General features: G+C 59.2%; 6 protein-coding genes and 2 pseudogenes across 18 annotated transcripts; 4 read left to right on the forward strand and 4 right to left on the reverse strand.

The window, feature by feature from the left end:
* Nucleotides 1-1,281: 1,281 nt before the first annotated feature.
* LOC308236259 (HLA class I histocompatibility antigen, B alpha chain-like) lies at nt 1,282-26,295 on the reverse strand. Of its 4 annotated transcripts, none has more exons than XM_080645734.1 (8): nt 25,912-26,295; nt 25,511-25,795; nt 3,480-3,755; nt 2,614-2,889; nt 2,392-2,493; nt 1,932-1,964; nt 1,752-1,799; nt 1,282-1,606 (listed from the first exon to the last, which is right to left on the reverse strand). In XM_080645734.1, exons 1-8 carry the CDS (start codon nt 25,982-25,984, stop codon nt 1,602-1,604), a joined length of 1,098 nt encoding a protein of 365 aa, XP_080501860.1. In that variant the 5' UTR covers nt 25,985-26,295; the 3' UTR covers nt 1,282-1,601. The 4 variants fall into 4 exon arrangements, 3 of the variants coding, with proteins under 3 accessions (XP_080501860.1, XP_080501859.1, XP_080501858.1); XM_080645733.1 differs by lacking the exons at nt 25,511-25,795; nt 25,912-26,295 and adding exons at nt 3,970-4,254; nt 4,370-4,498; XM_080645732.1 differs by lacking the exons at nt 1,282-1,606; nt 1,752-1,799; nt 25,511-25,795; nt 25,912-26,295 and adding exons at nt 3,970-4,254; nt 4,370-4,461 and having other exon boundaries at nt 1,836-1,964.
* A 13,666-nt stretch (nt 26,296-39,961) lies between these two features.
* On the reverse strand, nt 39,962-63,848 carry LOC308236261 (class I histocompatibility antigen, Gogo-B*0102 alpha chain-like). 2 transcript variants are annotated; one of them, XM_080645736.1, is made up of 8 exons: nt 63,725-63,848; nt 63,325-63,609; nt 62,771-63,046; nt 61,906-62,181; nt 61,679-61,783; nt 61,216-61,248; nt 40,393-40,440; nt 39,962-40,246 (listed from the first exon to the last, which is right to left on the reverse strand). In XM_080645736.1, the coding sequence occupies exons 1-8, from the start codon at nt 63,795-63,797 to the stop codon at nt 40,242-40,244; spliced, it is 1,101 nt and encodes a 366-aa protein (XP_080501862.1). In that variant the 5' UTR covers nt 63,798-63,848; the 3' UTR covers nt 39,962-40,241. The 2 variants fall into 2 exon arrangements, with proteins under 2 accessions (XP_080501862.1, XP_080501863.1); XM_080645737.1 differs by lacking the exons at nt 39,962-40,246; nt 40,393-40,440 and adding an exon at nt 60,079-60,889.
* LOC308236258 (HLA class I histocompatibility antigen, alpha chain G-like) lies at nt 51,223-54,144 on the reverse strand. 2 transcript variants are annotated; one of them, XM_080645731.1, is made up of 6 exons: nt 53,861-54,115; nt 53,484-53,744; nt 52,846-53,121; nt 51,982-52,257; nt 51,676-51,859; nt 51,231-51,587 (listed from the first exon to the last, which is right to left on the reverse strand). In XM_080645731.1, the coding sequence occupies exons 1-5, from the start codon at nt 54,036-54,038 to the stop codon at nt 51,717-51,719; spliced, it is 1,134 nt and encodes a 377-aa protein (XP_080501857.1). In that variant the 5' UTR covers nt 54,039-54,115; the 3' UTR covers nt 51,231-51,587; nt 51,676-51,716. The 2 variants fall into 2 exon arrangements, with proteins under 2 accessions (XP_080501856.1, XP_080501857.1); XM_080645730.1 differs by having other exon boundaries at nt 51,223-51,859; nt 53,861-54,144.
* Nucleotides 57,511-58,761, reverse strand: LOC308236256 (phosphatidylinositol 5-phosphate 4-kinase type-2 gamma-like; annotated as a pseudogene). Its single transcript has one exon. The product of its transcript is annotated as a phosphatidylinositol 5-phosphate 4-kinase type-2 gamma-like (transcript).
* Nucleotides 63,849-72,700: 8,852 nt separating the features above from the next.
* Nucleotides 72,701-78,359, forward strand: LOC308234882 (saoe class I histocompatibility antigen, A alpha chain-like). The gene is made up of 10 exons (XM_080643303.1): nt 72,701-73,181; nt 73,297-73,581; nt 73,793-74,068; nt 74,657-74,932; nt 75,052-75,153; nt 75,584-75,616; nt 75,748-75,795; nt 75,941-76,535; nt 76,784-76,859; nt 77,095-78,359. The coding sequence occupies exons 1-8, from the start codon at nt 73,109-73,111 to the stop codon at nt 75,943-75,945; spliced, it is 1,098 nt and encodes a 365-aa protein (XP_080499429.1). The 5' UTR covers nt 72,701-73,108; the 3' UTR covers nt 75,946-76,535; nt 76,784-76,859; nt 77,095-78,359.
* A 6,741-nt stretch (nt 78,360-85,100) lies between these two features.
* On the forward strand, nt 85,101-88,359 carry LOC308234880 (class I histocompatibility antigen, Gogo-B*0102 alpha chain-like). 3 transcript variants are annotated; one of them, XM_080643300.1, is made up of 8 exons: nt 85,115-85,206; nt 85,322-85,606; nt 85,872-86,147; nt 86,737-86,890; nt 87,135-87,236; nt 87,664-87,696; nt 87,839-87,886; nt 88,032-88,359. In XM_080643300.1, exons 1-7 carry the CDS (start codon nt 85,134-85,136, stop codon nt 87,843-87,845), a joined length of 930 nt encoding a protein of 309 aa, XP_080499426.1. In that variant the 5' UTR covers nt 85,115-85,133; the 3' UTR covers nt 87,846-87,886; nt 88,032-88,359. The 3 variants fall into 3 exon arrangements, with proteins under 3 accessions (XP_080499427.1, XP_080499426.1, XP_080499425.1); XM_080643299.1 differs by having other exon boundaries at nt 85,117-85,206; nt 86,737-87,012; XM_080643301.1 differs by lacking the exon at nt 86,737-86,890 and having other exon boundaries at nt 85,101-85,206.
* Nucleotides 88,360-99,708: 11,349 nt separating this feature from the next.
* Nucleotides 99,709-102,609, forward strand: LOC308234872 (class I histocompatibility antigen, Gogo-B*0201 alpha chain-like; annotated as a pseudogene). The gene is made up of 7 exons: nt 99,709-99,781; nt 99,897-100,181; nt 100,395-100,670; nt 101,259-101,534; nt 101,656-101,757; nt 102,192-102,224; nt 102,354-102,609. The product of its transcript is annotated as a class I histocompatibility antigen, Gogo-B*0201 alpha chain-like (transcript).
* A 9,584-nt stretch (nt 102,610-112,193) lies between these two features.
* On the forward strand, nt 112,194-132,535 carry LOC308234897 (patr class I histocompatibility antigen, B-2 alpha chain-like; the record flags this gene model as incomplete). Of its 4 annotated transcripts, none has more annotated exons than XM_080643324.1 (8): nt 112,194-112,269; nt 112,391-112,675; nt 112,920-113,195; nt 113,784-114,059; nt 114,182-114,283; nt 131,873-131,905; nt 132,038-132,085; nt 132,232-132,535. In XM_080643324.1, 8 exons carry the CDS (start codon nt 112,197-112,199, stop codon nt 132,234-132,236), a joined length of 1,098 nt encoding a protein of 365 aa, XP_080499450.1. The 4 variants fall into 4 exon arrangements, with proteins under 4 accessions (XP_080499450.1, XP_080499447.1, XP_080499448.1 ...); XM_080643322.1 differs by lacking the exons at nt 112,194-112,269; nt 112,391-112,675; nt 112,920-113,195; nt 113,784-114,059; nt 114,182-114,283 and adding exons at nt 129,332-129,441; nt 129,549-129,833; nt 130,094-130,369; nt 130,958-131,233; nt 131,356-131,457; XM_080643323.1 differs by lacking the exons at nt 112,194-112,269; nt 112,391-112,675; nt 112,920-113,195; nt 113,784-114,059; nt 114,182-114,283 and adding exons at nt 129,338-129,441; nt 129,661-129,833; nt 130,094-130,369; nt 130,958-131,233; nt 131,356-131,457.
* Nucleotides 132,536-136,834: the final 4,299 nt, after the last annotated feature.

A 136,834-nucleotide genomic window follows, 5' to 3' on the forward strand; every position in this document is an offset into this window, starting at 1 on the left:
AAGGGCTGAACATCTGGTTCTGGAGTACAAGGACGTTCTCACCAACAGGGGTAGGGCTTCTCTATTCTCCACACGTTTGCCAACAGGCATCTCTCCCTTCGGTCCATCTGTCCTTCTGAGCCTTTCACTCTCTCCCTCGTCCCATTTGTGATCTCCCGTCCTCCCGTGGGTGACGCTCAGCCTCTGACTCCCCGACATCCATCCTGCTCTCCGTCTCCAGGTGCAGGGAGTCGGCCAAAGCATTTTCCACCGGGTTTGACACAACTCACTTTCCCACCAGGAATACATGAGAGAGGAGTCCACATTCCTGTGAACAGTTGGTTTTGTCTGACTGTCATTTTCACCATGCGGGGAGGTGAGCCCCAACATCACATGGTGACTGAACTTGAGTTTCCCCTCTGACTAAAACTGTTGGGCAATTTCATGTGTGTGGACCATGTAACCATCCTCAACAGGAGGATGGACTGGACTCTTGTTCATGAGAGAGTGGGACTCTATAAGGTGCCAGCATCCTTAACTACTGGGACCCTTTGGCTATTAATGGATCTGTGGGCAGAGACTGTGCGATGAAAGAAATGTCTGGTCTTTGCCCCTGGCTCTGAGCTCCTAACACCCTGGGCACCTCCTGAGTGACAAGTGTCTTTGGGATGCTGATGTGATGGCTCTTGGCTGAGAGGCCTGGGGATCATCAGGGTGGGGGCTGGTCCCCAGAAAGACCAAGCTGATCAGAGGGTGGGAACGTTTAGGCCCTAGAAGGAGGCAGAGCAGGAGGAGCCTGAAAAGCCATCTCTCCACACCACAGAGTCCTGTGTGCGGGGACCCTGGGCCTGCGGGACACTGACCCCAAAAATGAGCCCTGATACTGTCAGACGGGGACACCCAGAGAATGAGACCAAAACTCCTACACAAACACAGGAACAGGCATAATGTCCCCAAGAGCAAAGACACCACAAACACCCAGGAGAGGAGGGTGGAGGGCAGGCCCCAGGCCTGAGCCCAGGCTGACCTCCCCAGGAAGACCTCGCTGTCCAGGGTCCTGGGGATGCGCTGCATTAGGACAGGTGACAAGGCCTGGGGATGGGAGTCCCTGTGACCACAGCTCCTGGTGGGACAGGGTCCCCTGAGGGACAAGGTCAGAGGAGCAGAGAGGTGACCCGGTCAGGGAGTGACCACGTCAAAGCCCACCATGCACTGAGCCCTGATCAGGTACAGGCCCCGACCACACTCTGTCCTCCCAGCCCCTCTCGTCCCGCCTGCAAAGAGCACAGAATACACGGGAATCTGCAAAATTCTTGGTGCTTCCATTCATTTCCTCTCAGAAGACATTTAATTAGAGGGTCTCCTTTAATTACCGTCACCAATAAGGATAAGAATTGAAGAACCAGGTCAATCCACAGTCTCCTTTCAATATGGAGCAGGAATTTGAAGATCAGAGCACCAGGGAGGAAAGGCAGGGATGGGGATGGGGAGGGTCCAGCCGCCTCTGGGGACAGGAAAGTGTGGGGAGCAGGGCGGGGCCAGCCCCCCAACCAGAGGTTCCTGAGTCAGGAAGTGGGAGCTTGAACACATCTTCCATCACTCAGACCCACAAGGCAGCCGCCTCACGCTGTGGAGGACAATCATCATGAGCAGATTCAGGGCAGTGGCTGTAACTGGTGACATTCTCAAACCCACCTCATGCTCACAGTGTCCCACAGACTCCCCACCACCCAGGCCTCCCTCTGCCCACCCCTCCCCACGGCAGGTCTCACCTTTAGAAGCCGAGAGAGACACATCAGAGCCCTGGGCGCTGTCACTGCCTGGAGGGGGGGACACACCAGGACGGGGTCAGAGCCCCAGGGCAGGAGACTAAGGAGGAACTATGGGGGTGGGGTCCCCATGGCTCCAGTCTGCACTGTTCCAGGGACTCAGGGTCACCCCTCCATACTCACTGGCAGCCTGAGCGTAGCTCCCCCCTTTTCCACCTGCGGGAAGAAAACATCCCGTGAGAGACCAGGGAGGGGGCAGGGCCATGAGGTCCTAAAGGAAGCCCTAGTCCTGGGCCCAGAGAAGTTTCCAGAACTGAGTGTATAGACCTAGGGCAGGACCAGGAAACCTGAGGGAAGTGCCTGTGTGGGGACGGGACCCTCCGCCCTCCTGGAGTCTGTGCTCAGCAGGGACCTGCCCTCTGACCTGGGGCTGCTGGGAACGGGGTCCCCACCACCGGCACCATCAGGTGGTAAGTGGTCCCTCATTTCCCACGGGCCTCACTACAGAGTAAGCATGAGCACAGAGCCCCACACTGGCCATCACACGCTTGGGGACGGTGCTTCCCGTGAATGAGGCGGGACACACGTCTACCTGGGCTTGAACCCCCAGTGGGACAGACACTCAGACCCCACCCCTGCCCACCTGAGCGCCGCCTCCCCCACATCACAGCTCCAACCACAGCTCCCAGCAGAACCAGGCCCCCAGCGATGCCCATGATGATGAAGAAGGTGTGAGAAGGCGGCTCTGGGAGGAGAAGGGAAGGGAGGGTGAGGGCCCTGACCCCAGGCCTCATTCCCGACCCCACTGAGTCCCCCAGGGCCCTGCTGCCCTGAGAAGAGGCTCTGTGCCCACGGCCTTCCTCACCCCATCTCAGGGTCAGGGGCTCGGTCAGCCCCTCGTGCTGCACATGGCACGTGTATCTCTGCTCCTCTCCGGGGGGCACCCCCACGGCCGCCCACTTCTGGAAGGTGCCGTCCCCCGCGGGCCTGGTCTCCACCAGCTCCATGTCCTGGGTCTGGTCCTCCCCGTCACGCTGCCAGCTCAGGCTGACGTCCGCAGGGTAGAAGCCCAGCGCCCAGCACCTCAGGGTGACCTCATGGGCAGACACGGGGTGGTGGGTCACATGTGCCTTTGGGGGGTCTGAGGGAAGGGGAGAAAATGCAGGAACTTTGCATCCGCCATGGGACACTCCAGCAGCGCCCATGTGACCATCCTGAAGGTGGACAGACACCTGGGTCGGGGAGGGAGCACACAGCCCCCACACAGGCCTGGGCAGAGGCACCTGGAAGGACCTCCTTGTCTTTAGAATGTTCTAGAATCAGAGAGACACAGCCCAGGGCAGGAGGCAGGTCTCTGAGGGGAGAAAAGAGATTTGTGGTCCTGACCTACGGGGAGGCCACGTGACTCAGAAAAGCTGGGGTCAGACCTCAGACACAAGGGTGTGGGCAGCGCACAAGGCCTGAGAGAGAAGGTCCCCGTGGGTCCCAGAGCCCCTGCAGGGCCCATGGGAACCGCTGATGGGTTATTTCAGGGGGTCTCCCTGCACCCCAGGAGAGCCTGCACCCCTAACTGTCCCTGAGAGGAGGGGGAGTCCCTCTGGTACCTGACCTGGACATCCAACGGGGCGCCATCCCCGACCCTAGGAGGGGTGTCTGACACTGACCCCCTGTCCTGTCTCCTTGTAGGACCACAGCCCCGGGGAGAGGGGGCGGCCCCAGGGCCCCTGGTACCTGCGCGCTGCAGGGTCTCCTTCCCTTTTTCCAGGTAAAGGCGGAGCCACTCCCTGCACTCCCCCTCCACGTAGCTCCTCTCACGCTCTGCCACACCCTCCGCCTCCCACTTGCGCTTTGTGATCTGAGCCGCCGTGTCGGCCGCGGTCCAGGAGGTCAGGTCCTCGTTCAGGGCGATGTAGTCGGTGCCATCGTAGGCCCACTGACTGTACCCGCGGAGGAGGCGCCCGTCGGGTCCCACGTCGCAGCCATACATGTTCTGGAAGGTGTGAGACCCTGACCCCGCCCCGAGGTCAGCCCCGCCCCGCCCGCCCCGCGGGGACTGAATCTGAACTGAAAGTGAAATCGGGTCAAAGTCCCCGCGGGCTCCTCCCGGGTGGGGGCCGGGCGGGTCCCTCCGCCTCGGGGTGACGCTCCGACCCCGACCTTTAGGGCGACCCCGGCCCGTCCGTGGGGAGGGGGGTCGTGACGGGCCCGGCGCGCGGCTCACCGTCCTCGCTCTGGTTGTAGTAGCCGCGCAGGTTCTTCAGGTCCACTCGGTAAGTCTGTGCGTTTCCCTTGGCCCCCAGTGTCTGCCCCTCCCAATACCCCGGCCTCTCCCGCTCCACCCACGGCTGCTGCATCCACGGCGCCCGCGGCTCCATCCTCGGACTCGCCGCGTCGCTGTCGAACCGCACGAACTGCGTGTCGTCCACGTAGCCGACGGTGAGGAAGCGGGGCTCCCCGCGGCCGGGCCGGGACACGATGGTGTCGAAATACCTCAGGGAGTGGGGGCCTGGGGGGCGGACGGAGGGCAGGGCCGGGGCTGACACGCGCCTTCCCGGCCCCGCGCCCCCGCCGGGTCCCCTCGCTCATCCCCGCACAGCCGCCCCCTCCGACCCCGCACTCACCGGCCCAGCTGGGGGTCAGGACCAGCGCCCCCGAGAGCAGCAGGAGGAGGGTGGGGGGCCTCAGGACCCGCATCTTCCGAGTCGGTGGGACCTTCTGAGTCCGGGCGCTTCCGCGGAGGAGTTATAACCGGAGCCGCGCTGACGCTGATTGGCTGCTCAGGAGACCGCTCAGCCAATGGAAGTGAGGATTGGGGTCGCGTCACGAGTATCCAGGAAGGAGGCGCCGACACAGGTTGGGAGAGAAGAAGTGAAAACAGGGCGCTGGGGAGTCCCCACCACGGAGCTGCCCCCCCAGACTCCGTCCCCTGCTGAGACCTGCGCGCAGGCCTGGGCCCTGGACTCGGTCCTGACCCCCCTCCTGCGCGGAGCGCCCGTCACACTGTCCCCCGAGGCCGGGCCCAGGCGCTGTGCTGTTCAGGGACTTTCCAAGGTTTGGGGTTCACCATCTCTGTGCACCTCACACAGGAGGGAGGCCCCCAATAATCCTGTTTATGTGGTTCCGTCTGTCACAGTCACCACTCACGGAATCACACGGGAAACAAGTATTAATGCACGTCGCATGCTCACTGCCCGTGAGAGGGTAACAGAGGCATGTTTTTATGGAAAACACCCATTTCCCAGAGAACAAGGAGGAGAGAGGAGGGGCCTGCTCCCCTTTCACATCCTCCCCGTCTCCCTGGGAGACGCTGGGTGTTCACATTTGCTTCTGCGTTTTATCTGTTATTGTGGCTGCAGCTTCTTAGGACGCAGACGGCCTCACAGAAATGGGCAGGAGCAGCGTTTTCCTGACCTTTTCAGGTCAGTGTGGGTGCTCACCTGTGACAGTCACTGCAGCGACACAAGTGGTCGTTTCTGAAAGGTCTCTGCACAGTGAGACCTGAAACCATATTGACTGCATTCTTCTTGTTTTAGTTTTTTAAATATATATTTTTTATTTCAAGTAGGGAGAGAGAGATAGAAACATCAATGATGAAAAAGAATCATTGCTCAGCTGCCTTCTACATGCCCCACACTGGGGATTGAGCCTCTAACCCTGGCTTGTGTTCTGACAAAAAGGAGAACTGTGACCTCCTGGTTCATAGGTCAATGTTCAACCCCCGAGCCCCGCTGGCTGGGAATATTGAATATTTCCTGTTCTGTCATGTCACCGTCCCCAGGGCTGTCTTGCTGGGTGGCTCTGTCCTCATGCAGGTTAGTTAAAGTGATGGCTGTGTCTCTAAGTCCCAGAGCCCTTCCCGTGCTGGTGCATTAATCACCGTCATCAAAGCTCACATGGGAGTCTGTTCCCACAGAGCCCCTAGGAAAGTGTGTCCGCACTGGGGAGGGTCTAGCTGACGTGGTGGGACACCCCTGTTCCAACTTCTGGTTTTCTCTCGGGGGCTCACATTTCATCAAGATATCAGGCCTGTCCGTGGTCCCCTGCCAGGTGACATGTCCTGAAGTAAGAAGCTCATGTTCATTATTTAAAAATATTTTTTTTATTACCTAAACCGGTTTGGCTCAGTGGATAGAGCGTCGGCCTGTGGACTGAAAGGTCCTAGGTTCGATTTCAGTCAAGGGCACGTAACTTTTTTGCGGGCACATCCGCAGTAGGAGGTGTGCAAGAGGCAGCTGATAGATGTTTCTCTCTCATCGATGTTTCTAACTCTCTATCCCTCTTTCTTCCTCTCTGTAAAAAATCAATAAAATATATTTAAAAATACATATATATATATAGTTATTGATTTCAGAGCAAAGGGAGAGAGAGAGAAAGAGAGAGAGAGAAACATGAATGATGAGAGAGAATCTTTGATTGGCCTCCTCCTGCTCACCCCATTGGGGATTAGGCCCACAACTCGGGCATGTGCCCTGGACTGGAATCAAAGTTGGGACCCTTCAGTCCGAAGGCTGATGCTCTACCCACCGGGCCAAACTAGCTCGGGGACTCACGTTCCTGTTTGAGAAAGTGTGTGCCAATTCACCCAATCTCAACAATCTTAGTGTCTGTGTCATTCATTCTTTTAAGTAAACAGGGCCAGGCCGGTGTGGCTCAGTGGCTGAGCATTGACCTCTGAACCAGGAGGTCAGGGTTCCATTCCCAGTGAGGGCACCTGCTGGGTTGCAGGCTCCATCCCCAGTGCGGGGGGGGGGGGGCGTACAGGAGGCAGCCTACCGATGGTTCTCTCCCATCCTGGATGTTTCCATCTCTGTCTCCCTCTCAGTTCCTCTCTGATATCAAATTTTTTAAAATATATTTTTATTGATTTCAGAGAGGACGGGAGACTGAGATAGAAACATCCATAATGAGAGAGAATAATGGACCTGCTGCCTCCTGCACGCCCCCTACTGGGAATTGAAACCACATCCAGAGCGTGTGCCCTCAACCTGAATTAAACCTGGGACCCTCCAGTCCGCACACCTATGCTCCATCCACTGAGACAAACCAGCTAGGGCTCAACTTTTTAAAAAGTAAACATGGATCCCATGAGAAAGAGGCTAGTCCGCTCACACACATGATCTCCCTGGTACATGACACTTGGGAATGTGGCAGAGGGTTTTCTGTGTACTTCCCAGGTCATCATATAAGGTTATTTTAATGCTCCATTTTTATTAAAGACAGTTAAGAAATTAAACCATTTGTGTAATGAAAGCAAGATATATGTATATATCTTCTTTTAAAAAATATTTTTTATTTTTCAATTACAGTTGATGTACAATATTGTATTAGTTTAGGTGGACAAGTCTGCGATTAGACATTCATAGAACTTATACAGGGATCGCCCCATACATGTAGGACCATGTGACCTCACATGCAGCTGATACAACATGAGTGACTGTGTTCCCTGTGCTGTGCTTTCCTCCCCATGACCACACTGTAGGGACCATGTTGTAGTTCCTCCTCCTCCACCTGCTCTGCCCAGTCCCCCTGCCCTCCGGCAGCCAGCAGTCTGCTCCCTGTGGCTCTGAGTCTGTGGCTGCTGTAGGTTCTGTTGGGCTGATCCCAGGGGCTCTGAGTGCGGGCTGTGGGGAGGGTGGTCATTGTTCTGTGGTTGTGGGCGGATGCAGGCACCGCGTTCACCTTTTGGGGCATCTCCACCGGAGGCCACGGTGTTTTAAAATGTGGATGGAAGGATGAGGCTTCAGTAAAGAGAATAATTTCACCTCTTTCCACCGCGTCGTTTAAAGGGAAACTGGTTCTGTTCTCTGTCTGTCTGTCTTCTCTCTGCAGGTCAGTGCTGGTGGGAGGAACGACGATGGAGGTCGGGTGTCAGCCCATTCGTGCTGAGCTTGGCCTCAGCGCCCCTGTCAGCGGAGTGAAAAGGCCAGGATGTCCTTCATCTCCTGCCAACAGTGTTGACCCCACATCCCGGGAAAGGCTCTCAGAGACTTCAGGGTTCCGCGGACCACACTTTGAGAAAGGTTGTTCTGGCTAAACCAGGGAGAGAATCCCAGCTGACCCTGCCTCTGCCTCCTCTTCTCTTCCCAGAATCCCTCTCCATGAGGCAGATCCTGCGCCCCAAACTGAGCTCACAGCATTGCCCCTGGGACCTTCTAGAAGAGAGCTCACCCTGGAAATCCGACAGGGAGAGCCCTCAGCCTGGGAGGTGGGGGGGGGGACAGGGGTGTCCCCTCTGGCACAGGGAGCAGTTTGTGCCTGAAGACACTGTTATGCCCAGATTTCGTGATCCCCAAAGACCACCAGGGAGCCGAGTCCGATGCAAAAGCAAAGAGCCTTTAATCAAGCTAGCTCGAGCCCAGTCCCCCCCCACACACACACCTGCGCAGTGGCGAGGTAGAGAGAGAGAGAGAGCCCCAGACCCCAAACGCGATGATTTATAGGGGGCCTGGGAGAGGTAGGAGGGGTGAGGTAGTGTGGCCTCCGCTGATTGGTCGGGGTCAGGTTGCACATGGGGGCAGGGCGCGGCTTACTTTCCTCTTGTATTTCTATTGGCTAATTCAAAGGTGTGGGTTGGGCTCTTGGAGAAGTTCTAGGGCTGGAACCTGACTCCACGAGGTGGAGGACAAGGAACAAAAGGAACATGGAGTCGGTCTCTCCCCGCCCTTTCATTCCCCCCTTGTCTTGAAACTTACAGGCCCAATCATGGGTCGGTTTGTATTTCTACTGAACAACATTCCTGGGTCACGAGGGTACACCATCCCAAATTCCCTGCAGTGATAAAATCGGAGTCCCCAAGTCTTCACGGATCACAGATGGGTCTGCTGACCGGACATGAGTGTGATGCACCCAGGTCGCGAAGCCGTCTACCTTGAGAGCGGTGGGGGTCGTCAGCACCACAACGTAGGGACCCTTCCAACCTGGCTCGAGGGTCTCCCGGCGGTGTCTCTTGACGTAGACCCAGTCCCCGGGCTTATGCTGATGAGGAGTCGGGGCTGGGCCGGTCTTGTAGATAGTGCGGAGGCGCGGCCAAATGTCCTCGTGCGCCCTCTGGAGCCCTCTCAAGGAAAGAAACAGTTCTTGACTTTCAAATTCTGTAAGAAATTCGGCTATAAGGTTAGGGATAATAGGGGGTGGCCGGACAAACATGATCTCATAAGGAGTAAAACCCAGGGTGTAGGGGGAGTTCCTAACCCGGTAAAGGAGAGCCACCCAGTCCCCGCCAGTCTCCATGGTCAATTTGGTAAGGGTCTCTTTTAGAGTTCTATTCATCCTCTCTACTTGCCCTGAGCTTTGGGGCCTATAAGCGCAATGCAATTTCCAATTTGCCCCAATGGCCTTGGCCACTGCCTGCGTTACCTGCGAGACAAAAGCTGGTCCATTGTCTGACCCTATCTCAGCGGGAAAACCGTACCTGGGCAAGATGTCTTCCAGCATATACCATCACCCCTTCTCCTCCTTTGCTTGGGGAAGCTTCCTAATGTGCTGTAACTCCTCCAGGGAATATCCTGGCTGAACTGGTAGAACTGGGTCTCCTGGGTCTGGGAGCTGTAGGGCCATGGTGAGGATCGGAGAAAGGGCTACTGCCTTGGCCGCCTGGTCAGCCCTGCGGTTTCCTCTTGCCACTGGGTCGTCAGCCTTCTGGTGTCCTTGGCAGTGTATGATGGCCAATTTGGCAGGGAGCCATAAGGCTGAGAGTAAGTCGAGTATCTCCTGTTTATTCTTTATAGTCCGCCCCTCTGCTGTTAGTAGCCCTCTCTCTTGGTAGATTGCCCCATGAACATGAGCGGTGGCGAACGCATACCGGCTGTCTGTGTAGATGTTGAGCCGCTTTCCAGCTCCCAGTGTCAAGGCCTTGGTGAGGGCCACAAGCTCTGCTCTCTGGGCTGACATCCCGGGGGGCAGAGCCTCTGCCCATACAGTGTCCCTTTCAGTGACTACAGCTGCACCCGCATACCTGCTCCCGTCCCGTACGAAGCTGCTTCCATCCGTGAACCAGGTGACGTCTGCATCTGGAAGGGGCTGGTCGGTCAGGTTCTTCCGGAGCCCATTCACTTGCTCTAGGATTCCCAGGTCCTCGTGCAGGGCCTCGTCGAAGATGGTGGGCGAGTTCTTGAACCCGAGGAAACCGAGTCCACGTCAGTTGTCCGCTGTAGCCCTCTATTGGAGAGGCTTTTTGGTGAAGCCGGTACTCATCCTCCAGCCTTATGGTCAGGACCTGAATGGGGTGGCCCTTGCCTTCAGTAACCTGAGGCCCCCCTTGTCTGAAAGTTATCTGAGCTCCGATCTTAGTGAGCAAGTCTCGTCCTAACAGTGGGTAGGGGCATTCTGGAATTACCATAAAAGAGTGGGATACCCAGCCCGTCCCTAAATCCACCATTCTTCAGGTAGTCCATGAATACTGGCTCATACCAGTTGCCCCTTGTACCCAAGACTTATTTGTTAATTTTCCTTGAGGCGTACAGAGGACCGAGTGTTGCACTCCAGTGTCGACAAGGAAGTCAATGGGGGTCCCCTCCACTCTAAGAGTTACCCTGGGCGCGGGGAGGGGGTCCGAACCCCAACTCTCCTAATCACTCAGTTCATCTAGCTCCAGGACCTTCACTCGATCCGCTTCGCCTCCCTTTTTGCTGGCCCTTCTCGGGCACTCTTGTTTCCAGTGCCCTATCTCCCTACAGTAAGCACACTGATCTTTCTGCAGCTTCCGCCTCCCGCCCCGGGCGGTCCCCTTACCGTCCTCCTGGTTGCCGGCGAGTTGGCGGAGACGGCGGTTCCGGTTCCGTTCCTCGGAAGAGTCCGCGGTGGTGGCGAGCAGGATCTTAGCTAGGTCTCGGGTTTGTTTGCTGCTCTCAGCCGCCGCAGCGTGAGCCTGCCTTTCTTCCGGGGGCTCCCTGTTATTATACACCTTCTCGGCTACCTCCAGTAGGTCCTTTAAACTCTTCTCCCCCAACCTATCTACTTTTTGCAGTTTCTTTTTAATATCCCCAGCCGATTGGTTTACAAAGCTTATGATCACAGCTGCCTTGTTTTCAGGAGCTTCTGGATTCATGGGGGTGTAGGTGTGGTATGCCTCCATGATCCATTCTAAAAAGACAGCTAGAGACTCATCCCTTTCCTGCTGAACATTCCCTACCTTGGCCAAATTAGTTGGCTTTCTAGCAGCCATTCGGAGACCCCCCATTAGAGTCTGGCGGTAAACCCGGAGCCTCTCCTTACCTTCTGTCGTGTTGAAATCCCATTCAGGCCTAGTTAAGGGAAAAGAGACATCTATCTGGACCGGGTTGGTGGTTGGGTTCCCGTCCCCGCCTGGAACCACTTTCCGGGCCTCATTGAGGATTCTTTCCCTCTCCTCAGTTGTGAACAGGACCTGTAAAAGCTGTTGGCAGTCGTCCCACGTGGGCTGGTGGGTGAAAAGGACAGAATCTAACAGATCAATAAGCCCTGCTGGCTTCTCAGAGAACTTAGGATTCTGAGCCTTCCAGTTGTAAAGGTCACTAGTGGCGAAAGGCCAGTAGTGATGGGGTTGATTGCCATCTGCATCTGGGAGCCCACCGGAACCGTAGCCGCTCCCGGAACTCCGCCCCCAGCCGCTCCCGGAACTCTGCTCCCCGTGGCGTCCGCTTCCCCTCGCGTGGGAGGATCGCCCCCCTGTGGACTCCTAGGGGGCTGATGTGAGGGAGGAAAGATTAGTTCCTCTTCAGTTCCCCCCTGAAAGACAGGGTAGAGGGGAGCTGATGGCGGGGTGAGGTCCTTCTCCTTCACCTTCTCCGTTTCCTGCAAAGCAAGTATGGGTTTCGGCTCCAGGGGGCGCTGGGACAGAAAGGGCTTAAGCCAGGAGGGTGGCTCTTCCACGAGGTCCTGCCAAGTAATAATGTAAGGGAGTTGATCAGGATGTCACTTCTTGGCCTGAGAGACGATGTCCCTCACCCGGTGGATGGTGGGGAGGTCGAAGGTCCCCTCCGGCGGCCACCCGACACTAAAAGTCGGCCACTCCCTAGAACAAAAAGTTTACCACCGGCCCTTCCGGACCTCTACACTGAGGTTGCTAGCTCTTCCCTTAACCTCTTTGAAATGATCAACCATAATGCTTAAAGGAGTGGTTTGAGTCTGTCCCATGATGTCCGTCAAGAGAGTCCACAAAACAAAACAGAAAAACACAGACGCAGACAAACAAAGGGCCCTTGAGACAAGCTTTCCAACGCGAGTCCGTTGGAACAAAACTGACAAAACCGAAAGTGCAGACGACGGCCTCACGCCGATCGGTGGGAGTGACCCACCTCGTCCCAGAGGTTTGAGGGGAATACACGTCCCTCCTGAAGGAGGATCGGGACGTCTCCCGATTCCTCCCACCCGTGGTCCTCCGGTGCGTCCACCTAGACCGCTTCGGGCACTGCCAGAGATCCAGAAATGAGCTCACACAAAAGAGACAAGGAACAGACAGACACCTACCGTGGCCAGTCAGACTCTACGGATCGGGGGTCCCTTGAGGTTCTTGGGGATCCCGGGCGAGCCCCCAAATGTTATGCCCAGATTTCGTGATCCCCAAAGACCACCAGGGAGCCGAGTCCGATGCAAAAGCAAAGAGCCTTTAATCGAGCTAGCTCGAGCTCAGTCCCCCCCCCACACACACACACCGGCACAGCGGCGAGGTGGAGAGAGAGAGAGAGCCCCAGAACCCAAACCCGATGATTTATAGGGGGCCTGGGAGAGGTAGGAGGGGTGAGGTAGTGTGGCCTCCGCTGATTGGTCGGGGTCAGGTTGCACATGGGGGCAGGGCGCGGCTTACTTTCCTCTTGCATTTCTATTGGCTAATTCAAAGGTGTGGGTTGGGCTCTTGGAGAAGTTCTAGGGCTGGAACCTGACTCCAGGAGGTGGAGGACGAGGAACAAAAGGAACATGGAGTCGGTCTCTCCCCGCCCTTTCAACACCAGTCCCACAGACCCCTCCTGTGGCTTCTACACCCCAGCTGAGTGAGCGCTCCCATCCCACACAGAAACCTGACATGTCTGTAGGAGCAGCCATCTTGGCCCTTTATTTTATTCCTTTTAATTAAAACATGTTGTTATTGATTTAGAGAGAGAGGACGGGAGAGGGAGAAAGAGAGGAACGGGGATGGGGAGAGAAGCACTGATGATTGCCTCCCCCACACGCCCTGACCAGGGGTCACACCTGAGACCTTCCAGTGCCCAGGACAGCACTCACCCTGAGCCCCCCACCCCCCAGGACTGGCCCTTTTATGCAAATGGGCCGCGTGCTCCGCACTGAGGCCCCGCCCACAGCGGAGTGGTCTGTCCAGCAGCACATTCTGTGAGCCAGGACTCGCTCTGCACCGCTTTCTCCCACGTGGCGGCCACCAGCTGCCGTGGCCACTGCGCCCCTGACACGTGGCTCCTGTGCGGAGCAGGGACTTCCCTTCAGGGACCTGTCATCCAGCCGCCGGGGGTCGTGTAGCCGCCCCATGAGACGGCGCCCGGCTGAATGCTCTCAGTGTCCAGTCTCTGCCCCGCAGGCCCCGTGGGCTCACAGACGGATGGAGGTGACCGTGTCTGCACGTGGAAGCCACGGGGCTGCATGTGTCACTGACGCCAGTTGTGTGTGTGGGTCTCGGTGATCCTCAATCCCAGCTGCCCAGGAGCGTGTAATGAACACGCATGTAACACCGAGCGCACAGGCATGACCTCAGATGAGAGTTAGCGCCCTCAGGGTGTAGGGCTCACCACGCCCCTCCCTGCAGCCTTCCTGTGTGCGTCTCCCGGACCTCGGTGCTGTGTTTGGTGACCCGGTGACAGGAGCAGGCACAGCAGGCTTTCCCGCAAGAGAAAGTGTCTATTGAACCAGCAGGCGCAGCTCCCTGGAGGCCCCGCACGTACTTAGAGAACAGAACGCAGAGGAGGTCACTGTAGATTCCACCCTAGAACCCCTTACCTGCTGCTCCTCCCCTAACTCCCCCCAACACTCTAACAGCCCCGTTTCCCTTCGCCCTGGAATGCTCTCCCACAGAGGACATTATATGTGAAGCGTTTGCAGTTGTGGATGAGAATTTCTCAAACCAACACCCAAAGATGGAAACTAGGAAGGAAAACATAAAACTTGTCCATGTCAACCTCACACTGGAGAGAGACAAACTCAGGCCCAGAATCAAACTCAGAGACGCACCAAGATGCTGACAGAGAAAGGGCCCCGTGGACCAGTGTTCCTCAGCCAAAGCCCAGGGGGACCCCTGTGGGCAGGCGAGGTGGGTTAGTCATCATTGCTGGGGGAGATCGCGTCCCTTGGGGGCCACGGGGCATCCTAGCGGGAAGGGGGAGATGGGGCACATCTAGGAGGTGGGCTCTGGATGGCGACCCCGGGAGGGTCTGGGGAAGCTGGCTCATCGGATGGGTGGTGTCGGGGGGCAGTGCTGTGGGTGGGCAGCTCAGTGACTGTCCAGGGACAAGGCCGCCGGCAGCGAGGATGGGGGGCAGCTGGAGAGAAGCAGCCTCGCTGCCATGAGCCCGCACAGGGGGCTGTGTGGTCCTCTGTGAGCTGTGCGGGCCTGTGTGTGTCTGTGTGTAGACGCAGGGAGGGTGGTGTGGCTCTGTCTCCCTTGTCATGGCCTCGGGACGGCGTGTCTGAGGGTGATGCTCTGAGAGGTGCCTCGTGTCCAACGGGAGGGGAACCGGCCCCGCTGTGAGCTCCGGGCCAGCTCCCGACAGCACTGAGGCCTCGCGGGTCAGACCAGGTCCCTTGGGGGCTGCGTGTCCTTCTCTCCGAAGCCCAATGTCTAAAAGCATCCACAGCCCAATCCGCCAGTGAAGCACGTGAGGGACAACGTGGGGAGAAGAAATGCGGATGTCAAACACCTGTCTGTGTGACAGACACATGGGGACAATAATGAGAACGTGGGACAAGAGAAACAGGGATGAAATGGAAATCCATCGGTTTGGGAAAGATGGAGGAAAGGATGGGAGTGGGGGCAGAGGGAGGGAGACACCCTGTGGTGCAGGCGGAAGGAGGTGGATGCACACAGTTTCTAAGGAAGCTTTTCCCTAAAGTCCCCGCCATTCAATGTGCTCACACTCCTCGGGGCTGGTGGCCTCAGGGGGCTGAGCATGGACCTATGAACCAGGAGGTGAAAGGATGATGCAGGGTCAGGTCACAGGCCCTGGTGACCCTCCCCATCCCCAGCAGGGGGCGTGCAGGAAGCTCATGAATGACTCTCATCACTGATGTTTCTGTCCTTCCCTCTCTCTTCTTCCCTGAAATCAATGCAAATGTATTGAAAGACGCAGTAATAACTGTGCTCACATTATGCACAGAAATGTCTCTCTGGGCATTTATCCTGAGAAAATAATCCCCTGTGTCCTAAGAACACACCCATGGAGGGATTTTTAAGCAGCTTTTATTGCACTCAGGGCACTGAGACAAGTACAAGTGACCTTGTAATGAAGACGCCGTGGGGGTCCCTCAAAAAGAGCAGGCACTGCGGCATGGACAGACTCACAGGTGACTGACATACAAGTTGGGACAGAATTAAGGAGCACCTTGCAGAGGGGCTGCGTTTTCCTGTGAGAAAGGCCGAGTTTTCCTGAAACCAGTGAAACCCAGCGCTCTCACACACGTGGGCCCTGGACAGCGTTGGAGAGAAGCGTCTCCCCTTCCTGCTGTGAGAGCGACAGACGCCATCGCCTCCACTCAGCAGCCTGTGCCACCACTCGCCTGCCCCCTGGCCTGGCCCTCAGCGACCATTCCCCCAGAAATGCCAGCGCAGCCTGACCCGGAAGCAATGTTTTGTTCTTAAAGTTCCCGCCTGCGGAGAAAGGAGCCCTTGTCCATCTGGACCAGCCATGGCCTCCCTTCTCCCCACGCACCTCTGCCAGCCCCGCTCCCCTGGCTGGTGGGTGAGGGTCATGCTGTGGCCTTTCTCCCAGCACCAGCCTCTTTCTGGGACGGGCCCTGCTGCCTCACGCCCCGCCCCGCCCCCATCCCAGCACTGGCCTCCCCTTCCCCCCAAAGTGAGGTTCCCAGTCCCGGACAGACAGCGGTGCTCATGGTGCGTCACCACCCACACTGCCCTTCCCCATCGGAGAGGCAGACAGTGAGCTCCGCGCCTGGCCTTTTCCAGCTTCCCTGCCGCTCAGAGGATGCTCTGCAGAGCTGCGTGGGGCCTGCGTTCTGTGTCCATGTGGCCCCCTAAGATGCAACAGGAGGGACCATCTCTACTCTCCCAACTGGGGGGGTGGGGGCCACTGCTGGCCCAGCGGGGCGCAGCTCCCAGGCCTTCCCGGCTCGGCTCTCCCGTGGGAACCGGTGATGGTTCCTAATGACACGGTCCCAGTTATGTCCCCAGAGGCCGAGCCCGGTCACGGCACCTGCCGCGGAGCCTCTGCCCCGGGAACACAGCAGCCCGCTCCCCGGAGGGACAGCCTCCGCCTCAGGCCCTGAAGCGCCCGGGGCTCAGAGGACGCCCGTGCGGGTGGCACCCGTTACAGGGCTATGGGCCCCGAGTCCCCCACGGGTTCCCCTGCGAATAGGGACGCCCCGGGGCCAGGGCCTGGGGGGACCCGCCGGCGGCCCCAGTTTGAGGTCAGCAACAAGCCAGCGGGTCCCTGTGCGCCCTGGGGCGGCGGCTGCCTCCTGCTGCCCAGGCCCGGCCCGCAGGGGGCGCTGCGCGGCTCTGCCTGCGTCTCCGCTGCCGCCGCTGAGACCCGGGGTGGGGGCTGTGCCCCCGCTTTATTCTGGGCCTTCTGCTCCGTGACCCCGTCCCCGCACCCTCCGGGAGGAGGCCCCGGCACTGGCTGCGAGGCCGAGTCCCGGGACCCGCCCCCCAAACGCGGACAGGACGCGGCCGGGCAGGTCCAGGCTGCGGGCCTCCCCGAGGAGGGAACTGGTCGCCGCCCAGGCGGGCCCCTGGGTTCTGAGCTGCAGCGGGGCGCGGAGGGGTCCCCGAGTCACCTTCCGGCCCCGAGGCCCCACGCGCCCCATCGCCGCCGCAGTTCGAGGGTCCGCAGGGGCCTCAGGGGCCGGGACTCCCTGTGGCCGGGCCCGCTTGGCCGCAGCCGCCCGCGGTCGCTAGCCGCTCAGCTGCAGGGGGCCTTGGCCTTGAGCTCCAGGGGAGGCCCGGCGGGGGGACGGTGCCCCGGAGCCTCCTCTGCAGCTGCCGGGGCGGCCCAGGGCGGGCACCTGGCTCCTGGGCACATCTCGCTCCTGTCTGGGTGCGTCCGCCCCCAGCACCCCCTCCCCTCCCCTCGGGGCTGCGCGCTCCTGGCTGGGCCTGTGCGGGTCTCCCGCCGCTCGTCCGGCTTCCCCGCCGCTTCCCCCCCGCAGAGAGGCCCGTCCGCGGTGCCCTCACGCTCAGGCTCCGTATGTGGATGGGCCGCGGCCCGGGTTCCCCTCCGTGGCGCCCGCGGCCCAGCCCGGCGTCCCCCCAAAGGCTCCCCCTGAGGACGGTCCCAGGAGGGGGCGGCCCTCAGACCCCCTGAGCTGACCGCTGCAGAGGGGGTGGCGCTGTCGCCCCTTCAGGCCCCGGAGCGGGACTCGCCGCCCAGGAGCCCGGCCTGGTGCTGGGGCGGCTCCCTCCTGGGCTCCGACCCGCGGGGGGCCCTCCCAGGATTGAGGGGCGGGGCCCCGCGGGGTGGGTGCTGGTGCGGGGCCTCAGCTCTGGCCTGCGGGCAGCGCAGGGGGCTCCTCTTCCCTTTGGGGTTCCGGTCCCCACACCTGGTTTCCTTCTCCCCCAGGGAGGCTGCGCGGGTGAGGAGGGGGCGCTGGGCCCCGTGGCCATGACACCCCGGGGACGTGGGGCCTCTGAGCCCTCCCCCCTCTGCCTCCTGCGGCTCCTCGCCTGCTGGGCAGCCGGAGGGTGCGGAGCCCGTCAGCTGAGGGGGGCGCACCCCGAGCTCCTGGGCCTGTAAAGCGGCCCCTGAATCGCGGTCCTGTTGCGAGTCTCCTGTGCGGACGCCCCCGCGGGAGGGACGCGGCTCCTGCGCCCGCACCTCTGGGCGCCCCCAGGGGGCAGCACGTGCACGTGGACCCCAAAGGCCACGCCCCCGGCCCAGCCCCAAGGCTGTAAAGTGGGGGTTTGTTGTTTCTCTCTCAGGTGCGTGTCTGTCCCCACAATGGAAATGCCTTCCTCCTGGGGGTGCGCACCAGGGGGCTCACTCCACACGCCCCCATTTCGCGGGACCCACGCGCTCCGGGCTGAGAGGGAGGCCCTGGCCTCCCCTCTGTCATCAGGACGGTTGGTACGTGCGGCTCCTTTACTCACTGAACACTGTGCTCAGCCTGATGCAGCCCCCCCTCTCTCTCAGAAAGAGGGGTGCTCCCCCACCCCCGGACCCAGAGCGGACGGCCTTGCTGAGGGGCCTGGGGCGGGTTCCCAGGGGAAGGGACGGAGCGGGGAGGGGAGGCAGGGGTGTCTGCAGCCTCGCCCCCTCCGACAGGCCTCCAGCGGGGAGACTGGGAGCGAGGGCAGTGCCGGGTCGCGGGGCGACTTGCTGAGGAGGTGACTGTGTTTGTGGGAGACACCCCCCCCACATGGAGGGTTCCCGCTCTCAGTCCCCTGACTGCGTCTCTGGGACTCGCGATAGTACCGCGCAGGCCAGTCCCCTGCGTGTCCGGGGAGACGGCCCCGCGCACGCAGCTTCCCGGACCCCCGCCTCTGAGGACATGGCGCCCGGGACGCGAGGAGGCCCCGCGGGGCGCAGGGCGACCAGAAGGCCTTCCCGGAGGGGCTGCGGGGGGGGAACAGCCCAGGACTCACCCACTGAGGTGCTGGGAGACGCGCAGCCTCCTTGGAGGGTCCCCGGCGCCCGAGTGTCCCTCCTAGACCCGCCTGTCCCTCCTCCGCGGCCGTGACGCAGCCCGCAGTCCCTCCTCGGCTCCTGGGCCACGGCCTGTCGGGGGGCCCGGGGTCCCCGTGCGGAGGTCACCGCTGGGGGAGCCGTGGCCGCGGGGCGGGCAGGCGGGAAGGGAGTCAGGAACAGGGCGAGGCTCCGCAGAGGCTCCGGTGCCCCGAGACCCGCAGCCCCAGACCCGGCGCCCAGCGAGCAGCGGGGGCGGCAGCCGCGGGGCCAGGGCGGGAGCCCTTCTGGAGACGCGCTAGGGCGCCACGGGTGGAGCTGGGACTGCGCCCGCCCCGCCGGCGACTGAGGTTGGTCGCACCCCGGTGAGCGCCCCAAGGCCAGCGCTGCGGCTCCTGCCTCTCCGCCGAGCCCACCGACGCCGGGGCAGCCCTGGCAGTGATGAGCCTGAGTGGGGTTCGGGGTCGGGGTCGGGGTCGAGTTGGGGCAGGGCTGAGGCGAAGGCAGGGGACCCTGGTTCCGCAGCCCCTTCCTGGGCCCAAGGCTGCCGGCCCTCAAGCGGCTGCCCCGCCCCCCGCCCCTGATGTCTGCAGCGGCCGGTCCTCGGGGTGGGCGGTGCCGCCGCGGGAGGATGGACGGCGAGGAGCGAGCAGTGTAGCAGCAGCCCGCCCTGCTCTGTACTGTCTTTATTGGCGCTAAAGGGTGAGCACATCCAACATGCAAGTAAGTGCCACTCACATGAGATGACACACACACACACATATAAACTTTTATGTATGAAGAGGTGGGGGAGGGGAGAGAGAGGGAGAGATAGGAGAGGTTAATTCTTACTGGGGGATATTTTTCCAGTGATTTTCTCTCTTTTAGAGAGAGCGCAAGGGAGGGAGGAGGAGAGAGAGAGAGGGAGGGAATACCCATGTAGAGAGACACGACTATTGGCTGCCTTGCACGCGGGGAGGAGTCTGCAACCCAGGCACCTGGGTCCTTCCTGTCCCTCTGTGCGCACCAGGAGAGCGGGGTTTTCATTTGTTTCTTTGCTTTAAAGACGTTTAGAGCGAGAGGAAGGGAGAGGGAGAGGCAGGTAGACACATGGATCGGTTGCCCCCTGCAGGCCCCCTACTGAGGATCCAGTCAGACACCAGGGCAGGTGCCCTAATAGGGAATGGACCCTGGTGCCTCCTGGTGCCTGGGCCACCCTCACCCTGAGCCACATGGCCAGGCTGGAAAGCGGGTGTTCTGTCTTCATTACACAAGCAGCAGGCGGACAGGAAGCCTGGAGCAGAGGCCTCACTACATATTAGTGATGAGTGAATGGATGGATAGATGGATGGATGGATGGATGGCTGGATGGATGGACGAATGAATGAGTGGATGGACGAGTGAATGGATGGATGAATGAATGGATGGACGAATGAATGGATGGATGAATGAATGGGTGGATGAATGAATGGATGCATGAATGAATGGATGAATGAATCGATGGATGGATGGATGAATGGATGGCTGGATGAATGAATGGATGGATGAATGAATGGAAGGATGGATGGATGAATGAATGGATGGCTGGGTGAAGTGATGGATGGATGAATGGATGGACGAATGAATGGATGGACGAATGAATGGATGGATGAATGAATGGATGAGTGAATGGATGGATGCATGAATGGATGGATGGATGAATGAATGGATGGATGGATGACTGAATGGATGGATGAATGAATGAATGAATGAATGGATGGATGGATGAATGGATGGATGAATGAATGGATGGATGGATGAATGAATGGATGGACGAATGAATGAATGAATGGATGGATGGATGAATGAATGGATGGACGAATGAATGGATGGATGAATGAATGGATGGATGAATGAATGGATGCATGAATCGATGGATGGATGAATGAATGGATGGATGGATGAATGAATGGATGGATGGATGAATGGAAGGATGGATGGATGAATGAATGGATGGCTGGGTGAATGGATGGATGGATGAATGAATGGACGAATGAATGGATGGACGAATGAATGGATGGATGAATGAATGGATGGATGAATGAATGGATGAGTGAATGGATGGATGGATGAATGAATGGATGGATGGATGAATGGATGGATGGATGGATGGATGGATGGATGGATGGATGAATGGATGGATGGCTGGGTGAATGGGTGGCTGGATGAATGGATGGCTGGATGAATGAAGGATGGATGAGTGAATGGATGGCTGGATGAATAGATGGATGGATGGGTGGATGAGTGAATGGATGGATGGATAAATGAATGGATGAATGAATGGATGGAAGGATGGATGGATGAATGTATGTATGTATGTATGTATGTATGAATAGAAGGATGGGTGTATGGATGCATGCTGGGACCAGGTTCCTTACAGCTGACCTGACACAGGAAGGAAGGTTGACTCTGTGCATGGAGAGTCAGGGACGTCTCTGAAGGGAGCAACTTTCCTCCCAATCAAATCTCCACCAGCCTTTGCGGGATTATTGGTAATTTGGCAATTAACCAGATGGTCCTCACCAGCAGCTGAACAACGGGCAGGAAAAGGTGGCTGTGTTCCCTGTGGACGGGTCTGAGTTCCGAGTCACAGCTGTTCTCTGGGGTGAGCTGAAACCCACGGCTGCGTCACATCCCTCCCCCTCCATTCATGGTACAATCACACCCCATTCCCACGGGGGCACCGTCCTCAGGGCTCCCCTGCTCCCAACGTCAGGCTGACACCAGGATGGTGCAGGCTGAGCATCTTCATTGGATCAGGAAGCTGGTCTCTCCCCTGATGGAAACACCACGGTTCTTCCTACGGGGGCCCCAGGGATGTTAAGCCGGGAGACTGTCCCCTGTGAGCTGTGCTAACCCTGCTCAGAGTCCTGGGAGTCCATAATGTGCACACGACCCCACAGGAGACCATGATGTGCTTCCATAGCCACACAGAGTCCTGCTCCTTGGTGACTCACTGTATAACCACTAGCTCTCCTCCTCCTCCGCATTCTCTTCCCCTTTCTTCTTCTTCTTCCTCCTCTTCCTCCACTTCTGCTTCTTCTTTTGAGGTTTTACCCTGGAAAGAATTATTCTTGACATACAGACAGGATTTAGGGAAAGTAATAATTAGGACAGACAGAGAGAACCTAAAATTGAGAAAGAACCAGAACAAATAGGAAATTGGGTGAAATTAAAAGATAAAATTCTAATAATAGATGAAGGATCACATGCCCAGAGAAACGTGGACAAATCCTATGCATACAGTGGATTTTCACAGGGTGAAGGTGCGATCAACAACACTCACAGAACATTCCAGTCCTCAGCGGACCCTCTTCAGTTTTATTTAGTCACACACTGGCCCCATCCCGACTCACCCCTACCTAGATTTCTACCCCATAGGTGAGTCCCGTCAGCTTTTGAGGGAAGGGATGTCACAGGGGCCTCCTCCCTGCACCTGCTCTCTCTCCACATCAGGTCTATCCTCGTCCCAGTGGCTCTTGTGGTTGTAGCTTATCCACTCTCAGGGCTACAGGGTTCTGTCCTATGAACACACCACACTCCTCCGCTACTGCTCATGCGCATTTGTCTTATACCCAGATTTTGCAAACTGTGCCGCTATGAGTAAGTTCTCCGTATGTTCTGGCACACATATGTATGAGTGTCTTTGGGGATATAACCAGGAGGGGAATTGCTGGGGCATTGGGTGTGGTGAGTCCTGCCAAATGCTGGATGTAGTCAGTGTTGCCAGAGCATTTTCACAGTATTTGAAACCACTTACTCCCCCACCAGGAATATAGGAGAGAAACAGTGAGTCCAAATTCCTGCTAACAACTGACTTTGTCTGATTCTTTCATTTTTGCTCTCCTGGGAGGTGGGCACCAATATCACATGGTGGCTGAACTTGAGTTTCCCCTCTGACTAAAACTGTTGGGCAATTTTCATGAATGTGTGGACCATGTAACCATCCTCAATAGGAGGATGGACTGGACTCTTGTTCATGAGTGAGTGGGACTCTAGTAAGGTGCCAGCATCCTTAACTACTGGGACATGTTTGCTATTAATGGATCTGTGGGCAGAGACTGTGGGATGAGAGAAATGTCTGTTCTTTGCCCCTGGCACTGAGCTCCTAACATCCTGGGCACCTCCTGAGTGACAAGTGTCTTTGGGATGCTGATGAGATAGCTCTTGGCTGAGGGTCCTGGAGAGCGGCCAGGGTGGGGGCTGGTCCCCAGAAAGACCAAGCTGATCAGAGGGTGGGAACGTTCAGGCCCTAGAAGGAGGCAGAGAGGAGGAGCCTGAAAAGCCATCTCTCCACACCACAGTCCTGTGTGCGGGGACCCTGGGGCTGCGGGACACTGACGGGGAACATGTACCCTGTTGCTGTCAGACGGGGACACCCAGAGAATGAGACCATAACTCATACATGAAAGCACTAACAGGCATAATATCTACAAAATCAAAGAAACAACAAACACCCAGAAGATGGGTGCTGGGGCCCCATCCAGGCCTGAGCCCAGGCGGACCCGCCCCAGGGAGCCCTCGCTGTCCAGGGTCCTGAAGATGCGTTGCATTAGGACAGGTTACAAGGCCTCAGTGATGTCTGAGTTCCAGTGATCACAGGTCCTGGTGGGACAGGGTACTCTGAGGGACAAGGTCAGAGGAGCAGAGAGGTGACCCAGCCAGGGAGTGACCACGTCAAAGCCCACGATGCACTGAGCACGCCCTGGGCACAGGCCCCGACCACACTCGGTCCTCACCACATCCCCTGTCCACACCTGGTACAGCTCATCACAGCAAACACATTAGCTCTGGAAAGTTCTTGGTGTTTATATTTATTTCCCTCAAAATGTAGCATCTTCTCCTTTAATTTACCCACCCACCCTTCATGGCAAGAAATGAACAAAGTCACCCCCAGAACCTCATTTCAATGCGGAAGGAACAGCTTGCAGCTCAGAGCATGAGGGAGGTAAGACAGCGATAGTGAGAGCCCAGCCGCCTCTGCTGGACCAGAAAGTGTGGTGACCAGGGCTGGGCCAGCCCCCCCATCAGAGGTTCTAGAGTCAGGAAGTGGGAACGTGAACACATCTTCCATCACTCAGACCCACAGGGCAGCCGCCTCACTCTGTGGAGGACAATCATCATGAGCAGATTCAGGGCAGTGGCTGTAACTGGTGACATTCTCAAAGTTCACTTCATTTTTACAATGTCTCACAGAGTCCCCATCACCCAGGCCTCCCTCTGCCCACCCCTCCCCACGGCAGGTCTCACCTTTAGAAGCCGAGAGACACACATCAGAGCCCTGGGTGCTGTCACTACCTAGAGTGCACACTCAGACCCCACTCTCCTCATCCTGAGCGCCTTCTCCCCCACATCACAGCTCCAGCCACAGCTCCCAGCAGAACCAGGCCCCCAGCGATGCCCATGATGATGATGAAGGTGTGAGAAGGCAGCTCTGGGAGGAGAAGGGAAGGGAGGGTGAGGGCTGTGACCCTGCCCTGACCCCACTGAGGTCCCCCAGGGTCCCTGCTGCCCTGAGAAGAGGCTCTGTGCCCAAGGCCCTCCTCACCCCATCTCAGGGTCAGGGGCTCGGTCAGCCCCTCGTGCTGCACATGGCACGTGTATCTCTGCTCCTCTCCGGGGGGCACCCCCACGGCCGCCCACTTCTGGAAGGTGCCGTCCCCCGCAGGCCTGGTCTCCACCAGCTCCATGTCCTGGGTCTGGTCCTCCCCGTCACGCTGCCAGCTCAGGCTGATGTCCGCAGGGTAGAAGCCCAGCGCCCAGCACCTCAGGGTGACCTCACGGGCAGACACAGGGTGGTGGGTCACGTGTGCCTTTGGGGGTTCTGAAGGAAGGGGAGAAAATGCAGGACCTTTGCATCCGCCATGGGACACTCCAGCAGCGCCCATGTGACCATCCTGAGAGTGGACAGACACCTGGGTAGGGGAGGGAGCACACAGCCCCCACACCAGCATGGACAGAAGCACCTGGAAGGACCTTCTAGTCTTTGGAAAGTTCTAGAATCAGAAAGACACAGCCCAGGGCAGGAGGCAGGTCTCTGAGGGGAGAAAAGGGATTTGTGGTCCTGACCTGGGTGGAGGCCACGTGACTCAGAAAAGCTGGGGTCAGGCCTCAGCCACAGGGGTGTGGGCAGTGCACAAGGCCTGAGAGAGAAGGTCCCCGTGGGTCCCAGAGCCCCTGCAGGGCCCATGGGAACCGCTGATGGGTTATTTCAGGGGGTATCCCTGCACCCCAGTAGAGCCTGCACCCCTAACTGTCCCTGAGAAGAGGGGGAGTCCCTCTGGTACCTGACCTGGACATCCAGGGGACTCCCTCCCTGACCCAAGGAGGGGTGTGTGACACTGACCCCTTGTCCTGTCTCCTTGTAGGACCCCAGCCACGCGGAGAGGGGGCGGCCCCAGGGCCCCTGGTACCTGCGCGCTGCAGGGTCTCCTTCCCTTTTTCCAGGAAAAGGCGCAGTGACTCCACACACTCCCCCTCCAGGTAGTTCCTCCAAGACTCTGCCGCACCCTCCGCCTCCCACTTGCGCTTTGTGATCTGAGCCGCGGTGTCGGCCGCGGTCCAGGAGGTCAGGTCCTCGTTCAGGGCGAGGTAGTCGGTGCCATCGTAGGCGAACTGACTGTACCCGCGGAGGAGGCGCCCGTCGGGTCCCATGTCGCAGCCATATCTGTTCTGGAAGGTGTGAGACCCTGACCCCGCCCCGAGGTCAGCCCCGCCCCGAGGTCAACCGCGCCCTGAGGTCACCCCGCCCCGAGGTCAACCGCGCCCCGAGGTCAGCCCCGCCCCGCCCGCCCTGCAGGGCCTGAATCTGAACTGAAAGTGAAATCGGGTCAAAGTCTCCGCGGGCTGCTCCCGGGTGGGGGCCGGGCGGGTCTCACCGCCTCGGGTGTCGCTGGGACCCGGACCCTCGGGGCGACCCCGGCCCGTCCGTGGGGAGGGGGGTCGTGACGGGCCCGGCGCGCGGCTCACCGTCCTCGCTCTGGTTGTAGTAGCCGCGCAGGTTCTTCAGGCCCACTCGGAAAGTCTGTGCGTTCTTCTTGTAGATCTGCGTGTTCCGGTCCCAATAGCCCGGGTACACCTGCTCCACCCACGGCTGCTGCATCCACGGCGCCCGCGGTTCTTCCCTCGGATTCGCCGCGTCGCTGTCGAACCCCACGAACTGCGTGTCGTCCACGTAGCCGACGGAGAGGTAAAGGGGCTCCCCGCGGCCGGGCCGGGACACGGCCGTGTCGAAATACCTCAGGGAGTGGGGGCCTGGGGGGCGGACGGAGGGCAGGGCCGGGGGTGACACGCGCCTTCCCGGCCTCGCGCCCCCCCTCGGGTCCCCTCGCTTCTCCCCGCACAGCCGCCCCCTCTGACCCCGCACTCACCGGCCCAGCTGGGGGTCAGGACCAGCGCCCCCGAGAGCAGCAGGAGGAGGGTGGGGGGCCTCAGGACCTGCATCCTCGGTGTCCAGGGACCATCTGAGTCCAGGGTGCTCCTGGAGATGTTATAACCTGGGACCAGACACCCAATGGGAGTGAGCAGTGAGGCTGCGTCATGCGTATCCGGGAAGGAGGACTCAGCAGGGATGTGAGATGGAGAAGGGAACCCCAGGGAGAAGGGGAGCCCCAACACTGAGGGCCCTGCTCCAGACTCCTCCCTGGGCTGAGACCTGAGCGCCAGGCCTGGGCCTGGGACTGGGCCTGCCCCTCCTCCTGCAGCGGGAGCGCTCTGCCCACTTCTCCCTAAAGGAGCCTCAGGCTGGTGCTCTGAGCTCCACTTCACCCTGAACGTGCGAGGCGGCCCCTCACAGCTGTGCGGTTTCCTTGGCCCTCAGCATCTGCTCCTCCCAATACCCCTGCCTCTCACGCTCCACCCACGGCTGCTGCATCCATGGCGCCCGCGGCTCCATCCTCGGACTCGCCGCGTCGCTGTCGAACCGCACGAACTGCGTGTCGTCCACGTAGCCAACGGCGAGGAAGCGGGGCTTCCCGCGGCCGGGCCGGGACACGATGGTGTAGAAATACCTCAGGGAGTGGGGGCCTGGGGGGCGGACGGAGGGCAGGGCCGGGGCTGACACGCGCCTTCCCGGTCCCGAGCCCCCGCCGGGTCCCCTCGCTCCTCCCCGCACAGCCGCCCTCTCCGACCCCGCACTCACCGGCCCAGCTGGGGGTCAGGACCAGCGCCCCCGAGAGCAGCAGGAGGAGGGTGGGGGGCCTCAGGACCCGCATCCTCGGTGTCGCGGGGGGACCTTCTGAGTCCGGGCGCTTCAGCAGAGAGATTCTCACCGGGAGTCGCGGTGACGCTGATTGGCTGCGCTGGAAACCGCTCAGCCAATGGGAGTGAGGAATGAGCCCGCGTCACGAGTATCCAGGATGGAGGCGCCGACACAGGTTGGGAGAGGAGAAGTGAACCCAGGGAGCTGGGGAGTCCCCACCACGGAGCTGCCCCCCCCCCCAGACTCTGTCCCCTGCTGAGACCTGCGTGCAGGCCTGGGCCCTGGACTCGGTCCAGATCCCCTTCCTGCGCGGAGCGCCCGTCACACTGTCCCCCGAGGCCGGGCCCAGGCGCTGTGCTGTTCAGGGACTTTCCAAGGTTTGGGGTTCACCATCTCTGTGCACCTCACACAGGAGGGAGGCCCCCAATAACCCTGTTTATGTGGTTCCGTCTGTCACAGTCACCGCTCACGGAATCACACGGGAAACAAGTATTAATGCACGTCGCATGCTCACTGCCCGTGAGAGGGTAACAGAGGCATGTTTTTATGGAAAACACCCATTTCCCAGAGAACAAGGAGGAGAGAGGAGGGGCCTGCTCCCCTTTCACATCCTCCCCGTCTCCCTGGGAGACGCTGGGTGTTCGCATTTGCTTCTGCGTTTTCTCTGTTATTGTGGCTGCAGCTTCTAAGGACACAGCAGGCCTCACAGAAATGGGCAGGAGCAGCGTTTTCCTGACCTTTTCAGGTCAGTGTGGTGCTCCCCTGTGACAGTCACTGCAGCGACACAAGTGGTCGTTTCTGAAAGGGCTCTGCACAGTGAGACCTGAAACCATATTGACTGTATTCTTCTTGTTTTAGTTTTTTAAATATATATTTTTATTTCAGAGAGGGAGAGAGAGAGAGAAACATCAATGATGAGAAAGAGTCATTGATCAGCTGCCTCCCACAGGCCCCACACTGGGGATCGAGCCTCTTACCCGGGAATATGCTCTGACAAAAAGGTGAAGTGTGACCTCCTGGTTCATAGATCAATGTTTAACCCCCGAGCCCCGCTGGCTGGGGAATATTGAATATTTCCTGTTCTGTCATGTTACCGTCCTCAGGGCTGACTTGCTGGGTGGCTCTGTCCTCATGCAGGTTAGTTAAAGTGATGCCTGTGTCTCTAAGTCCCAGAGCCCTCCCCGTGCTGGTGCATTAATCACCGGCATCAAAGCTCACATGTGAGTCTGTTCCCACAGAGCCCCTAGGAAAGTGTGTCCGCACTGGGGAGGGTCTCGCTGACGTGGTGGGACACCCCTGTTCCAACTTCTGGTTTTCTCTCGGGGGCTCACATTTCATCAAGACATCAGGCCTGTCCGTTGTCCCCTGCCAGGTGACATGTCCTGAAGGGAGAAGCTCACGTTCCCGTTTGAGAAAGTGTGTGCCAGTTCACCCAATCTCAGCAATCCTAGTGTCTGTGTCATTCATTCTGTTACATGATCATGGGCCAGGCCGGAGTGGCTCAGTGGCTGAGCATGGACCGAAGAACCAGGTGGTCAGGGTTCCATTCCCGGTGAGGCACCTGCTGGGTTGCAGGCTGGATCCCCAGTTCGGGGCGTGCAGGAGGCAGCCTGTCCATGGTTCTCTCCCATCATGGATGTTTCTGTTTCTCTCTCCCTCTCAGTTTTTCTCTGAAATGAAATTTTTTAAAAAGTAAACATGGGATCCCATGAGAAAGAGGCTAGCCCCGCTCACACACATGATCTCCCTGGTACATGACACTTGGGATGTGTCAGAGGGTTTTCTGTGTACTTCCCAGGTCATCACATAAGGTTATTTTAATCCTCCATTTTTATTAAAGACAGTTAAGACATTAATCCACTTGTGTAATGAAAGCAAGATATATGTATATATCTTCTTTTTAAAAATTTTTTTTATTTTTCAATTACACTTGATGTACAATATTGTATTAGTTAAGTGGACAACTCTGTGGTTAGACATTCATAGAACTTATACAGGGATCGCCCCATACATGTAGGACCATGTGACCTCACATGCAGCTGTTACAACATGAGTGACTGTTCCCTGTGCTGTGCTTTCCCCCCCATGACCACACTGTAGGGACCGTGTTGTAGTTCCTCCTCCTCCACCTGCTCTGCCCAGTCCCCCGCCCTCCGGCAGCCAGCAGTCTGCTCCCTGTGGCTCTGAGTCTGTGGCTGCTGTAGGTTCTGTTGGGCTGATCCCAGGGGCTCTGAGTGCCGGCTGTGGGGAGGGGGGTCATTGTTCTGTGGTTGTGGGCGGATGCAGGCACCGCGTTCACCTTTGGGGCATCTCCACCGGAGGCCACGGTGTTTTATATTGTGGATGGAAGGATGAGGCTTCAGTGAAGAGAGTAATTTCACCTCCTTCCACCGCGTCGTTTAAAGGGAAGCTGGTTCTGTTCTCTGTCTGTATGTCTTCTCTCTGCAGGGCAGTGCTGGTGGGAGGAACGACGATGGAGGCCGGGTGTCAGCCCATTCGTGCTGAGCTTGGCCTCAGCGCCCCTGTCAGCGGAGTGAAAAGGCCAGGATGTCCTTCATCTCCTGCCAACAGTGTTGACCCCACATCCCGGGAAAGGCTCTCAGAGACTGCAGGGTTCCACGGACCACACTTTGAGAAAGGTTGTTCTGGATAAACCGGGGAGAGAATCCCAACTGACCCTGCCTCTGCCTCCTCTTCTCTTCCCAGAATCCCTCTCCATGAGGAGGATCCTGCGCCCCAAAACTGAGCTCACAGCATTGCCCCTGGGACCTTCTAGAAGAGAGCTCACCCTGGAAATCCCACAGGGAGAGCCCTTAGCCTGGGAGGTGGGGGGAGGGACAGGGGTGTCCCCTCTGGGACAGGGAGCAGTTTGTGCCTGAAGACACCAGTCCCCCAGACCCCTCTTGTGGCGTCTACACCCCAGCTGAGTGAGCGCTCCCATCCCACACGGACACCTGACATGTCTGTAGGAGCAGCCATCTTGGCCCTTTATTTTATTCCTTTTAATTAAAAATGTTGTTATTGATTTAGATAGAGAGGACGGGAGAGAGAGAGGAACGGGGATGGGGAGAGAAGCACTGATGATTGCCTCCCCCACAGGCCCTGACCAGGGGTCACACCTGAGACCTTCCAGTGCCCAGGACAGCACTCACCCTGAGCCCCCCTCCACCGCCCCCCCCCTCCTGCCAGGCCAGGCCCTTTTATGCAAATAGACCGCGTGCTTGGCCCTGAGGCCCCGCCCACAGCGGAGCAGTCTGTCCAGCAGCACATTCTGTGAGCCAGGACTCGCTCTGCACCGCTTTCTCCCACGTGGCGGCCACCAGCTGCCGTGGCCACTGCGCCCCTGACACGTGGCTCCTGTGCGGAGCAGGGACTTCCCTTCAGGGACCTGTCATCCAGCCGCCGGGGGTCGTGTAGCCGCCCCATGAGACGGCGCCCGGCTGAATGCTCTCAGTGTCCAGTCTCTGCCCCGCAGGCCACGTGGGCTCACAGACGGATGGAGGTGACCGTGTCTGCACGTGGAAGCCACGGGGCTGCATGTGTCACTGATGCCAGTTGTGTGTGTGGGTCTCGGTGATCCTCAATCCCAGCTGCCCAGGAGCTTGTAATTAACACGCATGTGACACCGAGCGCACAGGCATGACCTGAGATGAGAGTTAGCGCACTCAGGGTGTAAGGGCTCACAACGCCCCTCCCTGCAGCCTTCCTGTGTGCATCCCCCGGACCTCGGTGCTGTGTTTGGTGACCCGGTGACAGGAGCAGGCACAGCAGGCTTTCCTGCAAGAGAAAGTGTCTGTTGAACCAGCAGGCGCAGCTCCCTGGAGGCCCCGCACGTACTTAGAGAACAGAAAGCAGAGGAGGTCACTGTAGATTCCACCCTAGAACCCCTTACCTGCTGCTCCTCCCCTTAGCTCCCCCCAACACTCTAACAGCCCCGTTTCCCTTCGCCCTGGAATGCTCTCCCACAGAGGACATTATATGTGAAGCGTTTGCAGTTGTGGATGAGAATTTCTCAAAGCAACACCCAAAGGTGGAAACCAGGAAGGAAAACATAAAACTTGTCCATGTCAACCTCACACTCCAGAGAGACAAACTCAGGCCCAGAATCAAACTCAGAGACGCACCAAGATGTTGACAGAGAAAGGGCCCCGTGGACCAGTGTTCCTAAGCCAAAGCCCAGGGGGCCCTGTGGGCAGGCGAGGTGGGTTAGTCATCATTGCTGGGGGAGATGGCGTCCCTCGGGGGCCACGGGGCATCCTAGCGGGAAGGGGGAGTTGGGGCACATGTAGGAGGTGGGCTCTGGATGGCGACCTGGGGAGGGTCTGGGGAAGCAGGCTCATCGGATGGGTGGTGTCAGGGGGGCAGTGCTGTGGGTGGGCAGCTCAGTGACTGTCCAGGGACAAGGCCGCCTGCAGCGAGGATGGGGCGCAGCTGGAGAGAAGGGGCCTCGCTGCCATGAGCCCGCGTGGGGGCTGTGTGGTCCTCTATGAGCTGTGCGGCCTGTGTGTGTCTGTGTGTAGACGCAGGGAGGGTGGTGTGGCTCTGTCTCCCTTGTCATGGCCTCGGGACGGCGTGTCTGAGGGTGACGCTCTGAGAGGTGCCTCGTGTCCAACGGGAGAGGAACCGGCCCCGCTGTGAGCTCCGGGCCAGCTCCCGACAGCACTGAGGCCTCGAGGGTCAGACCAGGTCCCGTGGGGGCTGCGTGTCCTTCGCTCCGAAGCCCAATGTCTAAAAGCATCCACAGCCCAATCCGCCAGTGAAGCACGTGAGGGACAACGTGGGAAGAAGAAGCGCGGATGTCAAACACCTGTCTGTGTGACAGACACATGGGGACAATAATGAGAACGTGGAACAAGAGAAACAGGGATGAAATGGAAATCCATGGGTTTGGGGAAGATGGAGGAAAGGAAGGGAGTGGGGGCAGAGGGAGGGAGACACCCTGTGGTGCAGGCGGAAGGAGGTGGATGCACACAGTTTCTAAGGAAGCTTTTCCCTAAAGTCCCCGCCATTCAATGTGCTCACACTCCTCGGGGCTGGTGGCCTCAGGGGGCTGAGCATGGACCTATGAACCAGGAGGTGAACTTCTGATGTAGGGTCAGGGCACAGGCCCTGGTGACCCTCCCCATCCCCAGCAGGGGGCGTGCAGGAGGCTCATGACTGACTCTCATCACTGATGTTTCTGTCCCTCCCTCTCTTCTTCCCTGAAATCAATGCAAATGTATTGAAAGACGCAGTAATAAGTGTGCTCACATTATGCACAGAAATGTCTCTCTGGGCATTTATCCTGAGAAAATAATCACCTGTGTTGTAAGAACACACCCATGGAGGGATTTTTAAGCAGCTTTTATTGCACTCAGGGCACTGAGACAAGTACAAGTAACCTTGTAATGAAGACGCCGTGTGGGTCCCTCACAAAGGAGCAGGCACTGCGGCATGGAGAGACTCACAGATGACTGACATACAAGTTGGGACAGAATTAAGGAGCACCTTGCAGAGGGGCTGCGTTTTCCTGTGAGAAATGCCGAGTTTTCCTAAAACCAGTGAAACCCAGCGCTCTCACACACATGGGCCCTGGACAGTGTTGGAGAGAAGCGTCTCCCCTTCCTGCTGTGAGAGCGACAGACACCATCGCCTCCACTCAGCAGCCTGTGCCACCACTCGCCTGCCCCCTGGCCTGGCCCTCAGCGACCATTCCCCCAGAAATGCCAGCGCAGCCTGACCCGGAAGCAATGTTTTGTTCTTAAAGTTCCCGCCTGCGGAGAAAGGAGCCCTTGTCCATCTGGACCAGCCATGGCCTCCCTTCTCCCCACGCACCTCTGCCAGCCCCGCTCCCCTGGCTGGTGGGTGAGGGCCATGCTGTGGCCTTTCTCCCAGCACCAGCCTCTTTCTGGGACGGGCCCTGCTGCCTCCCGCCCCGCCCCGCCCCCATCCCAGCACTGGCCTCCCCTTCCCCCCAAAGTGCGGTTCCCAGTCCCGGACAGACAGTGGTGCTCATGGGGCGTCACCACCCACACTGTCCTTCCCATCGGAGAGGCAGACAGTGAGCTCCGCGCCTGGCTCTCTCCAGCTTCCCTGCCGGTCAGAGGATGCTCTGCAGAGCTGCGTGGGGACTGCGTTCTGTGTCCATGTGGCTCCCTAAGATGTAAAAGGAGGACCATCTCTACTCTCCCAGCTGGGGGTGGGGGGGGGAGCAGCTGCTGGCCCAGCGGGGCGCAGCTCCCAGGCCTTCCCGGCTCGGCTCTCCCGTGGGAACCGGTGATGGTTCCTAATGACACGGTCCCAGTTATGTCCCCAGAGGCCGAGCCCGGTCACCGCACCTGCCGCAGCGCCTCTGCCCCGGGAACACAGCAGCCCGCTCCCCGGAGGGACAGCCTCCGCCTCAGGCCCGGAAGCGCCCGGGGCTCAGAGGACGCCCGTGCGGGTGGCACCCGTTACAGGGCTATGGGCCCCGCGTCCCCCACGGGTTCCCCTGCGAATAGGGACGCCCCGGGGCCAGGGCCTGGGGGGGCCCGCCGGCGGCCCCAGTTTGAGGTCAGCAAGGAGCCAGCGGGTCCCTGTGCGCCCTGGGGCGGCGGCTGCCTCCTGCTGCCCAGGCCCGGCCCGCAGGGGGCGCTGCGCGGCTCTGTCTGCATCTCCGCTGCTGCCCTTGAGACCCGGGGTGGGGGCTGTGCCCCCGCTTTATTCTGGGCCTTCTGCTCCGTGACCCCGTCCCCGCACCCCCCGGGAGGAGCCCCTGCACTGGCGGTGAGCCCGAGTCCCGGGACCCGCCCCCCAAACGCGGACAGGACGCGGCAGGGCAGGTCCAGGCTGCGGGCCTCCTCGCGGAGGGAACTGGTCGGCGCCCCAGGCGGGCCCCTGGGTCCTGAGATGCAGCGGGGCGCCGAGGGGTCCCCGAGTCTCCTTCCGGCCCCGGGGCCACAGAAGCAGCCTGGTCTCGGGGTGCTTCCACCGGGAACCCCTCCTGCCGGGCGGCGGCCCTCAGCTCCCCACGCAGCCCCGAGGCCCACGCGCTCCAGCGCCGCCGCCGCTCGCGGGTTCGCAGGGGCCTCAGGGGCCGGGGCTCCCTGTGGCCGGGCCCGCTTGGCCGCAGCCGCCCGCGGTCGCTAGCCGCTCAGCTGCAGGGGGCCTTGGCCTTGAGCTCCAGGGGAGGCCCGGCGGGGGGACGGCGCCCCGGAGCCTCCTCTGCAGCTGCCGGGGCGGCCCAGGCGGGCACCTGGCTCCTGGGCTCAGCTCGCTCCTGTCTGGGTGCGTCCGCCCCCAGCACCCCCTCCCCTCCCCTCGGGGCTGCGCGCTCCTGGCTGGGCCTGTGCGGGTCTCCCGCCGCTCGTCCGGCTTCCCCGCCGCCTCCCCCGCGCAGAGCGGCCCGTCCGCCGAGCCCTCACGGTCAGGCTCCGTCTGTGGATGGCCCGCGGCCCGGGTTCCCCTCCGTGGCGTCCGGAGCCCAGCCCGGCGTCCTCGCAAAGGCTCCCCCTGAGGACGGTCCAAGGAGGGGGCGGCCCTCAGACCCGCTGAGCTGAGCGCAGCAGAGGGGGTGGCGCTGTCGCCCCTTCAGGCCCCGGAGCGGGACCCGCCGCCCAGGAGCCCGGCCTGGTGCTGGGGCGTCTCCCTCCTGGGCCCCGACCCGCGGGGGGCCCTCCCAGGAGTGAGGGGCGGGGCCCCGCGGGGTGGGTGCTGCTGCGGGGCCTCAGCTCTGGCCTGCGGGCAGCGCAGGGGGCTCCTCTGCCCTTTGGGGTTCCGGTCCCCACACCTGGTTTCCTTCTCCCCCAGGGAGGCTGTGCGGGTGAGGAGGGGGCGCTGGGCCCCGTGGCCATGACACCCCGGGGACGTGGGGCCTCTGAGCCCCCCCCCCCTCTGCCTCCTGCGGCTCCTCGCCTGCTGGGCAGCCGGAGTGTGCGGAGCCCGTCAGCTGAGGGGGGCGCACCCCGAGCTCCTGGGCCTGTAAAGAGGCCCCTGAATCGCGGTCCTGTTGGGAGTCTCCTGTGCGGACGCCCCCGCGGGAGGGACGCGGCTCCTGCGCCCGCACCTCTGGGCGCCCCCAGGGGGCAGCACGTGCACGTGGACCCCAAAGGCCACGGCCCCGGCCCAGCCCCAAGGCTGTAAAGTGGGGGTTTGTTTGTTTCTCTCTCAGGTGCGTGTCTGTCCCCACATTTGAAATGCCTTCCTCCGGAGGGTGCGCACCAGGGGGCTCACTCCACACGCCCCCATTTCGCAGGACCCACGCGCTCCGGGCTGTGAGGGAGGCCCTGGCCTCCCCTCTGTCATCAGGACGGTTGGTACGTGCGGCTCCTTTGCTCACTGAACACTGTGCTCAGCCTGATGCAGCCCCCCCTCTCTCTCAGAAAGAGGGGTGCCCCTCCCCGGGAGCCAGAGCGGACGGCCTTGCTGAGGGGCCAGGGGCGGGTTCCCAGGGGACGGGGCGGAGCGGGGCGGGGGGGGGCGGGGGCGTCTCCAGCCGCGTCTCCTCCGACAGGCCTCCAGCGGGAAGGCTGGGAGCGAGGGCAGCGCCCTGGCGCGGGGCGACTTGCTGAGGAGGTGACTGTGTTTGTGGGAGACACCCCCCCCCCCACATGGAGGGGTCCCGCTCTCAGTCCCCTGACCGCGTCTCTGGGACTCGAGATCGCACCGCGCAGACCCGTCCCCTGCGCGTCCATGGAGACGGCCACGCGCACGCAGCTTCCCGGACCCCCCGCCTCTGGGGACACGGCGCCCGGGACGCGAGGAGGCCCCGCGGGCGCAGGGCGACCAGGAGGCCTTCCCGGAGGGGGCGGCGGGAGGGACCAGCCCAGGACTCACCCACAGAGATGCTGGAAGACGCGCAGCCTCCTTGGCGGGTCCCCAGCGCCCGACTGTCCCTCCTGGACCCGCCAGTCCCTCCTTTGCGGCCGTGACGCGGCCCGCAGTCCCTCCTCGGCTCCTGGGCCACGGCCTGTCGGGGGGCCCGGGGTCCCCGCGCGGAGGTCAGCACTGGGTGAGCCGTGGCCGCGGGGCGGGCAGGCGGGAAGGGAGTCAGGAACAGGGCGAGGCTCCGCAGAGGCTCCGGTGCCCCGAGACCCGCAGCCCCAGACCCGGCGCCCAGCAAGCAGCGGGGGCGGCGGCCGCGGGGCCACGGCGGGAGCGCTTCTGGAGACGCGGCCCAGGCCCTGGGGGTGGAGCTGGGACTGCGCCCGCCCGCCGGCGGCTGAGTTTGGGTGGTGCCCCCCGCACCCTGGTGATCGCCCAAAGCCAGCGCTGCGGCTCCTGCCCCTCGGCCGAGCCCACCGACGCCTGGGCGGCCCTGGCAGTGTTGAGCCTGACTCAGGGTGGGGGTCGGGGTCGGGGTCGAGTTGGGGCGGGGCTGAGGCGAAGGCAGGGGACCCCGGTTGCGCAGCCCCTTCCTGGGCCCCAGGCCGCCGCCGCTCACGCCGCAGCCCCGCCCCCCGCCCCCAGCCTCTGCAGCGGCCGGTCCTCGGGGTGGGCGGTGCCCCCGCGGGAGGATGGAAGGCCAGGAGCGAGCGCTGTGGCCGCAGCCCGCCCTGCTCTGTCCTGTCTGTATTGGCGTTAAAGTGTGAGCACATCCAACATGCAAGTAAGTGAGACTCACATGAGATGACACACACACACACACACATAAACTTTTATATATGAAGAGGTGGGGAGGGGAGAGAGAGAGGGAGAGATAGGAGAGGTTAATTCTTACTAGCGGATATTTTTCCAGTGATTTTTCTCTCTTTTAGAGAGAGCGCAAGGGAGGGAGGAGGAGAGGGAGAGAGGGAGGGAGCACCCATGTTGAGAGACACGCCCATTGGCTGCCTTGCACGCGGGGAGGAGTCTGCAACCCTGGCACCTGGGTCCTTCCTGTCCCACTGTGCGCACCAGGAGAGCGGGGTTTTCATTAGTTTCTTTGCTTTAAAGACGTTTAGAGCAAGAGGAAGGGAGAGGGAGGGAGAGGGAGAGGCAGGTAGAAACATGGATCTGTTGCCCCCTGCAGGCCCCCTACTGAGGATCCAGTCAGACACCAGGGCAGGTGCCCTAATAGGGAATGGAACCTGGGGCCTCCTGGTGCCTGGGCCAGCCTCACCCTGAGCCACACGGCCAGGCTGGAAAGCGGGTGTTCTGTCTCCATTACACAAGCAGCAGGCGGACAGGAAGCCTGGAGCAGAGGCCTCACTACATATTAGTGATGAGTGAATGGATGGCTGGCTGGCTGGCTGGATGGATGGCTGGATGGCTGGCTGGCTGGCTGGATGGATGGGTGAATGAATGAATGGATGGACGAATGAATGGATGGATGAATGAATGGATGCATGAATGGATGGATGGATGAATGAATGGATGGCTGTATGAATGAATGGATGGATGAATGAATGGAAGGATGGATGTATGAATGAATGGATGGATGAATGAATGGAAGGATGGATGGATGAATGAATGGAAGAATGGATGGATGAATGAATGGATGGCTGGTTGAATGGATGGCTGGGTGAATGGATGGACGGATGAATGGATTCATGAATGGATGGTTGGATGAATGAATGCATGGATGTATGAATGAATGGCTGGATGAATGAATGGATGACGAATGAATGGATGGATGAATGAATGGATTCATGAATGGATGGATGGATGAATGAATGCATGGATGTATGAATGAATGGATGGATGAATGTATGTACCTATGTATGTATGTATGTATGTATGTATGAATGAATGGATGAATGAATAGATGGATGGATGTATGGATGTATGCTGGGACCAGGTTCCTTACAGCTAAAACCTGACACAGGAAGGAAGGTTGACTCTGTGCATGGGGAGTCAGGGACGTCTCTGAATGGAGCAACTTTCCCCCCCAATCAAATCTCCACCAGCCGCTGCGGGATTATTGGTAATTTGGCATTTTACCAGATGGTCCTGAGGAGCAGCTGAACAACAGGCAGGAAAAGGTGACTATGTTCCCTGTGGACGGGTCTGAGTTCCGAGTCACAGCTGTTCTCTGGGGTGAACTGAAACCCACAGCTGCGTCACATCCCTCCCGCTCCATTCATTGTACAATCACACCCCATTCCCACGTGGGCACCGTCCTCAGGGCTCCCCTGCCCCCAACTTCAGGCTGACACCAGGATGGTGCAGGCTGAGCATCTCCACTGGGTCAGGAAGCTGGTCTCTCCCCTGATGGAAACGCCACGGTCCTTCCTACGGGGGCCCCAGGGATGGTAAGCCTGGAGACTGTCCCCTGTGAGCTGTGCTAACCCTGCTCAGAGTCCTGGGAGTCCCTAATGTCCACACGACCCCACAGGAGACCATGATGTGCTTCTTTAACCACACAGAGTCCTGCTCTTTGGTGACTCACTGTATAACCACTAGCTCTCCTCCTCCTCCGCATTCTCTTCCCCTTTCTTCTTCTTCTTCCTCCTCTTCCTCCACTTCTGCTTCTGCTTGTTCTTTTGAGGTTTTACCCTGGAAAGAATTATTCTTGACATACAGACAGGATTTAGGGAAAGTAATAATTAGGACAGACAGAGAGATACCCTCAGAATCTAAAATTGGGAAAGAACCAGAACAAATAGGAAATGGGGTGAAATTACAAAGATAAAATTTTAATAATAGATGAAAAGATGAAGGTTCACATGCCCAGAGAGACGTGGACAAATCCTATGTATACAGTGGATTTTCTCAGGGTGAAGGTGCGATCAACAACACTCACAGAACATTCCAGTCCTCAGCGGACCCTCTTCAGTTTTATTTGGTCACACACTGGCCCCATCCCGACTCACCCCTACCTAGATTTCTACCCCACAGCTGAGTCCCGTCAGCTTTTGAGGGAAGGGATGTCACAGGGGCCTCCTCCCTGCACCTGCTCTCTCTCCACATCATGTCCATCGTCATCCCACTGGCTCTTGTGGTTGTAGCGTATCCACTCTCAGGGCTACAGGGTTCTGTCCTATAAACACACCACACTCCTCCGCTACTGCTCACGTGCATTTGTCTTATACGCAGATTTTGCAAACTGTGCCACTATGAGTAAGTTCTCCGGATGTTCTGGCACACATATGTATGAGTGTCTTTGGGGATATAACCAGGAGGGGAATTGCTGGGGCAGTGGGTGTGGTGAGTCCTGCCAAATGCTGGAGGTAGTGAGTGTTGCCAGAACATTTTCACAGTATTTGAAACAACTTCCTCTCCCACCAGGCATATAGGAGAGAAACAGTGAGTCCAAATTCCTGCTAACAACTGACTTTGTCTGACTCTTTCATTTTTGCTCTCCTGGGAGGTGGGCACCAATTTCACATGGTGGCTGAACTTGAGTTTCCCCTCTGACTAAAACTTTTGGGCAATTTTCATCAATGTGTGGACCATGTAACCATCCTCAATAGGACGATGGACTGGACTCTTGTTCATGAGTGAGTGGGACTCTAGTAAGGTGCCAGCATCCTTAACTACTGGGACCCTTTGGCTGTTAATGGACCTGTGGGCAGAGACTGTGGGATGAGAGAAATGTCTGGTCTTTGCCCCTGACTCCTGGCACTGAGCTCCTAACACCCTGGGCACCTTCTGAGTGACAAGTGTATTGGGATGGTAATGTGATGGCTCTTGGCTGAGAAGCCTGGAGGCTTCAGGGTGGGGGCTGGTCCCCAGAAAGACCAAGCTGATCAGAGGGTGGGAACATTCAGGCCCTAGAAGGAGGCAGAGCAGGAGGAGCCTGAAAAGCCATCTCTCCACACCACAGATCGTGTGTGCAGGGACCCTGGGCCTGCGGGACACTGACGGGGAACATGTACCCTGTTGCTGTCAGACGGGGACACCCAGAGAATGAGACCATAACTCATACATGAAAGCACTAACAGGCATAATATCTACAAAATCAAAGAAACACCAAACACCCAGAAGATGGGTGCTGGGGCCCCATCCAGGCCTGAGCCCAGGCTGACCCGCCCCAGGAAGCCCTCGCTGTCCAGGGTCCCGAAGATGCGCTGCATTAGGACACGTGACAAGGCCGCAGTGCGGTCTGAGTTCCAGTGACCACAGGTCCTGGTGGGACAGGGTTCCCTGAGGGACAAGGACAGAGGAGCAGAGAGGTGACCCAGCCAGGGAGTGACCACGTCAAAGCACACGATGCACTGAGCACGCCCTGGGCACAGGCCCCGACCACACTCCGTCCCCACCACCTCCCCTGTGCACACCTGGGACAGCTCAGCACAGCAAACACATGAGCTCTGGAAAGTTCTTGGTGTTTATATTTATTTCCCTCAAAATGTAGCATCTTCTCCTTTAATTTACCCACCCACCCTTCATGGCAAGAAATGAACAAAGTCACCCCCAGAACCTCATTTCAATGCGGAAGGAACAGCTTGCAGCTCAGAGCATGAGGAAGGTAAGACAGCGATAGTGAGGGCCCAGCCGCCTCTGCTGGACCAGAAAATGTGGGGAGCAGGGCCGGGCCAGCCCCCCGCTCAGAGGTTCTAGAGTCAGGAAGTGGGAGCGTGAACACATCTTCCATCACTCAGTCCCCACAAGGCAGCCGCCTCACGCTGTGGAGGACAATCATCATGAGCAGATTCAGGTCATTGGCTGTAACTGGTGACATTCTCAAACCCACTTCATGCTCACAGTGTCCAACAGACTCCCCACCACCCAGTCCTCCCCTCTTCCCTCCCCTCCCCACGACAGGTCTCACCTTTAGAAGCCGAGAGAGACACATCAGAGCCCTGGGCGCTGTCACTGCCTAGAGTGCACACTCAGACCCCACGCCTCCCCCACCTGAGCGCCTCCTCCCCCACATCACAGCTCCAGCCACAGCTCCCAGCAGAACCAGGCCCCCAGCGATGCCCAGGATGATGATGAAGGTGTGAGAAGGCGGCTCTGGGAGGAGAAGGGAAGGGAGGGTGAGGGCCCTGATCCCAGGCCTCAGCCCCGACCCCACTGAGGTCCCCCAGGGCCCCTGCTGCCCTGAGAAGAGGCTCTGTGCCCACGGCCCTCCTCACCCCAGCTCAGGGTCAGGGGCTCGGGCAGCCCCTCGTGCTGTACATGGCACGTGTATCTCTGCTCCTCTCCGGGGGGCACCCCCACGGCCGCCCACTTCTGGAAGGTGCCGTCCCCCGCAGGCCTGGTCTCCACCAGCTCCATGTCCTGGGTCTGGTCCTCCCCGTCACGCTGCCAGCTCAGGCTGATGTCCGCAGGGTAGAAGCCCAACGCCCAGCACCTCAGGGTGACCTCACGGGCAGACACGGGGTGGTGGGTCACGTGTGCCTTTGGGGGGTCTGAGGGGAGGGGAGAAAATGCAGGACCTTTGCATCTGCCATGGGACACTCCAGCAGCGCCCATGTGACCATCCTGAGAGTGGACAGACACCTGGGTGGGGGAGGGAACACACAGCCTCCACACCAGCCTGGACAGAGGCACCTGGAAGGACCTCCTAGTCTTTAGAAAGTTCTAGACTCAGAGAGACACAGCCCAGGGCAGGAGGCAGGTCTCTGAGGGGAGAAAGGAATTTGTGGTCCTGACCTGGGTGGAGGGCACGTGACTCAGAAAAGCTGGGGTCAGGACTCAGACACAGGGCTGTGGGCAGTGCACAAGGCCTGAGAGAGAAGGTTCCCAGGGTCCAGGAGCCCCTGCAGGGCCCATGGGAACCGCTGATGGGTTATTGCAGGGGGGTCTCCCTGCACCCCAGGAGATCCTGCACCCCTAACTGTCCCTGAGAGGAGGGGAGTCCCTCTGGTACGTGACCTGGACATCCAGGGGGACTCCCTCCCCGACCCAAGGAGGGGTGTCTGACACTGACCCCCTGTCCTATCTCCTTGTAGGACCCCAGCCCCGGGGAGAGGGGGCGGCCCCAGGGCCCCTGGTACCTGCGCGCTGCAGGGTCTCCTTCCCTTTTTCCAGGTACATGCGCAGTGACTCCACACACTCCCCCTCCAGGTAGCTCCTGTAACGCTCTGCCACACCCTCCGCCTCCCACTTGCGCTTTGTGATCCGAGCCGCCGAGTCGGCCGCGGTCCAGGAGGTCAGGTCCTCGTTCAGGGCGAGGTAGTCGGCGCCGTCGTAGGCGTATTGCCGGTACCCGCGGAGGAGGCGCCCATTGGGTCCGACGTCACAGCCAGACATCAACTGGATGGTGTGAGACCCTGACCCCGCCCCGAGGTCAGCCCCGCCCCGCCCGCCCCGCGGGGCCTGAATCTGAACTGAAAGTGAAATCGGGTCAAAGTCCCCGCCAACTCCTCCCCGTGGGGGCCGGGCGGGTCCCGCCGCCTCGGGGTGACGCTCGGACCCAGACCCTCGGGGCACCCTGGCCCGTACGTGGGGAGGGGGGGCGTGACGAGCCCGGCGCGCGGCTCACCGTCCTCGCTCTGGTTGTAGTAGCCGCGCAGGGTCTGCAGAAACACTCGGAAAGTCAGTGCGGTTCCCTTGGCCCTCCGCGTCTGCTGCTCCCAATACCCCGGGTACACCTGCTCCACCCACGGCTGCTGCATCCACGGCGCCCGCGGCTCCGCCTTCGGATTGGCCGCGTCGCTGTCGAACACCGCGAAATGCGTGTCGTCCACGTAGCCGACGACGAGGAAGTGGGGCTCCCCGCGGCCGGGCCGTGACACGATGGTGAGGAAATACCTCAGGTAGTGGGGGCCTGGGGGGCGGACGGAGGGCAGGGCCGGGGCTGACACGCGCCTTCCCGGCCCCGCGCCCCCGCGCCCCCGCCGGGTCCCCTCGCTGGTCCCCGCACAGCCGCCCCCTCAGACCCCGCACTCACCGGCCCAGCTGGGGGTCAGGGCCAGCGCCCCCGAGAGCAGCAGGAGGAGGGTGGGGGGCCTCAGGACCTGCATCCTCTGTGTCCAGGGACCATCTGAGTCCAGGGTGCTCCTGGAGATGTTCTAACCTGGGAGCAGACACCCAATGGGAGTGAGCAGTGAGGCTGCGTCATGTGTATCCAGGAAGGAGGACTCAGCAGGGATGTGAGATGGAGAAGGGAACCCCAGGGAGAAGGGGAGCCCCAACACTGAGGGCCCTGCTCCAGACTCCTCCCTGGGCTGAGACCTGAGCGCCAGGCCTGGGCCTGGGACTGGGCCTGCCCCTCCTCCTGCAGGGGGAGCGCTCTGCCCACTTCTCCCTAAAGGAGCCTCAGGCTGGTGCTCTGAGCTCCACTTCAACCTGAAAGTGCGAGGCGGCCCTCACAGCTCTGGAAGCTTCTATGAGTGAACAGCAAGGGTCCCTCAGGCACAGCCCACAGGGGCCATGGGCGGCTCAGTGAGTGACGTCAGTCAGAGGCACGGTCTTCCTGCCCCTAGAGACCCTGACGCCCTTACCGAGTGCAAGCAAGGAGACTCCAATATTTTATAAAATTGCAGAACCCAGGCCCGTTTGCCTCAGTGGATAGAGTGTCAGCCTGCAGGCTGAGGGGTCCCGATGCCAGGCAAGGGCACATGCCCCGGTTGTGGGCTTGATCCCCAGTAGGGGGGGCATTTAGGAGGCAGCCGATTAATGATTCTCATCATTAATGTTTCTATCACTCCCTCTCCCTTCCTTTATGAAATCAATAACAATCTTTAAAAAAATCCCAGAGTCACCAGACGCCCTTTCCCTCAGGAGCAGTGGGTGCAGCTTATGAAACTCTGTGCAGGCCGCACGGGAAGGGGCCAGTGAGCCCCATAACCCTCAGCTCCTGCACCTCCAGATCTGCTCCCCTCTCCCCTCCCCACTCGCTGGCTCAGGGCACCGGGACCCCGGCATTGAGTTCTCAGGACCCCGTTCCCTCATCTGTGACTCGGGATGGTGACAGGACCGTGGGGAGGAGCCCAGCGCAGGGGGTGGGAGCTCTGGCCTCTGACCCCACAGCTCCGACCTGGTGTCAGGGTCCCTCAGGAGTGAGCTCAGTGCCGCCTGGGGATGTAGCTTCCCACTCTGTGCCTCTGCCTCCTCCTGGGAGAGAGGAACGGGGACGCTAATGCAGAACAGAGGTCAGGGGGGTGCACACCATGTGCTCTCCATGCTCACTGTGCTCACACGGCTGGGACATGTGAGCTCTCACCCAGAGTTCACAGGAGGAGCAGAAGCCACGGGGATGGGAGACGGGACTGGGTTCCTTGTTGGGTTGATGTGGCGACCTGGGATGAGAGGATAGAACATTAAAATGTCAAATGGGAAGGACAGACCGGCATGTTGCACCCGTCAAACTATTTGACAAATGAGATGATCTCTCCAGCAATTTCTCTCTCTCCCTTTGCTGCCTCCCATGCACAGAGCATCTCTCACTCACACCACAGAGAAGGCACAGAGAGAAACGAGCCCCACCTCCCAGGGAGCCGGAGACCATTGCAGCCCAAGGCAGCATTTCAGGAGGAAACACACGGGGTCCTGATGTCACCGGGCCAGCGTTGCTCAGTGGTTGGGCATCCCCCCGTTTGGGAACCCCTTTTCACGTCCCGCGTGGTTTAGGGTTCCGGTTCAGGGTTCGGGTTCTGGAGAAGGCCGCACACAAATGAAAAGAGACTTGGAAAAGTATTAATTTGGGAATATTGGGGGCCAGGCGGGAGCCCAACTCTAGTGGAAGGACTACCCTTTGCTCTGGCCTTGCAATCCCTTTTATTGAGACTATGGGATATGCCCATAACCTTTAGGCAGGAAATTCCAATAACAGAAATTTACATGGGAGAAACAGAGGTGGAGGCTGCTTCAGCTAACAATGTTTCAACCAAACTGTGAGTGATCAAAACAATTAAGGTTGTTGACCAGCCTTCCCAGTTTCCTGTCCACATCCTTCCATCAGTGGTAGAATGATTGGCCTCCGGCATCTCCCCCGTTTCTTTCCTTAAAAAAAATCTTACATCTGTAGACCAGAAATAAACACATAAGAACAAAAATGTTTGAGTCCCAATTTCAATGTTCAACAGTTCTGAGTTCCAGTTTCAATGTCCAACAGTTCTTTATATGTACATGTCAGCAATGATATCTGGATGGTGGCAATGCAGGTCCGACCCTCTCTGGTTTGGTCCTAGGCAACCTGCAGCGACGCACAGCTGCTGACTGCTAGCATGGCAAGGTGTCGTCAGCATCTTCCATCTCTAGACTGTTTCTCCTCTTTGTCTTCATGGCTGGAGGATTACTGTCAATTCCTCTCTGTTGCAGGAATCCACATGGTCTTGGAGTTGTTTTCTGAAAATATACAAACATATTCTCGACCAAAAGTTAATAAAGGAATCTTTTCTATAAATCTTACTTGGAATCCTTTTTATTTTTTGCCCAGACGATTTTCCTTTTGGCCTATTTGATACCATATGTTTTTCATTGGTGTCTTGCTGTTAGCATTACAAATGAAAATTAAATTTTTTTAAAGTAAAACTTTTCTAGATGTAATTTACTTACAGAGTATTTTTCCTTACATGCTATTTTTCCACTATCCCCCCCTTTTTTGATTAATGGAGGCTTTTGGAAATTTTATAATGCAGTCTTGATAACTTTAAGTTTTAATTTTTTTTGCACAAAAATATGACTGCTTTAGGTTCTTTGCATGTTAAACAAATTTACCATGAGAGAAACTACCAATAGAAATTTTAGTTAATAGTTTAGGAACAGCTTTTTGTCCAGTACAATTAAATTTTCTTGAATATTCACTTATTTCAATTAGCCAATTTAAATTAATCTGAAAACTTGGCTTCTATTTTACTGTCAAATTTAATACTCTTAACAATCTTAGTTTACCCTGTAAATATTAATGGAAAGGATTATTTGCATTCTTTGAGTAGGCCCTGAGCATTCCTGGTGCTAGGCTGGATTTAGATATAGGGCAACTGCTGTTGGCCAAGTCTGTCTGGGTCCCAATCTGAGCTGGGCTCCATTACCTGGGTCCCGATCTGAGCTGGGTGTGGGTAGCGCAAAGCAGCCATGGGGGCAGGAGACCTCCCTCAGACGCGGTGAGGGTTCAAGCCCCTGCAAGGTTGGGGGGGTGAGGGACTGTGCCCCACCTCTGTTGATCCCCAAGTTCTCTCCTGATGGCCCCCTGCGACTGTGCCTGTCTTAGGTTGCCCCTCCCTTGAGGAGTCTTACCCGTCATTGACTAACCAGCCATCCTCTGGGGCCAAGCAGGGTGATGTGAGGTTCAGTTCTGTCTCCTTGGTGGCCTATGCCCCCGTGGCCTCCACGCCCAGCACCTGCCTTGGGATCCCCTTGCCTGCTGGCAGGGCCCCGGCACTGATCACATATCTTGGGGAACCCAGGTTTCTTCTCCAGAGAGGGCCCACCTCATGCCATTGGGACAGAGACAGATCCATGGTACCAGCCATCACGAGGCTTTCAACCTCAGCATAAACAGAAAGGTCAGGCAACAGCTGTGGGAGGGTCCCTCTTGGCAAAAAGGCCAGTATAGAATGCTCAAGTGCCTTCCCAGGGAGGCCTCAATTCCTTTCTGGAAGGGATTAAATCCTTTCATGTCCTTTTTGAAATTGCTGCCTAACATGCAAAGAATTAGTTTGTAAGTTTGTTTGGGATAATTGTTCAATATGCTGTTGTAAAATATCAAAAAATTATAATGACATTGTAGAATAATATCATGTAAGGATATTCTTTGCTCTAGGCCATGGCAATTCAATTTCAAACTGGCTGTCAATTTTTCTTTTTGTATAGACAAGGTCTTAGTTACATTTTTTGCACCTCTCCCAGGAGCAAGTAGTGATAGTCCCCTACTTTAAAGGCCAAAACCTTTATAACATCTAAAAGTAAAATATAGTTATTAATTTTTATTTGATAAAGCTTTCCATGCGATTTCAAGTATCAATCGGTTAAATTTCAAAAATATTTCCTTTGAGAAGAGAGAACAAATTTCCTGTATTACTCCGGGCCCTTGGAGCTTTCCAAGAATCATCTCTGTTAAAGCCTTGAAATTTTAACATGGAAAAAATGATCAAATATATATATATATATCCATATATGATTTAATTACCACAACTATATAATTTCTCCCAATTTAATTTGCACTTTGAACTTTTGAAGCTGGCAAGTCAAACATTTAGCAGTTCCTAGATTAATAACAACATCCTGCTTACTTCGGGGGAAGTTTCAGCAACAGATCTGGCTGAATTAAAAGATAGACAGATCTTAAATTTTTTCTTTCTTTTTTGCTTTCCGAAGTAATAACTAGCACCCAATTTGGCCAAGATTTGCATTTCCCTGCGAGTTCTTTTATAATTTTTAAACGAAACCTTAAGTAATCTCATTGCAGGAGAGCGGATAGCCTTGCCCTCTCCTGCCACCTTTGAATTTCTCCGCACCAGACGCGGTTTCAGCAGTGGAGTTTCATTTCTTACTACAGATTTTAAATTCCAAATACCAATTAAGATTTTAATTTGAATAAGAAACCACATTATTTTATAACCTAATTCTTCCCCATTAGCCTGGCTGAAAAAGACGTTCCCACCCTACTTACAGTTCGCGACTCTGCAGTTAGTCCGTGGGCTTAGCGTGCGGTGAACCTCCCTCACCTTTTTCCAGGTGAATTTTTTCCTTTCCTTCGCTCTTAGGCGAAAAATATCATCTCCTCCAGAAGTCCCGCAGTCAGGCGCCAGATGTGGGAACCCCTTTTCACGTCCCGCGTGGTTCAGGGTTCCGGTTCAGGGTTCGGGTTCTGGAGAAGGCCGCACACAAATGAAAAGAGACTTGGAAAAGTATTAATTTGGGAATATTGGGGGCCAGGCGGGAGCCCAACTCTAGTGGAAGGACTACCCTTTGCTCTGGCCTTGCAATCCCTTTTATTGAGACTATGGGATATGCCCATAACCTTTAGGCAGGAAATTCCAATAACAGAAATTTACATAGGAGAAACAGAGGTGGAGGCTGCTTCAGCTAACAATGTTTCAACTAAACAGTGAGTGAGCAAAACAATTAAGGTTGTTGACCAGCCTTCCCAGTTTCCTGTCCACATCCTTCCATCAGTGGTAGAATGATTGGCCTCCGGCACCCCTGTGCACCAAGGGATGGCCGGTTCCGGTCCCAGTCAGGCTCCTGCCTGGGTTGCAGCTCAGTCCCCAGTGGGGAGCGTTACGGAGGCAGCAGATGTTTCTCATCAACGTTTCTCTCTCCCTCTCCCTCTCCTTCCCGCTCTCCTTAAAAATCACTGAAACATACATTGTTCAGTGGTCTGTATATCATGTTGTTACACCACAGACTAGGATTCTGGGTGAACATCTCTCTGTGTGTGTGTGTGTGTGTGTGTGTGTGTGTGTGTGTGTGTGTGTGTGTGTGAAGGGACCTTATTTTATGTCAGAATGTTAATGTTATCACCCAAATTCTACACACCAACTTCATCCATTTTACAATGGCTTTCACACCCAAGCCTCAAGCTCGGTCAGGTCTGAGAAGAGAAGCAGACCCTTCTGCACACGGCTGAGCAGCTCAGTGGCCCTGGCCGCCCTAGCCTTGGCTCAGATTCCAAAGGGAGCCCTGTGCTTGGGTCCCTCATTGTCAGGGACTGGAGGACACAGAGAGGTGCGGGAAGCCCAGCATTGGCGGGAACCCCACCCTGGGACCCTCCCCAGCACATGCCTTCCCCTCCTCCCAGCCCAGCAGAGCCAGCAGAAGCAGCTCAGATACAGGTGGGGCAGCGCCTGTCCTGTCCCATAGGACGACCACCCCAGTTCCCTGTCCCCTCCTGGGACCACCCTCCTCTCCTGGTGTCTGCCCTGAGGTGGCACATGAGGGAGCCCTCACCTGGCTGGTCTTTGCTCTCGAGCTCTGGGCAGGGACGTGTCATTGAGGACAAGCCAGGGTCCCTGAGCTCATGGTTACAGGGACAGGGTTCCTGGACCTTATCTTCCCACAGAGATGCCATTATCATGTCACCTGAGGCACAGGTGACACTGTCTGCGTGGAGTCTGGGACATCTCCAAAGAGGAGCGACTTTATCCCACTCAAATGTCTACCCGCCCCTGCGGTGATTATTGGTAATTTGGCCATTAATGTGTCAAATAGAGAAGGGAACCCCAGGGAGAAGGGGAGTTCCCAACACTCCTGAGGTGGGCCTGAGGGTGAGTCACTGAGTAAGCTGGCGAAGCCTCCCTGTCCTGACGGGGAGAGGGCGTTCTGACACGGATCCCATTTTGTGGGAAGCCAACCCCATGGACTCCTGCTCCCCCACCGGGTTTGTGGGAAGCCAACCCCAAGCCTGTGACATCATCTCCCACGTCGTGGACATCTAGACCTTCCTTCCTGAAGGGCTGTCCTCACGGTCCTCACCAGCAGCTGAACAACGGGCAGGAAAAGGTGTCTCTGTTCCCTGTGGACGGGTCTGAGTTCCGAGTCACAGCTGTTCTCTGGGGTGAGCTGAAACCCACGGCTGCGTCACACCCCTCCCCCTCCATTCATTGTACAATCACACCCCATTCCCACGTGGGCACCGTCCTCAGGGCTCCCCTGCTCCCAACGTCAGGCTGACACCAGGATGGTGCAGGCTGAGCATCTCCACTGGGTCAGGAAGCTGGTCTCTCCCCTGATGGAAACGCCACGGTTCTTCCTACGGGGGCCCCAGGGATGGTAAGCCTGGAGACTGTCCCCTGTGAGCTGTGCTAACCCTGCTCAGAGTCCTGGGAATCCCTAATGTCCACACGACCCCACAGGAGACCATGATGTGCTTCCTTAGCCACACAGAGTCCTGCTCTTTGGTGACTCACTGTATAACCACTAGCTCTCCTCTTCCTCCGTATTCTCTTCCCCTTTCTTCTTCTTCTTCCTCCTCTTCCTCCACTTCTGCTTCTGCTTCTACTTTTGAGGTTTTACCTGGAAAGAATTATTCATGACATACAGACAGGATTTAGGGAAAGTAATAATTAGGACAGACAGAGAGATACCCTCAGAATCTAAAATTGGGAAAGAACCAGAACAAATAGGAAATGGGGTGAAATTACAAAGATAACATTTTAATAATAGATGAAAAGATGAAGGATCACATGCCAGAGAGACGTGGACAAATCCTACGTATACAGTGGATTTTCACAGGGTGAAGGTGGGATCAACAACACTCACAAAACATTCCAGTCCTCAGCGGACCCTCTTCAGTTTTATTTGGTCACACACTGGCCCCATCCCGACTCACCCCTACCTAGATTTCTACCCCACAGGTGAGTCCCATCAGCTTTTGAGAGAAGCGATGTCACAGGGGCCTCCTCCCTGCACCTGCTCTCTCTCCACATCATGTCCATCCTCGTCCCACTGGCTCTTGTGGTTGCAGCATATCCACTCTCAGGGCTACAGGGTCTGTCCTATGAACACACCACACTCCTCCGCTACTGCTCACGTGCATATGTCTTATACGCAGATTTTGCAAACTGTGCCGCTATGAGTAAGTTCTCCATATGTTCTGGCACACATATGTATGAGTGTCTTTGGGGATATAACCAGGAGGGGAATTCCTGGGGCATTGGGTGTGGTGAGTCCTGCCAAATGCTGGAGGTAGTGTGTGTTGCCAGAGCATTTTCACAGTATTTGAAACCACTTCCTCCTCCACCAGGAACATAGGAGAGAAACAGTGAGTCCAAATTCCTGCTAACAATCGACTTTGTCTGACTCTTTCATTTTTGCTCTCCTGGGAGGTGGGCACCAACATCACATGGTGGCTGAACTTGAGTTTCCCCTCTGACTAAATATGTTGGGCAATTTTCATGAATGTGTGGACCATGTAACCATCCTCAATAGGACAATGGACTGGACTCTTGTTCATGAATGAGTGGGACTCTAGTAAGGTGTCAGCGTCCTTAACTTCTGGGACACATTGGCTATTAATGCATCTGTGGGCAGAGACCTGTGGGATGAGAGAAATGTCTGGTCTTTGCCCCTGGCTCCTGGCACTGAGCTCCTAACACCCTGGGCACCTCCTGAGTGACAAGTGTCTTTGGGATGCTGATGAGATGGCTCTTGGCTGAGGGGCCTGGAGGCTTCAGGGTGGGGGCTGGTCTCCAGAAAGACCAAGCTGATCAGAGGGTGGGAACGTTCAGGCCCTAGAAGGAGGCAGAGCAGGAGGAGCCTGAAAAGCCATCTCTCCACACCACAGAGTCCTGTGTGCGGGGACCCTAGGTCTGCGGGACACAGACGGGGAACATGTACCCTGTTGCTGTCAGACGGGGACACCCAGATAATGAGACCATAACTCATGCATGAAAGCACTAACAGGCATAATATCTACAAAATCAAAGAAACAACGAACACCCAGAAAATGGGTGCTGGGGCCCCATCCAGGCCTGAGCCCAGGCTGACCCGCCTCAGGAAGTACTCGCTGTCCAGGGTCCTGAAGATGCGCTGCATTAGGACACGTGTCAAGGCCTCAGTGATGTCTGAGTTCCAGTGACCACAGGTCCTGGTGGGACAGGGTACCCTGAGGGACAAGGTCAGAGGAGCAGAGAGGTGACCCAGCCAGGGAGTGACCACGTCCAAGCCCACGATGCACTGAGCACGCCCTGGGCACAGGCACCGACCACACTCGGTCCTCACCACTTCCCCTGTCCACACCTGGGACAGCTCAGCACAGCAAACACATGAGCTCTGGAAAGTTCTTGGTGTTTATATTTATTTCCTCAAAATGTAGCATCTTCTCCTTTAATTTACCCACCACCCTTCATGGCAAGAAATGAACAAAGTCATCCCCAGAACCTCATTTCAATGCGGAAGGAACAGCTTGCAGCTCAGAGCATGAGGGAGGTAAGACAGCGATAGTGAGGGCCCAGCCCAGCTCTGCTGGACCAGAAAGTGTGGGGAGCAGGGCTGGGCCAGCCCCCCGATCAGAGGTTCTTGAGTCGGGAAGTGGGAGCGTGAACACATCTTCCATCACTGAGTCCCCACAGGGCAGCCGCCTCACGATGTGGAGGACAATCATCATGAGCAGATTCAGGTCATTGGCTGTAACTGGTGACATTCTCAAAGTTCACTTCATGCTCACAGTGTCCCACAGACTCCCCACCACCCAAGATTCCACTCCCACGGCAGGTCTAACCTTTAGAAGCCGAGAGAGACACATCGGAGGCCTGGGCGCTGTCACTGCCTGGAGTGCACACTCAGACCCCACCCCTGCCCACCTGAGCGCCTCCTCCCCCACATCACAGCTCCAGCCACAGCTCCCAGCAGAACCAGGCCCCCAGCGATGCCCAGGATGATGATGAAGGTGTGAGAAGGCGGCTCTGCGGGGAGAAGGGAAGGCAGGATGAGGGCCCTGACCCCAGGCCTCAGCCCCGACCCCACTGAGGTCCCCCAGGGCCCCTGCTGCCCTGAGAAGAGGCTCTGTGCCCACGGCCCTCCTCACCCCATCTCAGGGTCAGGGGCTCGGGCAGCCCCTCGTGCTGCACATGGCACGTGTATCTCTGCTCCTCTCCGGGGGGCACCCCCACGGCTGCCCACTTCTGGAAGGTGCCGTCCCCCGCAGGCCTGGTCTCCACCAGCTCCATGTCCTGGGTCTGGTCCTCCCCGTCACGCTGCCAGCTCAGGCTGATGTCCGCAGGATAGAAGCCCAGCGCCCAGCACCTCAGGGTGACCTCACGGGCAGACACGGGGTGGTGGGTCACGTGTGTCTTTGGGGGGTCTGAGGGGAGGGGAGAAAATGCAGGACCTTTGCATCCGCCATGGGACACTCCAGCAGCGCCCATGTGACCATCCTGAGAGTGGACAGACACCTGGGTGGGGGAGGGAGCACGCAGCCCCCACACCAGCCTGGGCAGAGGCACCTGGAAGGCCCTCCTAGTCTTTAGAAAGTTCTAGAATCAGAGAGACACAGCCCAGGGCAGGAGGCAGGTCTGAGGGGAGAAAAGGGATTTGTGGTCCTGACCTGGGTGGAGGCCACGTGACTCAGAAAAGCTGGGGTCAGGCCTCAGACACAGGGGTGTGGGCAGCGCACAAGGCCTGAGAGAGAAGGTCCCCGTGGGTCCCAGAGCCCCTGCAGGGCCCATGGGAACCGCTGATGGGTTATTTCAGGGGGTCTCCCTGGACCCCAGGAGAGCCTGCACCCCTAACTGTCCCTGAGAGGAGGGGGAGTCCCTCTGGTATCTGACCTGGATATCCAGGGGACTCCCTCCCTGACCCAAGGAGGGGTGTGTGACACTGACCCCCTGTCCTGTCTCCTTGTAGGAGCCCCAGCCCCGGGGAGAGGGGGCGGCCCCAGGGCCCCTGGTACCTGCGCGCTGCAGGGTCTCCTTCCCTTTTTCCAGGTACATGCGCAGTGACTCCACACACTCGCCCTCCAAGCAGCTCTTCTTTCTCTCTGCCTCACCCTCCGCCTCCCACTTGCGCTTTGTGATCTGAGCCGCCGTGTCGGCCGCGGTCCAGGAGGTCAGGTCCTCGTTCAGGGCGATGTAGTCGGTGCCGTCGTAGGCGTATTGCTCGTACCCGCGGAGTTGGCGCCCCTCGTGTCCCATGTCGCAGCCAACCTTGACTTGGATGTTGTGAGACCCTGACCCCGCCCCGAGGACAGTCCCGCCCCGAGGTCAGCCCCGCCGCGAGGTCAGTCCCGCCCCGAGGACAGCCCCGCCGCGAGGTCAGTCCCGCCCCGAGGTCAGCCCCGCCGCGAGGTCAGCCCCGCCCTGAGGTCAGTCCCGCCCCGAGGTCAGCCTTGTGGTCAGCCCCGCCCCCCCCGCCCCGCGGGGCCTGAATCAAAACTGAAAGTGAAATCGGGTCAAAGTCCCCGCGGGCTCCTCCCAGGTGGGGGCCGGGCGGGTCCCCCAGCCCCGGGGTGACTCTCGAACCCGGACCCTCGGGGCGACCCCGGCCCGTCCGTGGGGAGGGGGGTCGTGACGGGCCCGGCGCGCGGCTCACCGTCCTCGCTCTGGTTGTAGTGGCCGCGCAGGGTCTGCAGAAACACTCGGAAAGTCTGTGCGGTTTCCTTCATTTTCTGCGTGTAACGGTCCCAATACCCCGGGTCCTCAGGCTCCACCCACGGCTCCATCCTCGGAATCCCCTTGTCGCTGTCGAACCCCACGAACTGCGTGTCGTCCACGTACCCGACGGAGAGGAAGCGGGGCTCCCCGCGGCCGGGCCGGGACCAGGCGGTGAGGAAATACCTCAGGGAGTGGGGGCCTGGGGGGCAGACGGAGGGCTGGGCCGGGGCTGGACACGCGCCTTCCTGGCCCCTGCCCCCGCCGGGTCCCCTCGCTCCTCCCCGCACAGCTGCCCCCTCCGCCCCCCGCACTCACCGGCCCAGCTGGGGGTCAGGACCAGCGCCCCCGAGAGCAGCAGGAGGAGGGTGGGGGGCCTCAGGATCTGCATCCTCTGTGTCTGGGGACCATCTGAGTTCAGGGGGCTCCAGGAGATGTTATAACCTGGGAGCAGACACCCAATGGGAGTGAGCAGTGAGGCTGCGTCATGCGTCATGCATATCCGGGAAGGAGGACTCAGCAGGGATGTGAGATGGAGAAGGGAACCCCAGGGAGAAGGGGAGCCCCAACACTGAGCGGCCCTGCTCCAGACTCCTCCGTGGGCTGAGACCTTAGCGCCAGGCCTGGGCCTGGGACTGGGCCTGCCCCTCCTCCTGCAGGGGGAGCGCTCTGCCCACTTCTCCCTAAAGGAGCCTCAGGCTGGTGCTCTGAGCTCCAGTTCACTCTGAACGTGCAAGGCGGCCCTCACAGCTCTGGAAGCTTCTATGAGTGAACAGCAAGGGTCCCTCAGGCACAGCCCACAGGGGCCATGGGCGGGTCAGTGAGTGACGTCAGTCAGAGGCACGGTCTTCATGCCCCTAGAGACCCTGACACCATAACCGAGTACAAGCAGGGAGACTCCAATATTTTATAAAATTGTAGAACCCAGGCCGGTTTGCCTCGGTGGACAGAGTGTCAGCCTGCGGACTGAGGGGTCCCGGTGCCAGGCAAGGGCACATGCCCCGGTTGTGGGCTTGATCCCCAGTAGGGGGGGCATTTAGGAGGCATCCGATCAATGATCCTCATCATTAATGTTTCTATCACTCCCTCTCCCTTTCTTTATGGAATCAATAAAAACCTTTAAAAAAATCCCAGAGTCACCAGACGCCCTTTCCCTCAGGAGCACTGGGTGCAGCTGATGAAACTCTGTGCAGGCCGCACGGGAAGGGGCCAGTGAGCCCCATAACCCTCAGCTCCTGCACCTCCAGATCTGCTCCCCTCTCACCTCCCCACTCACTGCCTCAGGGCACCGGGACCCCGGCATTGAGTTCTCAGGACCCCGTTCCCTCATCTGTCACACGGGATGGTGACAGGACCGTGGGGAGGAGCCCAGGGCAGGGGTTTGGAGCTCCGGCCTCTGACCCCACAGCTTGACCTGGTGTCAGGGTCCCTCAGGAGTGAGCTTAGTGCTGCCTGGGGATGTAGCTTCCCACTCTGCGCCTCTGCCTCCTCCTGGGAGAGAGGAACGGGGACGTGAATGCAGAACAGAGGTCAAGGGGGGTGCACACCATGTGCTCTCCATGCTCACTGTGCTCACACGGCTGGGACATGTGAGCTCTCACCCAGAGTTCACAGGAGGAGCAGAAGCCACGGGGATGGGAGACGGGACTGGGTTACTTGTTGGGTTGATGTGGCGACCTGGGATGAGAGGATAGAACATTAAAATGTCAAATGGGAAGGACAGACCCAGCATGTTGCGCCCATCAAACCGCTTCTGAGCCCTGCCCAGTGGACATAGTCCCTCTCGGGATTTCTCTCCCTTTGCTGCCTCATGTACACAAAGCAACGCTCACACTCACACCCCAGGGAACACACAGAGAAGAGCCCCAACCTCCCAGGGAGACGGAGACAGGGCATCCCCTGCAGGATTTCAGGAAGGAACACGCATGGTCCTTATATCATAACCAGAGGCCCAGTGTATGAAATTCGTGCACAGGGAGGGGCGTCCCTCTGCCCGGCCTGCACCCTCTCCAATCTTGGACCCCTCGGGAGACTTCCCTCTCACAATCCGGGACTGCTCTCTCCTAACGGTTCACCTGCCTGCCTGCCTGATCACTCCAAACTACCTCTGCCTGCCGGCCTGATCACCCTTAAACACCTCTGCTTGCCGGCCTGATTGCCCTCAGCTGCTCTCCCATGGGGGCCTGATTGCCCATAACTGTCCTCCCCTGATGGCCTGATAGCCCCTAACTGCCCTCCCCTGATGGCCTGATGGCCCCTAACTGCCCTCCCCTGATGGCCTGATGGCCCGTAATTGCCCTCCCCTGCTGGACTGGTCAAGCCTAATTGTTCTCCATTGCCGGCTTGATCGCCCTAACTACCTCTGCCTTGGCCCCTGCCACCATGGCTTTGTCCGGAAGAACATCTGGAAGGTGTCTGGTCTAATTAGCATATTACCCCTTTATTAGTGTAGATGCCATTACACCACAGACTGAGATTCTCAGTAAGTATCTGTGTGTGTGTGTGTGTGTGTGTGTGTGTGTGTGTGTGTGAATGGATCTTATTTTATGTCAGAATTTTGAAGTTATAACCCAACGTCTGCCCATCAATTTCACCAATTGTCCAATTGCATACACACCTAAGCCTACACCTCCCTCAGGCTGAGGAAGGAGCAGACCCTATGCACATGGCTGAGCAGCTCACTGTCCCTGTCACCCCAGGCTTGGCTCAGATCCCAAAGGGAACCCCAGGCTCGGGTCCCTCATTTTCGGAGACTCTAGATCACAGAGAGGTGCAGGAAGGCCAGCATTGGTGGGAATCCCACCCTGGGACCCTCCCCAGCACAGTCCTCCCTCACCCCCAGCCCAGCAGAGCCAGCAGAAGCAGCTCAGGTACAGGTGGGGCAGCGCCTGTCCTCCCCATGGGACGACCACCCCCAGTTCCATGTCCTCTCCTGGGACCACCCTCCTCTCCTGATTTCTGCCCTGAGGTAAGAGACAGGGTCTGGCCTTTGCCCCTGGCTCCTGCCCCTGAGCTCCTGAAACCCTGGGCTTCTCCTGAGTGACAGGTGCCTGTGGGACGCTGATGAGGTGGCTCTTGGCTGAGGATCTGGAGGCCTCAGGGTGGGGGCTGGTCCCCAGAAAGACCAAGCTGATCACAGGAGGGAACTCTCAGCCTCAGGGCCCATCCAGCAGGGACAGGAGCTAGAGTTCAAGTTCCATCACCAATGGCCCATGATCCAGTCAATGGTGTCCACCTAGTGAAGCTTTTATAGAAAGCCCTTACCCATGGGGCTCAGAGAGCTTCTGCAGCAGTGGCCACACCCACATGCTGGAGGGGACGGGAGGGCGGGGGGACACATGCCAACTCCCCGTGACAGAGGCCCCTGCAATGGGCACCTTCCCCACCTCGTTAACATTAAGAGGGCAAAGATTCCTGCAATTAACATTCCAAGAAATCCTTGTTGTGTTAAGGTTTTTACCAGATCCTGGGACAGGTGGTAGGTGTGATGAGATTCCCAAGGCTCGGCTAGGTTGGTAGGAACCCAAGCGAAAGCCGGTTGTTTTAAAATCATGAGGGAATCCCTTTGGAATGTAGAAATGATACAATGGGATGGTGTGCAGCCTGCCTGCGGCTGGGGTGGTCGAATGTCTGCAGCTGTAAGGCATGGCTCCAGGTGCAAGGTCCTCATTAACCTGGCCCGTTCTTCCCTGGGATCCATGCTGAGGTTTAATATTTCTTGCGGGAATCCACACGGGCTTGGAGAAATTTTCTGGAAATATACCGAATGTGAAGAGGGGATCGGGGCCCTTCCAGAACCCAGACTCGGGATCTTTCCATTTAACCAGACCAGTTTCCTTTGCCTTGTTCTGACACCAGTGTACCTCCATGGGTGTCTTGCCATGGGCCTCACAGGTGAAAAAATGTAAGGGAATTAAGGCTTGGTGAAGTCTACTCTGAACATAAGGCGGCAGTGACCACGAAGTCTCTTAGGCAAAGATGTTGGTGATGAAATCCAGGAATCGCTGAGCATACTGCTCAGGATCGCTGCCCCGGCCCCATGCTTGGCAGTTTTGGCTGCAGGAGCTGCTTTCTTCTTGGCATCACACTGCGTCAGGATGGCAGTGAGGCCCATGAAATACACCTCCTTCCGGGGGGCCCCTTCAGCACCCCGGATGGCGTAGACATCAATGAATGATTCAAACTCTCCAGGGCCCAGGGGCCGATGAGAAAGCATGTAGCTGCCAATGCCCTCAGGGGAGGTGCCACAGCAGCCCACCAGAGCAGATCCCCTCAGGCCACGGTCCCCATCCCCCTCGGACTCCTCCTCCCGCACAGGCCCCTCCTCCTCCGGTTCGGAGCCACCAACTACGTCACGGATGCCCAACAGAAGGCTGAGGTCCATGACCTTCAGCCGTACTAGGAACTCCACACCTCTCTTTAGCTTCTCTAGAAATATTTCCTTCTCCTCTGCACCACTGTAAACTTTCTGGCTCTTGTTGAGAAAGTCCATATCCTTAAGGGTAGGTGATTCCTTAACCTTTTCTTTATCGCTGGCTTCCCGGGACACGAGGGAGCCCCTGAGGTCACACTTCCTGTGCACAGGAAGACGGTGGCTGAACATGTAGCACATCACAAGCATGTAGCTGTCTTCGTTGTCCCGCTAACTCGGTACATCCCCGGGAACTGGGGCAGCAGCGTGTTGCCATGGCACTTCACAATGTACTGCTGGGAGCTGGAGAGGTCGCTGTGCAGGTCAGCAATGTCCTCCCTGGATACTTCTGTGATGACCAGCGTCCGATCACAGGAGATAAGGAAGCGACCGTCACTGCCTTCCCTTCCACTCGCTGACTTCGGGTAAGAGATACCAAGCATTCCTGGTCATCAATGCCAAATAGATCACGGAGGTTCCTGAAGACCTGGGGACAATACTCCTTGAACTTGAAATGACTGGGCAGATTTTCCCTGTGGAAAAGGTGATTGTTGGCCTTGATCTCGGAGCTGGCCTTACAACCATCTGGCAGCAGCAGCATCACAGGGGGAGGCACCTGGCTGAGCTCAATGATCGAGTGGGCGACGCCCCCCAGGAACACGCCCACCGGTGGGTCAGCCGCCCCAAACACCTTCACCTTCTGCTGCACCAAATGCTTCTGCCTGGTTTTGGAGGCGAAGCCAAAACCCTGGCCGGGGGCCGCTGTGCTCGCCGGTATGGAGGCCGGCGGGGCCGAGGAGGACGCCATGGCCTCCCGCGTACCCGACCCCGGGGAAGCCGGAGCCGGCCGCGATCGGGATCCCGACCCCGGAAGCCCACAAATTCTTTATTTTAGTTATTTTTATTATTTATGTTCTAACAACTTTAAGATTTCAAAGCCAATTAACAAGGCCGTTTTCTTTTGGCAATTTTATAACAGAGCTAACTTTTAGTGCCTTCAATGCTAAAGTATTATTTTATTTTTATTTTGTGGAGAAACAGGAGTGCCCCAAGATTTGGGAGGCAACCTTGGAATGCGCTACATTATTATTGAAAGATTACCATTATTATGGAAACATTAATCCTATTGTCCGAATATGGCCTATATATTTAGTGTCATTTTTGCCATTTTTTAAAGAAAAAGCAGTCTTAGTCCTTTCTGTAGCATCCGTGAAGAGATTGGGGCTCAAGAAGTCACCCAAAATCGGGCAGAGCGCGCTTTTCTCTTAAGCTAGCCTTTCTTCTCACGGGTACAGAAATCCCACATGCATCCCTAAATTCTGGGAAATGTTTCATTTGTCTAAATGTTAAATGATGGATTGGAAATAAAAACATGGCAAAAATGAGACTTTTAATAACATTCTCGAGTGGGCGTCCATTGTCCAGGATCGCCAAAAGACCTAGTAATTTTTTCATTACTTCCCTCTGTCCAGGGAATTTTCTAGAACCTGTATTATTGGCCACGGGTACCACTCCTATTCTCTCTCCCCATTCCCGCATTCTGTTTGTTCTGGGGAAACTCAGCAATCGCCTGGCCATCTATCATTTCTTTTTTATTAAATTAAATTAAAGTTGTGCTTAATAAACTAACAATAAACAATAACTAATGCACAAGTATCTAATAATTTCCTGTTTAATATCTAGGACATAAAAGAGGTTGAATCTGCATTGACTGAATCTGGAGGCAGAATGCTCACGCCTTTCCCTGGAGCGCCACCTTGTGTCCTTCTTGGCTGCGTACACTCCCTTTTAAAATGCCCTGTTCTACCACAATTATAACACCTTATATTCCCCACTGTTACAGCGGCAGCGAGTAAGTTTGCTTGAAAAGTGCCTGACCACACGTTCTGACAAGCCTGAATTATTTCTGTAATGGTACTTTTTTTCTCAGAGGCGTCAGGCATTTCTTACAATCAGCACTGGCATTTTCATAAGCTAATTGCTGAATTAAAAAGTCTCTTGCTGCTGAGCTTTTTTCAAGTTTTGACCCAATCTTTCCCAACATTCAAGATCCAATGTACCTTCTTCAGGAAACCAAGGGTTATGTTCTATAACATCATGCAAAAACTATAGGAGAATACCTCCTGACACTTTAATTTCTTTATTCTTAAGCATGCAAACCAAAAGTCTACAATAAAGTTTCTTACTTTTTAACTGAATTCTGCCCCACTAGCCTGGCTCAAAAAAAAAGACGTTACCACCCTACTTACAGATCACAACTTCTACAGCTGGCTGTGGGCTTTGCATGTGGTGAATTTCCCCACCTATCCAGTGAATTCTTCCCCACCTATCCGGTGAAATCTTCTCCACCTTGCCGGCGAAGCTTCATTTTTCCCATCAAGACGAAATCTTCTCCTCCAGATGTCCCCTGTTGTGGCACCAGATGTGTGAGCCACGTCCTATGTGGTTCAGGGTTCTGAATCTGGAGGAGGGCCGTGCGCAAATGACAGAGAGGAGACAAGAAATAATAATTTGGAAATACTGGGGGCCAGGCGGGAAGCCCAACACAACGGGAAGGACGTCCCCTGGTGCCCAGGCCTTGCCAACCTTTTATTCAGCTTTGGACATACAAATAGCCCTTAGTCAGGCAGGCAATTCCGGTAACAGACAGACTATCTTCAGGGTCAGTAAATGTTAGAAAGATTCACTCTGAGACTATTTGGTCAGGAAATTGCTTGAGCCATCACTGTCTGGACTCAACAATCAGTGCATAGCTCTGGCCCTTGCCAGGGCTCAAGGTTCACGAGCGTTCCGAGCTCCTTGTTTACACTTCTCTGATAGTGAAGACAATCGAAGGCTTCCTACAGCCAGCGCCCCAATCACACGTTCTTGAGTCAGGAAGTGGGAGGGTGAACACATCTTCCATCACTCAGTCCCCACAAGGCAGCTGCCTCACGCTGTGGAGGACAATCATCATGAACAGATTGAGGGGAGTTTCTGAAACTGGTGACATTCTCAAAGACCACTTCATGCTCACAGTGTCCCACAGAATCCCCATGACCCAGTCCTCCCCTCTGCCCACCCCATCCGCAGATCAGGTATCCCCTTTAGAAGCCGAGAGAGACACATCAGAACCCTGGGCGCCGTCATTGCCTGGGGTGGGCACACCAGGATAGGGTCAGAGCCCCAGGTCAAGGGACTAAGGAGGAACTATGGGGTGAGGTCCTGCATGCCTCCCATAGGCACTGTCCCAGAAACTCAGGGGTCACCCCTCCATACTCACTGGCAGCCTGAGCGTAGATCCCTCCTTTTCCACCTGCGGGAAGAAAACATCCCATGAGAGACCAGGGAGGAGGCAGGGCCATGAGGTCCTAAAGGAAGCCCTAGTCCTGGGCCCCAGAGGAGTTTCCAGAACCGAGTGTATAGACCCAGGGCAGGATCAGGAAACCTGAGGGAAGTGCATGTGTGGGGACTGGACCCACCGCCCTCCTGGAGTCTGTGCTCAGCAGGGACCTGCCCTCTGACCTGGGGCTGCTGGGAACGGGGTCCCCACCACCAGCATCATCAGGTGGTAAGTGGGTCCCTCATTTTCCCACGGGCCTCACTAAGGAGTAAGGGTGAGCACAGAGCCCCACACTGGCCATCACACGGGTGGGGATGGTGCTTCCCAAGAATGAGGCGGGACAGACGTCTACCTGGGCTTGAACCCCCAGTGGGACAGACACTCAGACCCCATCCCTGCCCACCTGAGCGCCTCCTCCTCCACAGCACAGCTCCAGCCACAGCTCCCAGCAGAACCAGGCCCCCAGCGATGCCCAGGATGATGAAGATGAAGGTGTGAGAAGGCGGCTCTGGGGGGAGAAGAGAAAGGAGGGTGAGGGCTGTGACCCCGGTCCACATACCTGACCCCACTGAGGTCCCCCAGGGCCCCTGCTGCCCTGGGAAGAGGCTCTGTGCCCACGGCCCTCCTCACCCCATCTCAGGGTCAGGGGCTCGGGCAGCCCCTCGTGCTGCACATGGCACGTGTATCTCTGCTCCTCTCCGGGGGGCACCCCCACGGCTGCCCACTTCTGGAAGGTGCCGTCCCCCGCAGGCCTGGTCTCCACCAGCTCCATGTCCTGGGTCTGGTCCTCCCCGTCACGCTGCCAGCTCAGGCTGATGTCCGCAGGGTAGAAGCCCAGCGCCCAGCACCTCAGGGTGACCTCATGGGCAGACACGGGGTGGTGGGTCACGTGTGCCTTTGGGGGGTCTGAGGGGAGGGGAGAAAATGCAGGACCTTTGCATCCGCCATGGGACACTCCAGCAGCGCCCATGTGACCATCCTGAGAGTGGACAGACACCTGGGTGGGGGAGGGAGCACACAGCCCACACACCAGCCTGGACAGAGGCATCTGGAAGGACCTCCTAGTCTTTAGAAAGTTCTAGAATCAGAGAGACACAGCCCAGGGCAGGAGGCAGGTCTCTGAGGGGAGAAAAGGGATTTGTGGTCCTGACCTGGGTGGAGGCCATGTGACTCAGAAAAGCTGGGGTCAGGCCTCAGACACAGGGGTGTGGGCAGTGCACAAAGCCTGAGAGAGAAGGTCCCCGTGGGTCCCAGGGCCCCTGCAGGGCCCATGGGAACCGCTGATGGGTCATTTCAGGGGGGTCTCTCTCCACCTCACGAGTGCCAGCACCCCTAACTGTCCCTGAGAGGAGGGGGAGTCCCTCTGGTACCTGATCTGGACATCCAGGGGACCCCCTCCCTGACCCAAGGAGGGGTGTCTGACACTGACCCGCTGTCCTGTCTCCTTGTAGGACCCCAGCCCTGGGAGAGGGGGCGGCCCCAGGGCCCCTGGTACCTGCGCGCTGCAGGGTCTCCTTCCCTTTTTCCAGGTACATGCGCAGTGACTCCACACACAGGCCCTCCAGGTAGCTCCTCTCACGCTCTGCCTCACCCTCCGCCTCCCACTTGCGCTTTGTGATCTGAGCCGCCGTGTCGGCCGCGGTCCAGGAGGTCAGGTCCTCGTTCAGGGCGAGGTAGTCGGCGCCGTCGTAGGCCCACTGACTGTACCCGCGGAGGAGGCGCCCATCGGGTCCCATGTCGCAGCCAAACGTGCTCTGGTAGGTGTGAGACCCTGACCCCGCCCCGAGGTCAGCCCCGCCAGCCCCGAGGTCAGCCCCGCCAGCCCCGAGGTCAGCCCCGCCCCGCCCCGAGGTCAGCCCCGCCCCTCCCGACCCCCGGGGACTGAATCAAAACTGAAAGTGAAATCGGGTCCAAGCCCCCGCGAGCTCCTCCCGGGTGGGGGCCGGGTGTGAACCTCCGCCTCGGGGTGACGCTGCGACCCGGGCCCTCTGGGCGACCCCGGCCCGTCCGTGGGGAGGGGCGTCCTAACAGGCCCGGCGCGCGGCTCACCGTCCTCGCTCTGGTTGTAGTGGCCGCGCAGGGCCTCCAGGTTCCCTCGGTAAGTCTGTGCGGCTGCCTTGAAGATCTGCGTCTGCTCCTCCCAGTACCCCAGGTACACCTGCTCCACCCACGGCAGCTGCATCCACGCCGCCCGCGGCTCCGCCTTCGGACTCGCCGCGTCGGTGTCGAACCGCACGAACTGCGTGTCGTCCACGTAGCCGACGACGATAAAGTGGGGCTCCCCGCGGCCGGGCCGGGACACGATGGTGTAGAAATACCTCAGGGAGTGGGGGCCTGGGGGGCGGACGGAGGGCAGGGCCGGGGCTGACACGCGCCTTCCCGGTCCCGCGTTCCCGCCGGGTCCCCTCGCTCCTCCCCGCACAAGCGCCTCCTCCGACTGCGCACTCACGGGCCCAGCTGGGGGTCAGGACCAGCGCCCCCGAGAGCAGCAGGAGGAGGGTGGGGGGCCTCAGGACCCGCATCCTCGGTGTCGGGGGGACCTTCTGAGTCCGGGCGCTTCCGCGTTGGAGTTGTAACCGGAGCCAAGGGGACGCTGATTGGCTGCTCTGGAAACCTCTCAGCCAATGGGAGTGAGGATTGGGGCCGCGTCACGAGTATCCAGGAAGGAGGCGCCGGCACAGGTTGGGAGAGGAGAAGTGAAACCAGGGCGCTGGGGAGTCCCCACCACGGAGCTGCCCCCCCACACTCTGTCCCCTGCTGAGACCTGCGCGCTGGCCTGGGCCCTGGACTCGGTCCTGACCCCCCTCCTGCGCGGAGCGCCCGTCACACTGTCCCCCGAGGCCTTGCCCAGGCGCTGTGCTGTTCAGGGACTTTCCAAGGTTTGGGGTTCACCATCTCTGTGCAGAGGGAAGCGCCCCAATAATCCCGCTTATGTGGTTCCGTCTGTCACAGTCACCACTCACGGAATCACACAGGTTAAACAATTACTATTTTTTTATAATATAGTTTTATTGATTTTAGATAGGAAGGAAGTGAGAGATAGAAACATCAATGATGAGAATCAGGGATCCGCTGCCTCCTGCACGCCTCCTACTGGGAATTGGGACCACATCCCGGGCATGTGCCCTTGACCTGAATCAAACCTGGGACCCTACAGTCAGCAGACCTATGCTCGATCGATCCAGACAAACTAGCTAGGGCTCAATTTTTTAAAAATATGTATTTTATTGATTTTTTTTACAAAACGGAATGGAGAGGTATAGAGAGTTAGAAACATCGATGAGAGAGAAACAGCTATCAGCTGCCTCCTGCACACCTCGTACTGGGGATGTGCCCGCAACCAAGGTACATGCCCTTGATGGGAATCGAACCTGGGACCCTTCAGTCCACAGGCCAATGCTCTCTCCACTGAGTTAAACCAGTCAGGGCAGGGCTCAATTTTTTTAAAAAACTAAACATGGGATCCCATGAGAAAGAGGCTAGTCCTGCTCACACACTTGGGAATGTGGCAGAGGGTTTTCTGTGTACTTCCCAGGTCATCATATAAGGTTATTTTAATCCTCCATTTTTATTAAAGACAGTTAAGAAATTAATCCATTTGTGTAATGAAGGCAAGATACATTTATCTTCTTTTGAATAATATTTTTAATTTTTTAAATATAGTTGATGTACCATATTGTATTAGTTTAGGTGTACAAGTCTGCAATTAGACATTCATAGAACTTATACAGGGATCGCCCCATACATGTAGGACCATGTGACCTCACATGTAGCTGTTACAACATGAGTGACTGTGTTCCCTGTGCTGTGCTTTCCTCCCCATGGCCACACTGTAGGGACCATGTTGTAGTTCCTCTTCCTCCACCTGCTCTGCCCAGTCCCCCGCCCTCCGGCAGCCAGCAGTCTGCTCCCTGTGGCTCTGAGTCTGTGGCTGCTGTAGGTTCTGTTGGGCTGATCCCAGGGGCTCTGAGTGCGGGCTGTGGGGAGGGTGGTCATTGTTCTGTGGTTGTGGGCGGATGCAGGCACCGCGTTCACCTTTGGGGCATCTCCACCGGAGGCCACGATGTTTTAAAATGTGGATGGAAGGATGAGGCTTCAGTGAAGAGAGTAATTTCACCTCTTTCCACCGCGTCGTTTAAAGGGAAGCTGGTTCTGTTCTCTGTCTGTCTGTCTTCTCTCTGCAGGTCAGTGCTGGTGGGAGGAACGACGATGGAGGTCGGGTGTCAGCCCATTCGTGCTGAGCTTGGCCTCAGCGCCCCTGTCAGCGGAGTGAAAAGGCCAGGATGCCCTTCATCTCCTGCCAACAGTGTTGACCCCACATCCCGGGAAAGGCTCTCAGAGACTGCAGGGTTCCACGGACCACACTTTGAGAAAGGTTGTTCTGGCTAAACCAGGGAGAGAATCCCAACGGTCCCTGCCTCTGCCCCTTCCTTTCCTTCCCAGAATCCCTGTCCCTGCGGGGTGTTTCCTGCACCCCACACTGAGCTCACAGCACTCTGCCTGGGAACTTCCAGAAGAGGGCTCACCCCTGGAGGGGGGAGAGAGAGAGAAACATCAATGGGAGAGGGACCCTGACTGGCTGCCTTCTGCAGGGGATGGAACCTGTCCCCCAGGCCCGGGCCCTTGTTCAGGAATCCCACCTGCGACCCCACAGTGGCCGGCAGCCGCGCTATCCACTGTGCACACCCGCGGGGGCCACAGCGTATTTTCCAGGGAACCATTTCTAAGGCTTTTTAAATATAACTTCCCCTTCAACGTTTTCAGCGGCAGCCCTGACCGGGTGGCTCAGTTGCTTGAGCGTTGTCTCCTACACCCGAAGTTTGATTCCCACACGGGGCACATACCTAGGTTGGGGGTTCGATCCCCCAGCCGGGGCTATGGGAGGTAAGGGATACATATTTGTCTCTCACCTCCATGTTTCTCTCTCTCCTGCCCTCTCTCTAAAGAGCCAGCCCCCTCCCTTCCCGCCCAGCTCCGTGCCCCCCCCTCAGAGCCTGGCTGTGTGCACAGGGCGACCCTGGGAGGCTCTGCCCTCACACCCCTGCCCGGCTCAGCGCCTCCCCTCCCCAGGCCTGGCCCCTGCCCTCAGGGGGCCCTCACCCTCTGCTTATGGTGCGCCTCTTGCTCACTTTGCGTTCATTCGTTTAAAATGTTAAAGTAACGCCCTGGCCCGTGTGGCTCCGTGGACAGAGCATCGGGCTGATGGCAGAAGGGTCCCAGGTTCCATTCAGGTCAAGGGCACAGGCCTGGGCGGCAGGCTGGGTCCCCAGTGGGGGGCGTGCAGGGGGCAGCCGATCCATGGTTCTCTCCATCATTGATATTTCTCTCTCCCTGTCCCTCTGCCTTCGTCTGAAATCTATAGAAATATATTTTAAAAAAGAAAGGGGGGAGGGGAGGCATGTTCATCGCTGGCAGGGGCCTGGGGCCTGGGCCTGGGACCTGGGGGAGGGTGGGGGACGTTTCCCACCGCTGCCCTTGGGAAGGCCTGGGGTGAGCTTTTCAAAACCGTGGGCGTTTGCCGGGCCCTTCCAGGTCAGGAGCAGCCGGCACAGCTGTGGCCCGGGGTGCGCGCACCCAGGTCCTCCCTGTCCCTCAGCCGCAGGCGCCCAGCGGGCTCCCTCAAGGCGGAATGCCTGCCCCCGGCAGCCCCCCTCCCGGGCGGAGTCCTCTCTGTCCCCCTAGAGGCCCCCTGCCCTGCCCCTGCCAGTGCTCCAGCCTCTCTAGCCCCGCCCTGCCTGCTGTCCTTCACACACAGGTCCCTAACACATACCTCGATTGATCCATTGATTGGTTTTAGAGGGAGCGGGAGGCAGGGAGGAAGAGAGAAGCATGGCTTTGTTGCCCTACACGTCCACGCACGCTTTGGTTGCTTGTGGTATGTGCCCTGCGTATGGGGACGATGCTCTAACCACTGAGCACCCGGGCCAGGGCCCGGCACCTCTGGTTACAGGCACATCCTGGCTGCCGCCTGTTCCTCTGGGAGCTCAGGAGCTCCGTGAGCACAAGGACAGGCTGCCCCTCCACAGCTGGTGTCCACCCCCCAGACCGCCTGGCGGCTCCGTTCACACCGCTGCGGAGTGGGTGGTGAGAGATCGCCACGCAGACACCACGCACACTGCACCCACCACACACACAGACACTGCTCCCCACCACACACACACACACTGCTCCCCACCACACACACACACACACATACACACACTGCTCCACACCACACACACACACACACACACACACTGCTCCCCACCACACACACTGCACCCACCACACACACTGAACCCACCACACACACTGCACCCACCACACACACTGAACCCACCACACACACTGAACCCACCACACACACTGAACCCACCACACACACTGAACCCACCACACACACTGCTCCCACCACACACACTGCTCCCACCACACACACAGACACATTCACACACTACTCCCCACCACACACACACACACACACACTGCACCCACCACACACACACACAGACACACACACACACACACACACACACACACACTGCTCCCCACACACACACACACACAGACACACACACACACACACACACACACACACTGCTCCCCACACACACACACACACAGACACACACACACTGCTCCCCCCCACACACACACACACACACTGCTCCCCACCACACACACACACACACACACACACACTGCTCCCCACCACACACACACACAGTCACACACACACTGACATTCTCATACACACATTCACACACACACACCGCTACACACCAATGCGCACACATACACACACTGACATTCTCATATAGACACACACTCACACACTGTGCCCACATGGACACACACACACACACACACACACACACACTGGCATTCTCATATACACACATTCACACACACTCACAGACTGCGCCCACATGTACACACACACACACACTGACATTCTCACACACACATTCACACACACTGACACGCATTCTCACACACACACTGCTACACACCAACAGAGGTACTGCACCCACACAGACACATTCACACACATAACACACTGACATTCTTACACACACACACACACACACACACACACACACACACGCTTGAAGCCGGTCATGCCACATGATGATGAGAACGTTCCCATGTCGGGATGCACTGTTACCCTTAAAACTTTCTCCAAGTTACCGCGCCGAAGTCCAAAGTCACCTGACCTTTGAAGCCGCCACGCCGAGCTCAGCCTCTGTCCTTTGTGTGTCCGTTTCTACAACTTTCGCTGCAATACTTGAAAACCGCCTGCCAACACCATGACCGTCACCCTGAACAGTTCAGTACCCCCCCTAAAGAGTAACCCTTTCCTTCCACCTCCATAGTTATCACAGGAAGGAATAACGGCGGCCCTGATGCAGGCGTCCTCAAACTGCGGCCCGCGGGCCACATGCGGCCCGCCGAGGACATGGATCCGGCCCGCCGGGGGCCGCTGCCTGTCCTGCTTAGCAGCCGACGCGTCCCGGGCCCGCAGTGCGCATAGGAATTTGTTCATAGTTTTTTTTTTAAACTATAGTCCGGCTCTCCCACGGTCTGAGGGACAGGGAACTGGCCCCCTGTTTAAAAAGTTTGAGGACCCCTGGAATAAAGTGTCAGCGTGGTGGGAATGTCCCCATATTGTCCTGCAAATGCCCTTCCTTTGGAGAAGAGGAGCCCCCAGGAGCCCCGGTTCCCTCTGAGGGTCCCCTCCCCTCCCGGCACCCCCTCTCCATCCCCTTGGGGGCAGCACCCCCCAAAACTGCGATGTAGGAACACCTTCTCCTCCACCCTCTTTCTGTTTTTGTTATTATTATTTGTTGTTGTTAGTCCTCACCCGAGGCTATTTTTCCATTGATTTTAGGGAGAGAGGGAGAGACGGAGAGAAACATTGATGTGAGAGAAACACATCCATTGGTTGTCTCCTGCAGGAGCCCTGACCAGGGCCTGGGCCGGGGAGGAGCCTGCAGCCCAGGTACGTGCCCCTGACCGGAATCGAACCCGGGACCCTTTGGTCCGCAGGCCCATGCTCTACCCACTGAGCAACACCGGCCAGGGCATATTTCTGTTTGGGTGTTTTTTTTTAAACTCAGTTTTTGAAATATAATTATCTCTTTTTTAAGGTAAGATTTCCTTTGTTTTATTTTATTTGTTTCTTATTTATTTATTTTTTAAATATATTTTATTGATTTTTTACAGAGAGGAAGAGAGAGGAATAGAGAGTTAGAAACATCAATCAGCTGCCTCCTGCACACCCCCTACTGGGGATGTGCCCGCAACCAAGGTACATGCCCTTGACCGGAATCGAACCTGGAACCCTTCAGTCCACAGGCCGACGCTCTATCCACTGAGCCAAACCAGTTAGGACTCTTATTTATTTTAAATATATTTTTTATTGCTTTTAGAGAGGAAGGGAGACGGGGAGAGAGATACAAACACCAACAATGAGAGAGAATCACTGGGGATCGAGCCCACAACCCGGGCATGTGCCCTTGACCGGACTGAACCTGGGACCCTTGGGTCTGCAGGTCGACGCTCTGTCCACTGAGCCACACCGGCCAGGGCTGGAATAAAATCATCTCTTATTTGGGAACCACATCTCGAGGTCTACACAGTCTCGCACAGTGTGAGACTATTGGAGCTCAAAGCACAGCTCCCCTGGGCCCCGGGCCCCCGGACAGGACAGAAGAGGGCCCCTGTGCCAGGGTCACACCTGGGGCCCCAGAAGTCAACCGCCAACAGCAGGTAGACCTGAAACCGCTCCCCCGCCCCCACTCCAGACACAGCATCCCAAAACCCCGGGCTCAAGAAAGTCTCCACAGCCCTGGCCCGTGTAGCTCAGTGGATAGAGCATCGGCCTGCGGACTGAAGGGTCCCAGGTCCAATAGCTGCCAGGGCACATGCCCAGCTTGTCGGCTCCATCCCCAGTGGGGGGCGTGCAGGAGGCAGCCGATCAATAATGCTCTCTCATCATGGATGTTTCTCTCTCCCTCCCTCTCCCTTCCTCTCTGAAATCAATAAAAAATAGCCAACCTCCTCATCCCCATCCCCAACCTCTCCATCCCCATCCCCATCCCCAACCTCTCCATCCCCATCCCCATCCCCATCCCCAACCTCTCCATCCCCATCCCATCTCATCCCCATCCCCAACCTCTCCATCCCCATCCCATCCCATCCCCATCCCCAACCTCTCCATCCCCATCCCATCCCATCCCCATCCCCAACCTCTCCATCCCCATCCCCATTCCCATCCCCAACCTCTCCATCCCCATTCCCATCCCCAACCTCTCCATCCCCATCCCCATCCCCATCCCCATCCCCAACCTCCCCATCCCCATCCCCATCCCCATCCCCATCCCCATCCACAACCTCCCCATCCCCATCCCCACCCCATCCCCATCCCCATCCCCATCCCCATCCCCATCCACAACCTCCCCATCCCCATCCCCACCCCATCCCCATCCCCATCCCCATCCCCACCCCATCCCCATCCCCATCCCCATCCCCACCCCATCCCCATCCCCATCCCCATCCCCAACCTCCCCATCCCCATCCCCATCCCCATCCCCATCCCCATCCCCATCCACAACCTCCCCATCCCCATCCCCACCCCATCCCCATCCCCATCCCCATCCCCATCCCCACCCCATCCCCATCCCCATCCCCATCCCCACCCCATCCCCATCCCCATCCCCATCCCCATCCCCATCCCCATCCCCATCCCCACCCCATCCCCATCCCCACCCCCACCCCCACCCCCACCCCCATCCCCACCCCATCCCCATCCCCATCCCCATCCCCATCCCCATCCCCACCCCATCCCCATCCCCACCCCCATCCCCATCCCCATCCCCACCCCATCCCCATCCCCATCCCCATCCCCACCCCATCCCATCCCCACCCCCACCCCCATCCCCATCCCCATCCCCACCCCATCCCCATCCCCATCCCCATCCCCACCCCATCCCATCCCCACCCCCACCCCCACCCCCATCCCCATCCCCATCCCCATCCCCATCCCCATCCCCATCCCCATCCCCATCCACAACCTCCCCATCCCCATCCCCATCCCCATCCCCATCCCCATCCCCATCCCCATCCCCACCCCATCCCCATCCCCATCCCCATCCCCATCCCCAGGGCCCAATGAGAGCCCCAGGCCCTGCCCCTCCCACCCCCCTCACACACACCTGCATCTGCCCCAATCCACCTGGAGGAACCTCCTCCTGTCCTGCTCCCCCTGGTCCCCCACACACCCTGCGCGCTCACCTCCAGGCTCCGCCTCCCCTCCTCGGTCCCCTGCCGCCTTCCCTCTGTGTCCCCGGAGTTCTCAGCCCAGGATCGGCGAGGTCTGCACAGCCCTCCCCAGGGTGTTGGTCCAGCGGCCGCTCCCCTTGCTCTCCTGTCAGTGTCTCCCTCCACTCGCTCACCAGAAGGTCCGCCGGGACCCTCACGCGAGGGCGCCTCAGGGATGGAGGCCCCGCTGCTGGGCTCTCCAATCGGCCCCCCTGTTTGATCTGGGAGCCCGCCTCTCCCAGGCTGCTTCCCCACGAGGACTGAGAACAGCGGGGAAACGGAGGCAGGGCCGTGGCTCGGCGGAAGGCCGACTTGGGCTCCAGGCCCCCCCCCCGCCCCCCACACTCTGGGCTTTCCCTGCCCCCTGCTGAGTCTAGGACACCCCAGCCCGCCCCTGCGCTCTCCGCGCCTGGAAGGCCGACTCCCAACCGGGGAGGTACAGGCTCCTGTTGAAAGGCAGGTTGTTTTTTAAAAAAACTTTTATTTTATTTTGTTATTTTAAAAAATATTTTTATGGATCTCAGAGAAGAAGAAAGCGGGAGAGAAACATCCATGATGAAAGGGGATCGTGCACCCGCTGCCTCCTGCACGCCCCCAACTGGGGATCCAGCCGGCAACCCGGGCACATGTGCCCCTGACCGGAACCGAACCCGGGACCCTTCAGTCCACAGGCTGGCGCGCTATCCACTGAGCAACACCTGCCGGGGCCGAAACGCGGTGTTTTACTGAGGATGGATGGGGGCGGGGGGGCGGGGGGCCTCAGACCACCTCAGGGCTGCGGAGTGAAGGCGCTGTACGCAGCGTTAGTGCCGCATCAGGGGGGACCGTGCGGAGGCAGGATGAGGGGCGCGGTGGGTGCGCCGGCAGCGCTGTTCACGCGCATTCCGGTCCCAGGGGCCGCATCCCGTCTTTCACGGGAGCTCACGGGTGTTGGCTTGGCGAGGTGGTGGCCCCGCTGTGCTCCTGAGGCCAGGAGTCTGGTCTCTGAGCCTCTATCTGCCTGGATCCCGCCCCGCCCCGCTGGGATCAGAGAGGACACCCTGCCCGCCGCCTCCCGTGGCTCCGCACCGCGTTCCCTGCGGGCAGTTTCCCTGCGGGAGAGTCCCCGGCGGGCGGGGCCTGCATTCCAGGGGGCGGGATTGCGGGGCACCGAGAGGAAGCGGACCCAACTGGGGTCTCTCCCTGTTTCCTCGGCCAGCGCCTGGGCCAGGCCTCGGGGGACAGTGTGACGGGCGCTCCGCGCAGGAGGAGGGTCAGGACCGAGTCCAGGGCCCAGGCCTGCGCGCAGGTCTCAGCAGGGGACGGAGTCTGGGGCGGGCAGCTCCGTGGTGGGGACTCCCCAGCGCCCTGGTTTCACTTCTCTTCTCCCAACCTGTGTCCGCGCCTCCTTCCTGGATACTCGTGACGCGGCCCCAATCCTCACTCCAATTGGCTGAGCGGTTTCCAGAGCAGCCAATCAGCGTCCCCGCGGCTCCGGTTATAACTCCTCCGCGGAAGCGTCGGGACTCAGAAGGTCTCCCAGACGCCAAGGATGCGGGTCATGAAGCCCCCCACCCTCCTCCTGCTGCTCTCGGGGGCGCTGGTCCTGACCCCCAGCTGGGCGGGTGAGTGCGGGGTCGGAGGGGGCGGCTGTGCGGGGAGGAGCGAGGGCACCCGGCGGGGGCGCGGGGCCGGGAAGGCGCGTGTCAGCCCCGGCCCTGCCCTCCGTCCGCCCCCCAGGCCCCCACTCCCTGAGGTATTTCCTCACCATCGTGTCCCGGCCCGGCCGCGGGGAGCCCCGCTTCCTCTCCGTCGGCTACGTGGACGACACGCAGTTCGTGCGGTTCGACAGCGACGCGGCGAATCCGAGGGTGGAGCCGCGGGCGCCGTGGATGCAGCAGCCGTGGCTGGAGCGGGAGGACCCAGGGTATTGGGAGGAGGACACGCTGAGGGCCAAGGGACACGCACAGGCTTTCCGAGTGGATCTGCAGACCGCCCTCCGCTACTACAACCGGAGCGAGGACGGTGAGCCGCGCGACGGGCCCGGACGGGCCGGGGTCGCCCCGAGGTTCCGGGTCCGAGCGTCACCCAGAGGCTTAGGGACCCGCCCGGCCCCCACCCGGGAGGAGCCCCCGGGGACTTTGACCTGATTTCACTTTCAGTTTAGATTCAGACCCAGCGGGGATGGCGGGGTGGGGCTGACCTCGGGGCGGGGCTGACCTCGGGGCGGGGTCAGGGTCTCACACCTTCCAGTGGATGTCTGGCTGCGACGTGGGACCCGACGGGCGCCTCCTCCGTGGGTACGAGCAGTTCGCTTACGATGGCGCCGACTACATCGTCCTGAACGAGGACCTGACCTCCTGGACCGCGGCGGTCAAGGCGGCTCAGATCACAAAGCGCAAGTGGGAGGCGGAGGGTGCGGCAGAGCATTACAAGAGCTACCTGGAGGGGGAGTGTGTGAAGTGGCTCCGCCTTTTCCTGGACAAAGGGAAGGAGACCCTACAGCGCACAGGTAACAGGGGCCCAGGGCCGCCCCCTCTCCCCGGGGCTGGGACTCCTACAAGGAGACTGGACAGGGGGTCAGTGTCAGACATCCCTCCTTGGGGTCAGGGAGGGAGTCCCCCTGGATGTCCAGGTCAGGTACCAGAGGGACTCCCCTCCTCTCAGGGACAGTTAGGGTGCAGGGTCTCCTGGGGTGCAGGGAGACCCCCTGATATAACTCATCAGCGGTTCCCATGGGCCCTGCAGGGGCTCTGGGACCCACAGGGCCCTTCACTGTCAGGCCTTGTGCGCTGCCCACACCCCTGTGTCTGAGGCCTGACCCCAGCTTTTCGGAGTCATGTGGCCTCCACCCAGGTCAGGACCACAAATCCCTTTCTCCCCTCAGAGACCTGCCTCCTGCCCTGGGCTGTGTCTCTCTGAGTCTAGAACTTTCTAAAGACTAGGAGGTCCTTCCAGGTGCCTCTGCCCAGGCTGGTGTGTGGTCTGTGTGCTCCCTCCCCCACCCAGGTGTCTGTCCACTCTCAGGATGGTCACATGGGCGCTGCAGGAGTGTCCCATGGAGGATGCAAAGTTCCTGCATTTTTTCCCTCCCCCTCAGACCCTCCAAAGGCACACGTGACCCACCACCCCGTGTCTGCCCGTGAGGTCACCCTGAGGTGCTGGGCGCTGGGCTTCTACCCTGCGGACATCAGCCTGAGCTGGCAGCGTGACGGAGAGGACCAGACCCAGGACATGGAGCTAGTGGAGACCAGGCCTGCGGGGGACGGCACCTTCCAGAAGTGGGCGGCCGTGGGGGTGCCCCCCGGAGAGGAGCAGAGATACACGTGCCATGTGCAGCACGAGGGGCTGCCCGAGCCCCTGACCCTGAGATGGGGTGAGGAGGGCCATGGGCACAGAGCCTCTTCTCAGGGCAGCAGGGCCCTGGGGGACTAGTGGGGTCGGGGCTGAGGCCTGGGGTCAGGGCCCTCACCCTCCCTTCCCTTCTCCTCCCAGAGCCGCCTTCTCACACCTTCATCATCATCATGGGCATCGCTGGGGGCCTGGTTCTGCTGGGAGCTGTGGCTGGAGCTGTGATGTGGGGGAGGAGGCGCTCAGGTGGGCAGGGGTGGGGTCTGAGTGTCTGTCCCACTGGGGGTTCAAGCCCAGGTAGACGTGTGTCCCACCTCATTCACGGGAAGCACCATCCCCACACGTGTGATGGACAGTGTGGGGCTCTGTGCTCACACTTACTCCTTAGTGAGGCCCGTGGGAAAATGAGGGACCCACTTACCACCTGATGATGCTGGTGGTGGGGACCCCGTTCCCAGCAGCCCCAGGTCAGAGGGCAGGTCCCTGCTGAGCACAGACTCCAGGAGGGCGGAGGGTCCAGTCCCCACACGTGCAATTCCTTCAGGTTTCCTGGTCCTGCCCTGGGTCTATACACAGGGTTCTGGAAACTTCTCTGGGGCCCAGGTTTAGGGCTTCCTTTAGGACCTCATGGCCCTGCCTCCTCCCTGGTCTCTCACGGGATGGTTTCTTCCCGCAGGTGGACAAGGAGGGAGCTACGCTCAGGCTGCCAGTGAGTATGGAGGGGTGACCCCTGAGACCCTAGGACAGTGCAGATGGGAGCCATGGGAGACCCCCCCCCCCTTAGTTCCTCCTTAGTCTCCTGTCCTGGGGCTCTGACCGCATCTTGGTGTGCCCCCCCAGGCAGTGACAGCGCCCAGGGCTCCGATGTGTCTCTCTCGGCTTCTAAAGGTGAGACATGCCGTGGGGAGGGGTGGGCAGAGGGAGGCCTGGGTGGTGGGGAGTCTGTGGGACACTGTGAGCATGAAGTGGGTTTGAGAATGTCACCAGTTACAGCCACTGCCCTGAATCTGCTCATGATGATTGTCCTCCACAGCGTGAGGCGGCTGCCTTGTGGGTCTGAGTGATGGAAGATGTGTTCACCCTCCCACTTCCTGACTCAAGAACCTCTGGTTGGGGAGCTGGCCCCGCCCTGCTCCCCACACTTTCCTGTGAGGAGTAGCGAGACTGGGCCCTCGCCTCCCTGCCTCTCCTCCCTGGTGCTCTGCGCTGCAACTCCCTGCTCCGTATTGAAAGGACACGGTGGTCTGACCTGGTTCTTCAATTCGTGCCGTGACTGGTGACGGTAATTAAAGAAGACCCTCTAATTAAATGTCTTCGGAGAGGAAATGAATGGAAGCACCAAGAATTTTGCAGATTCCCGTGTATTCTGAGCTCTTTGCAGGCGGGACAGGAGGGGCTGGTAGGACGGAGCGTGGTCGGGGCCTGTGCCTGGTCAGGGCTCAGTGCATCGTGGGCTTTGACGTGGCTACTCCTCGGCCGGGTCACCTCTCTGCTCCCCTGACCTTGTCCCTCTGGCGACCCTGTCCCTACAGGACCTGTGGTCACAGGGACTCCCATCCCCAGGCCTTGTCACGAGTCCTAATGCAGCGCCTCTCCAGGACCCTGGACAGCGAGGCCTTCCTGGGGAGGTCAGCCTGGGCTCAGGCCTGGGTCCGCCCTCCGCCCTCCTTTCCTGGGTGTTTCTCTGTTTGGTGGGTGTGAGGCCCGTTCCTGTTCTTGGCTGGGAGTTCTGGTCGCCTTCTCTGGGTGTCCCCGTCTGACAGCACCGGGCCCATGTTCCCCGTCCCTGTCCCTGAAGCCCAGGGGTCCCTGCCCACAGGAGCCCGCGGTGTGGAGAGATGGGTGTTCAGCCTCCTCCTGCTCTGCCTCCTTCTAGGCCCTGAATTCCCTCCGTCAGCCCCTCCCTGCTGCTCCCGAGGGGCCCTGGAACTCCTGGGTTCCCGAAATCACAGGTGAGATGATAAATAGGTAGACATCATCAATAACGACCCTTATTCGGGAATCATTTCGTCAGTACCATGTATCACATAAAACCCACAACGGTCCATGGGAAAGCAGTGCTGCCCTGGGAGACGTTAAAGTCCATTCCTAATCTGAGGAGGGTCATGCAGTCACCTGGGATTATTCAGGACATACGTTTCCCCTTTGAGCAGGGCAGCTGTTGAATGAAGTCTCCTTTTCTTTAAGGAATACTGAAGATTTTGTGTAAATTTAATCTCAGCGTGGATATGAGCAATACCCGCCTTCCAGTGGCACCTACTGATGTTGAACTTGGGTAACATCACTCCTGTGTGAGAGGTGTTTATTTTCCAGAGGAAGATGAGCACAGGGGAGAGTGAGGAGGTTTTTGGATGTTCATCCATTCCTGTTTCTGTAGGACTCTGTCGCGTCACAGAGAAAATCAGGGTAGGAAGGAGGTTTTCAGCGAGGTGCTTCCCACCCCTGCGTTGTTTTACTCGGCTGACCCCCTCATTTGGCTGCCAGGGCGGCTGAACCCTGTTCACGGGGTGCACGGTGCTGTGCGGAGAGTTGCCACTTGGGTTTCTAGTTCATCACTGAAACGTACACACGGGGTTCTGCTCCCCCTCGGGGTTTACCATGAGCTCTGCCATCTCGGGGTCCATCTCCGCTGCCCTGGTCACTGTCCCCCTGGCCTCAGGCCAGTGTCTCCACGGTGGGTGTCCCGCACAGTCACCCCCTGGCCTGCGGCACGTTCTCCCCATCAAGGCCTCCCCGTGAGCTCCCCTGAGACCAGAGGCACCCCCAGCCCTGCCGCCCGCGGTCCCGTTAACCACTCCCACGCGCTGACCCCCACTCCTGCTCCGTGTCCCGCCTCCGCGGGCGCTCCCTTTGGCTGGGCAGACCTGCCACGTCCTGCCTCCTGCGTCCTCGCTCTGTCCCTGCTGCTGATTTGAAGGGTGTGGAGCTCCGAGGACCCTGCGCTGTCGGGCGTGACTGTAGACAATCTCATGCGGATGCCAGTTGCTGGGATGTTCACAGCGACACTGCTCGGTGCCCCTCCTCGGGAGGCCAGTGCTGCACAGGAAACCCGCAGCGGCTTCCAGAAGGGCTTCACCGGGAACTGACCTGGGACACGGGGTCTCCGGGGCAGGCGTGTTTCTCCGATGCGTTTGATCCTTTACAGTCTCTCCTGCGCCCCCTAACGATGGGGACCCTCTGAGCAACGTGTGCTTATGCGACTGTGACGCTGTGCGAACATCAAGGGCCCTAACACCTCGATGGTCCAGCCCCTGCCTGGCGGGGTCGCTCCGGGGTTGAGCATGGGCCCACGCACAGGGGGTCCCCAGTTTGATTCCCTGTTAGGTTCATGCAGGGGTTTCTGGATCCAACCCCAGCAGGGGGCTGGCAGGGGTCAGCCATCGGTGTTTCCATCTCTCTCTCTCTCTCTCCCCCCCCCCTTTACTCTCTCTAACAATCAATAAAAACATTTTTTAAACAAAAACCCCAGCTCTCCTGATGCGCACAGTGTGACAGGAAGGACAGTGGATAATGAGAACACCCACCACAGTGACTCCCGTGGGCTGTGCTCCGTCCGCTGTGGCCGGGGAGCCAGCGATCCCACAGTCAGCCAGCCTTTATGCTCCGGTTCTGCGGGCTGACTGCGCTCAGCGGAGCCCTCTTCTGCTCCGTGTGACAGGGGCTGGGGCGGGTCATTGGAGGCCCGGGTAAACCAGAACATTCCAGAAGGTCCCTGACGGGGCTGCAGCTGGCCCCTGGCTCCAGGGGGCGCGGGCAAAGGTCACAAGTCAGACCCACAGGCCCCTCCTGTCACACCCACAGGCCCCTCACGTCACACCCACAGGCCCCTCCTGTCACACCCACAGGCCCCTCCTGTCACACCCACAGGCCCTCCTGTCACACCCACAGGCCCCTCCTGTCACACCCACAGGCCCCTCACGTCAGAACCGCAGAACCCAGGCTGTGTCACCTCCCTCGTGTCCGGTCACCAGAGCTGGTCACAGGTCCAATGGAGGGAGTGAGGCCGCACCTGTGGTCAGGGGATGGGAGGTCCCATCACAGAAGAGCAAGAGGGTGGAAGATGGCAGAGGCGCCAGGCAGGTCGCGATTGAGGGGAGTCGCCCGCCCACAATGGCCCCCTTGGGGCGCACTGTTCTGTCCCCCCCCAACATGCCTCCCCCTCTCCGATGCCTCCCCCCACCTGCCCTTGAACTTCTCCATTCTCCCTCCAGCCTGGGAAGGGAAATGCCTACACTTTCTCCCGCATCTCCCTTCCCCGTCCTGTGTGTTGGGGGTGGAGGGGGGCATGGAGATCCCGGCTGACCCACAGCCCAGGTGGGGGCTCCTGGCCCTCCCCGCCCGGCTCTGTGAGGATGGAAGGGCCCAGGGCGGCTGGACCTGCCCCCGTGGTGGCCCTGGCTCCCTGCGGTCCTGGGGCTCATCCCTCCTGGGGCAGCCAGACGCCTGAGGAGAGGAGAAATGGGGGGTGAAGGGTCCACATTGGCCCCTCCCCTTTTTAGGGAGAGGGCCCCTCTGACACTCAGCACCTGAGACAGGGATCCTGCTTCTCCCAGAAGTGGAAGCGCGGCCTTCAGGGCAGGAAGGTGGGGGCGGAGGAGGGAGAGCAGGGGGAGGGGGGCCCAGCTGCAGCCCAGGGTCAGCGGGGGAGGGTGGGGGGAAAGGGCAGGGGGGGGAGTCCTTGCTGACCTCTGTGTCCAACACGGTGGCCGGGAGGTGACCGCGCAGGCGCAGAGGGGGTGCATGTTGCCTTCAGAGCTGTCCCCAGGCCCCTGGTCAGCGGGGCTGCCTTCACGGATGTTGGAAGTCACAGCCCCACCCCCTGGCCCTGCGGGACGCCCTCCGGAGCCCCTGTTTGCGCTGCCTGAAGGCGATGCTGGGAGGTTCCTGGCATCGTGTTCTCAGCGGCTGCCTGGGGCGGGAGCTCTTAGGAACCAGAGCCGCTCTGAGGTCGCTGTCCCGGCCCATCTTCCCGCAGAACCTGGCCCCGCAGACTGAGGGCCTGGCCCAGGGCACCCTCCCCATCCCCTCACACCCACTGCCACCGCCCTGGGCCTGCCACAGGAGGGGCCCCACCCGCTGGTGTCTGTCTGTGTGTTCAGGTGCCACGGAGAGGCCCCTGTCTCAGGAAGGAGCCCGGGGGTCTTTGTTACCAGGCATCCTCAAACTACGGCCCGCGGGCCACATGCGGCCCGCTGAGGACATGGATCCGGCCCGCCGGGTGCCTCTGCCTGTCCTGCTTAGCAGCCGACGCGTCCCGGGCCCGCAGTGCGCATAGGAATTTGTTCATAGTTTTTTTTTTTTAAACTATAGTCCGGCCCTCCCACGTGAGGGACAGTGAACTGGCCCCCTGTTTAAAAAGTTTGAGGACCCCTGGAAGCCCAACCGCGGCCTGGCCCTCCAGGGCTGGCGTGGGTGTCCGTTCTCGCCGATGGAGGGGGTCAGGGACCGGCAGAGCTGGGGGAACACATCACACAGATGATGGGCTGGGGGATGGGCCCCTAAAACCTGCGTGGTTTTGCTCACCAGCGTCTCCCCAACCAATTCAATGAAGAGCGGGGTGAAGAGAGAGCAATAAGGGGAAGCAGATAAAACAATTTCCACACATTTGTGAACAAAGAAGAGCAAGTGGGCGGGTCGTGCTGAGTGGTCGTTGGAAATGCTAAGCCAGTCCTCAGGGAGTGGGAAGTGACAGAGGAACAGAGAGCATTGGGCTTAAATGTCAAAGGACTGAACGCAAAGTGAGCAAGAGGCCCGCTGTGAGCAGGAGGTGAGGGGCCCCCCGAGGGCAGGGGCCAGGCCTGGGGAGGGGAGGCGCTGAGCGGGCAGGGGTGTGAGGGCAGAGCCTCCCAGGGTGCCCTGTGCACACAGCCAGGCTCTGAGGGGGCACGGAGCTGGGCGGGAAGGGAGGGGTGACTCCTTAGCGAGAGGGCAGGAGGGAGAGAGAGAGACTGAGGGAGGGAGAGACACCTCTCCCGCTGGCCTCCTGCCCCTGATGGGTTGGGACCCTGCACACTGTCGGGGGAGGGGTGGCGCCCCACCACCTGACCCCACACCCCGGGCGCGGCTGACAGCGCTGATGGTCAGAGAGCCTTGGGGACAGTCCCCTGACACAGAGGCTGCTGCCCTGGGCTGGCCGCCCTCGCCAGAGTCCAGGGCGCTGGTCCGGGCAAGGGCCGCGCTGGGCCACAGACCCCTCCCCACGCAGGGCAGCACCAGTCCGGGCCTCCCTCCTTCGTGGGGCCTCCCTCCCTCTCCCCTCCTCCTCCCTCCTCCTCCCTCTCCCTCCCCTCCCTCTCCCTCCCTCTTCCCTCCCCCCTCTCTCCCTCCCCCCCTCCCCCTCCCTCCCTGCACCACGGCCACCACAGGAGCCCCTGTTGACCCCTCAGCCCCGCCCCCAACTCCCACCTCCACCTGGACCCCAACTCAGGGTCCTCACTGCCAGGGGCTGCCCCAGCGTCCCTGGACTCGGCTGAGGGGCAGGAGCAGCAGCGCTGGAGTGGAGGCGCTAACCAGGTGCGGATGACCTCTGCCCCCCTCCACAACCCCTCCCCCCCGTCAGTTCGAAGGGCCATGGAAGAAGAGCAGGAGGAGGCAGAGTGGGGAGGGGTCAGAGGCCCCACGTCCCCGGGGGGTCATGGCCACGGGACCCAGCGCCCCCTCCTCACCCGCGCAGCCTCCCTGGGGGAGGAGGAAACCAGGTGTGGGGACCGGAACCCCAAAGGGAAGAGGAGCCCCCTGCGCTGCCCGCAGGCCAGAGCGGAGACCCCGCAGCAGCACCCACCCCGCGGGGCCCCGCCCCTCACTCCTGGGAGGGCCCCCCGCGGGTCGGGGCCCAGGAGGGAGCCGCCCCAGCACCAGGCCGGGCTCCTGGGCGGCGGGTCCCGCTCCGGGGCCTGAAGGGGCGACAGCGCCACCCCCTCTGCTGCGCTCAGCTCAGCGGGTCTGAGGGCCGCCCCCTCCTGGGACCGTGCTCAGGGGGAGGCCTTTGGGGGGACACCTGGCTGGTCCACGGGCGCCACGGAGGGGAACCCGGGTCGCGGGAGACTGCGGCCAAGCCGGCCCCTGAGGCCCCTGCGAGCATCAGGTGTCTGGGTGGGATGGGAGCGCTCACTCAGCTGGGGTGTAGACGCCACAGGAGGGGTCTGGGGGACTGGTGTCTTCAGGCACAAACTCTCCCTGTCCCAGAGGGGACACCCCTGTCCCTCCCCCCTCCCAGACTGAGGGCTCTCCCTGTCGGATTTCCAGGGTGAGCTCTCTTCTAGAAGGTCCCAGGGGCAATGCTGTGAGTTCAGTTTTGGGGCGCAGGATCTGCCTCATGGAGAGGGATTCTGGGAAGAGAAGAGGAGGGAGAGGCAGGGACAGTTGGGAGACCACCTCTGGTTTGTACAGAACAACCTTTCTCAAAGTGAGGTCCGTGGAACCCTGCAGTCTCTGAGAGCCTTTCCCGGGATGTGGGGTCAACACTGTGGGCAGATGAAGGACATCCTGGCCTTTTCAGTCCACTGACAGGGGCGCTGAGGCCAAGCTCAGCACGAATGGGCTGACACCCGACCTCCATCGTCATTCCTCCCACAAGCACTGACCTGCAGACAGAAGACAGACAGACAGAGAACAGAACCAGTTTCCCTTTAAACAACGCGGTGGAAGGACGTGAAATTATTCTCTTCACTGAAGCCTCATCCTTCCATCCACATTTTAAAACGTCGTGGCCTTCGGTGGAGATGCCCCAAAAGTGAACGCGGTGCCTGCATCCGCCCACAACCACAGAACAATGACCCCCCTCCCCACAGCCGGCACTCAGAGCCGCTGGGATCAGCCCAACACAACCTACAGCAGCCACAGACTCAGAGCCACAGGGAGCAGACTGCTGGCTGCCGGAGGGCGGGGGGACTGGGCAGAGCAGGTGGAGGGGGAGGAACTACAACACGGTCCCTACAGTGTGGTCATGGGGAGGAAAGCACAGCACAGGGAACAGTCACTCATGTTGTAACAGCTACATGTGAGGTCACATGGTCCTACATGTATGGGGCGATCCCTGTACAAGTTCTATGAATGTCTAATCGCAGACTTGTCCACCTAAACTAATACAATATTGTACATCAACTGTAATTGAAAAATAAAAAAATATATTTTTAAAAAGAAGATATATGTATCTTGCCTTCATTACACAAATGGATTAATTTCTTAACTGTTTTAATAAAAATGGAGGATTAAAATAATCTTATATGATGACCTGGGAAGTACACAGAAAACCCTCTGCCACATCCCAAGTGTCATGTACCAAGGAGATCATGTATGTGAGCGGGGCTAGCCTCTTTCTCATGGGATCCCATGTTTACTTTTTAAAAAGCTGAGCCCTGGCTGGTTTGTCTCAGTGGATGGAGCATAGGTGTGCGGACTGGAGGGTCCCAGGTTTCATTCAGGTCAAGGGCACAACCCCTGGATGTAGTCTCAATTCCCAGTTGGGGGCGTGCAGGAGGCAGCAGGTCCATGATTCTCTCTCATTATGGATGTTTCTATCTCCGTCTCCCTTCCTCTCTGAAATCAATAAAAATATATTTTAAAAAATTTGATATCAGAGAGGAACTGAGAGGGAGACAGAGATGGAAACACCCAGGATGGGAGAGAACCATGGGTAGGCTGCCTCCTGCATGCCCCCACTGGGGATGGAGCCTGCCACCCAGCAGGTGCCCTCACATGGAATGGAACCCTGAACACCTGGTTCAGAGGTCAATGCTCAGCCACTGAGCCACACCGGCCTGGCCCTGTTTACTTGAAAGAATGAATGACACAGACACTAGGATTGCTGAGATTGGGTGAACTGGCACGCACTTTCTCATACAGGAACGTGAGCTTCTACCTTCAGGACATGTCACCTGGCAGGGACAACGGACAGGCCTGTTGTCTTGATGAAATGTGAGCCCCCGAGCGAAAACCAGAAGTTGGAACAGGGGTGTCCCACCACGTCAGCTAGACCCTCCCCAGTGCGGACACACTTTCCTAGGGGCTCTGTGGGAACAGACTCACATGTGAGCTTTGATGACGGTGATTAATGCACCAGCACCGGAAGGGCTCTGGGACTTAGAGACACAGGCATCACTTTAACTAACCTGCATGAGGACAGAGACACCCAGCAAGTCAGCCCTAGGGACGGTGACATGACAGAACAGGAAATATTCAATATTCCCAGCCAGCGGGGCTCGGGGTTTAAACATTGTCCTATGAACCAGGAGGTCACACTTTACCTTTTTGTCACAGCACATGCCCGGATTAGAGGCTCGATCCCCAGTGTGGGGCGTGTAGCAGGCAGCGGATCTATGATTCTTTCTCATCATTGATGTTTCTCTCTCTCTCTCCCTACTTGAAATAAAAATATATATTTATAAAACTAAAACAAGAAGAATACAGTCAATATGGTTTCAGGTCTCACTGTGCAGAGCCCTTTCAGAAACGACCACTTGTGTCGCTGCAGTGACTGTCACAGGTGAGCACCCACACTGACCTGAAAAGGTCAGGAAAACGCTGCTCCTGCCCATTTCTGTGAGGCCGTCTGTGTCCTAAGAAGCTGCAGCCACAATAACAGATAAAACGCAGAAGCAAATGTGAACACCCAGCGTCTCCCAGGGAGACGGAGAGGATGTGAAAGGGGAGCAGGTCCCTCCTCTCTCCTCCATGTTCTCTGGGAAATGGGTGTTTTCCATAAAAACATGCCTCTGTTACCCTCTCACGGGCAGTGAGCATGCGACGTGCATTAATACTTGTTTCCCGTGTGACTCCGTGAGTGGTGACTGTGACAGACGGAACCACATAAACAGGATTATTGGGCGCCTCCCTCCTGTGTGAGGTGCACAGAGATGGTGAACCCCAAACCTTGGAAAGCCCCTGAACAGCACAGCGCCTGGGCCCGGCCTCAGGGACAGTGTGACGGGCGCTCCGCGCAGGAGGGGGGTCAGGACCGAGTCCAGGGCCCAGGCCTGCGCGCAGGTCTCAGCAGGGGACAGAGTCTGGGGGGGCAGCTCCGTGGTGGGGACTCCCCAGCACCCTGGTTTCACTTCTTCTCTCCCAACCTGTGTCGGCGCCTTCTTCCCGGATACTCGTGACGCGAACCCACTCCTCACTCCCATTGGCTCAGCCGTTTCCAGAGCAGCCAATCAGCGTCCCCGCGGCTCAGGTTATAACTCCTCCGCGGAAGCGCCCGGACTCAGAAGGTCCCCCCGACGCGGAAGATGCGGGTCCTGAGGCCCCCCACCCTCCTCCTGCTGCTCTGGGGGGCGCTGGTCCTGACCCCCAGCTGGGCCGGTGAGTGCGGGGTCGGAGGGGGCGGCTGTGCGGGGAGGAGCGAGGGGACCCGGCGGGGGCTCGGGACCCGGAAGGCACGTGTCAGCCCCGGCCCTGCCCTCCGTCCGCCCCCCAGGCCCCCACTCCCTGAGGTATTTCGACACCATCTTGTCCCGGCCCGGCCGCGGGGAGCCCCGCTTCCTCTCCGTCGGCTACGTGGACGACACGCAGTTCGTGCGGTTCGACAGCGACGCGTCGACTCCGAGGGAAGAACCGCGGGCGCCGTGGATGCAGCAGCCGTGGGTGGAGCGGGAGATGCCGGGGTATTGGGACCGGAACACGCAGATCAGCAAGGCAGCCGCACAGACTTTCCGAGGGAATCTGCAGACCCTGCGCGGCTACTACAACCAGAGGGAGGACGGTGAGCCGCGCGCCGGGCCCGTAACGACCCCCTTCCCCACGGACGGGCCTGCGTCGACCCGAGGGTCCAGGTCCGAGCGTCTCCCCGAGGCGGCGGGTCCCGCCCGGCCCCCACCCGGGAGGAGCCCGCGGGGACTTTGACCCGATTTCACTTTCAGTTCAGATTCAGGCCCCGCGGGGCGGGCGGGGCGGGGCTGACCTCGGGGCGGGGCTGACCTCGGGGCGGGGCTGACCTCGGGGCGGGGCTGACCTCGGGGCGGGGTCAGGGTCTCACACCTACCAGAGGATGTATGGCTGCGACGTGGGACCCGACGGGCGCCTCCTCCGCGGGTACAGTCAATACGCCTACGACGGCACCGACTACCTCGCCCTGAACGAGGACCTGACCTCCTGGACCGCGGCCGACACGGCGGCTCAGATCACAAAGCGCAAGTGGGAGGCGGAGGGTGCGGCCGAGCATTACAGGAGCTACCTGGAGGGCCTGTGTGTGGAGTCACTGCGAATGTACCTGGACAAAGGGAAGGAGACCCTGCAGCACGCAGGTACCAGGGGCCCTGGGGCCGCCCCCTCTCCCCGGGGCTGGGGTCCTGCAAGGAGACAGAACAGGGGGTCAGTGTCAGACACCCCTCCTTGGGGTCAGGGAGGGAGTCCCCCTGGATGTCCAGGTCAGGTACCAGAGGGACTCCCCCTCCTCTCAGGGAAGATTAGGGGTGCAGGCTCTCCTGGGTGCAGGGAGACCCCCTGAAATAACCCATCGACGGCTCAAATTGGCCCTGCAGGGGCTCTGGGACCCACGGGGACCTTCTCTCTCAGGCCTTGTGCGCTGCCCACACCCCTGTGTCTGAGGCCTGACCCCAGCTTTTCTGAGTCACGTGGCCTACACCCAGGTCAGGACCACAAATTCCTTTTTCCCCTCAGAGACCTGCCTCCTGCCTTGGGCTGTGTGTCACTGATTCTAGAACTTTCTAAAGACTAGGAGGTCCTTCCACTTGCCTCTGTCCAGGCTGGTGTGGGGGCTGTGTGCTCCTTCCCTGACCCAGGTGTCTGTCCACTCTCAGGATGGTCACATGGGCGCTGCTGGAGTGTCCCATGGCGGATGCAGAGTTCCTGCATTTTCTCCCCTCCCTTCAGACCCCCCAAAAGCACATGTGACCCACCACCCCATGTCTTCCCGTGAGGTCACCCTGAGGTGCTGGGCGCTGGGCTTCTACCCTGCGGACATCAGCCTGAGCTGGCAGCGTGACGGGGAGGACCAGACCCAGGACATGGAGCTGGTGGAGACCAGGCCTGTGGGGGACGGCACCTTCCAGAAGTGGGCGGCCGTGGGGGTGCCCCCTGGAGAGGAGCAGAGATACACGTGCCATGTGCAGCACGAGGGGCTGCCCGAGCCCCTGACCCTGAGATGGGGTGAGGAGGGCCGTGGGCACAGAGCCTCTTCTCAGGGTAGCAGGGGCCCTGGGGGACCTCAGTGGGGTCGGGGTTGAGGTCTGGGGTCAGGGCCCTCACCCTCCCTTCCCTTCTCCCCCCAGAGCCGCCTTCTCACACCTTCATCTTCATCCTGGGCATCGCTGGGGGCCTGGTTCTGCTGGGAGCTGTGGCTGGAGCTGTGCTGTGGGGGAGGCGGCGCTCAGGTGGGCAGGGGTCGGGTCTGAGTGTTTGTCCCTCTTGGGGTTCAAGCCCAGGTAGACGTGTGTCCCGCCTCATTCACGGGAAGCACAGACCCCACGCGTGTTATGGCCAGTGTGGGGCTCTGTGCTCACACTTACTCCTTAGTGAGGCCCGTGGGAAATTAGGGACCATTTACCACCTGATGATGCTGGTGGTGGGGACCCGTTCCCAGCAGCCCCAGGTCAGAGGGCAGGTCCCTGCTGAGCACAGACTCCAGGAGGGCGGTGGGTCCAGTCCCCACACATGCACTTCCGTCAGGTTTCCTGGTCCTGCCCTGGGTCTATACACTGGGTTCTGGAAACTTCTCTGGGGCCCAGGACTAGGGCTTTCTTTAGGACCTCATGGCCCTGCCTCCTCCCTGGTCTCTCACGGGATGTTTTCTTCCCGCAGGTGGAGAAGGAGGGAGCTACGCTCAGGCTGCCAGTGAGTATGGAGGGGTGACCCCTGAGTCTCTGCAACAGTGCAGACGGGAGCCATGGGGGACCCCACCCCCATAGTTCCTCCTTAGTCTCCTATCCTGGGCTCTGACCCCATCCTGGTGTGTCACCCACATCCCCCTCCGCAGGCAGTGACAGCGCCCAGGGCTCTGATGTGTCTCTCTCGGCTTCTAAAGGTGAGACCTGCCGTGGGGAGGGGTGGGCAGGGGGAGTCCTGGGTGGTGGGGAGTCTGTGGGACACTGTGAGCATGAAGTGGGTTTGAGAGTGTCACCAGTTACAGCCACTGCCCTGAACTTGCTCATGATGATTGTCCTCCACAGCGTGAGGCGGCTGCCTTGTGGGGACTCAGTGATGGAAGATGTGTTCACGCTCCCACTTCCTGACTCAAGAACCTCTGATTTGGCGGGACTGGCCCCGCCCTGCTCCCCACACTTTCCTGTCCCCAGAGGCGGCTGGGCCGTCCCCATCCCCATCCCTGCCTTTCCTCCCTGGGGCTCTGAGCTTCAACTTCCTACTCCCTATTGAAAGGAGACTGTGGATTGACCTGGTTCTTCAATTCTTGTCCTGATTGGTGACGGTAATTAAAGGAGACCCTCTAATTAAAGGTCTTCTGAGAGGAAATAAACGGAAACACCAAGAATTTTGCAGATTCCTGTGTATTCTGTGCTCTTTGCAGGTGGGATGGGCGTGGCTGTGAGGACTGAGTGTGGTCTGGGCCTGTGCCTGGTCAGGGCTCAGTGCATCGTGGGTTTTGACGTGGTCACTCCCCAGCCGGGTCACCTCTCTGCTCCTCTGACCTTCTCCCTCTGGGGACCCTGTCCCACCAGGACCTGTGGTCACAGGGACTCCCATACCCAGGCCTTGTCACCTGTCCTAATGCAGAGCCTCTCCTGGACCCTGGACAGCGAGGCCTTCCTGGGGAGGTCAGCCTGGGCTCAGGCCTGGGTCCCGCCCTCCGCCCTCCTCCCCTGGGTGTTTGTGGTGTCTTTGCTCTTGGGGACCTTATGCCTGTTCCTGTGTTTGAGTAGGAGTTTTGGTCTCATTCTCTGGGTGTCCCCGTCTGACAGTATCAGGGCTCATTTTGGGGTCAGTGTCCCGCAGGCCCAGGGTCCCCGCACACAGGACTGTGGTGTGGAGAGATGGCTTTTCAGGCTCCTCCTGCTCTGCCTCCTTCTAGGGCCTGAACGTTCCCACCCTCTGATCAGCTTGGTCTTTCTGGGGACCAGCCCCCACCCTGACGCTCTCCAGGCCCCTCAGCCAAGAGCCATCTCATCAGCATCCCAAAGACACTTGTCACTCAGGAGATGCCCAGGGTGTTAGGAGCTCAGTGCCAGGAGCCAGGGGCAAAGACCAGACATTTCTCTCATCCCACAGTCTCTGCCCACAGATCCATTAATAGCCAAAGGGTCCCAGTAGTTAAGGATGCTGGCACCTTACTAGAGTCCCACTCACTCATGAACAAGAGTCCAGTCCATCCTCCTATTGAGGATGGTTACATGGTCCACACACATGAAATTGCCCAACAGTTTTAGAGGAGAAATTCAAGTTCAGCCACCATGTGATGTTGGGGCTCACCTCCCCGCATGGTGAAAATGATAGAGTCAGACAAAACCACCTGTTCACAGGAATGTGGACTCCTCTCTCAGATATTCCTGGTGGGAAAGTGAGTTGTGTCAAACCCGGTGGAAATGCTTTGGCCGACTCCCTGCACCTGGAGACGGAGAGCAGGATGGATGTCGGGGAGTCAGAGGCTGAGCGTCACCCAAGGGAGGACAGGACATCACAAATGGGACGAGGGAGAGAGTGAAAGGCTCAGAAGGACAGATGGACCGAAGGGAGAGACGCCTGTTGGCAAACGTGTGGAGAAAAGAGAAGCCCTCCCCCTGTTGGTGAGAACGTCCTTGTACTCCAGAACCAGATGTTCAGTCCTTACGTTCCTCCAACCGCCCACCTTCAATGATGGCTCCCTTTCACGGGTTGGGCACTCCTACCGTGTCCCCCAATCTTCCCAATGGGGTGCCACACATGTGCTGTCACAGCCGGGAAAGTTAGTGAGGATACCAGCTGTCCCACCCCATCCTCTGAAAGAAATAATAAAAGGAGAGGATTTAATGAGGTCACAGGATCTCACATATCTTGGAATTTAGGGGAAGTCGCTCTCTGCCCCAGGGGACACCTGTACATCGTGAGCAGAGACGGGGAGAAAAGGGAACCAACTCCATTGGAGGCGTGAGGAAATCGGGATGAAGCAGTCGATGTGGAAGCACAAAGGTGGGAATGGAACCCGAGTTTCTTCTCAGGGGACGCTGAGGGGCACCTGTTGGCATCTCTACCTGGACAGGAGTGACGGGACCACGGGTCTCCAATCCAATCAGTGACTCCACACGGCCCTTGATAGAAGGGAACTTTTTCCCGATGCATTGTGACCTTTTATTACTGCCCAGCATGCTTTTACTGCTCCTGTGGACAGTGTAGGGATGTTACAGAGAAAGTGGTTGACTCCTCAAGTCCCCAAGCAAATATGGACAAGAAACGGTAACCCGTTCTCCTGCATCCCAGCCGCGATGGGAATTCATGCCCCACACAGTGCAGGGAGGGCAGGAACGAGGCAGGTGCTCAGAGCGGGGGCTGATTTCTTCTCCAGTCTGAGGAGAGTAACTGCCAGGGCAGGTCGGGCAGCCGCAGGATGGACCGAGAAAGACTTACGTCCCCCAGGTTACAACTGACCTCCCTGCCTTCCTTCTTGGCCCAGGATTGGTCCGTGACGTGCAGGTGGGAGTTTCTGTTTGTTACAGTCGTGAACACCATCATGGTTTCTGCGTTCAGATCCTTTATGTCCAGCCTGAGAAAATACCGAGGGAGGACTCTGTTATTCCTGTTCTCTCCTTTGGCTTGGTGGCCTCAGGGACCCTTTTCCCCATGCGTCATCCTTCGGGCATTCTCGGGAGCCTTCCATGTGGACTCTGAGGGAAAAGGAGATAGCTCTCCAGACGAAAAACTCTCATTCTGGCAGGAGACAGAGTGGTCTCCATTAAGCATGGATCACAAGGCAAGAATTCCATTGGAAGAAGAGTTTAATACTAAGCACTGACACTGTGGAAATCAATAATCAATACTCCCCATGCAGGTAGCTTTACATGGTCACCACAAATGATACGGTCCATAATTTATTCACTACGACATGGAGGGTCACAGTTTTGTAACTAAAATATGATTCCATGCCGAGGGGAAATAGTCAATAAGATGGTTAATTACTACGGGTGGTGCCAGGTGGGGACTGGACTTCTCGGGGGGTCACTTGATGAATTATACAAAGGTCTAACCACTATGATGTACACCGGAAACCAATATAATCTTGAACTGTAATTGACAAATAAAAACTAGCCCCGACCGGTTTGGCTCAGTGGATAGAGCGTCGGCCTGCAGACTCAAGGGTCCCAGGTGTGATTCCTGCCAAGGGCATGTACCTTGGTGGCGGGCACATCCACAGTAGGGAGTGTGCAGGAGGCAGCTGATAGATGTTTCTCTCTCATCGGTGTTTCTAACTCTCTATCCCTCTCCCTTGCTCTCTGGAAAAAAACAATAAAATATATTTAAAAATAAATAAATAAAAGAGAAAAATAAAAACTATGTACGTTTACATGATTAGAGAATGGGGGAGCACTTACTCCAGCGCCGTGATCATAGCATTTGATTCAATTTTTTTAAAAAGAGGAGGGGGGTTGGGAGGCACATTCATTTCCTTGTGCCCTTTCTGTATGTCCCATGGCAGATGCAAAGTTCCTGCATTTTCTCCCCTCCCCTCAGACCCTCCAAAGGCACACGTGACCCACCACCCCGTCTCTGCCCATGAGGTCACCCTGAGGTGCTGGGCGCTGGGCTTCTACCCTGCGGACATCAGCCTAAGCTGGCAGCGTGACGGGGAGGACCAGACCCAGGACATGGAGCTGGTGGAGACCAGGCCTGTGGGGGATGGCACCTTCCAGAAGTGGGCGGCCATGGGGGTGCCCCCCGGAGAGGAGCAGAGATACACGTGCCATGTGCAGCACGAGGGGCTGCCCGAGCCCCTGACCCTGAGATGGGGTGAGGAGGGCCGTGGGCACAGAGCCTCTTCTCAGGGCAGCGGAGTCTTGGGGGACTCAGTGGGGTCGGGGCTGAGGCCTGGGGTCAGGGCCCTCACCCTCCCTTCCCTTCTCCTCCCAGAGCCGCCTTCTCACACCTTCATCTTCATCATCATCATGGGCATCACTGGGGGCGTGGTTCTGCTGGGAGCTGTGGCTGGAGCTGTGATGTGGGGGAGGCGGCGCTCAGGTGGGCAGGGGTGGGGTCTGAGTGTCTGTCCCACTGGGGGTTCAAGCCCAGGTAGACGTGTGTCCCGCCTCATTCACGGGAAGCACCGTCCCCACGCGTGTGATGGCCAGTGTGGGGCTCTGTGCTCACCCTTACTCCTTAGTGATGCCCGTGGGAAAATGAGGGACCCACTTACCACCTGATGGTGCTGGTGGTGGGGACCCCGTTCCCAGCAGCCCCAGGTCAGAGGGCAGGTCCCTGCTGAGCACAGACTCCAGGAGGGCGGAGGGTCCAGTCTCTACACATGCACTTCCCTCAGGTTTCCTGGTCCTGCCCTGGGTCTATACACAGGGTTCTGGAAACTTCTATGGGGTCCAGGACTAGGGCTTCCTTTAGGACCTCATGGCCTTGCCTCCTCCCTGGTCTCTGACAGGATGTTTTCTTCCCGCAGGTGGAGAAGGAGGGAGCTACACTCAGGCTGCCAGTGAGTATGGAGGGGCGACCTCTGGGACCCTGTGACAGTGCAAATGGGAGCCATGTGGGACCCCACCCCTATAGTTCCTCCTTAGTCTCCTGTCCTGGGCTCTGACCCCGTCCTGGTGTGTCTCCCCCACCCCCCAGGCAGTGACAGCGCCCAGGGCTCTGATGTGTCTCTCTCAGCTTCTAAAGGTGAGACCTGCCGTGGGGAGGGGTGGGCAGAGGGAGGCCTGGGTGGTGGGGAGTCTGTGGGACACTGTGAGCATGAAGTGGGTTTGAGAATGTCACCAGTTACAGCCACTGCCCTGAATCTGCTCATGATGATTGTCCTCCACAGCGTGAGGCGGCTGCCTTGTGGGTCTGAGTGATGGAAGATGTGTTCACGCTCCCACTTCCTAATCAAGAACCTCTGATTGGGGGCCTGGCCCCGCCCTGCTCCCCACACTTTCCTGTCCGCAGAGGCGGCTGGGCCCTCCCCATCCCCATCCCTGCCTTTCCTCCCTGGTGCTCTGAGCTCAACTTCCTGCTCCGGATTGAAAGGAGACTGTGGTTTGACCTGGTTTTTTTTACTCTTGCCATGAACTGTGACCAGTTAATGAAGGAGATCCTTTAATTAAGAATTTTCTGAAAGGAAATCACTGGAAGCACCAAGAATGTAGAAGAATCGTGTGTATTTTGTGCTTGTTGCCCGCGGCGATGGGAGCGGCTGTGAGGACAGAGCGTAGTTGGGGCCTGTGCCAGGCCATGCTCAGTGCATTGTGGGCTTTGATGTGGTCACTCCTCAGTGGGTCATCTCTCTTCTCCTCTGACCTTGACCTGTTGCAGGAGACCAAAGAAAACCAAGGACGCTTCTGGGGAAAAGGAGGGACACTGTTTAATACGCCAGTGGACTCAGGGAACAGCCTTGCAAATCTGAGTGAAGGAACATGCATGGGGCCCTCCCTTACATCTCCCTCCCTGTGGTCTTTGTCCCACAAACATGGATGATGCTTCTGGTCCTTTTCGCGGGCCTTGCAAGAAGGCCCCCAGGTGTTGGGGGTCTCCAGGCCATATCTGATGGTCTGGCCTGGTGCCATCATTAATAACCCTCCCTCCGGGGCAGTGCACTGTTCACAGTAACAGGTTCTGCACAACCAGTATCTGGGAAAGGGGCAGTGACTTAATTATAGGTGATCAGCAATGTGCACTGAGCTTGCTGGCTTGGATTCAGGTCACTAGCCCCGAATATCAGGGTTACATTGGAATTAGTCCGTTTAGCCTTCTCAGTCCCTCAATGGAACCCTGTCCCACCGGGACCTGTAGTCACAGGGAAACATATCCCAAGGCCTTGTCACGTGTCCTCTTGCAGCGCATCTTCAGGACCCTGGACAGCGAGGTCTTCCTGGGGCAGGTCAGCCTGGGCTCAGGCCTGGGTCTGGCACTCCGCCCTCCTCTCCTGGGTGTTCACTGTTTCTTTGCTCTTGGGGACCTTATGCCTGTTCCTGTTCTTGGCTGTGAGTTCTGGTCGCCTTCTCTGGGTGTCCCCCTCTGACAGCAACAGCAGGCATTTGCCTGTCACTGTCCCCCAGGCCCGGGGTCCCCGCGCACAGGAGCCCTCGTGTGGAGATGGGTGTTCAGTCTCCTGTTCTCACCTCCTCCTGGGCCTCACTGCTCTCCGTCTGTCCCTGAGCTCTCCGAGGATTTAGCAGGAGCGGGTTCCTCCTCTGAGCTCAGTTCCTGCTGGGACTGTGCTCTGCCCGCCGCCCTCTCTCCTGTCCTTCCCTCTAGTGCTGAGCCCAGTGGGACCCGGATGTGGGGGGAGAGGCTGCTGTAGGTTTGGGGGAGCAGCGCTGTGGACTTGCAGGTGGGGTGATGGCCCCAGGAGGCACCCTGAGCTGCAGCCGCCCCGGACAGCTGTGCAGGGGCCACAGCCATGAGGTCACTGTGTCTGGAACGGGGACGGGTTCTGTGATGGTGGCCCCTCAGCCAGGACTTGGTGACCGTGTGACAGCTGCTGTCCCCTCTGGAGCGCACACGGACCTTGGAGGGACCTCAGGCCGGGTCCTGACCCCACAGGAATTCTAACATCGGCACACACCGGGCTCAGATGTGTGGGTTTCTTCCTGAACATAAACGCTCTGCTTACACTGGACCGTCCTCTACTGAGTGTCCAAGAGTTTCCCGTCTAAACAGTACTGTGTCCCCCTTAATTACCATGCGCTTCACTGTGGAAATGCTCACTGTCACCCGTGTCACCACCCACTTGCTGGTGGAAGGTCTTACCTTCCATTGGACCCCACAAGGTCTGTGAGGCACAGGAAGTGAGGCAGCGGCACCTCAGGGCGCTGAGCGCAGGCCCCGCTGCGTCCTCACAGCGCGCATGCTCTCTGGCAAAGAGACCAGCTGCATGTTCCCCCAGAGCCAGTGAGGCGTCTGCTGGAATGAGGGGAGTGCTGGGAGAGGGATCCACTGGAGGTGTGGGGGAGGGAAGATGGCTTTTTGTTTGTTTGTGGAACTCACCCCAGGATATGGTTCCATGGACTTTTAAGGGGAGAGGAGGGGGAGGGGAGAGGCAGAGGGAGAGACACATCCATGTAAGAGACCCATCTATTTGTCGCCTCCAGCACGGGGATCGCATGGAGCCTGCACCGAGGTACATGCCCTTGACCGGCATACAACCTGCGACCTTCAGTCCGAGGGCTGCACTCTCTCCACTGAGCAGAAGTGGCTGGGAGAGGGGGGTATTGCAATGTGGGTGGTCAGAGGGGCCTCGTTGGGAAAGGGACTGTTTACAAAATATTTTCATTGACTTCAGAGATGAAGGGAGAGGAGAGGGAGATAGGAGCTTCAATGATGAGAGCGAATCATTGATTTGGCTGCTTCCCACAGGCCCCACTCCCCCATGGGGGACTGAGCTGAAACCTGGGCGTGTGCCCTGACCTGCAATGGAGCCATGACCTCCTAGTTCACAGGTTGATGCTCAGCGGCTGAGCCAGGGCAGTGGGGCTGGGAAGGTGACTTTGAGGAAAGATGAGAAGGTGCTGAGCGTCTCTCCATGAGTGTTGGGGGGCAAGTTCTCCCCAGGCGGGGAGGCCTCCAGCGCAAACGCACTGGGCAGGGAGCAGTGTGTGCTGGGAGCAGCCGGAGGCCGGTGAGGCTGAGGCAGAGTGCAGTGGGAAGAGTCAGCTACATGGCCCCTCAGGGGGGGCTGGGGACGAGGAGGAGCTGTGACTGTGAGTTCTGAGCAAAGACCAACATGGTCTGGTCCTTTCTTTTAAAAAGATCAGGCTGGCTGGGCCGGTGGCTCAGGGGTTGAGCGTTGACCTATGTAGTTGAGTTGATTCCCGGTCAGGGCACAGGCCTGGTTTGCGGGCTGGATCCCCAGTGTGGGGCCTGCGGGAGGCAGCCGATCAAGGATTCTCTGTCATCACTGATGTTTCTAGCTCTCCCTCTCCCTTCCTCTCTCTGAAATCAATAAAAACATATTTTTTAAAATAAGAGGGTCCAGCTGGCTGTTGTGCGGGACGGTGTCCTGAGGAAGGGCCAGGGGGGCCGGGCAGCAGCAGCTGAGGATGCGCCCCGCGGCCGGGAGGCGAGGCCTGTGACCCCAGGACACATCGCAGCTCAGGCCCGAAGCGCTGGGCACCCAGGGCCCCCACAGCGCTGCCCGAGGTCCCACCTCCACCTGCAGGTCTGGGCCTGGTGGCGGCTGCGGGAGGCCGCGCACCGGGGCTCTTGGGGGCTCCGCAGGGGCAGCTGGGGACGGCGGACCTCTGCCCAAGGCGCCCCCCCCCCCCCTGCGCAGGGGCCTCCGCATCCACCTCCTCCGCGGCCTCCACCTCCTCCGCCTCCTCCGCGGCCTCCGCCTCAGCAGCAGCAGCAGCCACTGCGCTGGCCAGTCACTGTGGGCCAGGCCCCCCGCTGAGCACCGAACCAGGCAGGCCGCGCCCTGAGCCGCATCTCAGGGTTTGTTCTTGGACTTGAGTGCCCTTTGGTCCCCCTGGGTGAGGGAGGGCTGGTTCCGGCCACTGGGCAGCGGCCCTCCAGGCGCTGGGGCTGAGCCTCGGGCAGGTCTGTCCTTCCGCAGGACGGTCCCTCCTTCCTTCAGTGACACGTGGTCTCCCGCTGCCCCAGGATCTGACATGTGGGGCGCAGGGGGGTCCGCACAGAGCCCCTGGGTTCCTGGTGGATGAGACGGTGGAGCCCTTAGGGGGGCTGCGGGGCCTCCGAGGGGGAGGTGATGGCTCCTCCCTCCCTCCTGGGCTTTGTGAACCGGCCACGCAGGTGCCACTGGGGCTTTGAAGGTGGGCTCCTGGCCGGCCGGTGTGGCTCAGTGGATAGAGCGCCAGCCTGCGGACTGAAGGGTCCCGGGCTCCATTGTGGTCCAGGGCACAGGCCCGGGGTGTGGGCTCCTCCCCAGCGGGGGGCGTGCAGGAGGCAGCTGATCAGGGATTCTCTCTCATCATGGATGTTTCTCTCTCCCTTTCCCTTCCTCTCTAAAATCAATAAAAATATATTTTAAAAGGAAAATAAAATAAAATAAAAATGGTTTCTTTAAACGAGAGGATTTCTTAACTTAAAGATAATAATAATGATGATAATAGTAATAATAATAATAATAGACCTTTTTTCGGTGGGTGCTAAGGGGGCGCTCAGCTCACACCCCAGTCTCCCCTCCCGGGGCCCAGCCCCCTTTGCAAGGATGAGGCCCGGGGAGGAGCCCCCTCCCTCTCCCGGGGCTCCCCTCCCTGCGGGTCCCCGGGCCGGTGCGGGGTCAGGCGGGGCTCCCTCCAGCGGGGACTCACTTTCCCAACCGCCCGGGACAGGCCGCAGCTGAGCTGCTGAGCGAGGCCCTGCGCCCCGGGTCCGAGCAGGAAGAGGGGCCGCTCCCGCCCGGAGGACCGTGTCCAGACCTGGCGCCGAGCCAGGAGGGGGGCTGCCCTCACCGGGCGCCGGGGCTGAGGGCGGCCCGCAGAGCAGCCAGAGGGGTCCGGGTGGGGGCCGCCCCGAGGCCTGCACCGCGTCCCAGGGTCCGGCCTGGGGTCGCACACAGCCCCCACCCTGGGGGCAGCGGAGACAGGGCGGTGCTGGGGCTGTGGGAGCCCCGCCCCCGGGAGGGAGAGAAGCGCTGGGGGTGCTGCCTGTCCCTGGGAAGCTCGCTCTTTCCCGGGTCCTCAGGTCCAGCGCCGGGAGGGGGGCGGGCCTGGGGGGACCTGGCCTTGAGCCCTGGGATGGTGGCCCCGCTTCACGTCCTATAAACTCCTTGAGCGCAAGGGAAGGCCCCCCACCCAGGGATGGGAGCCTCCTTTTATGGGGACCCCGCATCAGAGTCAGGGAGGCCGTGTCCCAGAAGCCATGGGCATAGGACCCCCCAGGGGAGGGCACCCCGTGCCCCTTGCACGGCTGCCCCCGCGTCCTCTTCACACTGACACGCCCCGTGGGCCCCGCGTGTTTCCATCAGGTCACAGCTGAGACGGCGGGGGGCGCAGGGCCTGGGGGGCCTTCACAGCTGGTCCAGGCTCCCGTCTCCTTGCCCCTCCTCCCACAGCCGCATCCGGCCAAACCCCTTTTTGTAATTTTTAATATATTTCTATTGATTTCAGGAGGAAGGGAGAGGGGGAGAGAGAGAAGCATCCATGATGGGAGAGAACCATGGATAGGCTGCCTCCTGCACACCCCCCACTGGGGATCCAGCCTGCCACCCAGCAGGTGCCTCACCGGGAATGGAACCCTGTCCTCCTGGTTCAGAGGTCAATGCTCAGCCACTGAGCCACACCGGCCTGGCCCATGTTCATGTAACAGAATGAATGACACAGACACCAGGATTGCTGAGATTGGGTGAACGGGCACACACTTTCTCAAACAGGAACGTGAGCTTCTCCCTTCAGGACATGTCACCTGGCAGGGAACCACAGACAGGACTGTTGTCTTGATGAAATGTGAGCCCCCGAGAGAAAACCAGAAGTTGGACCAGGGGTGTCCCACCACGTCAGCTAGACCCTCCTCAGTGCGGACACACTTTCCTAGGGGCTCTGTGGGAACAGACTCACATGTGAGCTTTGATGACGGTGATTAATGCACCAGCACGGGAAGGGCTCTGGGACTTAGAGACACAGGCATCACTTTAACTAACCTGCATGAGGACAGAGCCACCCAGCAAGACAGCCCTGGGGACGGTGACATGACAGGACAGGAAATATTCAATATTCCCCAGCCAGCGGGGCTCGGGGTTAAACATTGACCTATGAACCAGGAGGTCACAGTTCACCTTTTTGTCAGAGCACATGCACGGGTTAGAGGCTCAATCCCCAGTGTGGGGAATGTAGGAGGCAGCTGATCAATGATTCGTTCTCATCATTGATGTTTCTCTCTCTCTCTCCCTACTTGAAATAAAAAATATATATTTAAAAAACTAAAACAAGAAGAATACAGTCAATACGGTTTCAGGTCTCACTGTGCAGAGCCCTTTCAGAAACGACCACTTGTGTCGCTGCAGTGACTGTCACAGGTGAGCACCCACACTGACCTGAAAAGGTCAGGAAAACGCTGCTCCTGCCCATTTCTGTGAGGCCGTCTGTGTCCTAAGAAGCTGCAGCCACAATAACATAAAACGCAGAAGCACATGTGAACACCCAGCGTCTCCCAGGGAGACGGGGAGGATGTGAAAGGGGAGCAGGTCCCTCCTCTCTCCTCCTTGTTCTCTGGGAAATGGGTGTTTTCCATAAAAACATGCCTCTGTTACCCTCTCACAGGCAGTGAGCATACGACGTGCATTAATACTTGTTTCCCGTGTGATTCCGTGAGTGGTGACTGTGACAGACGGAACCACATAAACAGGATTATTGGGCGCCTCCCTCCTGTGTGAGGTGCACAGAGATGGTGAACCCCAAACCTTGGAAAGCCCCTGAACAGCACAGCGCCTGGGCCAGGCCGCGGGGACAGTGTGACGGGCGCTCCGCGCAGGAGGGGGGTCAGGACCGAGTGCAGGGCCCAGCCCTGCGCGCAGGTCTCAGCAGGGGACAGAGTCTGGGGGGGGGGGCAGGCCGTGGTGGGGACTCCCCAGCGCCCTGGTTTCACTTCTCCTCTCCCAACCTGTGTCGGCGCCTCCTTCCTGGATACTCGTGACGTCACCCCACTCCTCACTCCCATTGGCTGAGCCGTTTCCAGAGCAGCCAATCAGCGTCAGCGCGGCTCCGGTTATAACTCCTCCGCGGAAGCGCCGGGACTCAGAAGGTCCCCCCGACACCGAGGATGCGGGTCCTGAGGACCGCCACCCTCCTCCTGCTGCTCTCGGGGGCGCTGGTCCTGACCCCCAGCTGGGCCGGTGAGTGCGGGGTCGGAGGGGGCGGCTGTGCGGGGAGGAGCGAGGGGACCCGGCGGGGGCGCGGGGCCGGGAAGGCGCGTGTCAGCCCCGGCCCTGCCCTCCGTCCGCCCCCCAGGCCCCCACTCCCTGAGGTATTTCACCACCATCGTGTCCCGGCCCGGCCGCGGGGAGCCCCGCTTCCTCTCCGTCGGCTACGTGGACGACACGCAGTTCGTGCGGTTCGACAGCGACGCGGCGACTCCGAGGGAAGAGCCGCGGGCGCCGTGGATGCAGCAGCCGTGGGTGGAGCGGGAGGACCCGGGGTATTGGGACCGGAACACGCACATCAACAAGGAGAACGCACAGACTTTCCGAGTGGGCCTGAAGAACCTGCGCGGCTACTACAACCAGAGCGAGGACGGTGAGCCGCGCGCCGGGCCCGTCACGACCCCCCTCCCCACGGACGGGCCGGGGTCGCCCTGAAGTTCCGGGTCCGAGGTCACCCCGAGGCGGCAGGAACCTCCCGGCCCCCACCCGGGAGGAGCCCGCGGGAACTTTGACCCGATTTCACTTTCAGTTCAGATTCAGGCCCCGCGGGGCGGGCGGGGCGGGGCTGACCTCGGGGCGGGGTCAGGGTCTCACACCTTCCAGAACATGTATGGCTGCGACGTGGGACCCAACGGGCGCCTCCTCCGCGGGTACAGTCAGTGGGCCTACGACGGCACCGACTACCTCGCCCTGAACGAGGACCTGACCTCCTGGACCGCGGCCGACACGGCGGCTCAAATCACAAAGCGCAAGTGGGAGGCGGAGGGTGTGGCAGAGCGTGAGAGGAGCTACCTGGAGGGCCTGTGTGTGGAGTCACTGCGCATGTACCTGGAAAAAGGGAAGGAGACCCTGCAGCGCGCAGGTACCAGGGGCCCTGGGGCCGCCCCCTCTCCCCGGGGCTGGGGCTCCTACAAGGAGACAGGACAGGGGGTCAGTGTCAGACACCCCTCCTTGGGTCTGGGATGGCGCCCGTTGGATGTCCAGGTCAGGACCACATGGATTCCCCCTTCTCTCAGGGACAGTTAGGGGTGAGGCTCTCCTGGGGTGCAGGGAGACCCCCTGAAATGACCTATGAGCGGTTCCCATGGGCCCTGCAGGGGCTCTGGGACCCACGGGGACCTTCTCTCTCAGGTCTTGTGCGCTGCCCACACCCCTGTGTCTGAGGCCTGACCCCAGCTTTTCTGAGTCACTTGGCCTCCACCCAGGTCAGGATCACAAATCCCTTTTCTCCCCTCAGAGACCTGCCTTCTGCCCTGGGCTGTGTCTCTCTGATTCTAGAACTTTCTAAAGAACATGAGGTCCTTCCAGTTGCCTCTGCCCAGGCCTGTGTGGGGGCTGTGTGCTCCCTCCCCCACCCAGATGGTTGTCCACTCTCAGGATGGTCACATGGGCGCTGCTGGAGTGTCCCATGGCAGATGCAAAGGTCCTGCATTTTCTCCCCTCCCCTCAGACCCCCCAAAGGCACACGTGACCCACCACCCCGTGTCTGCCCGTGAGGTCACCCTGAGGTGCTGGGCGCTGGGCTTCTACCCTGCGGACATCAGCCTGAGCTGGCAGCGTGACGGGGAGGACCAGACCCAGGACATGGAGCTGGTGGAGACCAGGCCTGCGGGGGACGGCACCTTCCAGAAGTGGGCGGCCGTGGGGGTGCCCCCCGGAGAGGAGCAGAGATACACGTGCCATGTGCAGCACGAGGGGCTGCCCGAGCCCCTGACCGTGAGATGGGGTGAGGAGGGCCGTGGGCACAGAGCCTCTTCTCAGGGCAGCAGCGGTCCTGGGGGACTCTGTGGGGTGGGGGCTGAGGCCTGGGGTCAGGGCCCTCACCCTCCCTTCCCTTCTCCTCCCAGAGCCGCCTTCTCACACCTTCATCATCATCATGGGCATCGCTGGGGGCCTGGTTCTGCTGGGAGCTGTGGTTGGAGCTGTGATGTGGGGGAGGCAGCGCTAAGGTGGGCAGGGGTGGGGTCTGAGTGTCTGTCCCACTGGGGGTTCAAGCCCAGGTAGACGTGTGTCCCGCCTCATTCACGGGAAGCACCGTCCCCACGCGTGTGATGGCCAGAGTGGGTCTCTGTGCTCACACTTACTCCTTAGTGAGGCCCGTGGGAAATGAGGGACCCACTTACCACCTGATGATGCTGGTGGTGGGTGGGGACCCCGTTCCCAGCAGTCCCAGGTCAGAGGGCAGGTCCCTGCTGAGCACAGACCTCCAGGAGGGCGGTGGGTCCAGTCCCCACACATGCACTTCCCTCAGGTTTCCTGGTCCTGCCCTGGGTCTATACACAAGGTTCTGGAAACTTCTCTGGGGCCCAGGACTAGGGCTTCCTTTAGGACCTCCTGGCCCTGCCTCCTCCCTGGTCTCTCACGGGATGTTTTCTTCCCGCAGGTGGAGAAGGAGGGAGCTACGCTCAGGCTGCCAGTGAGTATGGAGGGGTGACCCCTGAGACCCTGAGACAGTACAGTTGAGAGCCATGGGCGACCCCCCCCACTTAGTTCCTCACAGTCTCCTATCCTGGGCTCTGACCCCGTCCTGGTGTGTCCTCCCCAGGCAGTGACAGCGCCCAGGGCTCTGATGTGTCTCTCTCGGCTTCTAAAGGTGAGACCTGCCATGGGGAGGGGTGGGCAGAGGGAGGCCTGGGTGGTGGGGAGTCTGTGGGACACTGTGAGCATGAAGTGGGTTTGAGAATGTCACCAGTTACAGCCACTGCCCTGAATCTGCTCATGATGATTGTCCTCCACAGCGTGAGGCGGCTGCCCTGTGGGGACTCAGTGATGGAAGAGGTGTCCACGCTCCCACTTCCTGATCAAGAACCTTTGATTGGGGGGCTGGCCTGCCCTGCTCCCCACACTTTCTTGCCCTTTCTTTACTCCCTGGGTCTCTGAGCTGCAACTTCCTGCTCCGGGTTGAAATGAGATTCTGGATGTGACTCTGTTCATTCCTTGCCATGAAGGGTTGATGGGTTCATTGAAGGATGGCTGAACGTCTGAGAGGAAGTTAATGGAAGCACCTTGAACCTTCATGGAGCCCATGAGTTTTTGTTGCTGAGCCAGTCACAGCTGGAGACAAGAGAGGCTCTGAGGATGGATCATGCTCAGTGCATCGTGGGCTTTTTTTTTTTTTTTTTTTTTTTTAAATATATTTTATTGATATTTCACAGAGAGGAAGGGAGAGGGATAGAGAACTAGAAACATCGATGAGAGAGAGACATCGATCAGCTGCCTCCTGCACACCCCCCACTGGGGATGTGCCCGCAACCAAGGTACATGCCCTTGACCGGAATCGAACCCGGGACCCTTCAGTCCACAGGCCAACGCTCTATCCACTGAGCCAAACCGGTTTTGGCCATCGTGGGCTTTGACGTGGTCACTCCTCGGCCGGGTCACCCCTCTGCTCCTCTGACCTTGTCCCTCAGGGGAACCCTGTCCCACCAGGACCTGTGGTCACAGGGACTCCCATCCCCAGGCCTTGTGCCATGTCCTAATGCAGCGAATCTCCAGGACCCTGGACAGCGAGGGCTTTTGGGGTGGAGTCAGCCTGGGCTCAGGCCTGGGTCTGGCCCTCAGCCCTAAGCATATGGGTGTTTGTGGTTTGTGTTTGTAGATGTTCCTCTCTCTCTCTCTTCTCCCCCCACCCCCTCTGTCTAATCAATCAACAGAAAGATATCCTTGGTTGAGGAGTAACAACAACAAATAAGAATCAGCCGATGAATACATAAATAAGTGGAACAACCAATCAGTGTTTTCGTTTTTGTTTGTTTTTAAATATATTTTATTGATTTTTTACAGAGAAAGGGAGACGGAGAGAGTTAGAAACATCGATGAGAGAGAAACATCGATCAGCTGCCTCCTGCACACCTCCTACTGGGGATGTGCCCAAAACTAAAGTATATGCCCTGGACTGGAATTGAACCTGGGACCCTTCAGTCCGCAGGCTGGCACGCTATCCACTGAGTGAAACTGGTTAGAGCCCAATTAGTGTTTTTATTTTCCCCTCTCTTCCTCTTTCTTTCTAACAGTCAATAAAAATAAAATAAAAGAGCTGTGGAAAGGCTGCATCAAAGCAGTTTCTGAGGCTGTCAGGTGTCCCCCTTTCTCTCTTTCCCTTCCTTCTGCTTCCGGCCTAGAGGGCGGCCATGATGGCTGGGGCTTCTAGAGTGCCCAGGGCCCAAAGCCCCGGGAGTGAAGGATGGGCGGGAACCAGTACCTGCAGCCCCAGCCGCTGTGACAGTGGGTAGAGCGTCAGCCTGGGAACGCAGGGTCCAAGGTTCAGTGTGGTCCAGGGCACGTACCTCTGTTCAGGCTGCATCTCTGGCCCTGGGCGGGTTGTGCAGGAGGCAACCAATGGCTCTTTCTTTCTCACGTTGGTATTTCCTCTCTCTGTCCCCCCTCCTTCTCCTCTCCTCAGCATCAGTGGACACTGTCCCCGGGTGAGCATTGACGACAACCACAAAGGAATTGCCTCCCAAATGCCTGATGACTGTGTCTCCCTCAAGCGTTTGTACACAAACTATGGTTCAGCCAGACGCCCTCCATTGCATAATTCCGTAATTTACGTTTGGAAAGTGAAACTGAATTTCTCAATCAATGCTCACTGCTATTATTACTATTTTTAGAGCACATGAGTGGATAAAAAAGCTGTGGTGCATTTACATGATGGAATACTACTCGGTCATAGAAAAGAAGGAACTCTTACCCTTTGCAACAGCATGGGTGGGTCTGGGAGCACTATGCTAAGTGATCTAACCCAGTCAGAGAAAGACAAGCACCCTGTGGTTTCAACCATAGGGGAACCCAGTGAACAAAATACACCAAGAAACAAAATAGGAACAAGCCCATAGACTGAGAACAGACTGACAGCCCTGACCGGTGAGGCTCAGTGGATAGAGCGTCGGGCTGCGGACTGAAGGGTCCCCGGTTCGATTCCGGTCAAGGGCATGTACCTTGGTTTCGGGCACATCCCCAGTGTGGGGCGTACAGGAGGCAGCTGATTGCTGTTTCTAACTCTCTATCCTTCTCCCTTCCTCTCTGTAAAAAAAAAATCAATAAAATATATTTAATAAAAAAAAGAGAGAGAGAACACACTGACAGCTGACGGGAGACTTGGAGGGGGTGGGGGTGGGTGTAAAGGTGAAGGGATTAAGCAAAGACCACCAGACAGAACAAAAACCTCATGGACACAGACAACGGTGTGGTGAGCGCTAGAGAGGAGGGAGAGGGGAGGAAGAAGAGGGTGCAGCAGGGACAAATGGTGTCGGAAGGGGACATGATTGGAGTGAGCACAATGCAGTGTGCAGACCAGTGATCAAACACTGACTCAGGCCTCCCCTTGGGGACCTTCCGAATCCCTGACTGCTGTGTCTGCAGCTGGCATCTGAGTGTGTCTCCTCGCAGCACGATGCAGGCACTGGTCCCCACGCCCCCTCCCTCCTGTGCTCCCCTCCGGGGGACTCTCCTGCTCTGGCAGAGTTGGGGTGAGGCCACCTCCATCAGGGTCCTCACTTCCTGTGGCACCGAGTTTTAATGTCTTGATTCCCTGTTGAGAATAAGAATCTGCATGTGAATTAGTTTTTTTTCCCCAAATTCTTGCCCTGAAGGGTTGATGGGTTAAATGGAGGAGAAGATTCCTAAAATGTAGGGAGGAAACCTGAGAAGCTTCCAGAATCTGCCTGGGGAGCCTGTTTCGGGAGGGGCAGGAGAGGCTGTGAGCAGCGGGGGTGGTGGGGCCTGTGCCCACTCGGTGCCCGTTGCATCCTGGGTTTGAGTGGTCTCTCCTCGGCTGAGTCATGTTGTTGCTCCTCTGACCTTGTCCCCCAGGGGAGCCCTGTCCCACCAGGACCTGTGCTCACAGGGCCTCACACCCCCAGGCCTGGTCCCCTGTCCTAATGCAGCGATCTCCAGGACCCTGGACAGCGAAGGCTTTGGGGGGGGCCCTCAAGTCAGCCTGGGTCCTGCCCTCAGCCCCCACCTTCAGGTGTTTGTTATTTCTTTGCTTTTGTGGCTGTTATGCCAGTTATTCTGTGTGTGTGTGAATGTTGGTCTCATTCTCTGGGTGTCCCCGTCTGACTCAGGGTACATGTTCCCGTCATTGTCCCACAGACCCAGGTCCCTGCACACAGGAGCCCGTGGTGGGGAGAGATGGATTTCCGGTTCCTGCTGCTCTTGCCTCCTTCCCCAGCCTCATGTTCTTCCCCTGAACTCTCGGGGGAACCAGGTTGTGGAGTTCGCACAGAGGAGGGTCCCCCATTCCTCCTCTGAGATCAGGTCCTGCTGGGATTGTGCTCTGCCCGCTGCCCTCTCTCCAGCCTCCGGTGGGCCCCCAGGATGTGGGGAGGGGAGGCAGCTGCAGGTTTAGGGGAGCAGCGCTGTGGGCAGTGAAGGTGCAGTGAGGGCCCCGGGAGGCACCCTGAGCTGCAGCCCCCCCAGGACAGCTGAGCTGGGGCCACAGCCATGAGGTCACTGTGTCCAGCACAGGGAGGGGCTCCCCCTGCAGGAGCCCCGGCTGGTTGAGTGACAGGTGTGAGCACTGGGGTGCCTCTGGGGCCTCACTGAGGGGGAATGGGAGACCCGCTGGCCCCTGGGCAGGTGTGTGGGGCACAGAGTGTGTAAGAGCCAGGGAACAGGGAGGGGTGAGGGGGAGAGAGGGAAGGGTTCTGGGGCCACCAAGGGAAGGGGAACCAGGTGTGGGCTGTGGGACAGGGCAGGGGCTGTTTGATGGGGTGGTTGGTGTTGGGCTCCCTCGGAGGTGACCTTGAGAAGAGATTGGAAGGTCATGGCCCAGGAAGCCCTCTGGAGGGAGGTCTGTCCAGGCGGGAACCTGCAGTGCGCATGCCCCGGAGCAGGAGGGGTCTGGTCTCTGGGAAGAGCCAGGAGGCAGGTGTGGGTGCAGCAGAGAGAGATGGAGCTGAGACAGAGCCTGGGGGACCACATGGCGGGAAGGGGTTGGAAGGGCGGGGGCTGTGCTGAGGGAGGTGGGGTCCCAGGACAGTTTGGAGCAGGAGAGCAACGTGGGGTGACGCCCCCTTGAAAGGGTCACTGTGGCTGCTGTGCTGGGGGCAGACCTGGGGGGAGGGAGTCAGCAGGTGAGCGCCATGGCCTGCGGGATGCAGGCAGGAGATCCCTCCGCGGGGTGAGCTGTGGGAATAGTGGGCCGGGTGGGATTCTGGAACCTTCTGAGGAGGACTTGACAGCACTCCTCTGGGTCCATCCGGGGTCTGGGAGAGAGCGGGCACCGTCATCAGAAATGTGATTGGATGGAAGGAGGAGGATAGAGTTGCCCTCAGCGGAGATGGGGAGCCCACGGAGCAGCATATATGGGGGGGGGGGGCCATCACAGAGGTTGGTTGTAGGAGATGTTGGGGGAGCTGTCTGCTGGAACAAGGGAGCGGGGAACTGGCAGGTGGACAGGAGCTGGAGGAAGGAGGGGTGTCGCTGGAGAAACAGCCTTGGGCTGCGATGCACAGAAAGGCCATCTCGGGCCTTAAACAGGGACGCGGCCCCCAGGGAGCGAGGCTGCAGGAGGCAAGGGGGGGACCCACCAGGACCCCGTGCTGAGCGTCCCTATCCCACCCGCACCCGCGCCCCCTCTGCAGTCCTGTCCCTGACTCGCTGAGACTCCGGGGCCCGGGCCGAGGGGTGCGTCGGGGTCCCCAGCGAGGCTGGTGCCGAGGCCTCGGGTCTGGGGTCACACGTTGAGCAGCAGGAACGCGGGCCCCACGCACCTCCCCTGCGGGGCTGGAGACCCTGGTCTGGCGCCATGAGACGGGGTGTGTGCGGGGCTGGGGGTGTGAGGAGCCCACCAGGGGTGCTGGGGCTCCGCCAGACTGGGAGCCAGGGAGGTCAGCGACAGCTCGCGCAGGGACAGGCCTCACACCCACATTGAAGGGTTTTGTGTGTTTTTACTCAGAAAGGAAAGGGGGGGCCCCGTGTGGTCAATGATGGACGTGAGGCTGGGAGTGGCCTGTCAGGGGGGGACTCGGGGAGCGGGTCCCGGTCAGCGTGTCTCTAACCTGCTCCCAGGAAGGCACAGCTGTGCTCCCTGTTGGGGACCATGGACCCCACTTCTGCTGCCTCACACACAGCCGTGCGCAAGCCATGGGCTCTGACAGGATCGGGGAGCCAGAGGTCAGGCTGAGGCCACACAGCCAGGCGGAGCCCAGCCCAGCCCAGGTCGGGCCCACAGGGACCCCTGCCTGCTGCGGGCAGAGGGGCCACTGCCCACTCCCCCCAGGGGTGTGCCGTGCCAGCACGGCCAAGGGTGAGCCTGAGAGGGGGCGGTGAAGGATGGAGAAAAGACAGACAGGAGAAGAAAGCTGGGTCTCGGTGGGACGCTGTCCTCTCTGATGGAGAGCCAGGGACAGCGCCGTGGATTACAAGCCCTGTCTTTATTTCACAGCCGATGCCACGGTGCAAAGTAAGGGCGTGGTCAAGATGTTGACAACATTCTCATGGATTTCAATCCGACTCAACTACATGCACCTGAACGCTATCAAGCCCACATCACTCAGGAACGTGGGGTCACGTGTTCGGACCACAGGTTCAAGCTGACAGCTACAGACACTGTTCCTGCCACTCCCGACCCTGCCCAGTGCTCTCCGCCAGCCCAGCCCCTGCAGGTCACCTCCTCTGAGTCAGAGCCTGGCATGTAGTTGCCTAACGGGGGAGCCTCAATTCGGGTGCAATGCAGGAATGTTGGGGGGACGTGGGGTTCCCTCTTGTATGGAGGGACGTGGTCCCTGCCTCCCACCAGACTCTGCACGCGTGGATTCTCCTCGTGTGGGAAGAGCGAGCAGGGGCTGGGCTGAGGGGTGGGAAGAAGGGCCGTTTCCAGTTCTGGGGGCCAAGAGCTGGGGCTGGACCTTCTGAGTGCGGGGCGGGCGCTCAGGTTGGGCTGGGGAACCAGTGACGGATGAGTGACAGGCGGGAGGGGGCGCCTCTCACTGAGAGTCTGTGCGATGGGAGGGGTGTCCCTCTGCTCACCCAGGTCTCTGCTTCTCCGCCCCCATCTGTGTTCCTCCCATTCAGCTCCTTTCCCACGGGACCCCCTGGAGGGAGGATCACCCCCAGGGCAGGGCTCTGTCCCACAGCACCCCCCTCCGTCCTCACCCAGGGCTCAGGCTCCCATCCCCATGGGACCTGCCCCGCTGACCGGTGCGACCACACAGTGAGGGCTCCCACCAAGGTCATGATCTGCTGCCTGAACGCATGGCCCTCAGGGAAGGGCGGGCTCACTCTCACCGTTTATCACAGGGACCCAGTGAGCAGCCAGGTGAGGGGACGGGGCGAGGTGGGGAAGGTGCCCAGTGCAGGGGCCTCTGTCACGGGGAGTTGGCATGTGTCCCCCCCCCACGCCCCCAACCCCCTTCCCCTCCAGCATGTGGGTGTGGCCACTGCTGCAGAAGCTCTCTGAGCCCCATGGGTAAGGGCTTTCTATAAAAGCTTCACTAGGTGGACACCATTGACTGGATCATGGGCCATTGGTGATGGAAATTGAACTCTAGCTCCTGTCCCCCCTGGTTGGGCCCTGAGGCTGAGAGTTCCCTCCTGTGATCAGCTTGGTCTTTCTGGGGACCAGCCCCCACCATGAGGCCTCCACATCCTCAGCCAAGAGCCACCTCATCAGCGTCCCACAGGCACCTGTCACTCAGGAGAAGCCCAGGGTTTCAGGAGCTCAGGGGCAGGAGCCAGGGGCAAAGGCCAGACCCAGTCTCTTACCTCAGGGTAGAAATCAGGAGAGGAGGGTGGTCCCAGGAGAGGACATGGAACTGGGGGTGGTCGTCCCATTTGGGAGGACAGGCGCTGCCCCACCTTTACCTGAGCTGCTTCTGCTGGCTCTGCTGGGCTGGGGGTGAGGGAGGACTGTGCTGGGGAGGGTCCCAGGGTGGGATTCCCACCAATGCTGGGCTTCCTGCACCTCTCTGTGATCTAGAGTCTCCGAAAATGAGGGACCCGAGCCTGGGGTTCCCTTTGGGATCTGAGCCAAGCCTGGGGTGACAGGGACAGTGAGCTGCTCAGCCACATGCGTAAGGTCTGCTCATTTCCTCAGCCTGAGGGAGGTGTAGGCTTAGGTGTGTATGCAATTGGACAATTGGTGAAATTTATGGGCCGACATTGGGTTATAACTTCAAAATTCTGGCATAAAATAAGATCCATTCACACACACACACAAACACACACAGATACTTACTGAGAATCTCAGTCTGTGGTGTAATGGCATCTAGACTAATAAAGGAGTAATATGCTAATTAGACCAGACACCTTCCAGACGTTCTTCCGGACAAAGCCATGGTGGCGGGGGCCAAGGCACAGGCGTTTAGGGGCGATCAGGCCGGCAGTGGAGAGCAGTTAGGCTTGACCAGTCCAGCAGGGGAGGGCAGTTATCGGCAATCAGGCCACCAGGGGAGGGCAGTTAGGGGCCATTAGGCCATCAGGGGAGGGCAGTTAGGGGCCATCAGGCCATCAGGGGAGGGCAGTTAGGGGCCATCAGGCTATCAGGGGAGGGCTGTTAGGGGCTATCAGGCCATCAGGGGAGGGCAGTTATGGGGAATCAGGCCACCAGGGGAGGGCACTAGGGGGTGACCAGGCCCCTTAGGAGAGCAGTTGGGGTGACCAGGCCCCATGGGAGAGCAGCTGAGGGCAATCAGGCCGGCAAGCAAAGGTGTTTAAGGGTGATCAGATCGGCAGGCAGAGGTAGTTTGGGGTGATCAGGCAGGCAGGCAGGTGAACCGTTAGGAGGCAGCAGTCCCGGATTGTGAGAGGGAGGTCTCCCGAGGGGTCCAAGATTGGAGAGGGTGCAGGCCGGGCTGAGGGATGTCCCTCCCTGTGCACGAATTTCATACACCGGGCCTCTGGTTATGATATAAGGACCATGCGTGTTCCTTCCTGAAATCCTGCAGAAGATGCCCTAGTCTCCGTCTCCCTGGGAGGTTGGGGCTCTTCTCTGTGTGTTCCCTGTAGTGTGAGTGTGAGCGTTGCTTTGTGTACATGAGGCAGCAAAGGGAGAGAAATCCCTAGAGGGACTATGTCCACGGGGCAGGGCTCAGAAGCGGTTTGATGGGAGCAACGTGCCGAGTCTGTCCTTCCCATTTGACATTTTAATGTTCTATCCTCTCATCCCAGGTCGCCACATCAATCCCACAAGGAACCCAGTCCCGTCTCCCATCCCCGTGGCTGCTGCTCCTCCTGTGAACTCTGGGTGAGAGCTCACATGTCCCAGCCGTGTGAGCACAGTGAGCATGGAGAGCACATGGTGTGCACCCCCCTGACCTCTGTTCTGCATTAACGTCCCCGTTCCTCTCTCCCAGGAGGAGGCAGAGGCGCAGAGTGGGAAGCTACATCCCCAGGCGGCACCGAGCTCACTCCTGAGGGGCCCTGACACCAGGTCGGAGCTGTGGGGTCAGAGGCCGGAGCTCCCACCCCCTGCCCTGGGCTCCTCCCCACGGTCCTGTCACCATCCCGAGTCACAGATGAGGGAATGGGGTCCTGAGAACTCAATGCCGGGGTCCCGGTGCCCTGAGCCAACGTGTGGGAAGGGGAGAGGGGAGTGGATCTGGAGGTGCAGGAGCTGAGGGTTATGGGGCTCACTGGCCCCTTCCCGTGCGGCCTGCACAGAGTTTCATAAGCTGCACCCACTGCTCCTGAGGGAAAGGGCGTCTGGTGACTCTGGGATTTTTTAAAGATTTTTATTGATTTCATAAAGGAAGGGAGAGGGAGTGATAGAAACATTAATGATGAGTATCATTGATCGGCTGTCTCCTAAATGCCCCCCCTACTGGGGATCAAGCCCACAACCGGGGCATGTGCCCTTGCCTGGCATCGGGACCCCTCAGTCCGCAGGCTGACACTACCCACCGAGGCAAACCGGCCTGGGTTCTACAATTTTATAAAATATTGGAGTCTCCTTGCTGGCACTCCGTAATGGCGTCAGGGTCTCTAGGGGCAGGAAGACCGTGCCTCTGACTGACGTCACTCACTGAGCAGCCCATGGCCCCTGTGGGCTGTGCCTGAGGGACCCTTGCTGTTCACTCATAGAAGCTTCCAGAGCTCTGAGGGCCGCCTCGCACATTAAAAGTGAAGTGGAGCTCAGAGCACCAGCCTGAGGCTCCTTTAGGGAGAAGGGGGCAGAGCGCTCCCCCTGCAGGAGGAGGGGCAGGCCCAGTCCCAGGCCCAGGCCTGGCGCTCAGGTCTCAGCCCAGGGAGGAGTCTGGAGCAGGGCCGCTCAGTGTTGGGGCTCCCCTTCTCCCTGGGGTTCCCTTCTCCATCTCACATCCCTACTGAGTCCTCAGTCCCGGATACGCATGACGCAGCCTCACTGCTCACTCCCATTGGGTGTCTGCTCCCAGGTTAGAACATCTCCAGGAGCACCCTGGACTCAGATGGTCCCCGGACACCCAGGATGCAGGTCCTGAGGCCCCCCACTCTCCTCCTGCTGCTCTCGGGGGCGCTGGTCCTGACCCCCAGCTGTGCTGGTGAGTGCGGGGTCGGAGGGGGCGGCTGTGCGGGGAGGAGGGAGAGGACCCGGCGGGGGGCGGGGGGGGGGGCCGGGAAGGCGCGTGTCAGCCCCGGCCCTGCCCTCCGTCCGCCCCCCAGGCCCCCACTCCCTGAGGTATTTCTACACCATCGTGTCCCGGCCCGGCCGCGGGGAGCCCCGCTTCCTCTCCGTCGGCTACGTGGACGACACGCAGTTCCTGAGGTTCGACAGCGACGCCGCGAGTCCGAAGGCGGAGCCGCGGGCGGCGTGGATACAACAGCCGTGGGTGGAGCGGGAGGACCCGGGGTATTGGGAGGAGGAGACGCAGATCTACAAGGAGAACGCACAGACTTACCGAGTGTTTCTGCAGACCCTGCGCGGCTACTACAACCAGAGCGAGGACGGTGAGCCGCGCGCCGGACCCGTCACGACCCCCCTCCCCACGGACGGGCCGGGGTCGCCCCCAGGGTGGGTCCGGGTCCGAGCGCCACCCCGAGGCGGCGGGACCCGCCCGGCCCCCACCCGGGAGGAGCCCGCGGGGACTTTGATCGGATTTCACTTTCAGTTTAGATTCAGGCCCCACCGGGCGGGGGGGGCGGGCGGGGCGGGGCTGACCTCGGGGCCGGACTGACCTCGGGGCGGGGTCAGGGTCTCACACCCTCCAGAGGATGTCTGGCTGCGACGTGGGACCCGACGGGCGCCTCCTCCGCGGGTACAGTCAGTTCGCCTACGACGGCACCGACTACCTCGCCCTGAACGAGGACCTGACCTCCTGGACCGCGGCCGACACGGCGGCTCAGATCACAAAGCGCAAGTGGGAGGCGGAGGGTGCAGCAGAGTGTTGGAGGAACTACCTGGAGGGCCTGTGTGTACAGTCACTGCGCATGTACCTGGAAAAAGGGAAGGAGACCCTGCAGCGCGCAGGTACCAGGGGCCCTGGGGCCGCCCCCTCTCCCCGGGGCTGGGGGTCCTACAAGGAGACAGGACAGGGGGTCAGTGTCAGACACCCCTCCTTGGGTCGGGGATGGAGCCCCGTTGGATGTCCAGGTCAGGTACCAGAGGGACTCCCCCTCCTCTCAGGGACAGTTAGGGGTGCAGGCTCTCCTGGGTACAGGGAGACCCCGCTGAAATAACCCATCAGCGGTTCCCATGGGCCCTGCAGGGGCTCTGGGACCCACGGGGACCTTCTCTCTCAGGCCTTGTGCGCTGCCCACACCCCTGTGTCTGAGGCCTGACCCCAGCTTTTCTGAGTCACGTGGCCTCCACCCAGGTCAGGACCACAAATCCCTTTCTCCCCTCAGAGACCTGCCTCCTGCCCTGAGCTGTGTCTCTCTGAATCTAGAACATTCTAAAGACTAGGAGGTCCTTCCAGGTGCCTCTGTCCAGGCTGGTGTGGGGACTGTGTGCTCCCTCCCCCACCCAGGTGTCTGTCCACTCTCAGGATGGTCACATGGGCGCTGCTGGAGTGTCCCATGGCGGATGCAAAGGTCCTGCATTTTCTCCCCCCTTCAGACCCCCCAAAGGCACACGTGACCCACCACCCAGTGTCTGCCCATGAGGTCACCCTGAGGTGCTGGGTGCTGGGATTCTATCCTGCGGACATCAGCCTGAGCTGGCAGCGTGACGGGGAGGACCAGACGCAGGACATGGAGCTGGTGGAGACCAGGCCTGCGGGGGATGGCACCTTCCAGAAGTGGGCGGCAGTGGGGGTGCCCCCCGGAGAGGAGCAGAGATACACGTGCCATGTGCAGCACGAGGGGCTGCCCGAGCCCCTGACCCTGAGATGGGGTGAGGAGGGCCGTGGGCACAGAGCCTATTCTCAGGGTAGCAGGGGCCTTGGGGGACCGCAGTGGGGTCGGGGCTGAGGCCTGGGGTCAGGGCCCTCACCCTCCCTTCCCTTCTCCCCCCAGAGCCGCCTTCTCACACCTTCATCATCATCATGGGCATCGCTGGGGGCCTGGTTCTGCTGGGAGCTGTGGCTGGAGCTGTGATGTGGGGGAGGAGGCGCTCAGGTGGGGGAGGGGTGGGGTCCGAGTGTGTACTCTAGGCAGTGACAGCGCCCAGGGCTCTGATGTGTCTCTCTCGGCTTCTAAAGGTGAGACCTGTCATGGGGAGGGGTGGGCAGAGGGAGGCCTGGGTGGTGGGGAGTCTGTGGGACACTGTGAGCATGAAGTGCGTTTGAGAATGTCACCAGTTACAGCCAATGACCTGAATCTGCTCATGATGATTGTCCTCCACAGCGTGAGGCGGCTGCCCTGTGGGGACTGCGTGATGGAAGATGTGTTCACGCTCCCACTTCCTGACTCAAGAACCTCTGATGGGGGGGCTGGCCCAGCCCTGCTCCCCACACTTTCTGGTCCAGCAGAGGCGGCCTGGGCCCTCACTATCGCCGTCTTACCTTCCTGGTGCTCTGAGCTGCAAGCTGTTCCTTCCTCATTGAAATGAGGTTCTGGGGGTGACTTTGTTCATTTCTTGCCATGAAGGGTGGGTGGGTAAATTAAATGAGAAGATGCTACATTTTGAGGGAAATAAATATAAACACCAAGAACTTTCCAGAGCTCATGTGTTTGCTGTGCTGAGCTGTCCCAGGTGTGCACAGGGGAGGTGGTGAGGACCGAGTGTGGTCGGGGCCTGTGCCCAGGGCGTGCTCAGTGCATCGTGGGCTTGGACGTGGTCACTCCCTGGCTGGGTCACCTCTCTGCTCCTCTGACCTTGTCCCTCAGTGTACCCTGTCCCACCAGGACCTGTGGTCACAGGAACTCCGACAGCACTGAGGCTCTGACACTTGTCCTAATGCAGCGCATCTTCAGGACCCTGGACAGCGAGGGCTTCCTGGGGCGGGTCAGCCTGGGCTCAGGCCTGGATGGGGCCCCAGATCCCATTTTCTGGGTGTTTGTTGTTTCTTTGATTTTGTAGATATTATGCCTGTTAGTGCTTTCATGTGGAAGTTTTGGTCTCTTTATCTGGGTGTCCCTGTCTAACAGCAACAGGGTACATGTTCCCCGTCAGTGTCCCGCAGACCTAGGGTCCCCGCACACAAGACTCTGTGGTGTGGAGAGATGGCTTCTCAGGCTCCTCCTGCTCTGCCTCCTTCTAGGGCCTGAACGTTCCCACCCTCTGATCAGCTTGGTCTTTCTGGGGACCAGCCCCCACCCTGAAGCCTCCAGGCCCCTCAGCCAAGAGCCATCTCATCAGCATCCCAAAGACACTTGTCACTCAGGAGGTGCCCAGGGTGTTAGGAGCTCAGTGCCAGGGGCAAAATAAAGACATTTCACTCATCCCACAGGTCTCTGCCCACAGATCCATTAATAGCAAACATGTCCCTGTAGTTAAGGATGCTGGCACCTTACTAGAGTCCCACTCACTCATGAACAAGAGTCCAGTCCATCCTCCTATTGAGGATGGTTACATGGTCCACACATTCATGAAAATTGCCCAACAGTTTTAGTCAGAGGGGAAACTCAAGTTCAGCCACCATGTGATATTGGTGCCCACCTCCCAGGAGAGCAAAAATGAAAGAATCAGACAAAGTCAATTGTTAGCAGCAATTTGGACTCATTGTTTCTCTATTATATTCCTGGTGGGGGAGGAAGTTGTTTCAAATACTGTGAAAATGCTCTGGCAACACTCACTACCTCCAGCATTTGGCAGCACTCACCACACCCAATGCCCCAGCAATTCCCCTCCTGGTTATATCCCCAAAGACACTCATACATATGTGTGCCAGAACATATGGAGAACTTACTCATAGCGGCACAGTTTGCAAAATCTGGGTATAAGACAAATGCATGTGAGCAGTAGCGGAGGAGTGTGGTGTGTTCATAGGACAGAACCCTGTAGCCCTGAGAGTGGATATGCTATAACCACAAGAGCCAGTGGGACAGGGATGGACATGATGTGGAGAGAGAGCAGGTGCAGGGAGGAGGCCCCTGTGACATCCCTTCCCTCAAAAGTTGACGGGACTCAGGTGTGGGGTAGAAATCTAGGTAGGGGTGAGTCGGGATGGGGCCATTGTGTGACCAAGTAAAACTGAAGAGGGTCAGCTGAGGACTGGAATGTTCTGAGTGTTGTTGATCCCACCTTCACCCTGAGAAAATCCACTGTATACATAGTATTTGTCCACGTCTCTCTGGGTGTATGATCCTTCATCTTTTCATCTATTATTAAAATTTTATCTTTGTAATTTCACCCCATTTCCTATTTGTTCTGGTTCTTTCCCAATTTTAGATTCTGAGGGTATCTCTCTGTCTGTCCTAATTATTACTTTCCCTAAATCCTGTCTGTATGTCAAGAATAATTCTTTCCAGGGTAAAACCTCAAAAGAAGAAGCAGAAGCAGAAGTGGAGGAAGAGGAGGAAGAAGGAGAAGAAAGGGGAAGAGAATGCGGAGGAGGGGGAGAGCTAGTGGTTATACAGTGAGTCACCAAAGAGCAGGACTCTGAGTGGCTAAGGAAGCACATCATGGTCTCCTGTGGGGTCGTGTGGACATTAGGGACTCCCAGGACTCTGAGCAGGGTTAGCACAGCTCACAGGGGACAGCCTCCAGGCTTAACATCCCTGGGGCCCCCGTAGGAAGAACCGTGGCGTTTCCATCAGGGAGAGACCAGCTTCCTGACCCAGTGGAGATGCTCAGCCTGCACCATCCTGGTGTCAGCCTGACGTTGGGAGCAGGGGAGCCCTGAGGACGGTGCCCACATGGGAATGGGGTGTGATTGTACCATGAATGGAGGGGGAGGGATGTGATGCAGCCGTGGGTTTCAGCTCACCCCAGAGAACAGCTGTGACTCAGAACTCAGACCCGTCCACAGGGAACACAGCCACCTTTTCCTGCCCGTTGTTCAGCTGCTCCTCAGGACCATCTGGTTAATTGCCAAATTACCAATAATCCCACAGCGGCTGGTGGAGATTTGATTGGGGGGAAAGTTGCTCCCTTCAGAGACGTCCCTGACTCTCCATGCACAGAGTCAACCTTCCTTTCTGTGTCAGGTTTTAGCTGTAAGGAACCTGGTCCCGGCATCCATCCATCCATCCATCCATCTATTCATTCATACATTCATACATACATACATACATACATACATACATACATACATTCATCCATCCATCCATCCTTCCATCCATTCATTCATCCATTCATTTGTCCATCCATCCATTCACTCATCCACCCATCCATCCATCTATTCATCCAGCCATCCATTCATTCATCCATCCATCCATTCATTCATCCATCCATCCATTCATTCATCCATCCATCCATCCCTTCATCCATCCATCCATCCATCCATTCATTCATCCATCCATTCACTTATCCATCCTTCATCCATCCATCCATCCATTCACCCAGCCATCCATTCATTCATCCATCCATCCATTCATTCATCCATCCATTCATTCATTCATCCATCCATTCATTTATCCATCCATTCATTCATACATCCATCCATTCATTCATCCATCCATCCATTCATGCATCCATTCATTCATCCATCCATTCATTCGTACATCCATTTATTCGTCCATCCATTCATTCATCCATCCATTCATTCGTACATCCATTTATTCGTCCATCCATTCATTCGCCCATCCATTCCTTCATCCATCCATTTATTCGTCCATCCATTTATTCATCCATCCATTCATTCATTCACCCATTCATTCATTCATCCAACTATCCATCCATTCATCCATCCATCCATTTATTTGTCCATCCATTCATTCGTCCATCCATTCATTCATCCATCCATTCATTCGTACATCCATTTATTCGTCCATCCATTCATTCATCCATCCATTCATTCGTACATCCATTTATTCGTCCATCCATTCATTCATCCATCCATTCATTAGTACATCCATTTATTCGTTGAGCCATTCATTCATCCATCCATTCATTCGTACATCCATTTATTTGTCCATCCATTCATTCGTCCATCCATTCATTCATCCATCCATTTATTCGTCCATCCATTCATTCGTCCATCCATTCATTCATCCATCCATTTATTCGTCCATCCATTCATTCGTCCATCCATTCATTCATTCACCCATCCATTCATTCACCCATCCATCCATTCATCCATCCATTCATTCGTCCATCCATTTATTCACCCATCCATTCTCTTGTCCATCCATCCATTCATTCGTCCATCCATTCATTCGTCCATCCATCCATTCATTCGTCCATCCATCCATTCATTCACCCATCCATCCACCCATCCATCCATCCATCCATCCATCCATCCATCCACTCATCACTAATATGTAGTGAGGCCTCTGCTCCAGGCTTCCTGTCCGCCTGCTGCTTGTGTAATGAAGACAGAACACCCGCTTTCCAGCCTGGCCCTGTGGCTCAGGGTGAGGGTGGCCCAGGCCCCAGGAGGCCCCAGGTTCCATTCCCTATTAGGGCACCTGCCCTGGTGTCTGACTGGATCCTCAAAGGGGACCTGCAGGGGGCAACAGATCCATGTGTCTATCTGCCTCTCCCTCTCCCTTCCTCTCGCTCTAAACGTCTTTAAAGCAACTAAACAAATGAAAACCCCGCTCTCCTGGTGCGCACAAAGGGACAGGAAGGACCCAGGTGCCTGGGTTGCAGACTCCTCCCCGCGTGCAAGGCAGCCAATGGGCGTGTCTCTCTACATGGGTGCTCCCTCCCTCTCTCCCTCTCCTCCTCCCTCCCTTGTGCTCTCTCTAAAAGAGAGAAAATCACTGGAAAAATATCCCTCAGTAAGAATTAACCTCTCCTATCTCTCCCGCTCTCTCTCCCCTCCCCCACCTCTTCATACATAAAAGTTTATATGTGTGTGTGTGTGTGTCATCTCATGTGAGTCTCACTTACTTGCATGTTGGATGTGCTCACACTTTAGCGCCAATAAAGACAGGAGAGAGCAGGGCGGGCTGCGGCCACACCGCTCGCTCCTCGCCGTCCATCTTCCCGCGGGGGCACCACCCACCCCGAGGACCGGCCACTGCAGACGCCGGGGCCAGGGCGGGGCTGCCGCGTGAGCGACAGCGGCCCGGGGCCCGGAAGGGGCTACGGAAGCGGGGTCCCCTGCCTTGGCCTAAGCCCCGCCCCAACTCGACCCCGACCCCGACCCCCACACTGAGTCAGGCTCAACACTGCCAGGCCCGCCCCGGCGTCGGTGGGCTCGGCGGAAAGGCAGGAGACGCAGCGCTGGCGTTGGGGCGCTCACCAGGGTGCGGGGGGCACCACCCAACCTCAGCCGCCGGCGGGCGGGCGCAGTCCCAGCTCCACCCGTGGCGTCAGGGCCGCGTCTCCAGAAGGGCTCCCGCCACGGCCCCGCGGCCGCCACCCCGCTGCTCGCTGGGCGCCGGGACTGGGGCTGCGGGTCTTGGGGCACCGGAGCCTCTGCGGAGCCTCGCCCTGTTCCTGACTCCCTTCCCGCCTGCCCGCCCTGCGGCCACGGCTCCCCGAGCCCTGACCTCCACGCGGGGACCCAGGGCCCCCCGACAGGCCGTGGCCCAGGAGCCGAGGAGGGACTGCGGGCTGCGTCACGGCCGCGGAGGCGGGACTGGCGGGTCCAGGAGGGACAGTCGGGCGCCGGGGACCCGCCAAGGAGGCTGCGCGTCTCCCAGCATCTCTGTGGGTTAGTCCTGGGCTGGTCCCCGCCCGCAGCCCCCTCCGGGAAGGCCTCCTGGTCGCCCTGCGCCCCGCGGGGCAACCTCGCGTCCCAGGCGCCGAGTCCCCAGAGGCGGGGGGTCCGGGAAGCTGCGTGCGCGGGGCCGTCTCCACGAACGCGCAGGGGATGGGCCTGCGCGGTGCGATCGCGAGTCCCAGAGACGCGGTCAGGGGACTGAGAGCGGGACCCCTCCATGTAGGGGGGGGGGTGTGTCTCCCACAAACACAGTCACCTCCTCAGCAAGTCGCCCCGAGCCCGGGCGCTGCCCTCGCTCCCAGCCTCCCTGCTGGAGGCCTGTCGGAGGAGAGACGGCTGCAGACACCCCTGCCCCCCCCTCCCCGCTCCGCCCAGTCCCCTGGGAACCCGCCCCTGGCCCCTCAGCAAGGCCGTCCGCTCTGGCTCCCGGGGGGGAGCACCCCTCTTTCTGAGAGAGGGGGGGCTGCATCAGGCTGAGCACAGTGTTCAGTGAGCAAAGGAGCCGCACGTACCAACCGTCCTGATGACAGAGGGGAGGCCAGGGCCTCCCTCCCAGCCCGGAGCGCGTGGGTCCTGCGAAATGGGGGCGTGTGGAGTGAGCCCCCTGGTGCGCACCCTCAGGAGGAAGGCATTTCCATTGTGGGGACAGACAGGCACCTAAGAGAGAAACAAACAAACCCCCACTTTACAGCCTTGGGGCTGGGCCCGGGGGCGTGGCCTTTGGGGTCCACGTGCATGTGCTGCCCCCTGGGGGCGCCCAGAGGTGCGGGCGCAGGAGCCGCGTCCCGCCCGCGAGGGCGTCCGCACAGGAGACTCGCAAGGGGACCGCGATTCAGGGGCCGCTTTACAGGCCCAGGAGCTCGGGGTGCGCCCCCCTCAGCTGACGGGCTCCGCACACTCCGGCTGCCCAGCAGGCGAGGAGCCGCAGGAGGCAGAGGGGGAGGGCTCAGAGGCCCCACGTCCCCGGGGTGTCATGGCCACGGGGCCCAGCGCCCCCTCCTCACCCGCGCAGCCTCCCTGGGGGAGAAGGAAACCAGGTGTGGGGACCGGAACCCCAAAGGGCAGAGGAGCCCCCTGCGCTGCCCGCAGGCCAGAGCGGAGGCCCCGCAGCAGCATGCACCCCGTGGGCCCCGCCCCTCACTCCTGGGAGGGCCCCCCGCGGGTCGGGGCCCAGGAGGGAGCCGCCCCAGCACCAGGCCGGGCTCCTGAGCGGCGGGTCCCGCTCCGGGGCCTGAAGGGGCGACATCGCCACCCCCTCAGCTGCGCTCAGCTCAGCGGGTCTGAGGGCCGCCCCCTCCTGGGACCGTGCTCAGGGGGAGCCTTTTGGGGGGACGCCGGGCTGAGCCGCTGGCGCCACGGAGGGGAACCCGGGCCGCGGGCCATCCACAGACGGAGCCTGACCGTGGGGCTCGGCGGACGGGCCGCTCTCCCGGGGGAGGCGGCGGGGAAGCCGGACGAGCGGCGGGAGACCCGCACAGGCCCAGCCAGGAGCGCGCAGCCCCGAGGGGAGGGGAGGGGGTGCTGGGGGCGGACGCACCCAGACAGGAGCGAGCTGAGCCCAGGAGCCAGGTGCCCGCCCTGGGCCGCCCCGGCAGCTGCAGAGGAGGCTCCGGGGCGCCGTCCCCCCGCCGGGCCTCCCCTGGAGCTCAAGGCCAACGCCCCCCTGCAGCTGAGCGGCTAGCGACCGCGGGCGGCTGCGGCCAAGCGGGCCCGGCCACAGGGAGTCCCGGCCCCTGAGGCCCCTGCGGACCCGCGAGCGGCTGCGGCGCTGGAGCGCGTGGGGCCTCGGGGCTGCGTGGGGGGCTGAGGGCCGCCGCCCGGCAGGGGGGGCCCCGGCAGAGGAACCCCGAGAACAGGCTGCTTCTGTGGCCCCGGTGCCGGACGGTGACTCGGGGACCCCTCGGCGCCCCGCTGCAGCTCAGGACCCAGGGGCCCGCCTGGGGCGCCGACCAGTTCCCTCCGCGGGGAGGCCCGCAGCCTGGACCTGCCCGGCCGCGTCCTGTCCGCGTTTGGGGGGCGGATCCCGGGACTCGGCCTCGCAGCCAGTGCAGGGGCTCATCCCGGGGGGTGCAGGGACGGGGTCACGGAGCAGAAGGCCCAGAGTAAAGCGGGGGCACAGCCCCCACCCGGGGTCTCAGCGGCAGCAGCGGAGATGCAGGCAGAGCCGCGCAGCGCCCCCTGCGGGCCGGGCCTGGGCAGCAGGAGGCAGCCGCCGCCCCAGGGCGCACAGGGACCCGCTGGCTTGTTGCTGACCTCAAACTGGGGCCGCCGGCGGGTCCCCCCAGGCCCTGGCCCCAGGGCGTCCCTATTCGCAGGGGTACCGGTGGGGGACTCGGGTCCATAGCCCTGTAACGGGTGCCACCCGCACGGGCGTCCTCTGAGCCCCGGGCGCTTCCGGGCCTGAGGCGGAGGCTGTCCCTCCGGGGAGCGGGCTGCTGTGTTCCCGGGGCAGAGGCGCTGCGGCAGGTGCGGTGACCGGGGCTCGGCCTCTGGGGACATAACCGGGACCGTGTCATTAGGAAACATCACCGGTTCCCACGGGAGAGCCGAGCCCGGAAGGCCTGGGAGGTGGGCCCCGCTGGGCCAGCAGCTGCTCCCCCCCCCCCCTTGTTGGGAGAGTAGAGATGGTCCCTCCTTGTGCATCTTAGGGGGCCACATGGACACAGAACGCAGGCCCCACGCAGCTCTGCAGAGCATCCTCTGAGCGGCAGGGAAGCTGGAGAAAGCCAGGCGCGGAGCTCACTGTCTGCCTCTCCGATGGGGAAGGACAGTGTGGGTGGTGACGCCCCATGAGCACCGCTGTCTGTCCGGGACTGGGAACCGCACTTTGGGGGGAAGGGGAGGCCAGTGCTGGGATGGGGGCGGGGCGGGGCGGGAGGCAGCAGGGCCGTCCCAGAAAGAGGCTGGTGCTGGGAGAAAGGCCACAGCATGGCCCTCACCCACCAGCCAGGGCAGCGGAGCTGGCAGAGGTGCGTGGGGAGCAGGGAGGCCATGGCTGGTCCAGATGGACAAGGGCTCCTTTCTCCGCAGGCGGGAACTTTAAGAACAAAACATTGCTTCCGGGTCAGGCTGCGCTGGCATTTCTGGGGGAATGGTCGCTGAGGGCCAGGCCAGGGGGCAGGCGAGTGGTGGCACAGGCTGCTGAGTGGAGGCGACGGGGTCTGTCGCTCTCACAGCAGGAAGGGAAGACGCTTCTCTCCAACGCTGTCCAGGGCGCACGTGTGTGAGAGCGCTGGGTTTCCCTGGTTTCAGGAAAACTCGGCATTTCTCACAGGAAAACGCAGCCCCTCTGCAAGGTGCTCCTTAATTCTGTCCCAACTTGTATGTCAGTCACCTGTGAGTCTCTCCATGCCGCAGTGCCTGCTCCTTTGTGAGGGACCCACACGGCGTCTTCATTACAAGGTTACTTGTACTTGTCTCAGTGCCCTGAGTGCAATAAAAACTGCTTAAAAATCCCTCCATGTGTGTGTTCTTAGGACACAGGTGATTATATTCTCAGGATAAATGCCCGAGAGAGACATTTCTGTGCATAATGTGAGCACATTTATTACTGCGTCTTCCAATACATTTGCATTGATTTCAGGGAAGGAGAGAGGGAGGGACAGAAACATCAGTGATGAGAGTCAGTCATGAGCCTCCTGCACGCCCCCTGCTGGGGATGGGGAGGGTCACCAGGGCCTGTGCCCTGACCCTACATCATAAGTTCACCTCCTGGTTCATAGGTCCATGCTCAGCCCCCTGAGGCCACCAGCCCCGGGGAGTGTGAGCACATTGAATGGCGGGGACTTTAGGGAAAAGCTTCCTTAGAAACTGTGTGCATCCACCTCCTTCCACCTGCACTACAGCGTGTCTCCCTCCCTCTGCCCCCACTCCCATCCTTTCCTCCATCTTTCCCAAACCGATGGATTTCCATTTCATCCCTGTTTCTCTTGCTCCACGTTCTCATTATTGTCCCCATGTGTCTGTCACACAGACAGGTGTTTGACATCCGCATTTCTTCTTTCCACGTTGTCCCTCACGTGCTTCACGTGCGGATTGGGCTGTGGATGCTTTTAGACATTGGGCTTCGGAGAGAAGGACACGCAGCCCCCACGGGACCTGGTCTGACCCGCGAGGCCTCAGTGCTGTCGGGAGCTGGCCCGGAGCTCACAGCGGGGCCGGTTCCTCTCCCGTTGGACACGAGACACCTCTCAGAGCGTCACCCTCAGACACGCCGTCCCGAGGCCCTGACAAGGGAGACAGAGCCACACCACCCTCCCTGCGTCTACACACAGACACACACAGGCCCGCACAGCTCATAGAGGACCACACAGCCCCCTGCGCGGGCTCATGGCAGCGAGGCTGCTTCTCTCCAGCTGCGCCCCATCCTCGCTGCAGGCGGCCTTGTCCCTGGACAGTCACTGAGCTGCCCACCCACAGCCCTGCCCCCTGACACCACCCATCCGATGAGCCTGCTTCCCCAGACCCTCCCGAGGTCACCATCCAGAGCCCACCTCCTAGATGTGCCCCATCTCCCCCTTCCCGCTAGGATGCCCCATGGCCCCCGAGGGACGCGATCTCCCCCAGCAATGATGACTAACCCACCTCGCCTGCCCACAGGGGTCCCCCTGGGCTTTGGCTGAGGAACACTGGTCCACGGGGCCCTTTCTCTGTCAACATCTTTGTGCGTCTCTGAGTTTGATTCTGGGCCTGAGTTTGTCTCTCTCGAGTGTGAGGCTGACATGGACAAGTTTTATGTTTTCCTTCCTGGTTTCCATCTTTGGGTGTTGGTTTGAGAAATTCTAATCCACAACTGCAAACGCTTCACATATAATGACCTCTGTGGGAGAGCATTCCAGGGCGAAGGGAAAAGGGGCTGTTAGAGTGTTGGGGGGAGTTCAGGGGAGGAGCAGCAGGTAAGGGGTTCTAGGGTGGAATCTGCAGCGACCTCCTCTGCGTTCTGTTCTCTAAGTACCTGCGGGGCCTCCAGGGAGCTGCGCCTGCTGGTTCAATAGACACTTTCTCTTGCGGGAAAGCCTGCTGTGCCTGCTCCTGTCACCAGGTCACCAAACACAGCACCGAGGTCCGGGGGATGCACACAGGAAGGCTGCAGGGAGGGGCGTTGTGAGCCCTACACCCTGAGGGCGCTAACTCACATCTGAGGTCACGCCTGTGCGCTCGGTGTCACATGCGTGTTCATTACACGCTCCTGGGCAGCTGGGGTTGAGGATCACTGAGACCCACACACACAACTGGCGTCAGTGACACATGCAGCCCCGTGGCTTCCACGTGCAGACACGGTCACCTCCATCCGTCTGTGAGCCCACGGGGCCTGCGGGGCAGAGACTGGACACTGAGAGCATTCTGCCGGGCGCCGTCTCATGGGGCGGCTACACGACCCCCGGCGGCTGGATGACAGGTCCATGAATTGAAGTCCCTGCTCCGCACAGGAGCCACGAGTCCGGGGCGCAGTGGCCACGGCAGCTGGTGGCCGCCACATGGGAGAAAGCGGTGCAGAGCGAGTCCTGGCTCACAGAATGTGCTGCTGGACAGACCACTCTGCTGTGGGCGGGGCCTCAGGGCCAAGCACGCGGTCTATTTGCATAAAAGTGCCTGGCCTAGCGGGAGGGGGGGGGCGGTGGAGGGGGGCTCAGGGTGAGTGCTGTCCTGGGCACTGGAAGGTCTCAGGTGTGACCCCTGGTCAGGGCGTGTGGGGGAGGCAACCATCAGTGCTTCTCTCCCACCCCCGTTCCTCTCTCTCTCCCTCTCCCGTCCTCTCGCTCTAAATCAATAACAACATTTTTAATTAAAAGGAATAAAATAAAGGGCCAAGATGGCTGCTCGTACAGACACGTCAGGTGTCTGTGTGGGATGGGAGCGCTCACTCAGCTGGGGTGTAGACGCCACAGGAGGGGTCTGGGGGACTGGTGTCTTCAGGCACAAACTCTCCCTGTCCCAGAGGGGACACCTCTGTCCCTCCCCCACCTCCCAGGCTGAGGGCTCTCCCTGTCGGATTTCCAGGGTGAGCTCTCTTCTAGAAGGTCCCAGGGGCAATGCTGTGAGCTCAGTTTGGGGCGCAGGATCTGCCTTATGGAGAGGGATTCTGGGAAGAGAAGAGGAGGGAGAGCCAGGGCCAGTTGGGAGACCCCCTCTGGTTTATACAGAACAACCTTTCTCAAAGTGTGGTCCGTGGAACCCTGCAGTCTCTGAGAGCCTTTCCCGGGATGTGGGGTCAACACTGTGGGCAGGAGATGAAGGACATCCTGGCCTTTTCAGTCCGCTGACAGGGGCGCTGAGGCCAAGCTCAGCACGAATGGGCTGACACCCGACCTCCATCGTCGTTCCTGCCACCAGCACTGACCTGCAGAGAGAAGACAGACAGACAGAGAACAGAACCAGTTTCCCTTTAAACGACGCGGTGGAAGGAGGTGAAATTATTCTCTTCACTGAAGCCTCATCCTTCCATCCACATTTTAAAACATCGTGGCCTCCGGTGGAGATGCCCCAAAGGTGAACGCGGTGCCTGCATCCGCCCACAACCACAGAACAATGACCCCCCTCCCCACAGCCGGCACTCAGAGCCGCTGGGATCAGCCCAACAGAACCTACAGCAGCCACAGACTCAGAGCCACAGGGAGCAGACTGCTGGCTGCCGGAGGGCGGGGGACTGGGCAGAGCAGGTGGAGGAGGAGGAACTACAACACGGTCCCTACAGTGTGGTCATGGGGAGGAAAGCACAGCACAGGGAACACAGTCACTCATGTTGTAACAGCTACATGTGAGGTCACATGGTCCTACATGTATGGGGCGATCCCTGTATAAGTTCTATGAATGTCTAACCACAGAGTTGTCCACCTAAACTAATACAATATTGTACATCAACTGTAATTGAAAAATAAAAAATATTTTTAAAAAGAAGATACATGTATCTGGCCTTCATTACACAAATGGATTAATTTCTTAACTGTCTTTAATAAAAATGGAGGATTAAAATAACCTTATATGACGACCTGGGACGTACACAGAAAACCCTCTGCCACATCCCAAGTGTCATGTACCAGGGAGATCATGTGTGTGAGCGGGGCTAGCCTCTTTCTCATGGGATTCATGTTTACTTTTTAAAAAGCTGAGCCCTAGCTGGTTTGTCTCAGTGGATGGAGCATAGGTGTGCGGACTGGATGGTCCCATGTTTGATTTAGCTCAAGGGCACACGCCCTGGATGTGTTCTCAATTCCCAGTAGGGGGCGTGCAGGAGGCAGCAGGTCCATGATTCTCTCTCATTATGGATGTTTCTATCTCAGTCTCCCGTCCTCTCTGAAATCAATAAAAATATATTTTAAAAAATTTGATATCAGAGAGGAACTGAGAGGGAGACAGAGATGGAAACATCCAGGATGGGAGAGAACCATGGGTAGGCTGCCTCCTGCACGCCCCCCGACTGGGGATGGAGCCTGCAACCCAGCAGGTGCCCTCACCGGGAATGGAACCCTGACCTCCTGGTTCAGAGGTCAATGCTCAGCCACTGAGCCATACCGGCCTGGCCCTGTTTACTTAAAAGAATGAATGGCACAGACACTAGGATTGTTGAGATTGGGTGAACTGGCACACACTTTCTCAAACAGGAACGTGAGTCCCGGGCTGGTTTGGCCCGGTGGGTAGAGCATCAGCCTTCGGACTGAAGGGTCCCAACTTTGATTCCAGTTTAGGGCACATGCCGGAGTTGTGGGCTTAATCCCCAATGGGGTGAGCAGGAGGAGGCCAAGCAAAGATTCTCTCTCATCATTCATGTTTCTCTCTCTCTCTTTCCCTCTCTCTCCCTCCGCTCTGAAATCAATAACTATATATATATATATATACATATATATATATATATATGTATTTTTTAAATATATTTTATTGATTTTTTACAGAGAGGAAGGAAGAGGGATAGAGAGTTAGAAACAGCGATGACAGAGAAACATCTATCAGCTGCCTCTTGCACACCTCCTACTGCGGATGTGCCCGCAAAAAAGTTACGTGCCCTTGACTGAAATCGAACCTAGGACCTTTCAGTCCACAGGCCGACACTCTATCCACTGAGCCAAACCGGTTTAGGTAATAAAAAAAATATTTTTAAATAATGAACATGAGCTTCTTACTTCAGGACATGTCACCTGGCAGGGGACCACGGACAGGCCTGTTGTCCTGATGAAATGTGAGCCCCCGAGAGAAAACCAGAAGTTGGAACAGGGGTGTCCCACCACGTCAGCTAGACCCTCCCCAGTGCGGACACACTTTCCTAGGGGCTCTGTGGGAACAGACTCACATGTGAGCTTTGATGACGGTGATTAATGCACCAGCACGGGGAAGGCTCTGGGACTTAGAGACACAGGCATCCCTTTAACTAACCTGCATGAGGACAGAGCCACCCAGCAAGACGGCCCTGGGGACGGTGACATGACAGAACAGGAAATATTCAATATTCCCAGCCAGCGGGGCTCGGGGTTAAACATGGACCTATGAACCAGGAGGTCACAGTTCACCTTTTGTCAGAGCACATGCCTGGGTTGGAGGCTCGATCCCCAGTGTGGGGAATGTAGGAGGCAGCTGATCTATGATTCTTTCCCATCATTGATATTTCTCTCTCTCTCTCCCTCTCTGAAATAAAAGAATATATATTTAAAAAACGAAAACAAGAAGAATGCAGTCAATATGGTTTCAGGTCTCACTGTGCAGAGACCTTTCAGAAACGACCACTTGTGTCGCTGCAGTGACTGTCACAGGTGAGCACCACACTGACCTGAAAAGGTCAGGAAAACGCTGCTCCTGCCCATTTCTGTGAGGCCGTCTGTGTCCCAAGAAGCTGCAGCCACAATAACAGATAAAACGCAGAAGCAAATGTGAACACCCAGCGTCTCCCAGGGAGACGGGGAGGATGTGAAAGGGCAGCAGGTCCCTCCTCTCTCCTCCTTGTTCTCTGGGAAATGGGTGTTTTCCATAAAAACATGCCTCTGTTACCCTCTCACGGGCAGTGAGCATGCGACGTGCATTAATACTTGTTTCCCCTGTGATTCCGGGAGTGGTGACTGTGACAGACGGAACCACATAAACAGGATTATTGGGGGCCTCCCTCCTGTGTGAGGTGCACAGAGATGGTGAACCCCAAACCTTGAAAAGTCCCTGAACAGCACAGCGCCTGGGCCCGGCATCGGGGACAGTGTGACGGGCGCTCCGCGCAGGAGGGGGGTCAGGACCGAGTCCAGGGCCCAGGCCTGCGCGCAGGTCTCTGCAGGGGACAGAGTCTGGGGGGGGGCAGCTCCGTGGTGGGGACTCCCCAGCGCCCTGGTTTCACTTCTCCTCTCCCAACGTGTGTCGGCTCCTTTATCCTGGATACTCGTGACGCGGCCCCACTCCTCACTCCCATTGGCTGAGCCGTTTCCAGAGCAGCCAATCAGCGTCCCCGAAGCTCCGGGTTATAACTCCTCCCCGGAAGCGCCCGGACTCAGAAGGTCTCCCTGACACCTAGTAAGCCAGTCATGAGGCCCCCCACCCTCCTCCTGCTGCTCTCGGGGGCGCTGGTCCTGACCCCGAGCTAGGCCCGTGAGTGCGGGGTCGGAGGGGGCGGCTGTGCGGGGAGGAGCGAGGGGACCCGGTAGGGACCGTAAGGGTCGTGTCAGCCCCGGCCCTGCCCTCCGTCCGCCCCCCAGGCCCCCACTCCCTGAGGTATTTCAGCACCGCCGTGTCCCGGCCCGGCCGCGGGGAGCCCCGGTATCTCGCCGTCGGCTACGTGGACGACACGCAGTTCCTGCGGTTCGACAGCGACGCGGCGAGTCCGAGGATGGAGTCGCCGGCGCCGTGGATGCAGCAGCCGTGGGTGCAGCGGGAGCACCCGGGATTTTGGGACCGTTACACGCAGATGGCCTTGCGCCACGCACAGATTCTCCGAGTGGACCTGCAGACTCTGCGCGGCTACTACAACCAGAGCGAGGACGGTGAGCCGCGCGTCGGGCCCGTCACGACCCCCCTCCCCACGGACGGGCCGGGGCGCCCCGAGGGTCCGGGTCCGAGCGTCACCCCGAGGCGGAGGGACCCGCCCGGCCCCCACCCGGGAGGAGCCCGCGGGGACTACGACCCATTTTCACTTTCAGTTTAGATTCAAGCATCGTGGGACGAAAGGGGCGGGTGACCTCTGGGCGGGTGACCTCAGGGCGGGGCTGACCTCGTGGCGGGGCTGACCTCGGGGCGGGGTCAGGGTCTCACGCAGTCCAGATGATGTTTGGCTGCGATGTGGGACCTGAAGGGCGCCTCCTCCGCGGGTACTGGCAATACGCCTACGATGGCGTCGACTTCCTCGCCCTGAACGAGGACCTGACCTCCTGGACCGCGGCCGACATGGCGGCTCAGCTGTCCAAGAGCAAATTTGAACAGGTCGGTGAGGCAGAGTATGCACGGAACCTCGTGGAGGAGGACTGCATGAAGTGGCTCCTCATTCACCTGGACAAAGGGAAGGAGACCCTGCAGCGCGCAGGTACCAGGGGCCCTGGGGCCGACCCCTCTCCCCGGGGCTGGGGCTCCTACAAGGAGACAGGACAGGGGGTCAGTGTCGGACACCCCTCCTTGGAGTCGTATAGGGGGTGCCCTGGATGTCCAGGTCAGGTACCAGAGGGACTCCCCCTCCTCTCAGGGACAGTTAGGGGTGAGGCTCTCCTGGGGTGCAGGGAGACCCCCTGAAATAACCCATCAGCGGTTCCCATGGGCTCTGCAGGGGCTCTGGGACCCACGGGGACCTTCTCTCTCAGGCCTTGTGCGCTGCCCACACCCTGTGTCAGAGGCCTGACCCCAGCTTTTCTGAGTCACGAGGCCTCCACCCAGGTCAGGACCACAAATCCCTTTCTCCTCTCAGAGAACTGCTTCCTGCCGTGGACTCTGTCTCTATGAGTCTAGAATTTTCTAAAGACTAGGAGGTCCTTCCAGGTGCCTCTGTCCAGGCTGGTGTGAGGCCTGTGTGCTCCCTCCCCCACCAAGGTGTCTATCCAGTCTCAGGATGGTCACATGGGCGCTGCTGGAGTGTCCCATGGCGGATGCAAAGGTCCTGCATTTTCTCCCCTCCCCTCAGACCCCCCAAAGGCACACGTGACCCACCACCCCGTGTCTGCCCATGAGGTCACCCTGAGGTGCTGGGCGCTGGGCTTCTACCCTGCGGACATCAGCCTGAGCTGGCAGCGTGACGGGGAGGACCAGACCCAGGACATGGAGCTGGTGGAGACCAGGCCTGCGGGGGACGGCACCTTCCAGAAGTGGGCGGCCGTGGGGGTGCCCCCCGGAGAGGAGCAGAGATACACGTGCCATGTGCAGCACGAGGGGCTGCCCGAGCCCCTGACCCTGAGATGGGGTGAGGAGGGCCGTGGGCACAGAGCCTCTTCTCAGGGTAGCAGGGGCCCTGGGGGACCTCAGTGGGGTAAGGGCTGAGGCCTGGGGTCAGGGCCCTCACCCTGCCTTCCCTTCTCCTCCCAGAGCCGCCTTCTCACACCTTCATCATCATCATGGGCATCGTTGGGGGCCTGGTTCTGCTGGGAGCTGTGGCTGGCGCTGTGATGTGGTGGAGGCGGCGCTCAGGTGGGCAGGGGTGGGGTCTGAGTGTCTGTCCCACTGGGGGTTCAAGCCCAGGGAGACGTGTGTCCCGCCTCATTCACGGGAAGCACAGACCCCACACGTGTGATGGCCAGTCTGGGGCTCTGTGCTCACTCTGTAGTGGGGTCCGTGGGAAAAGAATTCCCACTTACCACCTGATGATGCTGTTGTGGGGACCCCGTTCCCAGCAGCCCCAGGTCAGAGGGCAGGTCCCTGCTGAGCACAGACTCCAGGAGGGTGGAGGGTCCAGTCCCCACACATACACTTCCCTCAGGTTTCCTGGTCCTGCCCTGGGTCTACGGTTCTGGTAACTTCTCTGGGGCCCAGGACTAGGGCTTCCTTTAGGACCTCATGGCCCTGCCTCCTCCCTGGTCTCTCACGGGATGTTTTCTTCCCGCAGGTGGAAAAGGAGGGAGCTACGCTCAGGCTGCCAGTGAGTATGGAGGGGTGACCCCTGAGACCCTAGGACAGTGCAGACGAGAACCATGGGGGACCCCCCACCCCCATAGTTCCTCCTTACTCTCCTGCCCTGGGCTCTGACCCCATCCTGGTGTGTCCCCCCCAGGCAGTGACAGCGCCCAGGGCTCTGATGTGTCTCTCTCGGCTTCTAAAGGTGAGACCTGCCGCGGGGAGGGGTGGGCAGAGGGGAGGCCTGGGTGGTGGGGAGTCTGTGGGACACTGTGAGCATGAAGTGGGTTTGAGAATGTCACCAGTTACAGCCACTGCCCTGAATCTGCTCATGATGATTGTCCTCCACAGCGTGAGGCGGCTGCCCTGTGGGGACTGAGTGATGGAAGATGTGTTCACGCTCCCACTTCCTGACTCAAGAAATTCTCATTGGGGGGCTGGCCCCGCCCTGCTCCCCACACTTTCCTGTGAGGAGAGATGAGACTGGGCCCTCGCCTCCCTGCCTCTCCTCCCTAGTGCTCTGATCTGCAACTCCCTGCTCCGTATTGAAAGGACACGGTGGTCTGACCTGGTTCTTCAATTCGTGCCGTGACTGGTGACGGTAATTAAAGGAGACCCTCTAATTAAATGTCTTCTGAGAGGAAATGAATGGAAACACCAAGAATTTTGCAGATTCCCGTGTATTCTGAGCTCTTTGCAGCGGGGACAGGAGGGGCTGGGAGGACGGAGCGTGGTCGGGGCCTGTGCCTGGTCAGGGCTCAGTGCATCGTGGGCTTTGACGTGGCTACTCCTCGGCCGGGTCACCTCTCTGCTCCTCTGACCTTGTCCCTCTGGAGACCCTGTCCCTCCAGGACCTGTGGCCACAGGGACTCCCATCCCCAGACCTTGTCACGTGTCCTAATGCAGCGCCTCTCCAGGACCCTGGACAGCGAGACCTTCCTGGGAGGTCAGCCTGGGCTCAGGCCTGGGCCCGCCCTCCGCCCTCCTGTCATGGGTGTTTGTTTCTCTGTTTGGTGGGTGTGAGGCCTGTTCCTGTTCTTGGCTGGGAGTTCTGGTCGCCTTCTCTGGGTGTCCCCGTCTGACAGCACCGGGTACATGTTCCCCGTCCCTGTCCCTGAAGCCCAGGGGTCCCTGCCCACAGGATCCCGCGGTGTAGAGAGATGGGTGTTCAGCCTCCTCCTGCTCTGCCTCCTTCTAGGCCCTGTTTTCCCTCCGTCAGCCCCTCCCTGCTGCTCCCGAGGGGCCCTGGAACTCCTGGGTTCCCGAAATCACAGGTGAGATGATAAACAGGTAGACATCATCAATAACGACCCTTATTCGGGAATCATTTCGTCAGTACCATGTGTCACATAAAACCCACAACGGTCCATGGGAAAGCAGTGCTGCCCTGGGAGACGTTCAAGTCCATTCCTAATCTGAGGAGGGTCATGCAGTCACCTGGGATTATTCAGGACGTACGTTTCCCCTTTGAGCAGGGCAGCTGTTGAATGAAGTCTCCTTTTCTTTAAGGAATACTGAAGATTTTGTGTAAATTTTATCTCAGCGTGGATATGAGCAATACCCGCCTTCCAGTGGCACCTACTGATGTTGAACTTGGGTCACATCACTCCTGCGTGAGAGGAGTTTATTTTCCAGAGGAAGATGAGCACAGGGGAGAGTGAGGAGGTTTTTGGATGTTCATTCCATTCCTGTTTCTGTAGGACTCTGTCGCGTCACAGAGAAAATCAGGGTAGGAAGTAGGTTTTCAGCGAGGTGCTTCCCACCCCTGCGTTGTTTTACTCGGCTGACCCCCTCATTTGGCTGCCAGGGCGGCTGAACCCTGTTAACAGGGTGCACGGTGCTGTGCGTAGAGTTGCCACTTGGGTTTCTAGTTCATCACTGAAACGTACACACGGGGTTCTGCTCCCCCTCGGGGTTTACCATGAGCTCTGCCATCTCGGGGTCCATCTCCGCTGCCATGGTCACTGTCCCCCTGGCCCGGGCCGGTGTCTCCACGGTGCGTGTCCCGCACAGTCACCCCCTGGCCTGCGGCACGTTCTCCCCATCAAGGCCTCCCCGTGCGCTCCCCTGAGACCAGAGGCACCCCCAGCCCTGCCGCCCGCGGTCCCGTTACCACTCCCACGCGCTGACCCCACTCCTGCTCCGTGTCCCGCCTCCGCGGGCGCTCCCTTTGGCTGGGCAGACCTGCCACGTCCTGCCTCCTGCATCCTCGCTCTGTCCCTGCTGCTGATTTGAAGGGTGTGGAGCTCCGAGGACCCTGCGCTGTCGGGCGTGACTGTAGACAATCACATGTGGATGCCAGTTGCTGGGATGTTCACAGCGACACTGCTCGGTGCCCCTCCTCGGGAGGCCAGTGCTGCACAGGAAACCCGCAGCAGCTTCCAGAAGGTCTTCACCGGGAACTGACCTGGGACACGGGGTCTCCGGGGCAGGCGGGTTTCTCCGATGCGTTCGATCATTTACAGTCTCTCCTGCGCCCCCTAACGATGGGGACCCCCTGAGCAACGTGTGCTTATGCGACTGTGACGTTGTGCGAACATCCAGGGCCCTAACACCTCGATGGTCCAGCCCCTGCCTGGCGGGGTCGCTCCGGGGTTGAGCATGGGCCCACGCACAGGGGGTCCCCAGTTTGATTCCCTGTTAGGTTCATGCAGGGGTTTCTGGATCCAACCCCAGCAGGGGGCTGGCAGGGGTCAGCCATCGGTGTTTCCATCTCTCTCCCTCTCTCTCTCTCTCCCCCCCCCTTTACTCTCTCTAATAATCAATAAAAACATTTTTTAAACAAAACCCCCAGCTCTCCTGATGCGCACAGTGTGACAGGAAGGACAGGGAATAATGAGAACACCCACCACAGTGACTCACGTGGGCTGTGCTCCGTCCGCTGTGGCCGGGGAGCCAGCGATCCCACAGTCAGCCAGCCTTTATGCTCCGGTTCTGAGGGCTGACTGCGCTCAGCGAAGCCCTCTTCTGCTCCGTGTGACACGGGCTGGGGCGGGTCATTGGAGGCCCGGGTAAACCAGAACATTCCAGAAGGTCCCTGACGGGGCTGCAGCTGGCCCCTGGCTCCAGGGGGCGCGGGCAAAGGTCACAAGTCAGACCCACAGGCCCCTCCTGTCACACCCACAGGCCCCTCCTGTCACACCCACAGGCCCCTCCTGTCACACCCACAGGCCCCTCACGTCAGAACCGCAGAACCCAGGCTGTGTCACCTGCCTCGTGTCCGGTCACCAGAGCTGGTCACAGGTCCAGGGGGAGGGAGTGAGGCCGCACCTGTGGGCAGGGGATGGGAGGTCCCATCACAGAAGAGCAAGAGGGTGGAAGATGGCAGAGGCGCCAGGCAGGTCCTGATTGAGGGGAGTCGCCCACCCACAATGGCCCCCTTGGGGCGCACTGTTCTGTCCCCCCCCAACATGCCTCCCCCTCTCCGATGCCTCCCCCCACCTGCCCTTGAACTTCTCCATTCTCCCTCCAGCCTGGGAAGGGAAATGGCTACACTTTCTCCCTCATCTCCCTTCCCCGCGCTGCGTGTTGGGGGTGGAGGGGGGCATGGAGATCCGGGCTGACCCACAGCCCAGGTGGGGGCTCCTGGCTCTCCCCGCCCGGCTTTGTGAGGATGGAAGGGCCCAGGGCGGCTGGACCTGCCCCCGTGGTGGCCCTGGCTCCCTGCGGTCCTGGGGCTCATCCCTCCTGGGGCAGCCAGACGCCTGAGGAGAGGAGAAATGGGGGGTGAAGGGTCCACATTGGCCCCTCCCCTTTTTAGGGAGAGGGCCCCTCTGACACTCAGCACCTGAGACAGGGATCCTGCTTCTCCCAGAAGTGGAAGCGCGGCCTTCAGGGCAGGAAGGTGGGGGCGGAGGAGGGAGAGCAGGGGGAGGGGGGCCCAGCTGCAGCCCAGGGTCAGCGGGGGAGGGTGGGGGGAAAGGGCAGGGGGGGGGGAGTCCTTGCTGACCTCTGTGTCCAACACGGTGGCCGGGAGGTGACCGCGCAGGCGCAGAGGGGGTGCATGTTGCCTTCAGAGCTGTCCCCAGGCCCCTGGTCAGCGGGGCTGCCTTCAGGGATGTTGGGAGTCACAGCCCCACCCCCTGGCCCTGCGGGACGCCCTCCGGAGCCCCTGTTTGCGCTGCCTGTAGGCGATGCCTGGCGGTTCCTGTGCATCGTGTTCTCAGTGGCTGCCTGGGGCGGGAGCTCTTAGGAACCAGAGCCGCTGGGACATCGCCGTCCCTGCCCATCTTCCAGCAGAACCTGGCCCCGCAGACTGAGGGCCTGGCCCAGGGCTCCCTCCCCATCCCCTCACACCCACTGCCACCGCCCTGGGCCTGCCACAGGAGGGGCCGCACCCGCTGGTGTCTGTCTGTGTGTTCAGGTGCCACGGAGAGGCCCCTGTCTCAGGAAGGAGCCCGGGGGTCTTTGTTACCAGGCGTCCTCAAACTACGGCCCGCGGGCCACATGCGGCCCGCCGAGGACATGGATCCGGCCCGCCGGGTGCCGCTGCCTGTCCTGCTTAGCAGCCGACGCATCCCGGGCCCGCAGTGCGCATAGGAATTTGTTCATAGTTTTTTTTTTTAACTGTAGTCCGGCCCTCCCACGGTCTGAGGGACAGTGAACTGGCCCCCTGTTTAAAAAGTTTGAGGACCCCTGGAAGCCCGACCGCGGCCTGACCCTCCAGGGCTGGCGTGGGTGTCCTTTCTCGCCGATGGAGGGGGGGCAGGGACCGGCAGAGCTGGGGGAACACGTCACACAGATGATGGGCCCCTGAAACATGCGTGGTTTTGCTCACCAGCGTCTCCCCAACCAATTCAATGAAGAGGGGGGTGAAGAGAGAGCAATAAGGGGAAGCAGATAAAACAATTTCCACACATTTGTGAACAAAGAAGAGCAAGCGGGCGGGTCGTGCTGAGTGGTCGTTGGAAATGCTAAGCCAGTCCTCAGGGAGTGGGAAGTGATGGAGAAAACA

The sequence above is a fragment of the Plecotus auritus genome (genome assembly GCF_963455305.1).
Source record: "Plecotus auritus genome assembly, chromosome: 10".
Classification (NCBI taxonomy): domain Eukaryota; kingdom Metazoa; phylum Chordata; class Mammalia; order Chiroptera; family Vespertilionidae; genus Plecotus; species Plecotus auritus.

What these genes read in the sequence shown, in the direction of transcription:
- LOC308236259 (XM_080645732.1), bottom strand. Translation starts at nt 4,442, where the DNA reads ATGCGGGTCCTGAGGCCCCCCACCCTCCTCCTGCTGCTCTCGGGGGCG. An exon ending in GGAGACCCTGCAGCGCGCAG is followed by an intron (nt 2,890 to 3,479) that starts GTACCAGGGGCC and finishes CCCTTCCCTCAG; the next exon opens with ACCCCCCAAAGGCACATGTG. An exon ending in GTGGGGGAGGCGGCGCTCAG is followed by an intron (nt 1,965 to 2,391) that starts GTGGGCAGGGGT and finishes TTCTTCCCGCAG; the next exon opens with GTGGAAAAGGGGGGAGCTAC.
- LOC308236258 (XM_080645730.1), bottom strand. Translation starts at nt 54,038, where the DNA reads ATGACGCATGACGCAGCCTCACTGCTCACTCCCATTGGGTGTCTGCTC. An exon ending in GGAGACCCTGCAGCGCGCAG is followed by an intron (nt 52,258 to 52,845) that starts GTACCAGGGGCC and finishes CCCTCCCCTCAG; the next exon opens with ACCCCCCAAAGACACACGTG. An exon ending in GCCCCTGACCCTGAGATGGG is followed by an intron (nt 51,860 to 51,981) that starts GTGAGGAGGGCC and finishes TTCTCCCCGCAG; the next exon opens with AGCCGCCTTCTCACACCTTC.
- LOC308236261 (XM_080645736.1), bottom strand. Translation starts at nt 63,797, where the DNA reads ATGCGGGTCCTGAGGCCCCCCACCCTCCTCCTGCTGCTCTCGGGGGCG. An exon ending in CTACAACCAGAGCGAGGACG is followed by an intron (nt 63,047 to 63,324) that starts GTGAGCCGCGCG and finishes GGGCGGGGTCAG; the next exon opens with GGTCTCACACCTACCAGAGC. An exon ending in GCCCCTGACCCTGAGATGGG is followed by an intron (nt 61,784 to 61,905) that starts GTGAGGAGGGCC and finishes TTCTCCCCCCAG; the next exon opens with AGCCGCCTTCTCACACCTTC.
- LOC308234882 (XM_080643303.1), top strand. Translation starts at nt 73,109, where the DNA reads ATGCGGGTCATGAAGCCCCCCACCCTCCTCCTGCTGCTCTCGGGGGCG. An exon ending in GGAGACCCTACAGCGCACAG is followed by an intron (nt 74,069 to 74,656) that starts GTAACAGGGGCC and finishes CCTCCCCCTCAG; the next exon opens with ACCCTCCAAAGGCACACGTG. An exon ending in GCCCCTGACCCTGAGATGGG is followed by an intron (nt 74,933 to 75,051) that starts GTGAGGAGGGCC and finishes TTCTCCTCCCAG; the next exon opens with AGCCGCCTTCTCACACCTTC.
- LOC308234880 (XM_080643299.1), top strand. Translation starts at nt 85,134, where the DNA reads ATGCGGGTCCTGAGGCCCCCCACCCTCCTCCTGCTGCTCTGGGGGGCG. An exon ending in CCTGACCCCCAGCTGGGCCG is followed by an intron (nt 85,207 to 85,321) that starts GTGAGTGCGGGG and finishes TCCGCCCCCCAG; the next exon opens with GCCCCCACTCCCTGAGGTAT. An exon ending in GAGCTACGCTCAGGCTGCCA is followed by an intron (nt 87,697 to 87,838) that starts GTGAGTATGGAG and finishes CCCCCTCCGCAG; the next exon opens with GCAGTGACAGCGCCCAGGGC.